This window comes from Osmia bicornis, chromosome 6, assembly GCF_907164935.1.
Source record: "Osmia bicornis bicornis chromosome 6, iOsmBic2.1, whole genome shotgun sequence".
Taxonomy (NCBI): Eukaryota; Metazoa; Arthropoda; class Insecta; order Hymenoptera; family Megachilidae; genus Osmia; species Osmia bicornis.
In genome coordinates, this window is record NC_060221.1 from 5,854,643 (window position 1) to 5,998,821 (window position 144,179).

The 144,179-nt window shown below is 39.5% G+C and overlaps 1 protein-coding gene and 2 long non-coding RNA genes across 3 annotated transcripts; 2 read left to right on the forward strand and 1 right to left on the reverse strand.

The window, feature by feature from the left end:
• Positions 1–10,392: 10,392 nt before the first annotated feature.
• Positions 10,393–14,800, forward strand: LOC114878523. Its single transcript, XR_003789760.2, has 3 exons — positions 10,393–10,864; positions 13,855–14,216; positions 14,607–14,800. It is a non-coding gene; the product is annotated as an uncharacterized LOC114878523 (long non-coding RNA).
• A 6,413-nt stretch (positions 14,801–21,213) lies between these two features.
• LOC123987866 lies at positions 21,214–52,536 on the reverse strand. The gene is made up of 3 exons (XR_006829507.1): positions 52,390–52,536; positions 22,064–22,219; positions 21,214–21,751 (listed from the first exon to the last, which is right to left on the reverse strand). It is a non-coding gene; the product is annotated as an uncharacterized LOC123987866 (long non-coding RNA).
• Positions 52,537–65,441: 12,905 nt separating this feature from the next.
• Positions 65,442–100,333, forward strand: LOC114878522 (B-cell lymphoma/leukemia 11A). Its single transcript, XM_029192435.2, has 3 exons — positions 65,442–67,005; positions 86,446–86,898; positions 97,569–100,333. The coding sequence occupies exons 1-3, from the start codon at positions 66,969–66,971 to the stop codon at positions 99,722–99,724; spliced, it is 2,646 nt and encodes an 881-aa protein (XP_029048268.1). The 5' UTR covers positions 65,442–66,968; the 3' UTR covers positions 99,725–100,333.
• The last annotated feature ends 43,846 nt before the right edge of the window (positions 100,334–144,179 follow it).

Below are 144,179 nucleotides of genomic sequence, written 5' to 3' on the forward strand. Positions count from 1 at the left end.
GTCAAATGAAATCAAGCTTATAAAATTGATGAAACATAGCAAATTACGAAAATGAAGTTGAAAAACATTCTTAAATACAACTTCGAAAAGCCAGCAATATTTAATTTATATCTAGTTAAACCATCATCCGTGAAGCATCAACCCTTAAACCTTCTTAGCATCAATTTTCCACGACTTTTCATTTTGCCAAGAGCGACATGCAAGAAAACGGAAATTACAAGCACGAAAATTACAAGCCATTAGAAAATAAGTCTTTCCATGGTAGTGGAAAATTCTCTTTCCGATAATAATAAAAAAATCTAACCTTAGATAAATTATTTTATTTAAATTAACAAAATTACAACTGAAAGGAACAATATTTAAATCGCATCCACTTTTCAAAAATCTCTTATCCCTCCTCCATCAACTATGTAACCTTATCACCAATTTTTCACGACTTTTCCTCTCGCCAGGGGCAAAATTCAAGAGAACGGAAACGACAAACACGACAACAGCATTAAAAATGAGAAATGTATTTGTTGTCGTTGAAATTGGGTCAGGTCTTACAACGGTTCGATCGTGGAATATTTACTGGAAACGGTTATACCTGCCGATTCTCCGCCTCTCTTAAATGTATTAGTCAAAACCGAACACCCGTCACAATGACGCTGATTAGTTTAATAATGGAACAGAATGGCCCCGGGGCTGGTGGCTGGGTGTTAGGTTTTTCTCGCGGGCACAATGCAGCTCGCGAAGTATACAAATAGAGAAAAAAGGGAAAAGAGAGTGACGAGAGAGGAAGGAAGGGGTGGTCGAACCTCGTGTCACCCCTTCGAAGGATATACCTTCTAGTTACCCCGACGAGAATATTCAAATCGTAACCCTTTGGTTCGATGAAAGGAGAACTTCTGCCGAACCCTTCGATCGGATTCAATGGGCATCGATATTCAAATTTATTTGACGTAGCTTCGCTCCTCTTCCCACCCCTTTTTTTTTTACTTCACATTCGCGCCCTCTCCACGACGAATAACCGTTGCAGTTATTGGGGTCGCCGGCTGAACCGGAGAAAAGAAAAAGAAAGGGAAAGAATTTGCATTCTTCTTTCTGTTTCTCTTTTTTCTTTTTTTATAGTCGCCGTTTCATCGCGAAACTGGAGCGGAAGCGAGGCTGACAGATGCACGGAAATCTTCGATCTGAATACTTCTTAGACCTTTGACAGTTTCTGCTCAAGATCCGTTCGGTTACATCCCTCTGTTTCTTAAGGAAAGATTCTGCGTCGGGAGAGGAGCGTTTTCATTTGGGGTGAGTGTTGGGATGATTTAACGTTTCGCTGTTCTGAAGGTATTTCAATGGGGAGGTGAATGAGGCTCTATGATGGCGAGGAATTGTGAAGGTATTCGTATGTTTGCGGTTCTTGAGAAATATTTTTGAAATGCGAGGGTGGTTTAATGGTATTCGTTTGTTTTCAAGATGGGTTATAAGGGTGATTTGACAAAATTGATGAAATTAGCTAAATATTTATAATGAAAAATTCTTGTATATAAAAATTTGAATTCAAATTCTACATTAAAAATATATACGCCACTAAAACAATGCTTACATGGTTTAAAAAATATAAATATTAGTCTTAAATATAATTAAAATATGTAGGAAATCTTTTTTTATATTGAAATGGATTTAATAATAGAAAAGTAATCAACCTAAGATGATTATTAATTTAATAGGAATCTGCAAGAGGCTTCATTTGAAACTTGCAATCTTGAATTTTAACCCCCATAATTCTCTCCTCAACAAAGATTAATTATCAAACTTCGCAAACATAATCGAGCAATCATTAAAACCTTCGTAATTCATTAACTAAATTCAAACAATTCAATCATCATCCCCAGCAACGACTTTTCTAATCACCCCAGCATCGATTTCATAAATTCAACAACTCATTCAACTCGCCCCCCATTGAACGAAAAACGTTCATCAGGATGGTAAAACATGACCCGGTAAATATTCCACTGAGCGTTGTAGTACCTGAGGGGTAACAAGTAGACGGCACCGCCGCGAAAGAAGAAGAAGAAGAAGCAGAGGCAGAAGCAATTGAGGGTTGAATCGCGAAGAAAACAAGGCCACAGGGAGGTAGAGGCGCGAACAGGAAGGAGAATAAGAAGAAAATAATGACTCTTACGAGTCTGGAGCGACGGTCGAGCGTCTGCTAGCGTCTGCGGGGGCGTCGCGGAGGAGGAACAGGGGGTTGGGCGGTTGAGGGGTGCAGTCGGCGTGTCTACGACCGTGACCCGGTTTTTTCCGAAGCAACAGGTCCCTTCTAATTAAGAACACTTAAGAAAACTTCCCTCTTAAAGCTGACGCCTCCTCCCTTCGTTCTCTCGACGCTCTCTCGCCTGATAACGCCATTATATTTTAATAAACCCACCAAAGACTGTCTCGCTTCCTCTCCTTCATTTATCCTCCCTCTTTCTCTCACCTTTCCTCCTTGTTCCACCGAAGAATCGCGGCTCGGATCAGAGGAAAATACTTTTCGCGCTGGCAACCGGCCCGGGAACGAGCTACCTCCCTCTTTCCGCTTCCTTTTGCCGTCTGGTCCCGCCAGAGAACCGCGGAAAAACCATTAGCGTGATTAGCTTCTGCTTGTTTCTTGAACTTTCACTTTATTCGCTTGCGGCGGGAAAAGAAGGAATATGCAGTTTCTTCCAGAAAGATTTCTATGGTTTTGAGAATATTATTTATATTTTTTATTTCTCATATTGTTTACAGAATAACAATATCTATTTAGATTATAGTTCAGTGTTTCTAAAACTATCCCTTGCTGCGCGAGCTGAAGGATTTCGATGCTTTGGTATTCCAGAACGGTGCCGATGATCTACGAGCGTCGGGGTAATCTCTCGATCTCCCCGTGGCCGAGGAGGAAGCACTTTACTCCGATTTCCGGCGAATTTTCGCGCGCCCTCTCGGTAGATCGACGATTCACCGTTCTAGACGCACCCTCTTCGCGTCACTCCGCTCGACTCGCCCCGAAAAGAAAATTATCGCTCGCGCGTGTTTACCCTTGGCATTGCTGCACCCTCGCGCGATGCACGCGCGTTTAACGTGCCAATAAATTCCGCGGTTTCGTCGCCTCTGTTTTCCAACGAACATTGGCTGGTTTTCGCAAAAAAAAAGGGGTTGAAAAGAAAGAGATGCGCGATGTGCACGCGCGTAACGCGAAGATAAGGAGCTGAACGGAGGGTTGAACCGAAGAGGACAGAGGTGGAGGAACAGTCTCGGGGGTGGAGGAAGAGGGTGGAAAGACAACGAGGGTGAGTACAGTCTGTCTCACAAAATATCTTCGTGGAAATTTATCTCCTGTGTACAATGTGGATATAAAACACTTATTAGGTTGGTGAAAAAATAATTAGATCAATCGAGATAACTCCCCTCGTATATTAGTATTATGAACCATGAAGTTTTCTATAAGCATAATTTATTTTAATTAATAACAGATGATTGTTAAAGCCATGGAGCTTTAAGGAATGCAGACACTTTGAAACCTCAATATTTATTGCTTGCAATATAAAAAAATAATTGACAAGAGTCCAGAAGTTTTTCTATAACTTACCCCTAAACTATAAAATCATTTATGTCTTAAAATACTTTAGAGTCCTAGAATTAACAAAGCTTTCCAAGACTTTTGCAACCATTGTCATTCCATTAAAATATTTACAGATTTGTAATAGAACCCTCCAAAATAAATTTTTCTTACAAATATTCTAGCAACCCTCCCAATTAAATTTTCTCAAAAACAAGGTAGACATAAAGAAATGTCATTCTATATATTTTCGATTTATTTCAGCACATAGAATCACCCCCTTCCCGGGTTGTACCATCAACATAGAGATACCCTGTATAGTGATTATCGCAATGTTCTTCAGTGTAGCGATCGCATTTCGTAAATATCACAAGTACACCCTTGTGAGACAGACTGTAAGAGTAGTATTGCCTGGTTGGCAGTCAGTGGCTGCTGGGTCTTGAAGTTAAAGAGCTTCGGGGGCATACGTGAGAGGGATGTAGAAAGAGCGCGATGGTGTGGGGTGCGCTGGGATGGGATGTAGAGGGATATAGGTAGGGTGGGTGGCGTTTCTGGCGGCCATTTTGAACGCATATATCGATTGTTTGGCGGCCGGGCTCCGCTCGGCCATTCGCAGGGGTGGCTCGTGTGTCACACGACCACCACCCTCCCTCTAGCCTGTCCCTGCTCTCCCGGCTGGGAAAATCCTTGCCGTTTTTCCGGGATGCGTGAGCCGTCATCTGGTCCCGCTCGTGGTACGAAACAATTCCCGTTTCCTGTACGTCGATAGTGTTTCGTTCCAGGGGGTCCATTCCACGCTGCGATGGAAATTCCTTGATGGACGGGGGTGGTTTCGTCTGATTGAACCGACTGGAGAAGGGTAAGAATGTGAGGGGATGTAACGGGCAGTAGTTGTATAGAGCTTATTTCTATCGTTTTGAGAAACTGTAGAAAACAAAATTGAGGGGTTGATAAGCAATTTTTTTATTTTAACATATTCTTAAGCCTTGCATGTTGAATGAAATAAAGTTTAGAAAATTTAATTTTCTTTTTATTTCTTGGGTCATTATTACTGATCTTCAAGAAATGTATAAATTTTTAAATATGATATTGTAATTAGATTTGGTATAGATGTAAAGAGAAATTAGTCAGTACCCAATAGACAATAAATTACCATATAAAGAAGTATCATAATACTTCTTCAATGAAAGATGTGAGTCATATCGATTATTTTAAATGTCACTACGTAATATTTTCTAAATAATCACCCCTAAATCCAGTTCCTATTAAAGCAAAACATTGAGTGTTAATAAAATCATAATTATCTTCGACAATGAAGCATCTCTTGTCACCTGACAGCACACTTATGCCACGCGCCAAAGTCATCGTGACGGAATCGCGTCCAGGAAGACACCTGACCCCAGGTCAGACGCTGTTCGCCCTCCATGGTCAGAATAGGAGGGTGGTTCCGCGCGTAAACTGCCCCTAAACCGGCTTAGAACCCGCCCCGACGAAACTGGCTGCTCCAATCGGCTTCCACTCTCTGCCATATGATCCGAGTACGAGCTAAACGCGCAGGTCCGGCACTCGACGAACTGGACATCAGGCTGACCTACCCCCTTTTCATCCCCTGTCCGCACGTGCTCTCGATAATTTCTTTGTCCTATTGGCCTGCGCCACTCTTTTTTTTCTTCAACGAACGTTTGCTACGGTTATTCGTGAAACGTTTTAGGGGTTGCTTTGCTACTTCACGGGCGATTGAATAAAATTCTAAACAGAATAAGTTATATGTTATGATCGGAAAAATTCAGACGATTGAAAACTGAATCAATCGAACGTTAGCTTTATAGATCGATGCTTGTTTTGTGTAAAATAAATTTAGTGAAAGATAGGGTGGTCTTAATTAAACTATCCCTATAAAATTTACGTTTATACATCAAATTAAAAATTAATAAAAATTTGTAATCCCTCATGTATAAATATATGTCCTCAATTCATTAACCATTAATATGCCAAGTAAATGCAATTGAACGGAAATCACATTCAGGGTAAACAACTTTCAATTGAATACAATTTATTTATCGTATCCGAAGCTAATTTGTTGTCCCGTTTTCAGGTGGAGGAGAAAGAGGAAATCGAGAATAATTGGAGGGTAAGCCAGTGAACGAACGATGCACCGTCTTAAAGGGGAAGTTTCGCGAAGGTAAAGTTCCTCGGCCAGCTTCTTCCTCGTCGTCTTCCTCTTTTTTTTTCTCTCTCGTCCTTTTCCAACGAGTTGGCGTCGCGCCAACTAGGTGAAAAGTGTGGAAAGTGAACTCGCGATTTACGACGGCACGCGAGAAAGAGAGAGGGCTTGAAAAAGGAGTGCAAAGAGCCCTGAGAAATAGAAGGGGGATGAGCGGAAGCGGCACGTAAGTAGGACGAGACGAAGGGGAAGACGAGGACGGTACGGGGTTGTTCGCTTCGAAATTTATTCAAATTAAGCGCCACCGGCCGAGAGTTTACGAACCGACGGAAAAATCGAAAGTGCCGGGATAATTGGCGACGGTGAAAGTCGACGACTTTGAAAACCGCCCCTATTTCACGTGGCGGAGTTCCGTTCGACGAGAGAACTTTCGCGCGGATCAACTTCCCCGTCCAAGTTTTCCCGTGGATTCTTATTTAAAGAAAACCAACCACTAGCCGGAGACGGTGAGCGATAAATTCACCACTGACGTTCGTTCCGCCCTTTTGCATCCCCAGATTTCGACTCCCTGTTTTCCACGTTTCCCGATAACCGCGGCTGGAACGGCCTTTTTTCTAGCTAGAGGAATCAGCCTGTGGAAGGCGGTGTGAAAGACATCTTTAAAATGGTAGACTGCAGTCAATTGACGGCAATATATGTTGTTCACTTTTTAAGTTTCAGGGTTGAACGTTTTGTTCTATGCGATGGGAAAGTAGATCTAACGGAGGATTATGGGAAACCCGGGTATCTGATATTCATTAAAGACTAGAGGAAATAGCAAGGTTCTATTAAACGATGGTAATTATCTACCGTTAATGAAGGCTGTTCTGCTCTTTGGATAGAAATATACTTAGAATCGATTCTGTGCTTCTGGGCATATTACGTGTTCTGTAAAAGGCCTTTGTTTTATTCTTCCTTAAACTGATTAAATAATTATGGATTTATAAAAAAATGAACTGCAAGACACATTATTTAGAAATTGTTTTATTTCAATAGTCATTAATTTACATTTATTCAATTTAATTATACAGATATTATGTGAGCTGTCTATGAATAATTCAAACAGTGGTTTTTCAAAATAAAATTATTTAGACTCTACAAAAGTTGATTACTTCACATTTGTAAGATTTTTATATTAACGATAACTGAAATAATTATTAATACAATTAACACAAACATCAACAGATTCTCGTTTTCATATTATCTACCATTCGTCCGGCTATCAATATATAGATATTTAAAAATTCTAGGAAGTAGCATTAATACCACCCTTATAAAGAAACAGCTCTGGATCTTAATAGTCGTATCATGTACGAGGCACGTTACAAATCCTTGCTTTGTGTCCTCAGACAAACCTATATATACATATATCTTTCACCAGTCAATGCATTCTCCACCCCCGTCGATCTGTTCCTCTTTTCCAACCCCCTCGATCGCGTCTTCGAGAATCCGTTCTCATAGCAAAGACTTCCTGCACCGCTTACGTGAATGTGTTACCTCTATACAGACAACTATACAAGGTGTTCATGCTGATATTATGTATGATTCTTCGATTATTTGCAAAAGTATAATAAAGACAATATTAGTAATTCAAGGTATTGTTTAAGATTTAGATTTTCAATTAAATGAATCTAATTTAAATCAATTATTCCATGGGTTTGAAAATGAGAATAATATTATATTTATTGAACTTAGTTCAGAATTGTGTACAATATAGTGAGAAATTAACCCCTCATTGATTTCATTCAACCCTTATTCGTGATGTTATCTGCAGTTCAAAAATAACAAATTTGGTTCATTGAATTTTTAATTTAGTTTTGATTATAATTTGCATAATCAAAAATAGTCAAATCCACAGTATGTATATTTTAACTTGCAGCAGTGAACACCTAATTCCAACTAATGCAACTGTTCAAGGCATCATAAAGCAAAGGGTTAAGAAACTCAAAATCACCTTTCAGATTTACTAGGAAATAATATTTCCAGGGTATTCATTAAGTGTCCATTTAGTACAGATATTTCTTCTCTTGCAAATGGCTAAAAAATCATACGTAGCATTAGCATGAACACCCTGTATACCTGTACGCATATGTACGTAGCCAGCGATATCCAGGGGCGTACATATGCGTACACCATGGGAAAATCGCGTTCGTGTGAGAGAAACCAGGCTGCGATCCTGTGTGTGTATATGTGCGCATATCCTGGAATACGAGAAGGTCTAATCCCCTTTTAGAGACTCGGCTCCATACCACGCATTGCGATATGCCTTTGACGGCCGCTCCTGCGACGCTATTGGCTCCGCGTAATCTCGTGTAAGTTGGGTTGCCTAGCCGCAGGAGGTTCGTGTCGAAGGCCCCTTCACACGTGTGCAAGCCCGGGACACGCACGCCCTATGTTTCTCCTTCGTCCTTCGCTTCACCCTTTCAATCGATCGATACAGCAGATTTCTGTCCTACGACGAAGCGCATGCCCTTCGCGTTGCTGAACACAAGCTTTCCATTTGTATCGTCAGAGCGCGCTCGTTTCTGTTTCTAGGGTGCTTTCGAGGTGGCTGTTTACACGGATGAACGGGGGGTTGCAGACTATATTGGGTTCGTTACGGCAGTGACTAGTAGTCATTGGTTACGGAGAACGGGATTCGTGGACAGTAATTGATCGTCGAAAAGAATTGAAGTTGTGGTAATTGGAGTTTGTGAATGATTCGATATAGACAATCTAATGATTTTAAACACTTTTCTTTTACTAATATCAGGATTTTGCAGATTGTAAGTAAAGGATTAAAGAAAACAGAAATTTGAGGAATTTTATGTTTGTTATGGATAATAACAAAGGTGATTAGGATTGTAAATAATGTCGAGTATTCTATATTATTTATTTGGCAAATTTTCAAATGATTTAAGGATAAAAATTCTTAGAGGTCATTAAAATTCTAAATGTTTTAAAAGTTTTGAAATAATACTGATTCTTGAAAATGAATAACATGTAACAGAATGCAAATTTTAGATATGAATTTAAATTATCCTATGTAGAACATAATGACGTTGGATATTACAGGAAAGTTATTCAGACATTATGGTAATTATAAGGTTGCTGCATACCAAATGGTTGTCTTTGAAACATAGGAAGTCTGACAAGATTTGATGACATAACAGTAATACAAAATAGCACTTCTGTCATATTAATTTGAAGTTTGGAACGTGTTGAAAATAACTATTTAAGTGTTTCATCAGTATTTTTAATAAACAATGATTTAATATAGGCAAACTGATAGTTCTTAAATAATTTTTTTGAAGGACATAATTACAATTGTGAATTGAATCGAATTGGTGAATCAAAGTGATGGCTCTAGTTGTCACAGGGAATTTTTGCAAAGTTGTCCCTTGCACCTATAGGTAGGCAATCAGGTATACATCCTTGCACCCCACTTACCCCAAAGAAGTCGGTATAACAGAAACCAAACACAGTGTTTAAAACCTAATTATTAAATAATTATGATATTTTATGAAATGAAATTGTTTAAAATTGAATTCGTAGTCCATATGATATCAAAGCACTCAAAATATCTTCGAAAATTACTTGGTTTTTAAATATGTATTCTCATAAGTAACATCAAACTTTCATTGTATGCATATAAAAGTGAAGCCTGTTATCTTGAATTGTTTCCACGTCATTTATTTCGCAGAGAAAACATTCACGTGGTCATCACAAGAACATTGCACAATTTAAAGAAAGTTATCTCAGAGGGGCTTGGACGATTAATGTCCCTCTTATCATTATATTAACATAAAGTCTGATGAAACCAGGTAGCAAATGAAATGAGTCACACTCAATTCGTTCAATTATCTTTTAAACGCCAGCGAACAGTAAATACTTGCTTTATAACGTATCAGGAAAGATTTAAAGTTTCAAATAAAACCAAGGGTTTGCATTGCGATATTTTATCAAGACCTTTCCCAATTTCAATCTTATTAATGGCTCTGTTTTATTGCTTTGTTCCTTCAAAATCACCACAAATTTATCATAAAAAAATTATCGCGAATATGGAAAGTGATGCTTGCTTTCTCTTTTAAATTATTATTCGTTAAAAGTAGAACATCCAATATTTGTATATTTTGTAATTCATTACCTTTAAAAAAATAACTTTTAAAAAAGAATTAGGAATATTATTGCATTTAGAATCATAGTTTAATACAAATTCAACCTATGAAATTATCAATTATCAATTAACTACAATTAACTAAGAATTAATCAAGTGCTTTGACATTAAAATTTTAAAAAATTAAATAAGTGGGGTTAATCACTTTGGCCTGTGAACTGTCCAATTAACCATGTTATTACAATTGCCTTTATAGCCAATTTCCAATACACCCCTCTTCTCACCCCTAAATTTCAATTATCCAGACAAACCCTCTTCCTGAAACCCAGATCTGACGGATTCAAGTCAGAAGGATCGGTTGCCAGGGCGAAAATCTCGAGTCATCCCGAAAAACGATGACCCAAAAGACACGTGCGTCTTGATTCGATGTCGTCGCCACGCCTGACGTCCTCGTCCCTCCGCCCCTGCCGCACGGGACCCGTTCGTTCTGTACACACGAAAAGTGCGCTCATGTTTTTTCTCGCCCGTCCAGTTTTATCGTAATTGCCAGCTTTACGTAAGGCTGTTTGTACATGTGTTATCATGAAATACGGTGCTGTTTGTACAATTGTTTGCTCCCTTCTCGCCGCGGCGACGCCACGTTTAGCGTGACCACGGACGAAAAAATTCCGGACGAAGGCCTTTCGGGCTGGAATTAATTTATCGCCCGCCAAACTCTCCCCGCGGCTCGACGATCCACGCTCTGACGTCCTTCCGCGACGTGATTCAAGTATTTTAACCGTGGTATTTGCGAAGTGGCAGCCCATCGCGTCGCAACCAGGTCCGATTCGCCAACAAAGCATCGAGATAAGAATCGGATCTTCCAGTTTGTCGTCGTAATCGTAAACGCTCGTTTGGCTGGCAATGCCGGCTCCTGAACGAGTTTTCGTTGAACTTTTCTGGAAGACAAAGAGGAAGAATTGGTTGGATAGTTGAGATGCCGATAATCGATGCTTGATAGGATTAATTGGTAAATGAGGAGGGTAATTATAGTGATTCCATGATGATCAACCCTTTAAATGCATAATATATTTATTTGGAATATGTGAATTTCCTTTGTTTTAAATAATACACATTTTTATTAGTCGCTAAGGACTGTAAAATTGAGTTAGAATTAGATGATCCAAAGCTGGGTTTGGTTTTTCCTTTTTATATTTTAAAATACATTGAAATGATTATTGATTAATAACTATTATTATTGATTATTATTGTTAACTATTATACAGTCTTCTCTATTTCTTAAATATCAGAATTCCCTGCTTTTCCTTTCACAATTTTCTTTCAGCCAAAAATACTTGAGAAAATGATGTACGTGTTGTCATGATACGATAATATATTATGACCATCAGCCCATACATTAATATTATACTTAAGGGATTTATAGCAGTAGATTTACCAAAACGTTAATAAAAGTAACAATATTTATCATTTCGAAGTAATTAGAAGTACTAAATCAGACTAGGAATAATTTACCATTAACTTGTAATTAAAGATTGTATAATTATGTTTTTTATATAATTTCTTCTAATTACTTCAAATCAATCTTCTCATTTTTATTAAAAGTCGTTAGAATTGGACAAAATATTTCATTCCAATCCTGATTTATTTCATTTACTAAATCTATAAACACGATACATATTTCACCATCAATTAATCCCATCATTTTTTGTAGTCCAACTTCTTCATCCTTTCAAAAATCTGGCAACCTCATTCTCTCGATACGACAAAAAGTTCACCAAACCAGATCGGTCTTGTAATCAGAGTGAATCATAAGTTCCTTTCATCGAACAGATCGATCGATCTACAAAGGATATTTTAATCAAACCGCGAATAAAAGACGCGGCACGAATAGTCTTTCTCCACCGACCAACGAGAAGAAGACGGCTAAAAATGAAAAGAAGATTCGAATAACGTGTTCTTGAACGAAGCTCTGCACCGTCTTTGTGTATAGGCTTGTTTTTCGCATTTACGGTAATGCGGCCAGTTACTCTTCGCCTCCCTCGGGGATCCATGTCCTAACGCGCGAGCGGGACAAAGAGTCCTACAGGATTATGTCACATGCTCTAGCACGCTGGCTTCGTTTTCGTGCTTCGACGAGGATCGTGAAAGATCGCAAATTGCTCGGACAATTTTCTATAGGGATCGATCTTCCGTTCGAAGGCGTACCTACGTTCTGGAGACGTCCGATGGGATTACGCGAAAGGACACGAGGTCCTTTGGCCCCTTTTATGCTAAGGGTGTCTCGGATCTTTGATTCGATTGAAGATTTCGGGTAAAACGAGCGTGTTCGTCGTCTTTACAGATGTTATTTTACGATAGTTTTTAGGTATGTACTTGAAAATGGGGAGGGGGTGGTTTGTTGATGGAAAACGTATTTTGAGTAGGGGTAATATTGGAAGAATAAGTTTCAAAGGAACAGTGTAAAATGTATAAAATGAAGATAATATGAATTATCTTACAGTGTACAAATATTACACCGTCTATTTTCTCTAATAAAACATTTCGTGTTTTGTCCTATCCCTCTATCTTCAAATTCTTTATCAATAATTAAATTATCAATAGAATTTCTATAAAGTACTAACATTTAACAAGTAAAAATAAATATACTCTCTGTTTATACATCAGTAACTTAACTGTTATCAACAACCTCTTAAAACAGAAGCCCCTCCATAAGACCATAAATTATATAAATTTCATTCCTAATTCTTAAATAATCATCAACAACCCCTTAAGAAATATGTCCCACCATAGGTATACTATAAATTCTATATATTTCATTTTTAATAAATCCTTCATACATCAATCACTCAACTATCACCAAGAACTACCCCTAAAAAAAACCGACACCGTAGATCCACGATCCAGCGTACAACAACGAGGCAAGGAAAAAATCAGGCACACAAAGGGATACATGTCCAGAGTCGATGCGTGGAAGAAGCGATAAGTGGAGGGCAAAAAGGTCGAGAGAAGAGCGTGAATCGAGGGCAAGAGTACGAAGCCGAGCAGGTCAGATGCATCTCCTTGCATGGACGCAGGTCCTTTCGAGCTTATTCGTCCAGGCCAAAAGAATGGACCCCCGAATCCTTTTGGTCGGTAAATTCGGGACAGGGCCAGCTGCAAAAACCAGCGTCCCCCCGTCGTGATCGTCGTACGTTCTTACCCTCAGGAAAGGAAGGATACCGTCGGGGTTGCTTCAACAGGGGGACAAAATCTTTTTTTATATCTTAGATCCTGGCCGATCAGTTTTTTTTTTTTTATACGAACCCTTTTTCCACCGTTCGCATCCGTGAAGGAGCGTTGGACCCTTTTTTCGCGCAACTGTCGCATTGCTTCTTTCTCTCCTTCTCTGTTTCTTTCTTCCTTCATCGTGGTCCATGTGAAAGGATCACCGTGGTCCTTGGGATGAGCTCTACACGACATACGCGTAAATTGCGATCCTTTTTTAAAGAAAACCGAATCTTCCTATCGAAGATCTTGATCGCGTTCGCGTTCTACTTTTCAGCTTTCATTTTTTATGGTTTCGGAAGGACCCATGATCTTTCCATGGAGTATTGACTGTTAAATTTTTCTTTCTTCATAGTATTCTTCTTCAAAAATTTTTGAAGGTATTTAGATGTTCTTGAAAATTATGTATAAAATAAATAATTGAGAGATTATTATTAACACTTATTTAATTATTGAAGCAATTTGTTTTTGATGTTGGTAATTAGAATCTCACATTATATTAATTTAAACAAATAAATCAATATTAGTTAAATTGCTGCTATCTACATTTTATTAAAAAATTTTCAAAATATTCAATACCATTTCATGTAATAATCTATTATTATATTTCGCCTTCATTTACCATTTTTTCATACTAATTCTAGTCCACTTAATTAAAATCTAAATCACCCCATATTTCTAAAGGAAACCCATGACGTTCCATCGTACGTGACCAATGTCCGTTTAAAATTCCAGGTGTCTCATGGTCGTCGAAAGCGAGGGAGAAACAGGTGTAGGCAGCCAGTGAAGTTAAGTTTCGTTGGGGTATCGTGACTACTGGTCAGTTTGTTCGATAGTTGGTACCAGCCAGCACGGATGGCCATATACCAGGTACGCCTTAGGGGCCTTGGTACCGAGCTGTACCAAGAGGGCCACCGGTCAATACCTTCAGACCTTCGAAGCACCGTGAAAAACGTAAGCAAAGTGCCAGCCGGCCTCGTCTTGGACGAACTCTAGCCTCGTGCATGGCACCGATCGTAGACTCGAAATCATGCGATCACGAATGACACTGGTGATTCGTTTGCTAGATAGGAAGATTAACAATTGCATCACTAGTGGTAATTATAAATAATTTTAAATTATATTTTTATTTTTCTTCAGAATGGTGATGATATTCCAAAATTTAGTTATTGTTAAAATATTATTTTAGAAATTTGAAGTTTTAGAACTTTAGAGCTATGAAATTTTAAAACTTCCTTTACTTAGAGAATTTGAAGACCTTTTGCTTCATAATAATTTCAAAATTAGGTTTTCATTCAGCTTTATAAAATGTATACTAAATTATGAATAAATAATATCAATGCCTCTATAAAATAGATAATATCTTCCACAAAACAATTTTCAAATCTAGAGTCATTATCACAAAATTTATTCATTATAAATAGAAATACCTACAATTTCGTGTATTTTATTTTCAACATTGCTTAAAAATATTTTCCTTTGTGCAGCTTGCAACTACAGCTTATTCTACAAATCATCAGATCAAAGGCTTCCACTCAAAGTATTCCACGAATATACAACTGGTTACATGCATACGTAAAACGTATAAAATTCACAGTTGCATCGGGCCACCCAATAACTTTACGTGCACACAATAACTACAAATGCAGAAGACTGGACTCGACACTTTAAAAGCAGCACAAGACTGAATAATTAATATTATAATTATTTGACAAACTTGTATTCACTTCATACACCTTGTTAAGTAAATCATTTTAAAAAAGCAACTGAGTAATTATTTAATTTATCCAATTTCATTTCTCTATATGTATACAACATTCAATAACTGTTTGATTTTTAATAAATTAAGAACATAATATCCATGAAAATCAATCTTAAATCAAAACACTGTAATTACTTCTCAACATCGGAAGTTCTTGCCCTACAACGAGGTGCGACCTCCACAGTCTTATAGCGACCCCCGAGGAGTGCGGATCAACCTATCAAACACACATGTATGTACTTCTAAGCTCATTTAATTGATCTCATTTATTTTTTCGCTTATTAAATAAGCTTATCAAGAAGGCATAAAATTTATGATTTAATCCCTCTTCTGATTTTCGGCCGACCACCCCTTTTAGTTATTATTTTATCCCACCTTATGGGTTAAAGCCCACACTTTTCAGTTATTAATTATTTTATCCTTCTTTATGGGCCAAACCCAGGCTTCCTAATTATTTATTATTTTATTTCTCTTTATGGGCCTTGTGGAGACCACCCTTCCCAATTATTTATTATCTTATTCCTCTTTATGGACCAAGGCCTCCCTTCGCAATTATTTATTTTTTTCATTCTTTTCATGGACTCGTTGGGACTTGATGTCCGCGTATCACTTATACCCTTGCATTCCTTACATCCCAGCATTTCTAATTTCCCTGCATTCCTTCTATCTCTGCACTCCTTATATCTCTGCATCCCTTACAGCCTGGCATCCTTTATATTCCTGCATCTCTAATATCTCTGCACTAATTATATCCTCGCACCCCTTACATCTCTGCATCAGTTACATCCCTGTAACTAGGTCCCTGCAACCCTTATAATAAATATATTATAAATATAATAATATATTATAAAAACTGGTTCGAGTAAAGGTAAGTAAAGGTAAGTAAAGGCAAAATTTATTCATCATTTAGTTCCTTTTTTTACCGCCAGAGGGCGCTGATTCGAGGTCGAAATTTTAGTTCACATTTTTGCCGCTAGAGGGCCAAAATTGCTACGTGATTTAGTTCCTTTTTCCAAAACCAGATGGCGCTGACTCAAGGTCGAAATTTTAGTTCACATTTTTGCCGCTAGAGGGCCAAAATTGCTACGTGATTTAGTACCTTTTTCCAAAACCAGATGGCGCTGACTCGAGGTCGAAATTTTAGTTCACATTTTTGCCGCTAGAGGGCCAAAATTGCTACGTGATTTAGTTCCTTTTTCCAAAACCAGATGGCGCTGACTCGAGGTCGAAATTTTAGTTCACATTTTTCCCGCTAGAGGGCCAAAATTGCTACGTGATTTAGTTCCTTTTTTCAAAACCAGATGGCGCTGACTCGAGGTCGAAATTTTAGTTCACATTTTTGCCGCTAGAGGGCCAAAATTTGTGCAAGCTTTAGTTCCTTTTTTCGTCACCAGAGGGCGCTAAATTTATTAGTACTTTAGTTCCTTTTTTCGCCACTAGGGGGCGCTGTTTCGACGTCACGTAAGGGATGCAAAGGATATAAAGAAAGCAGATATGTAAGGAAAGCAGGGATATAAGGGTTGCATAGATGTAAGGCATGTAGGAATATAAGGGATGCAGTGATGTAAAGAATGTTGGGATATAAGGGTTGCATAGATGTAAGGCATGCAGGAATATAAGGGATGCAGTGATGTAAGGAATGTTGGGATAAAAGGGTTGCATAGATGTAAGGCATGCAGGAATATAAGGGATGCAGTGATCTAAGGAATATTGTGATATAATGGTTGCATAGATGTAAGGCATGCAAGAATATAAGGGATGCAGTGATGTAAGGAATCTTGGGATGTAAATAATGCAGAGATGTACGGGGTGCAGAGATGTAAAGGAGTCAGAGATGTAAAGGATGCACACAGGTGTAATAAAATCAACACGTTCTTCCTCCTAATGAGTTTATTCAATAAGCTAAGAAGATCAATGCAGCAAATTAAATGAACGCAGAAAATAATATAAAGGTATATGTGTGTTTAGCAGGTAGATCTGCACCCCTCGGCGGTCGCTATAAGACTGATACTGTTTCACTTCGCTCTAGGTTGATAACGGTGCCGCAGCCAGTGACTTTTACTTGAATCAATGGCTGTAAATATTTTTTTTTTTTTTTTCTTTAACGTGGGGAAATCTTGCATAAGACCCCCCACCGTCCCCTGGGGGAGGGCAGCGGGGGAGTGTCAGATTCCTACTGACTAAAACCCCACGACGACCGACACTGGCGCTAAGAGAGGGCTCTGGGACCTTATGTATATTACTCCGGAGCCCTCCACGCCTGGCACATAGGTGCCCCTATCGGGGAGGCCCAAATTAAAGCCTCCCTCTGCTGCCTACCCTGTGGCCGGCACCGGGGGTCGCACCCGGTGCCGGCTTCTCCTCGGGCCACATGCAAAGGCGCCTGGAGCCTCCACTCCCGACGCCCCCGCGGGTTTTGGCGATGAAACTAGATCAACCTCCCCTTACTGCTCATCTTGTTGCTGTAACACGGCAAGGCTGAGTTCGAGACACTGATTGATAATGAGTATCTGCTACTACTATCAACGTGCGTTAGACTGTTGCAGTGCGAAGTGTTACACATTTTTATACTTAAGATAGAGCAGGTGGCATTCGTTCTCAAGGCACAAATTCAAAACCCCTTGAAAACGAAGGCATGTCTAGCCTTGTTGGATCTGTAATCACTGGTACGCGCACGTGCTTAGGTGGCTCGCACGCGAGTCCGATCGTCGATAATAAGCGAGTCTATCGTTCTCGAACGATAGAAAGCTGTATCGGCCCCCGTACGTGCACGTAAATACGCGCGTACGTAATCTTCGCCGTGCCGTTGCACGTAGGAACGATATTTATTGCCTATGAGCCTGGAAACAATTTATTATTCCCAGCTCGATGGTAATTAGCACCACGATCGAAGGGACCGTTCCAACAGTCACGTCGCGTCTGCCCACGATTTTATTTGGCACGCGTGTCGGGGTAGTTTTCAACGGGAAAGAAAAGAAAGTCGAGAGTACTTGGATGAGGAAACACGCCGTGACACGAATCGTGAAACTGTGATTTATGGTATCACGAACAGATGATGGACGCTTAATTGACGACTGGCGAAGGTTAATTACAAGTATTTCGGTCGGAAATAATTAGAATAATTGCTTATCGAGTGACGAGTTAGAGCGGTGAAAGATTCCTTTCCGCGGGATTGAAATGTTTGAGATGCTGATTAAATAACTTTGTTTTTAAAGATTTTTTAAACTACATTTTCATTTGTAAAATTTTTTTAAATAGTTTTGTTATTGATGTGTTAAAATGGAAACTGAATTGACGAAAAGTAAAGGAGGATTATTATGTTAATTAATATGTTAAAGTTATTAATAATGAAAAAAATATTGCACGTAAAACTTAAGTACATTAAAGAAATAAATAATTTACTGTTATGTATAACAAGAAAACTATATCATGTAAAATTAATATCATGTATTTATTTTCTTTAATAAATATTTTGAATGTTTTACGTTTGATTACTTTTCTTCCTTTAATCAGTACTCCTTTCGCTGTGAACAGAAGTTAATTATTTTCTTTTTACTTGCTCTTTACCGCAATTATTTTCCTCCCTTCCCGGTTATTCTACTCTCTTCACTCCTTTTATTCCCTATTTCCCTCTGATCGCAAATTAATTACCTTCTCTTTTTATTCCTTTTTCACTATAATCATCATTCTTATTTCTTCTTTTCAATTAGCTATTCCCTATTTCCGATGAATATATTTCTCATTCGATATATCGTATATACGATATGAAATTAATCATATTTCCCTGTTACGTTGCCTGCTCCTCTTATAGTCAATTAGTTAATTATTACTCCTTCCTCTCTTATGTTCTATAATCACATTACATCTCTTTCTCTTTGATCACATTATGTTAGAGCTCAATTTCTAAATACAAAATGCTACCAAAAATCGAGTCGTTAGTATCACTCCACCATTAAAATCATTTGCAACGATATCGAGTATAAGAAGAAGACAGTAACCGCAAGGAATACCGGATGGTGCAATTCATTGAAACGTATGAAGTACCTACATACAATAGGAAGAGTTTGAAGATTCGTTGGAAGGAAACAGAAGGTGGCGTGGGCGCGACAATTTCACCAAGAGTTAACGGTTCGACGTAACATCTCCTTCGTCGCTGGCTAGGATTTAGCACCGAGGATGTTGCTGTCTTTGTCACGCCTACCAACCACGCCAGATGAGTCAGAAACGAATGGGCGGCCGTATTCGTCTCGTCTTTTCTCGCGAGCAACGACCACGTCGGGGGTAAGCACTCGATAAGGATAGGGAAAGGGGAAAGAGACAGTCTTGAGGGATGTTAGGATTTTCCAGTCATGGAACGCGATCTTCTCTCCCTTTTGGTAACAAAAATAGTAACCGGGTAACGTGGTTTCGAGCACGAGCCATTCCAGCTGTGCATCGTAGATCGGCTAACTTTTTCCTCATCTTAACCAAAACTGGGAAGTCAACCCTAAAATGGGTTGAGCTTCTATATTTTCATCTTAGTGTTTTACTTTTTGTTAACCCTTGCATTGGAGAAGACTTGAATGCAAGAGACGAGGTGTAAATTACCGAACGAGTTGGTAAATAATAGAATAAATATTTATTACTGAGAGAAAAGTTAGGAGATGCTTTTAGAATATTATTAATTAATGTGTAATTAGTGAAATTGGTGGAACGTCTATGGGAGTGTATGACAGTGAAAGGGGTGAACATTGTAGTAAAAGATTATTAATTTGAATAGCGTTTATGTTAATTGCAAATTGATATTTGTTGAATGTTAATCAACAATCTTCTAAAAAAGAGAGTATAAGAATTACCAATTTTATAGCATACAAAAATCGTACAAATTTCTGAATAATTTCTCTTAAAATTGAAGTAGGTAACTCTTTGCTAAATCATTTATAATTAGTGATAATAAAAATGCAGATTTGCGTGCCGTTTCTCGCTTCCTTATTTTCTGAAGTACATCGAAGACCTGGATTTTTAACGCTACTTTCAGCTGATTATTCCATGCAACCTCACGAAAGGCAGATGTACAAACGCGAATATTTTGTGAGAAAATTACTGGTCTTTCACGACTTGAAAATGATGATCACATGTAGAACCGTTTCCTTGTAACCAAGAATATCATGATGTCGAAGCAAACCAATCACTTTTATTTTGTATGTAGCACAGTATTTGATTATGCTAATTAACTTCTGTTTTACGTTTCGAGGCCAAGGTGGCCCTAATCAGTCTTTAGGAATTATTATTTGAATAATTATTGCTTTTTGCCTTATGATAATTTGAAGAAATTACATTAGTCGTTCATTTAAAAGTTGAATTGAAAAAGGAATAAATATAAATATTTTAAAAGGCTTTAGATTCATTGAAGTTTATCATCTTGTTATTATTAATCAAATTTATAATTACTATGCAAAAATATAAATATACGTGGCTCATATAAACTCGATTTCAAACAAAAATTTGAAAGTCTAAACTATCAAACCTATTCGTCAAGGATACTCAAGAAATTCCGCAACTAAAAAAAGCACCCCTACTCGTGGGAATCCTGATCGCGAGTAGTTTTTTCAGTGTCGATTGAAAAATTCCCGAAAATCCGTAAATTTCGCCGGTCACGTTTTTTACGCGAGCCAGCTGAGAGGAAATCGTGAGAAATTCAGCTAGTTTTATTTCCACCCTTAACGAGGAAAGACGACGACGGAAGAGAAAAAAAAAACAACAAGCAACTAAACTCGAGGGTGAACAGCGCAAGTGAGACACAGGCGAAATCACGTTTGTTTCGTATTCATAAGCGATCGAAGGCGACTGGTATCGATCGATCGAACGACGACCATTGTGCACCAACCCCCTGACCACCCCTCCTCAATGGTGCATCTTCCAGTTACTTTGCCCCACGTGCACGCGTCATTTGAATACCGTAGCGCATCCCTGTCCCGTTTCTCCCCTATTATGTGTAAATTGTATTATTTTTACCCCAAATACATTTCGACCCTCGCGCGATGCCACGGCCTCCGGGGTCAACAGGTCAAATTGCACATGTCCACCAAAAGTCACCCCCGGCACGTTGTCGCTCGCGACACCCGACCTACCCTCTTCCCGGACAAAGTCACGTACATTCGCGCCTGGACCACCCTCGGCTCGAAAAGTGGCATCATTTTTGCGGAAAAAAATTATAAGAACTTTAATTCAATTTAATTCCATAACTATTACCAATAATCCTGGAGAAATGTAAATAATACTAATGAAAAGTAACGAAAAGAACAAAGAACCGCAGGGTACAGTTCGCGAATAAGGGAGAGGAAGTTTCGATACGCGATAAGACCACGGTGGTAAAAAGTTAACGAATCTTGCGTGAAGGGGTAGCTCACCCCTCTGCTCGTCGACGCATAATAATTTCTCGCGTGATTTTAAAACCGTAAATTTTTTACCTTTTTACCACCCTGCTTCCTTCGACCACTTTTTTGCGTATACGTTCGCGAGACGTTGTTTCTGCAACAACAAAAAACAATCGGGACACCGTGCTGTATCTCGATCGGTTATCATTTCACACCGATTATAACGAAGCGGTGGTCGAGGAAAAAACTGGAAACGGGAGAACAGTAGGAAGAGTGAAGGGTGAAAGATACAAGGGGGTAGTTGAGCAGAGTTGGATGAAAAAAATAATGCGGGCCATCGAGAAAAAAAAAAGCGTCCCGTTTGGGAACCCTCGAGACTGATCTTAAATAAGTATATAATAATGCTGGTCTGCTGGGGCGTTTTTAACCCCTTCCTCAGCTTTGCATTCCGTTTTTTTCTTCTCCCCGGTATTCGCTCTCGGAAAGATCGTACGGTTTTCTTTTTTTCCACCAGCTAACGGATAAAATCTAAATTAACTAAATTAAGGGCCCGACAGCTTCCACCTCGTTTTTGCGTACGATTTATACACAAGGCTTTTTTGCAATGAGAATCTCGTCGGAAGAGAAAAAAAAGATAGGAAAGACAGAAGAATAGTTGAAGGAACTAAGAAAAAATAAAAATAGAATAGAGGGAGAAATCGAGCAAGTGCTTCTGCACCCTTTTTCTAATCTTCTCTAAGGTTTTTCTGCCCTCGCAGCTTTCATGCTTTTCGACTCGTTGCGGAAGATCGTTGAAAGGTCGATTTACGGTTATAAAATTACTCACGTGAAATTCGACGCTCCGCGTTTACCTTGTAGATTTATACGCGCCCTTTTCCGAACGAGGATGAATGGAGGGAGGAGAGGTCTTGTGAAGAAATGTCGTTGAAACTACATCGAAGATCGTTTGGTCGTTGAAGATGCCTTCAAAATCCTTTTCTCTCTGAAACAAAAGAAAAATAAAATTAGTGTTGTCCTTTATTGTAACATAGCATACATACATTACTTAAGTTGAAATGCAATTGACTGAATTAATAATTTAATTTACGGTAGGAATTAGGAATTATTTTATTTACCTAATTAAAAATATTCCTATTAGGTACTTGAAATGATAAACAATAGAATAGGAATAAAATATTCACTGAAAATAATTAAAAACTACAGAGACTTAAATACCACCTCTACAGGAAACCTTAGAAATTTTTGTTTTCCCATAAAATGAAATAAAAAACAGTAACAAAAAATTGGACTGACCATCAACCCCTAAAAGTACCCTCATTAGTTCCTCAAAGATTCTGCACCATTTGCTATATTTTACTTATTCCTATATTTTTTCCTAGCCTAATCACAGGATATACAGTTTCGAGGATAAAAACAACCCTGATTTTGCCAATAGAATCGGGCGAGGGTGCAAATATCACATTGAATCGTGGTGACTTTTTCACGTGCCACGGTCACGTCTGTTTGGTCATTTTTCCGGGTAGCCCACCCTCTTTTTTGACCGTTTGACCATATGTGTGATTCCGGTCGTTCGATTGATTTCGCCCAATAAAAGACAGGGAATCCCTCATGAAAACGTGAACGGCCATGAATGAATGGTTGGCTCGTTTAGCTTAGTCAAATTACGAGGTGACAGTGGCAGCAGTGTTGTAATGATACGTTAAGCTCACCCTGCGGGGATGAAAGAACGGAAAATCTGCCAATCGATGGAGATTTTTCGTTATTTCTCTCGTTCATGAATATTGAGTTAGATATTTAACTGGCTTCTCAAATTATTATTAACAATATGAGTACTTATTGCACAGATCACTGAATTGGTCTTAAGGTATGAGAAAGGGTCCTACGAGATCAATAGTCGATCAATGAGCGTATTAGGGCAGGGTTGGTTTCGCGCGATTCAGCGAAAAAAATACATTTGTCAGAGGCCACGTTTCCAGTCGGTGGATCTCTATCTCAGCCGAGATTAATTACTCCGTCGGTCGCGGGGCGAATAATTAATTAACGTCGGGAATAATGAAATGGCTTGCCTTTGTTTTTCCGCTGACCCTGCGTCCGACGAGTAATCAGGGAATCGACTTTCGGTGACCCTCGACACTGACCGTCTAACATCTTCAGGATTGAGTTGATACTATCAAAGTATCGATATTTTTATTCATTATTTATATCGATACTTACCCCGTTCCAAAATATATTCTGCCCTGATGTTCTAAAAATCTAAGAAAAATGATATAATCATCAGGTAAGACCAATTAGCACGACAAAAGCACATAGGACATTTTAATTTTGTTTAAAAGGTAGAAAATATTTAATAATTCTAACTATAATATAAAAATATCTATAATTTGAAATATTGCAAAATATTTTGAAAAATGAGAGAAGTGGTAGATAGAACATTACAGAATTGATATAAAATTCAATTTTTAATATACTAAACATTTAATTATTTAATTAAATTTATGGTGCCCCTAACCAACGATCCCCATGGCATTGAAACTATTAATTAAGAAATACAGAAAAGTATTTAAAGAAACAGAAATATTAAATCCACTCTAAACAAAACACCCCCTCCCATAAACGAAAGAAAAAGACATCCACCTGTCATCAAAGTGCAACTTCGTTATCTTTTTTTTTCAAACAAAAATTCCTATTCTTTTTTCTTCTCACCAACGACATCACACGGCACGTTGGTTCCTTTGTCGCATTCGAACAGGCAAGGATTCATGCCGATGCTTTTTCAATTCAAAAAACGCTCCACCGTGAGACACCGAGGAGATGCACATCCTATCGACGTAGTTCGGTTACCAGTGTTGGCCGTTTTTTTTCTCATGGTGTTTGCAAAGGGTTACGTTACGGCCACGGGCTGCTGGGACAACGCGGAACCTATGCTAAACAGGGGTGCCGTTTGAGAAAAAAATATTAATAGCCATCCAGCCTCCGGCTGATTTTTTCCGCGTACCCGTCCGCACCCCTTAGCCCTTTTTCTACCCCTGTAACCGGCCCTTGTGCGGTAAGATATATCCGTGATAGCGAGCTGTTGGTTTCAACCCCCTTGGGCCAACCAACTTTTTCCTGCCCATACGTGGCCACCTTCTAAATGAACAGTCCTTCAACTTCGTTGTGTTTCGATGATGAGGATGTTTTCCCGTGGAATTTGAATACTTCAAAGAGGTAGAATGACACTGTAGAGGGGTCTGAGCCGCTTTATTGTATAGTTGTAGCAGAAATAGAGCATGGTAGTTAATTTAATCGATGTGAAAGTGGTGGTCATTAGAAAATATTTCCACTACATATTTTGCATGCCCTAAATAATAATTTCAAGATTTTCAATGCAGTTTATTTAAAATTATACAAACAAAAAAATAAGCAATATTTATCTAATTGCAATGAAATTTCGAGGAAGGGTTAAAATTCAGTTGTTTCAAATAAAATCAACCCTATTTTCCCATATTCTCCTGCAAATATTCCCATCATTTAAGTCACGATCGCCAAAACCGTATCGTCATTCCTTCCGCCCTTCCTGTTCACCAAACCTACCCCCATAGAGACGATTCTCGCTGCATCCGTTAATGGACTTCAAACGCGAGAACGTGCGACATAAGAGAGAGAGGGAGAGAAAAGAAGAAAGACAGATAATGGATCCTCCGATCATTGCGCAAGCTGCAAGATGACGTGCCCCCATATAGTCGGACAGGCCATATGTATTCGAGGGGGTGGACGAAGGTGGTAGGTGATATAATGGGAGTGCAGCAGTGGCGGCTTTCATTTCCACGCGCGTGAACCCTGAGCACAACAGAAACCCTTTCAAGCTTAGAGGATAGACGGACAGGCCGGACGACGCGTTACGTTGTCCAACACCCCCATGAAAATCCCCTGCAGGCAGCTCGACCCGGTTGTTGCTTGCGCAACAAAACAACAGCTGCGCTCCTCGGCAAAGGAAAAATCGTCAAAACAGCCACGTAACCCTTTCGCTGGACAGAGTGACATTTCTGGATTCTGATGATCGGAGGTCCTTCGACCGTGGAGGATTTTGCAAGGGGGATGAAACTTATGGTGTACGATCTTTGGGAGATTCGTATTCTGGTATAATACATTTTGGGGTTGAATAATTATTTCAACGATAGATTACTGGATATATTTTTTAATTTTGGTAAACTTATAATTGTGATCTATTCCTAATCTATTTCTAATCTAATGGTTTTATCTATAACATTCCTTTGAACATATGACCAGTTAAACACAACACTGCTTGGAATTTCAAGTGAATAATTAAGTATACAAAGATAGAGAGGATATAATTCTGACAAGTTCTCAGCAGAAATGATTAATTAAAATTAAACATTCATAAGAATCAAAAACGAAAAATTCTCCTGGTGAATTTAAGTGAAGCAACGAAGCATATACTACAAATACAGCACAATGTTACACAACGTATTTATAAGAAGAATGAAATTAAGGGAAATTGCATTTTAAAATTATAGATCATTCCAGTAATTTTGTTTCCATAAATCTAGTAAACCTATCATTTTCATAATAACAACCTGTCAATCTATGAAAATTCATATCTCACATTTCATAGAATGTTAAATATCCATTGAAATCAATTCGATGATAAAATCAACCCTGTATCGCCCTATGATCTGCATGAAATTTCGAACGAAATGCAGCGTTAATTCTCAAAATATCCTGAAAGATGATCCAAAGTGCGAGCAATTAAAGAGTCGTGTTCGAGTACGTGGCATCCCGGTGATCGAGGCGTTCATTAAGCGCGGCGTTAACGGCTCCGGCATGAGCGAGTAACTCGCACAGGCACATCCAGGGTCCACGTGCGAATATTTTCCTGCTCGCTCGTTCCCGCTCGCTCTTTCACCGTTTCCTTCGACCTCACCTCGGTGTCGTGGACTGCAACCCGGTGGACTTGCACGCCAGTTCCACGTTACACTCTTTCGTCTCGAGCTCGCGGCGCGTTAATTATGAGCGGCTTCCGGCGATCTAGATTTCATTCTTTCCTCCTTCTAGGCAGCAAGCGGGAAATGATAATAGGTACGTGACCCATGGTGGTCAGTTCACACGAGAAACGAGACTACTCTTCGGCTCTCTCTGTGTATCCCGGTGCACACGGCCTCTAAGTTGGAAAGCAAGAGGGGCCGAGGAGGGACAGACTCGCGTTATACGGCAGCTACGACGTCGGTGTCGGCGTACCGACTTCCACAATGCGCCTTGTACTCTCCCACACTCAAGGAGTCTCACGCCCTCACATCCTCCTGCCGCCTCTTGCTCGACGAACGCGAGGAGGACCCGAGAGGAGAGTTGCTCGTCCGCGGCCATTTCACCGGGCGACCTCTGCAAGCGCGAACGAACGACCGGGGACCACCGTGAAACCTTTCGCGATCGCCCGGCTCCGCTCGCTGCACGCCTCGTCGCCCCGATGCTTCCTGCGCCGCGAGCCGCGAATCGCTTACGAAAACACACCTCTTTCCATCCTTGTGTTCTTATTCTATTCATCTTTCGATGTTGAAATACTTTTCTTATGCTTTTCGTACGTATGACGTCGTAAGATGGCAAACTTCACGACCGGGTGACATCATAAGATGACACGTTGCAAGATCAATCGCCGCCGTTTTTGAATAATTTTATTTACCATCATTTTATACCATATCGCTTAGTTTTTTCCCTAATCATCAAGGCAATAGTCATTAACGACTCAAATTGCCTAATTAATAGAATAAATTATTTCATTTTAAAATGCTGAAGGAAATTTTTATGAATTCCACCTTATCAATATATGAATGAATTTTACAATCAAAATGTTAATAGAAGTATAATAATTTGTTAGACTTTTATAATAGGGTGTTCAGTTGGAATCAAAGCAAAATGGTACATTTTATCGTTACTTATGTGGTAAACAGAAAATTCTAATTTACCATGATTTCCTCCAGACTCGCCATCATTGCATTTTAATCCAACTTTTTAACGAAGCAGTCTCGATCGTCTGTTTCTGGGAACATCTCTGCTTCCATTGATTCAAAGAATACGTTCGTCGACGTTTGCCCCATTAAAATTCATACGCCTCAAGTAATTACATAATTACGTATCTTACGGTTACGTTATATTTCCTTCAGACATGTGAACCTTCGATGGTTAAAACAATCAGGAAAACCTATCCTATACTAACAATGTATATCCATCAAAATAACTGAAAATTATATTTTTTGTAAAATAATTTTGCAAATCTTCAATTTCCTTCATTTTAATTCAACTTCTAAGATCTTAACATTTTATATAAATAAAGAATTCTTTCTCAACCATTCAATCCCACCTTCAACGTTAAATGTTAATCTCATTGAAACCGCTTTAATTACCCGCTAATAAGCGTCATTAATGAGTTAACAACGAGGAGAACGTTCTTCGTGGCCCTGTTTACAACATTGACATTTTCCAACCGTCAGGTAAAAACGAAGCAAACATTCGTGGTTCATGAGTTATCCGATCACTGTATGTATTATATTATGAGCGAGAAAACAGCTGGGAAAGCTAACAGTTTCGAAAAGGCTGCGAGTGACCGGAACACGGTTCTCCTTGCCTTACGTACAGGTAGCAACAACGTGTGCTGCTTTAGCACGCCGCTTATCTCTCATCTCCGCTCGTTTCGTCTTCACCCACCACGTTGCTCTTCAACGTATATACACTCGGTTTCATTAATGTTAATAGTCGGCCCGCAATACCAGCCGTTTCAATGGCCCTCGTATCCGTTAGACATTTCTTGATTTCCCTAATAAAGGGACTCCGTGAAACTACTCGACAACTCGTATCCTTTTCTTTTTCTACTTACGAGGCTGACTCTATTAAGGCGCGAATGGTGCACACACGCGAGGCTGATTAGCGAAATGTGGTCGCACGCTGTTTCCTTCTGATTATTTCGACGAAATGTGGATCCTATTCGTGAGGTGATTCGTGTTTTTGAGTAACGAACGAGGAAAATTAATTTTATTTATCTAAGAAATAATTGAAACTTTGTTTCTAACACGTTAGATGCCATAACGATATAATCTTTACGATATAATCAGCAATTTTCTGATTCATCTAATTAGCAACACTTGTATTAACAGAAATAATGGAACATTGTGGAAATAATACATGGGATTTGTTACAAATTAAAATATTATTTAATGAGATTTTCAATCAGTTACTTAATTAATTATTAATTAAATATATTATCACTAAAATAATTTACTAAGGGCCATGATCTCCATGGGTAATTTTCCTATTACATAAAAGAAAATTTCCTCCATAATTAAGATATCCAATGTAAGTTTCAAACGTATGAAACTGATGATTAATTTACTTTGAAACTTTATTTATGCATACAAGATACTTAACTGTATTTACCCATAACAAAATAATAGGATTATTTTAAGGAACTTTTAGTATAGTCTCTTATTCAACATCTTTAGTATTTAAATAAATAACATGTTTCTAAAATTAATTAAAATTTATCAGTTTCAAGTATTGAATTAAATCATCCTCTTATGCTTAAACACAAAGAAGACAATTTTAAAGCCTCTAATTAAAATCAACAAATCACATTCTAAACTCCAAATGCAAAATGCAATTATTGCACTTCACATTACTTGCTTCTTAAGTTTTTTAAATTTACTAGTTAAATTTCTAATATAATAATATTTCAAATTTACAAAGAGTAATCAGTATCGTCAAACTCAAATTTTATTATCGATCAATAATCAATAACCATTGAAAAGTTCATTAATAATTCTCCACTTAATAAGATATTAAGGCCACCTAGAGAGCTGCTCATCGTAGTTCACAGCTCACAAAATCGTCAAGTTATTTCACTATACGCAACACCATGATTGCTAAACGCCACAAAGTTATCCTTTCCAACAAGAGAAGAAAAAAGATACAAGAAGGACGAGCATAAATTAACAGACCGATAGAGTCCGAGCGTTTGTTCGCAGCTTGGAAAGTGGCATTATTCCAGCATAACGAGCGCCTCGTCCCGTGGATACTTACAGTGTGATTACTTTATTAAGGGCATTCCTGACCCCGCGCCACGACCTATACGAATACACCTGAAAAATCTGACGCTAGCCTATACAGAGAAAGTTTCCGATGACTCTGTGAGAAACTGGCCCTGCCTGGTGAGCGCCTCCTCTAACGCCTGCCTCGTTACCGTAGCACGCAAAAACGTCTGTCGGCTAACTTGCTCATCGGCATTCATCCATTTACACTTCTGCAGATTGCTATTGATCTTTAATCGATCACATTCAATCAACCACTTACGGAATATACTGAACGTTTCATCTTGCAAGACTAAACGATCAGATCCTGAATCCTTATGCAAATACAAAGTGTCTTAAAATTATTTGTTATTGTAAACAATTTTTTCAAATAAAATTTACTTTGTTTCAATTGCACAGGACTTATCAATATTTTTAGCAACGCTGTCTTTCTTTCCTTTCTTTTTTTCTCCGTCTGTCGAAAAATGCGCGCGGATTCGCGTCAAACAGTTCGTCGTCGCGTGATAAGATAAAACCGTGACCCGGCTCCAAAGGAGGGAGGAATTAAAAAAAAAAAAAAAGAGAAGCAGGAAAAAGGTACGTTTTCGGGAATAAAGAACGGGAACGAGAGCTGGACGATGCGCGTGCTTCGTTTGAAGTTAATCACGACGTGGCATCAGTCTGCACTGGACAGCCCTCATGCGTCTCTCTCGCTCCTCTCCTATTGAAAAACCGTTTTATCTGATAGGATGCTTTGTTTTAAAGTGGACCCGTTCATTGTCGAAGCCTCCGCTTCGACGAACGGAGACACGTTTCCCTCCACCAATTTTTCTCTACTTGTTAGACGATTTTTAACAGTCCATCTGCTGACTCAACAACTGATGTATACTTTATAGGTACATTTTTTGTATAAATAAGTTGAAACATATTATGTAAAATTCATGCTGTTATTAATTTTATTATATTTATTTTACCTTTATATATTATATAAGAATTGTTTAACATTTTACCATAGAGATTTGTTATTTTTTAATATATTTTTCAAACAAATTAATTTATTACTTTAATAACAAGAAATTTGATGAACAATTTGTATCGTTAAAAGATATTACAATGACAAGATAAATATTAACTGAAGTTCAGTGAAACTCTTATAAACCACCGAAAAAATTCCTTCAACCCCTTCAGCCACAATATCCTTTTAACCCACTCACCATTCAGAACTCAACATCGTCCGAAGGAAAGCTTAAAGACCCGCTATAATTCAATTTCCATAACAGCCGTTTAAGAATCGAGCAAGCCGAGTGGCGACGAAGGAAATTCATAAAACTCAACCAGACGGTGAGTTACTCAGGGAAGCGCGGCGCGTCCTTAAGCCGACGTCCTTAGCGTCGATTATCCTTCGCGGGATCCCTCCCCACCCTTTTTCGTCCTTATTATTCCGCGGCTGATTCACCCCGTCGTGTCAGACTTTTTCTCTCTCTCTCTCTCTCTCTCTCTCTCTTCGGTTCTTCTTCTATGTACCTAACCGCCTATGTACACCACGGCCCCGACACGATATATTTCACGATCAACCACCTGTGGATGACTATGCTAATTACCGGCGTAACGTCCTCGTAATGGCGAGCAATCGCTAGGGGTGAGCGCAGAGGGCGACTATTATTTTTTAGCTTAAAGCAACTTCCGCTAATCTCGGACAACGAGCCAAGAAATTTCTTACCCTTAGGAGAATTTTGAAAAGGGTGAGGGTGAAATGGAAATTCTTTTTTTAAGAAAAGGGTTAACACGTTTGTTACGACGAATTTAGATTTTTAATTTGAAGATACAAATTTAAAGAATTACATTATTCAAAGCAATTCAATTTTACAGACTCCATTATTTAAAAAAAAATAGGAATACGAGACAAGGGAGAAACCTTCACATCGAAAGCAATTCGCCAAAAGAGAAGCTTTCGTCCCTCGTTGGTCGGACTAATTCCTCCGACACAGATAAACAGTAAAAGATAGAGAGAAAAAGAAAAGAAGAGGAGAAGCTCTTCTCTCGAGTAGCTAGCAAACGAAAACGCGGCTCTATCTTCCGCAGCACAGAGAGAAATCCTGGGTCGTGTGTATTCGTTACGAGATAATGCACGCAAATATCATAAAGATAAGCAACAGAGCGAACTATGAAGAAAGAAGAAGGAAGAATAAAGGAAGATCGAGGTCGAGAAGGTGTATCGAGGCAAGAAAAAGCGAAACACTGCATTTTTTACCAGTGTTCACAACTTTATCCCTCCCTTTTCTTTTTCTTTTTTCTACCTTCGTCCTTTTACATCCTAGTCGTCTTTCACCCTAGAATCCGTTAGGGCAGACGATTTTTTTCTCTTTTCACCCTCCGATGTACTCTTCGTCCAGGGTGAAGCTGAAAATCGTCGATCGAAACCAGAGTCGAATTCTCTCCTTCTCTCTCTTTGCTTGTTGATTTTCGATTGAAACCAGAGATCTACTCAAATATTAGGGCCGCGGAACAGTTAGGTTCATGGGAACTCGACGATTCGTCCGGTTTCGACTGATTTTTTTGCCGACCACTGGAGATCCATTTAGGGGGGTATCGATTAACGAACGGAAAATTGAACCAGCCTGCCGGAAATTCGTGTTACGTGATCGATTTATGGTAACGGGTTCTGTGTTAATTAGTTTTTCATCTTTGAGTGGTGCGTTGGAATCGATAAGGGATGATGGAAAAATTTTGCATCATTTTAGATGATTTTTTTAAATTTAGTATGATTTGGTTCTGGGAAATTTAACATTATCCAATGATAGAAAATAATTAAAGGTATTGTAGGTTCTAATATTTAAGTTTTCATTGGCTTTCTATGTTATTGATTAATTGAAAAAAAATTAAGTCAAAATGTTTGTCTTTTAAAGTGCTCCACCTTTACCTATAAACATTTTTCATATCACTAATATTTGTAATAATATTCAATTCTTACACTTGATATGCCTCACCCTGTACATAAATAAATAATTAAAAACCTAATCTTTTTTATATTTCAATTTTGTCAACCCAACTGGTACATATATGACCAGTGTATGAAGTCCTCCTCCATACCTTCTACTAACAATAAGAACTTCCTTTTTCCACCCCCAAAAGAGATCCATAAAAATAATCAGGAAGTCAGCGACAGCAGGATCTTACATATCTCTTTTCATCCCCCTGTTTCATCCCCAGAGCAAAACGCAAGACGTATCTGTTACCAAGCTGGACGTTCAGAAAATCGTTCCAGTTCACGCCGAGAGAAAATAATCCTCGCGATTGCACGCGCGATTTCCCTTCGTCCTTTCAATTTTCCTCTTCCTGTGTTGGGTGGTCTACACTTTTACGGGTCTAATCCCAAAAGGCATTATTCGTGCCACGACTGTCCTCGGGACTTAAGGCCCTCTTTGTCGCGAACAGTAAAAATCCACCCTCTTCTTACTGTGCCGTGGACCCGACACGGCGAGTCGCAGCTCGCGCGTGAGCAGGCACGTTACAGGCGTGAAACGATCCGTAATTTGTCATGGACAAGCCTCGTTCGGCCATCTCTCGTGACGTGTCCTCGGAATAAGGTCACAGACTCGACCTAGCACCGATGCCAGGATGTTGTTGCCTGCAATGAATGGACCGTTTTGTCCGGCCCGAAACCGCACGACCATCTTTTTGTTGGCCCGCGACGCTCATCCGGAAATCCTTTCACGTTTAATGGATCCGCTTTTGGCCACTCTTCGCGAGTACACGCTACGTAAATACACTTGCTTCGTGGATAATGGAATGCGAATTGTACCAGTTCGATTTATGTAATGAAACATTTTTATTTTTTACACTGTTTTTTGATATTAGTAGATTATGGTTATTTAGGGTTTCAACGTTGCATAAATTTCATTAAATGATATGGGGTGTTATTTTAAAAATATTTTATTAAGTCTATTATCCATCATTTCTAGAGGTGTAAGAGAAGCTGAAAATTTTGGGTATCCGATACTCGGATTAGGACAGAAATTATTTTCCAATTTTCACATATGTATACTTTTGAGAATCTGACTGGACCCGATGTGAGCCAAGCCGAACTGAACAATGCAGGCTCGATATTTTCGAGTTTTCGCACACCTCTAATTGCTTCGAATACCTAACACGTCTTAATTATCTTTGAGAGATATAAGATATTATGCACATTTTAAAACGGTGATCTAGAAAAATTTAAGTTCGAACGCATAAATATTTTAAATAGCCACAGATATAAATTTTGCAACTTGCTTTGATATTCAGTCCCATCTAAATTTGATCCGATTTTAAATCCACCATAAAATATTTGCAAGGTTTCTATTAGACTGCAGAAATCAAGAGAAAACGAGTTCATCTTATAAAAGCAAATTACTCGAGGCACACCAAACAGTCACGAGCAAACTAAGCCACGAGATTTCCGTACAAAGGTCTCGTGCATACATAAGAAGATGTCCGATGGTATCACAAAGAGAATTTCCTTCCTTGTCCCGATGCCGTCCGTCTTATCGTTGAGCAAACTTGAAAGTAAAAAAAAAAAAAGAAAGAACGAACGGATGAACGGACGTTGTGGAGATGAAATGCTGGCACTGTCCACTGTGCCCCACCTGTGCCCTTATCTGTACAAACAGCGCGTATCCCGTCGGTTCCAAAGAGGCACACGGGTCACTCGGGGCCTCCGCTTGTGTTTCCCTTCTTTTTTCCGGTTTCTGGTGTGACCGGCATACACACGAGAAATCAAACAGATACGAAAAACTGCTCGGTCCTTTTTACCACTTTCCTGGAAGCTAAAACTTGCCCCCGACCTCTGGTGTTATGCGATGAATTTCATTTAAGACGATCGGATAAGGAGATAAGTCGTTATGAATTGTTAAAAGAACGTTTGATGAGAGATATCGTAATTTAAATTTTTCTAATGTGAAAGACAGGAAAATTTATTATAAATCTATTTACAATACTAGAGGAGTTCGAGTACCCGAAAATATCAAGTCGGGTCGGCCCTAAAAATAAAAAGATATTCTCCAATCTATTTTTTGCTTTGGGGTGAAATTATTATCCCAACTTGTACTCAGAAGTCTCAATTAATAATGCTACTCAAATTTGTCACAATCATCGCAATTGTGATTCAACGTTATAAAGGGAAAAAGGATACTAAAGAGAAAAAAAAATATTCTCCAAGCTATTTGAACGACACTCGAGCGAGCGCCTATTTCATTACATTACCGTATCGCCGAGGGCAGAGGGGAAGAATCCCGGAGAAGAATCGGTACGTCTGCTCGCTACGATTCGCATTATAACGTTCGACAGGGTGTATCACGGGGATCGACTTATGGCTATCGATCTCCATTACGCGAACTGATTGGCTTCGAGTCGAGCTGCTTATTCGTCGTCGTACGTACACGTGCACACTGTTCCAGGAGACGGGTACATACGCGACAGGATTCGACGAGTACCCAGCCTCGGAAAAGTCCTTCTCCTTTTGCTCTATGATAACGTATTACGGCCCTCTCGATGTGCCCGGATCACAACGAGTATATACTTTATTATTCGCCAAAACCATCCTCCAAGAGCCACTGATACAGCAACGCGACGGTACCCGAAGAAATTTAATGGTCTCGTGATAACGAGCTACAGAAAGGATAATAAGATAAATGTCGAGAGAGTGAACGCAATGGGGACGGTAACAGGCCGGCTGAACAATGATTTCGTTTTTCTTTTTTTTTCTTTTGCCTGCAACTTGCTTTGCTATGAGGAAAACTTGCAAAAATAAACCTTGAAGAAAAAGGGGAGGTATCGAGGAGGGAGATATTCATTAATGATGGAATTGTAAGATATCTGTGTTAATGCTAGAATAACTACATTAAGATTCGTGGACTTCAGATCTTTTTAAAAATTATTAATTAAAAATGATTACAAGGGCTAATTTATAAAGGAAGGACTAATTTCAAAGTATTGGAAAAATAACTTCATTTGCAGATTTTATAATTGTAAAATTAACTGTATTTTGTTAATAAAAAAAGGATAAAAGATGAATTACAAAAGTATTATAAATCACATCCACCAAGAATATAGGTATCAATGAATATTAACAAATCTGAAATTTGCAAAATTTTATAAGAACGCGAAGAATTTGTTATAAATATGGGCTGAATAGAAACGTAAGGGTGGACAAGTTTCCTAGAATTCTGACCAAAAATCGCAACTTTTGCAAAGAAAGCTGACCGTGACGATGCGCCGGTATTCATCCTTTTACAGATAAGGAGACGATCATTTGTTATGTTCCAAGGCGAGGCCATTGTTTCGGTTAGCCGATCGATAGCTTTCTCACACCCTTGTACATTATTGTTTTCGTCAATCCCTCCCGTGTGAAAGAACGCCGCGACACATCTCGATTTCTCGAAGCGCGCAGATACAGCCCCTTTTCACGTAGCCGTGTCCCAAAACTGCTTATCTATCATGATACTAGAACGAAGTTCGAGGTGAACGACACTATGGTTAAGGAAGAAGAATGCCGTAAAAAGCGTTGCTTCGAGAAGTGGCTACGAAATCGAGGGATGGAGTATAGCTGACTACAATGAGTAAAAGAAATAAACTGGAAAGTTGAAGACTATATTGTTGCTTTTAAAGAAAACAAAGTAGATGTTGATATAAAGAGATTATATAAATTGGGGATCAAATTTCAGTTGAATTAAATAGATTTTAAGGGTGAGATTGATGGCTGATTCTGGTAAAATTGAGAAGGGTTGTAAGTAGAACCCAAAATTGAAAAGCTTTATTAGAAAATTCTTAAGTTTTCTAATAAAGAACAGTAAAATTTCTTGAAGAATTCTTTTTATATTTCGTATAGTTTCAGTTAGAATAAGAATTGAGCGATTTGAAAGTTCGAGTACCGTAGGAAAATTCGATTCACGCGATCTCGATCCCACGGAGCTGCTGGTGTTCATCGATTTCGCGTCGCCACGAATCGATTCTACGAACGTGTGCTAGCAGCCTTTAAGTGCAACTAGCTGATAACAGAGAGTTACAAACGAAGTACCTGCATACATCGATCTCGTAACTTGTTTCCCTGTATCGCGTCGTTGGTTACGTATACCGGATTCCTGGCTCAAAGCTTGTTTTCACTGATCTTTTTAAATAAACCTATCACGTGAGCTGCTATCGTATCTATTATAATAAATTTCAACTTCATTTCGGATTCTTCGAAGATTCTTCGGATCATTTCGATATAGGTTAACCCCTTTGATTTTACTTTTTGTATGTTTAATAGAAATTTTGTTACATATAAATCATTATAAATTCTAAAATATCATATTTACAATATGATATGAATTACATTTCTAAGCTATGGCACTCTTTGAAGAAATTTTAAATCTAACAGAAATTTAACAAAGTAGATACAGTAATTTTAATTTTAATGCACTCATTTAATTCTTATTAATGGATTTGATAATTTTTTTGCGTTTAAGTTTCTGATTTGGGTGTCTTGATTTATAGTAAAATAAAAAAATGTTCAGAAATCAACAAAAAGTGTTTAGATTAAAATCATTCAAGTGATATTACGAGTTATGTTCACATTTTCTCAATAAGGATAGATTTCGCGTGGTCAGTTCGTCCAACATCAGATTCTATCTGTAATTTATAGATATCTGCTCTCCACAAAGTATTGTTGGAGAGCCAGTTGCTCGCGATTCTAGGTAACGCGAAATCGTGGCTCGTTATCGAGCGTTGCGATCGCGATCGCTAGTTGGAAATCTTTAGGACCGAAAATTTCTTGCTCCAGATCATGGAGTCTAAGAGAGGATATACGCGAATCCTGGCCAGAAGAATGCACGACCTTTCTAATCGATGTAGGCAATCCGTCTTTTCTCCTTTCGTGTATGCCCACTATATCTTCTCTCCGCCTTTTTTTCTTTTCGGTTGCTTCTATCCGCTTCGCGGAGAGATCTACGGACTCTTCTCCGATTGGAATCTTGTAACACTATCGTTTCGCTGGTCGATTGTATTGCTCATAATCGAATGCTTTATTGCCGTGTCGAAATAGTACAAAATTTATTAAATTTTCCGTGAATGATAAAATAAAATCTATTGGTTCGTATCGCATCTTTAGATATTCTTAAATTAAATTATTAGTCCACGATCCTTGTTTGGTGATTTGGTATTTTTATATCAAAAATATTTTATAGGAATGAAAAATATAACATAAAAATAAAGAACAATATAACTGTAAAATATAACTAAAAAAGGTAAAGAAATTACGTATAACATAAAAAATAAAATATAACTTTTTGATATAATAAATATGTGTTAAATGAATTTTGTTATTTTATTAAATAAAATAAGCTATTAATATTTCCTAACAATATCAAAATAAATAAGAACATTAATTATGAACTTTCAGAGGGATGGAATTACTATTATTACCCAAGGGGGCCACCTCACAGTAGGTGGCTGGGTCAATCATGACCCACATCTAACGAAACCTGCACAACATCTGCATCGACTAAGACTAAGAACTCGCATTTCTAAATGAAAGACCTTCGTATACTCAAAAATGAAATTTATACCGTGTAAGTCATACATTGAATAAGTAAAGATCGAGCTGCGCCATCGTCTGGTTAAAAGGTTAGCCGTTCTTTCGTCTGATCCCAAAGATCCCACGGGAGCCAGGTATCGCTCGTCGATTTCGCGTCATCCGGAATCGATACCACGTCCTAGGGACACGTGGTAGGTGCATAGAACCGATAAGTCACGGCTAGAGCCAGGCCACGGGTGTACGAGCTGTACAAGTTGCTCTTCCACGTCGTCGCGGCAATGGAAGTCACCGGTAGAGCAACGAAGAAGCAAGCCAGCGTTAGACGTAGGAATACGTGTAGCAGCGGAACACCGGGTAACATAAGTGCCACGGAGGTGAAATAAAGAGAGAGAAAGAGAGAGTGGCCAAAGTTGCCTATGTATGTGTGATAGAAGATATCGCGCGCCGCGCCGGCCATATAGGCTAGAGAGGTATACATGGGAACTGATGCCGCGACGTTGGAAAAAAGTGCACGGAGAGGCCGAAAAAATGAATTCGTGCGCATCCCGTGCCCACACATCTAACTTTCACTTCGCTTAGGGATCGGGCAGCAGCCAGTCCGCGCCGCTTTGCTTCGCTCCGCCGTCGCAATTCCGCGAGATGTATGTCCGACGATGCCGAGCTGGCTGCGCCTGTTAGAGCACGCTCTAATGCCGTTTAACCTGTCTCTCTTTCAAAATTATTGATGATTTTTTGGGACCTTAGGTCTTTCGAACTTTGAACTAAGGCATCACTTTGGATCTCTTTTAATTTTTGAAGAATTTGATAAATTTTTTTTAAATTTAAGACTCTAATTTGGGTGCCTTTGATTTTGGAAAATCCGATGCTATCTATAACTTCTATCAATAGAATTTGATGATTATTTTGAAGTTGAAGGCTCTAGTTTTGGTATTTTTTTAAACGAGTCTCAAGTGGCTACCAAGGATCTCGCGTCTGGAGGAGGCCAAGCTAATCAGGCCGAGATAAAACCATAAAAATGGTCGCGATATCAACGACGATAAGAGGAAACGAGCGAATAACATTCGGCTGAGAATTTGCTACGAGTCGCATCCTTGAACGTGACGCAGAAATCAACAGCAACGCAGATCTATCGCGCATCCGTATCGCGATAACGATCTCGTTTCGGTAACGATCGAAACGGCAGAGGATACCGTGGCATCTCGATAGGCATCGGTCTCTCATATGTGAGAGCCACGGCGAATAGAAATCCTTTATAGCCAAGTGGAACAGAGCCCGGGACGATACGAAACGGTTCTTCCTTAACTTCGTTGCTAACACGGATACAATGCTTTTTGTGAAACAGATTGAAAATTATTACCATTACTCGATTTTTGAAAATGAGTAACATTGTATTATTGGAAATTTATTGGTATCACACGCATTTTGAATTGTTTAATTATGTCATAAATGAATTCTCATGTACAATCTTAATGAATTAATAATATCTTAGAGATTATTTAGCGAGAATGAAGCTTAAAATAAAATTATGATAAAAATTGAATTATTTTTAACATAATAATTGCATATGCTTAGCTTTATATTAAAAGAAAGGAAAATACAAAAGAACAATTAACTACCCTTTCATCTCCAAAGATGTCTAAAAAAGATAACCATCCATTTTCATGGAAAATGTAATTTCAAAAAAATGAGGAGCTAACATCAACATTTTTCTAAAAATATTTCAACAGGCAATTGCACGCGTTTTTGTCGAGTATCTGCCGTTGCTTAGCTTCTGACCAGTGGTTACAGAAGTCCCCCTTTTGTCGCCGAGGAAAAAAATCGGCAAAACCGCTAAGAGCGCAATCTGAATACCGCTTTGCCGCGTCACGATTCGGCTGAAGCCGTGGCCACACGATGCGACGAACTTTCCTATCTTCGCTACGTTCGACCCTCTTTGCTCGAGGCATCGGCCTCAGGTAACACGTACCCGGCAATTTTCATTAAACATTGTGATTTCGTGTAATGTGCTTTGACGATTTTTCCCGACGCCGCCGACGCCGCCGCCGTTTCGCTTCCTACTTCTATTATTCTGCCGGTTAAGAGTCCTGGCACGGCCGCGGGGATCCTCCTCTACTCGCTCGCCTCCGCGACGACGAATTCTCTTCCGCGCGACAATGCCGATTGCGAATTGCTCGCTCGATGCTCGACAAGTGTCCTTTCATTCCTCGCCGTTTATTTTACGGAATGTTTCATTTCAGTTTCTTTTTTGAGGGATGAAAGTGAATTTGTTGATTATTTTGGAAATAAATATGAAGAGGGTTGAAGGGTTAAGCCACCCCGAAAGCTTCAAAATATTATGTAATTTTGAGAAGATGCAAAAAACATTTTCGTAGGTATTTATAAAATAAAATTTTGTGTACAATTTCATAAAAAAAATAAGATTTTAAAAAATTTAAAAATATAGTATTTTTCCTAGAAATACTTCTATCTGTTCCAAATATAAATTATGAAAAAAAACCATCAAAATATAAAAATTCTCTAACCTCCCCTAACAGCCTGCATTTCTCAACAGCCATCGAAGCAGGTAGTTGAAGATGTCGAAGCGCGGAGGAAGTAAAAATGGTAAAAATCAATGTCTACCATCGCGACCGGCTAACAATAATTAATCCGATAAATTTCGCGTCGAGATAGGGTTGCCGCGGCGCGTATATAGGAAGGAGAACGAAATAGGAAGAAAAGGCGAGCGGTGCGGAGCGGAGTGGCGAAGGCGGAGAGTATGCAGATGAATAGCTCGCAGAAACCGTGAGACTGTACGGTTGCCCTATATATCGGGGAGCCACGGCGAACTCGAGCCTGCTGAACGTTCTGCTTCGCTCACGACTCTCTCGTGTGTTATGTCGCCCGTCTTTTAAAACTCGAACTCGGTCGGCCCGTACGACGTACGTCGCTAAAGAGGTAAAGAGCCACTAGCGGCTGCTGCTGTCGGGACTTCTGCATCACGTTGGAGGCGAGGAGGAAGGCTAGAAGAGAACGAGCTACGGAGAAACCAGCCAGAGGTAGAGGAATATCAATAGTTTCAATTGACAAAAATCATAAACCCGTCCCTTATTTCTTTTTTCAAAAATTTCCACTGCATTTCTACTTTTTGAGTTGGATGACTGTGGTTGAAAAATTAAATGAAATTAAAAATGTAGATGTTTTTCAACGTCGCGTAACTAGATACAAGCATTAAGAGCTCCGAGTCGTGTTCGATTGAATACAATCCATCCACTTCGAAAGAGGAACAACAAATGCAGCAAGGAAATCGTGTATCGCACAGAAGTCGCATTATTTTTCATCGTTCACACCTACCAGCAGCCGTGTTGAAACAAAAGGGGTTGTCAGTCAGTCATAACTCATTTTCGAAGACCGAACGCAGGCATTTCGGATCAGCTTCCACGAACGACCCACGCAGTTTCGATCGAAGAGGCGTTCGAAACTCGGCAAAGGGTTAAAGTGGCTGTGAACCAGGATCGTCGTCGTGCGAACGTGTTTTCACCTAGAAATATCCTCGCGCCACTTAAGCGGAGGGCGCAGAATATATACGTGCATGTCCTTTAAAACTAGAACTCGGCCGACCTATACGGTTGGTCGTTCTGGAGTCAAAGAGTCACCTAAGTAAGCTGGTCGGCTCCTCTAAGGAGGAGGATAAGAAGAGGACGGTGCCACGCGAGAAGACGAACGACCGTACCAGAAGAGGAGGAAGAGGAGAGAATCATTCGGTGCTGGTAGGAAATGTGAAGATCGTGTTATGTCGTAATGAGAATGTATGCTGATTCGAAAATGAGAATCGTTGATAATTGAATGAGAAAGGACAAGATAGAGAATGTAAATTGATTTATATTAAATTACCAATTGATAATTTTCCTATGTTTTGTTCTAAAATTGTTCGTTATTTGGTTTAGAAAAATGTGCGAGAACCCAAAAATATAAAAATAAAGAAATTTTTGGGTTCTTGTGCGGCTATATTTTCAATTATTGAAATATTCGAAAATTAAAATCCTAATGTTAATTACAGATACTTGATACGTAAGAAACACCCAAATTCTTCAAGTATTTAAATTAGGTATCCAAATAAAACAGTTCAGCACTTGAAAATTAAAATCCCAATTGCACCGCTGTTCGAGAACTAAAATGTCCGTAACAACCCTGGTAGAGAAGGTAACCGCGCGATAAGCGAGGCGAGTAAGTGGCCGAGGAAGGATCAGAAGGCAGATGCCGAAGAAGAAGAGGAGATGGAAGAGGCGAAGAAATGAACCGTGCCTAGCCGTACCGTGGCGTGCCGTGCCGGTTAACCGTACCGATGAACTTTCGGCTCCCGGCTCAACGGCGATGAGTAGTGACCGTCGTCCAGCTATCGCAGCCGTGTACGCGGTTGTGTACGTCGTACACGAATGCGAATCGTTGCACGGACGCGTCCGAGGAGTCAGCGGTACAGTCGTGCCGACCACCTACGACACAGGCTAAACCTTCACCGTAGGTGCATCGAGAGAGGTCGTGGCGAAGGTGGCCCAGCATCGAGGATCGTGCGAATGCGGCCTAAGAGGCCTGCGGAACGGTGAACAGATCAACTGAGAGGGGTAGGAGGGGGAATGACGGATGGAAAACGGGGGACCTTTTATAGACGTCGTTTGTAGGACTCGATATATCGGACGCGATTGCCGATCGATCCGATTCAACGTCGCTTTCGGAGGAAAGCCACGTTGCTTCGTTCGATTTCCATGCATTTTTTCAACACTTTCGGAGAGCTGAATCTACTTGGGAGGCGGGGATTGGCGTTAATCGATTAGCTGATGATGATAGACTAAGTGAGTTTGAAAGCACCTGGAAAGTAGCTCTGCTGGGAGGCTGATGGTGTTCCGATGATCTGGGCTATGGGAATGGTGCTCGATGATGATCTCGGGTCAGTAAATGCAAGAAAATTAAATTCTAATTACGGGTTTGATTAAATTTAATATAATCAAATTGAAGAAATACCGCGATGCGCTAATACCATTGCACAGGGAGTGTAAGACGCACCTGGTGCGTCGTGAAAATATATTCAGAAGGATGGTGGCAACAAATAGAAACATGTTTACTTTGACCAGTAGTATTCCTACGGGTGATGTCGTGAAAAAGGTGGCAAACAGAAGGGATCGTGAGCATCGAGAATCGCGTTTGGAAAAAGCGAATGCCGAGGGTTGGTTAACGTGGCCAATCGATCAGCATTGGTGGTTTTTGCGCTACCCATATGTCATAGTTGGCCTGGCCAGAAACATGCCGCGGCATAGAGAGGACAGCTTGGGCCGTGTCCATTCACGATATGTGGGTAGAAATTTGGATGGTTGGGCGACAATCGCTTCCATCTAGGTTTCGCAGCTTCCCAACCATCGTTCGCCCTCGTTTCGAATTCAAATCAGGAAGAAGCTGATGTTCCCTCTTCGAACCTATCGGCTTGGAACATTGACCGTAATTGAATCCGAAGGAAACCCCGTAATTATTCGATCTTTTGCCTCGAGCAAGAATTCCAGCGACGGTATGATATTTCATTTGGATCTTGACAAGAGTTTGATATCTTTGATAGAGGTTTACACTGTGAGCTTAGATCATAAATTAATTTTGCGACAGCTTGTACCAAGTTCGAGAGTCTTTCAAATTAATTTGTTAACTAAAGGATTTTTCTATAATTATGATGTTTATTAACAGCAATGGAATTGTTTAACTTGAATGATTCTTTGAAAAGTGTTCTGTGTAAATTAAATAATTAGCCAACTTGTTAATTAATGCATTCACTGCCACGATGGTACTGGACTTGTATAATGAAACAAATTCTAATTTTCTAATTTAAATTTTCAATGTATTTTGCATCATTACTGTAATAATAATATTTAAAATTCTCCAAAAATTCTCCCTTTCTGTGACACCCATCGATCAATCGATACCTACCAATTTTCGATAAGAAAACGAATAATGCCAGGTGTCGGGGATTATTAAGAAGCAACACTGTCATAAAAACTTTCTATTGGTACGCTATCCTGTACCAATCACAACATGAAGAAACCTCCAAAGTTAACCAAAGTCCATCCCCTCCCACCGTTTACATTCTCTATTATAATCCATAAACGAAGCCGCAGCGTCCTCGAAATCATTGTCCCAGCACGTAGATCGCAAAGACGTGAGATCATCGGCCGCGAAATAATCGAAGAGCTTCGCAATCTCGAATTCGACACCACGTGACGGGACAATGGCTAGAGAGAATGACGCGAGACAACGGGTGGAAAGCGGCAAGGTGGAGAAGGAGGAGGAGGAGGAGGAGGAAGAATGAAACGGCATAAGAATAACAGAGAAAGATGGTAACAATTCAAAGAGAAATAAGAGGAGGAGGAGCGAGGAGGAAGGAATACGTGGGTGCAGCGCACACGGCGCTCTGCTAGAAAGTGTCCCAGACCGAAAGGAAACGAGAGAGAAGAAAAAAAAAAAAAGGAGTCCGGGTCAGTTTGAATAATTTTGACCACACCTCTCGTCAAAGCAATACACGAGAGCGTATGAATACATACATTTAAATGTACCCCACAGCCCGGGGAAGTATTGTCCGATTTTTAAGCAACCTCCTTGACGACGAGAGCTGCGCCCTCGGTTGACCGATATTTTTCGTCTCATGGAACAACCACCTGACTATCGCTCTTTCTTTCCTTTTTCTTTTTCAACCCCTGAGAAACCTCGGGTTTTACCTGTTTCGTGAAAACAAATGCAAATTTATGCGACTCGACTAGAGGGATGGTACCAGCCCCTTCACGCCTCACGGGGGTGAACAGGAGGTTTTTTATTAAAGTGATGAACGTTCGGAAGAAACGTTCGCCAGGTGAAAATCTGTATTCGATGCTAACACCTGTTCTACTAAGGGTGCGAAGCGTTAACGAATGATGGAATTTTGTTCAGAGGGGTTGCTTGTAAGGGGGTGGTTGATCTCGTGGTGGATGTTAAGTAGGTGCTTATTTTATCGGCTGCTTGTTGTGGGGAGTGAAGACAATACGGTGATTTAAAGGGAAGGTGGAATTATCTTTTTCCTTTATTAGAATGAGGTAATTGAAGTACTTCATTCTCTCTTGGAATAATATGACTAATTTAGGAAGATAATCTTTCTTTCGCTAGGTTTCAATCATTATTTTAATCTTTCTCGTGATTTGTGATTATATTTGTATAAATATTAATGATTTTAACTATTTTAGATTAAATAATTAAATAAACTTAGAAATTCAAGAAAAATTGAAAAGAGGATAAACAAACTCCAAAACGCGTACCAAAATTTTTCTCTTTTTCTTTGTCAGACTGACGTGTCCAGAAGAAATCATCTACGATCCCAATAGAAGGACAAATTTTGATCTCTCCGTATGATTTTGGAAGAGATCAACGCCGCGGGATCTACCGTTAAGAGCAGGCTTAGCGTTCTGCCGCAATTTGAATATCAGAGCGTACAAAGCGAGAGGTTCGAAGAAGAAGGAAAGAGAGGCACGTTGTCGAGGGGGCACGCGGTGCCCCGCTGCACGTACATACACATACGTGTGTGTTCGTGAAGATCGATCGTGAAAGATCACCTCGTACGTTACCCGGAACGTAGCCTCTTCTCGCGGTTTCGTTTCGTGCCACGAACCAGAGTCCATGGTCCCAATGATATCTCGGCTCGCCATTAGAGAACGGTGACCGCGAATGGTCGCGTAATTTTCCACCGATTTCGATCGGGTTCGACAACACAAGACACGTAACACACGCTCGAGATCCAGGAAAGATCTCGATGCCTAACGCGCGACGATCACATGTTTCAGATTCGACGATTTTCTAACTGCGATAAAACTTGATGAACGAAACGAGCGAGAGCTTGTTTTTACCACCTTTTGCATTCCGATTGGTCGGTGCGAATCTGTGGCACGCGAAGATACCTCGAGTATGCGAGATCGTGATCGTTGTTGAGATGTGTTGCAATTAGATGGGGATCGAGATGGGGTGAATCAAAAAGGGAATATTTTTGATCGTTTACTTTAATAAGTAAAGTAAATTTTAATTCCCTATAAATTTATAGAAATTTATTTTTACTTATGATTTATGAAAGAGATCAAAATCTGTACTAATATAGTGGTTTTAAATGACACGTGGGTCACTGCTGGCCCTAGGCAGCATATTGAATTTTGAAATAAATATTGGTACAATTAAATAGGGGACAAGGTGGGATTGCCTCTAATAGAAATTATTATTGAAATAGATATAAAAATTCGTTGTAAAATCTTATCTTAATAGAAATAAATATTTGGATCATTTTTTATTTCACTGTGTAATAAGGTGCACTCGCAATCAAATCAGGCTTTCGCAGGAAAAATGGTGATGTTCTGGGTTCTCGCCCTTCCCCACAGGCATCCTTAGGGAAACTGACAATGTAGGGAAGGGGCCTCATATATATACATAACAGCCTAGTCCTATCACTGACATGTAAACGTTTACGCGGGAAAATTTGAATTGATATTTATTTATTATTCATATTATATATATACTAAATTTGATAATAATTAATATTAACAATTATGTTATTTTCTTCTTAAATTACTTTTAACATTAATGACGTCAAAATTAAGATTTTAAGAATTCCTGCTTCCTCTATATCGCCATTTTCCTTAGAGAAGCCTGATTTTATCGCATCAATCTTATAACGTGTCTTTAAATAAAAAAAAAAGTTTCAATAAATATTATGTAAAAAAGAAATATTAATTTATGTTGTACAAATAAATGTAGCGTATATATGTAATTACATCATTAGAATCATTCGGGTAATGATAACACATTTAATCCTTTCAAATTATGATATCGTATGCATGCTTGACATGTTATGCATTCGTTACTCATACCAAGTAAGTACATAGAAGATACAAACGTCAAGCTGTAGCGTAACAATAACATGTATGGATCTGAACAAGTTTCTTGCTGCAGTGTGCAATGGAATACAGTTGAAAGCTGATTATATCTTGATAAATTTCAATTCATGTAAAAGCAGATATCAAAACATAAATAAAATAATTATAATATTTTCATTAATATTATAAATTATAATTATTATATTTTTATTATGACTTTTTAAAAATAAATCTTTAAAATCTTTAAAATTAAAAACACGAAAAGGTACCTGATAATTACACCTACATGCTCCCATATGAAAACACGTAATCACAAATTCACCCTATTCCAAAATTCCCTATAATTAAACTCATCAACCAACGACGAACATAATCATACTATCAGCAAGATGATTCTCGTCTCCAATAATATAATATTTCACGTTCCAGCAGTTATTTCGAGTTTTACGATCTCTCCAGTCCCCGAAGACATTATCGGTGACATTTGTCCGCGCCGGACAAAACATGTTCCGGTCCGGTAGGATGACCCTAACGCCGCGCCTTTTGTCGAGCGAAAGGTACCCAGCCGACCCGGCGTGTCTTTGTCATTATATAACGCCATTGTGGCCACACTTGCCCGTCGTGGAAGTCGACTATGCCTTTGCATATTATTAAAATGACGATGATTGTCATTTTTCTCCCCTCGGCCCCTCCCTATACGTTCTCCTCCACCTCCTCCTCCACCATCGTCTCCTCTCGTATTCCGTCTCGCGTTCTTCAGGCTTGTCGTTCGGCCACCAACACGCGCCAGTCGAACGCTCGTCGACGAGCTTTTTCTCGTCGAAAAACAGAGAAAATTCCAGACAGAAAACGTACGCGTTCTAGAATTTCTCCCGTTTCACCCTTTTCTTTCTCTTCGACTACCTCTTATTTTCAATCGAACCCTACGTTTTCTCTTCGCTGTTACTCCTACGTCTTCCACGACTTCTTTTCCTCGCTTTTCACGCTAGTACCCTCGTCCTCGTCGCTCATCTTGCCTCGTACGATTGCACGCTAGCTGTCTCTCCTCTTCGCGGTTAAGACAATCGCCAATGGTAACGTCTTCCTACGTGAACGCTCGTGTACACGCGCCGATACGCGACGAGTACAAAGACGATAATCGTAACTTTCGACGCCGATGATGCTCGAAACGATCGAGGCTCGCGCTGCCACGAACCGACAGACACGCGAATCGTTCGCCATTCAGCCTGTTCCTAGAATGAATCGATGGATCGTGCTGGATTTGTGGATATGGCTCTCTTGATAGTCCGTTATTTCTTTTGATTTTTACGGGTATTTTCATTGGAACTAGATGATTTCGACACCTTGATGAAGATGATCTCCTTCAAATGCAATATGTAACAGTTTCTATAAACTATTTAATTTACAGATGCAGATATAAGAATTCGAATATTATGAAGTTTATGATCACCACATGGTTCACTTCAAACGGGACACCCTATGCCTAATAGAATAAAATACTGTGTAGCGATTAATTGTATCAAATTAATTTATTTTCAATTTAAAAGGAGGTATGCATCCAACGCTAGCTATTCTAATGTTAATCTGATTCATGGTCTATAACCAATCGAACGATCGATAAATATCGGTACCATGTCCCTATCATTTTCAACAAAAACTTCCAGGTATCTTGGAGCATCATCGATGCAAGAGAGGGGCCCGGTGACGCAATGTCACGATTCTTTCGGTCGTCCTCCGGCATTTTCTTCGGTAAATTCGATACACCTGTGTGCCAATTGTTTTGACATGTGTCCCCATTGTGACCGTGCCTCTTGAAGCCGCGGGACGCGAGACGAGACGAGGCGAGCGGACACGCGTTCCGGGGGACACATTCGGCCTCTCGTCTCGTAACGACATGCGGGTCGTACAGTCCGACATCGAACAAGAACAGGAAGAGAAAAAAGAGAAGAACAGAAACGATAGAATCGGCTATCGTGAAAAAGAGTACATATGAAGGGAGACTGTTCTGTTGATCCACAACAGAGGACGATTCAATTTTCTGATTAGCCACCGAGAAACGGCATTGGCGTAACCAGCATTTTTGTTCTAGATCCTCTATTTTCAACAAAAGCATCAACTGTTTGAAATTATTTTACTCTAACATAAATTCTATTCATAATTACACTAATGTGAGTGGGCATGACCTAATGAAACAGGTCATAATCTATAACCAAATTCATTTTAAGTATGCGATGGATTCGTCAATGAATAGAGGGAGAATATTTGAGCCAATAATTTTACTATTTTGCATAGGAAAAATATCAAAATCTGTGATAGAATCGTATTACTATACTCAAGGCCCTGCTCCTTGCAACATGTCCAAAAATCAAGGAAACCACTGCTGAAGTTCTCTACATTTTAATTATTAAATTATTCATAATTTCACTTAATGTGAATAGCTTTGAAATTTGTATAATATAAATATTACTTAGCAATGATTCCCACTGTATTCAATATATTAATTATTTCAATAATTTCTTATAAAATGGGTCATCCTGCATTTTAGGTTCGCTCAGACCTAGTTCGATTCTCTACCTAGTTACGCCAATGGATAACGGTGCGCCTTGTGGCTACCGAATTTACCTCGTCCACCTTGGTCAATCTAAAACGAGATAGAACCACGTTTTCTCCTTCCTTTTGTGTTCAATCCTTTTTATCTTCTTCGAGAAAGACCAACAGGATCGCGAGTGATGCACATGATTTTTTGGCCGCGCCTCCGACACAGGATGTAGCCACGACCGTGCGGAGAAAGTTATGGCTTTTCTATTGTTTCGCGTGGCTGCTACGACCTGCGGGATCGTCGTCGTTTTTGAATGGGTCATCGTGGCCACAGCCTCGCGTCTCACTCTTCGAGGTATTGTCGAAGAACATTAGGATCGAGTCTTTTGTTTATAACCATCTGCGATATCGTGGAGGTGTTTTTGGAAAATGTGTTATATGGAGGGTTTGTAACTCGAAAAATGATATAATTTAGAGGATAAAATGATGATTATTGTGGATTATGGAATAAGTAATTAGTTATGGCGTAAGATCATTAGTGGTGAGATGTGTGGATATGAATTGGAGCAAAATAGAGAGTGTTTGAATGTTTAGAGTAATTATTAGGATAAATAAGAAAATTTAAAGTGGATAATGTTTTTAAATAAGAGATTAAATCGTCTGGTATGCTAATCTATAGAAATTTTGTAAATTGAAAAAGGAGCAATTAAGAAACTGTAAATTATATTGATAATTACTAATCTGCTCTTAATCTCAGTTGCCAACTTAAAAGTTTAAGAAATTTTTGTATTAACCTAATGTTATAATAATAAACTAATAAAGTTTTGCAGCATTACAATCAATAGATCTTCTATCATAAATGTATTCCACAGCTTTAATAAAATTTTCCTAGGATTTCACATTCATCAATCTTTTAAATTCTTTCAAAATTTCTACAATTTTTATTTCTTTTTTGTTATATGAATACTAAAAATTTTTCAAAGTTTTATATAATTTTAATGTAACAGAACAGCATGTAATATTATTTAAGCGAAACAATTTGAATATACGTGTCCAATGTTCCCCTTTAATTAAACGATTAGGTTCAACACGATTGCTCGAGAGCCATTAAGTTGTTCACGGAGGTTCTAATCGACCTCTTCAGGTTGTTCCTCTATTTTTTTTTTGTTGCCCCGACTGTACAGGTGGTCAGTTGTACCGGAGTGGCCCGCATCGTGTAGGACAGGTGAGGGCCAATGAGATAAATTCGATCTGTCCCTCATGACCGTAGGGTACATTAAAATACGTAATTATGCAAATTTCTTAGCGAGTTCTACTGACAAGAGGAAGGTCGAGCATTATTGGGTCGTGTAGGCCGAATAAATTGTCGTGTTTCTTGGAAATAACTCGGTGATATAGATATCGGTTTACGGGAGATGCTAATTATGTTCTGATTCTATAGAGCAAGTAACTCTATTTGTCTATTTTAAACCTGAGGAAAATTTTTCTATTTCTTTTTCTATATTTATAATAAAAAACAGAGAGAAAATTTTTATGATTTCATTCATTTTAAAATAGCAAAGCTAGTGCAAACTTTTATAAATTAATTTCTAACAAATTCTATTCCTTTTTTATTGATAATAGAAAGCAAATAGTGAACTTTTCCAGTATTTATGCAGATTTGCATAAGTAAATATTTAGAGTTGGATCACATTCAATGTTTGATATTTAAATTATGAAAATATTTGATTGACAGAGGTTTATTAAATATTTAATGAATAGTGCACCATTTTGTAAAAGATATATGAAGAAAATAATTAAATAATTAAATCGACCAATGTAATATATAATTCACGTGCAATTCGTAATTCATTTAGTGGAAAAGCTACCTATCCATTTCACTGAATGTCACAGTCACTTGCTTGATTTATAATTTACTATTTCAATTTTTAATTTCAATTGTAACTGAAAAATTCCTACTAAATTATTATCTGAGAAACGTACATAAGTTAAACATTAAAAAATTAAATTTTTGACCCTATTTTCAAACCCAAGCCTGTTTGTAATAAATCTTAAATCTAGCCTACCACTCAATGTGTTTATAATTTCCAGTAGGTATACAAAAAATTATCCAAAACGAACCGCTTTCATCGCAAGTTCTCATTGGAGAGATGAAAATCAAGAGGCCAGCTAGAATAATACAGGAAGACGTAGACGGTCGAGATAAATGGGATAAGAGAGACAAGAAGCGGCCAGAAGGATGTTGAGGATCGACTAGAAAGGAGAGGAACGACGATCCTAATCTGCAGGGCCAAGGCCTCGGTCCGAAAATTCAATTAAACTTTTGATATACGGGCGAGAGGCCGCGGGCACGGCTGTGTAAACGAAAATTTCGCAAGGTTCACGTACTTTCCTTGCTTCGGCTACGGGCCCAAACACGCGCCGCAGACTTCCGATCGTTTGCTCTCGTAAAACGATTAAAGCCACCGCGACGCGGCTTCCCTACGCCCTTTATTATAGGAACACGCTGGCCGTCTATGCATCAGAACACAGAAAGCCTTGGGAAATTTATCCTAGACGATTTGTCCGGACGATCTTAGCTGTACCAGGATATCGACACCGTATACGAACTGCTTCTTCCTGTTCTTTCTCCCTGTTCCCTCGTTTTTTGAGACTTAAACGGACAAAGGCTAGCTAACGGTGATTTATATCAAACGATTGTGATTGTTGTATTTTTTCTCTTTGTAGTTGGAGCAAAGTTTGATATATTATGTTTTAATCATTTCAAGATTTGATTGAAAAGTATTCTGCGTTTGCAAATTTACACTTTGATGGCTTATTTTGTGCAATCACTATCGTTTTTTTTAAATAAAAGACCTTCTATTAACCTAAGCAAAATCTATATTAACCCTTTCAACCCTGATGGGGCACATTCGACCTAGTGAACGTTTCTGACCCTCTCTACCATCTTTAATTAGCAACTGTGATAATACATAGCATAGCAACAAGCAGAATAAAGAAAGAACAAGAAGAAGAACAAAGTCCAAATAGAAAAATGTTAGATCAAAAAGGTTACGAAAGCACTGAAAACCATTTACTTTTATTATTAACAAAAATAAATAATTAATCCTACCTTTAAACTCCACCCTTAGGCCTCAGGAAGGAAGGACAGTGTCCACCTTAAGCTCTCCGATGATACCCTCCACCATGGCACTCAAATTTGGCACTCATGCATGCATTTAATACATCCAGACGTCCGTTCATTAACGCGCTCCGTGAAGAACTGACGAATTCCTTCGATTATAACGTCGACGACCTCGCCACTGGAAACAAAATAAACAAACCTTAACGGACATTTAGAAGTTCTGTTATATCCGCTACAAATAGATTTGTGCAAAATATCGAATGGAAAGTCGGATTTTAAACCTCTGGCATGTGTGCATGTCGACATGGATAAGTTGCAGTTTCTATGGGTTAACCCTTTAACCCCGCAATGCACGCAACACCGAGAGAAACTCCGGCACGAGCAACACATCTGTTGCATGTGTAATTGTCGCTAGTTTCTTCGATAATGTGTACGTTTAGAGGATAACTAAATGAAATTAACGAAGCAGTAATTTATTACTCAAGCTTATCAAGGGTTAAGCTGATGGATTTATGCACTTTGTTTATAATTCCGGAAATTGATTTTCGAATCTTGTGAATTCGAAAGCTTCACTTACTAAAAGTAAGAGATTTTAGATTTCTTAATTCTGGAATAGGAAAACTATTTGAAAATTGTATTTTCAGGGTAGCAGATTTTATTTTAAATAATTATCAATAAAATATTGAAAGTTTGAATAAATCTTGAATGTACGAAACATCCCCTAACACACACCCCAGGGGTCCTCTTCGTCATATAACATTCATGAGAGTTTAAAATCCAAAACTCTGCAAAATCTTATGCAAAGAGCATAGAATATTACTTGTACATCATATACTCCATCCACAACGATGTCTCTAATTAAAGACTGGAACTTGATGTTCCAGATTCTCAAAATTAAATCAATTTATGAAGTCAAAAAATTTAACTATTCAAATTTTTTATCAGCTTGAAATTACTTGAGATTCCTGCATTATTAAACATTATTATTAAGTATCAAATATTTTAATAAAATTTAACATTTCTAATTGAATTTTTTCATATCAAATGTTTCGTTTAATAATTGTAATTAAATACTTTGGTATTGAATGATGATTGTAAAGTCACCCCTTTTTATGTTATTATTTTATTCTTATTTTTGGTACTATTTAATACTTCTCGTTGAGTAAGTATCTTGCTATCAAGTTTTTTAAGTATTAACAAAATATGTACCAATATTGCACCGATCACTACTTACAGATTCGCTTATTTTACCGTGAAATTCTGGTTCAAAGATAGAAATGTCCAGATGCTGGGCCATATTTTCGTGGAATGCTTCGAACGAGACGAGCGACACGATTTATTTTTCGACCTCGCAACGTTTGACTATCGTGAAGGGGCAGCAGGGGTGGTAGGGTCGGGCCTTTGCTCTTCCGCAACGAGCCGAAGAAACGAAAAGAGAGAGAAGAAGGGAAAAAAAGAAGTCCTATGGAAGATTGGACTCGCCGATTCGGACTTGGCGACCATAATCATTGGGATCGGTGTGGAATTGCCGAAATGTGGTGCGACCAAGCACTGAATGAGAAACTCGCTCGTCATCCCGGGAATCTGTTTGCCGTTTCGTGAAATCTTTTCTCTGATGAATCGTCCATCATAGGCAAATATGACAACCGGGCAGCGCCCCCTACAATGGGGATCGGCACCGTGAAAAATCTCACTGAACTGACGTTGCAGATTCGGACCTCGCAATTCGGGGCCCGTTGAGGCAACGAGAATCTAGGATCAATGGAAGATGCTGGTTTTTCGAAGTTAGAAAAACGACAGAGGTAGAGAAGAAATCGGTTTCCTGATGACTGGACCAGTATACGATGATGGAAATTTGCAACTATTACACTAATTCAAATTATTATGAAATATTACACGATGCTGAATTTATCAGATAAATAGTGATAATAAAAATTATCAAATATTAATGAAATTTGAAGAGAAATAGACTAAAATCTGTTTTGATGTCATTAAGATTTTGTTTGCTTCAAAATTTAATTTTGATTGATTTAATTAGCAGAGAGAAATAAATTTTCTTATATGTTAAAAGAAAATAATAATTACAATACCATATATTGGAGAGTTTCTAAATATTCTTCAGCAGTAAGTATTGTTTGTTTGAATTGTCTCTACCTGTTAAAAATATAGTACAATATTTATCTGGCTGACTAAACTGTCTACAATTTTCAACTTTCTCTGTACCTTGTTGAAAATGAAGTGCCTTTGTACGCTGGGAAATTTTGGAATTTTGTTTTCAATGAATCATCAGGAATCACCAACGTCGGGGACTCTAAAAATATCTGCATAGTCCTAAAACTTATGGCAACCATATCAAGTATTACACCAAGTAAATCGACTTTTAGCTAACTATATCATAGATCACTTTTTTTTAAACATACATATTTTTTATATATTATATTATTATTCAGATTGTATAACAGAGCTTGATTTTCATCTACTTCAAAATGTATAAAATAAGCAAAATTACAATCTTGTATGAAAAATCAGAACAACTTTAATAGCGAATATGATAATGTAATAATAATACAAAAATGAGAAAATAAAATTAATTTTTCACCAGCAATCTTTTGTAATTAAATAATTTGTTAATTCCAAATAACACAGAGTTCCCTTACTCAATGATGCATAGGGAAAAAGATAAGCAACAAAGGAATTCACCTTAAAGAAAACATACAACAGTGAATAAAGGGTTAAATTGAAGGAAATAATGAAATGAAGTCAGTAATGAAGTCCACTCGAAGTTAGGAGCGGAGTATTCGAGATTTCAGTCGGGGAGGAAATTATTTTTTCCGTTTTGCTGGCTATTTTTGCTGTGCTGTCTTGCGCCCAAGGAGTGACTGACCTCTGGCCAGTTCGCGGTGCGGCGATCACCTATTTTTAAGCGACCGAAAAATGCATAGCCTCCCTTTCGAAAGAAAGTCGACGAAACGGGGCGCCAGAAGACACTGAGGGAGGGGGTGAGGAGAGTCGAGAAAGATGGGACAGCCGAGTGAAAACAGGAGAGAGGAGACGATCCGTCGTCGTCGATGCTCGAGGAAAAATTTATTTCGAAACGGCCACATGTCACGCTCGAGAAAAGCGTCTCCTTTTCCCGAATTCTTCGACACTGCCCGTGATATCGTTTATTTATTCTACGGTTTAAAATACTCTTCGTTTGGAAGAGTCACTGAACGATTGAAGCGTTACGAAATTATAGATGACCAATTAATTCATTAGCAGATAAAAACGTTCGTGTTAAATTATTTTTATTGAGGAAAAGAAACTCTTTTAGCCTTTGTTAATTTTTATATCTATTTTACTCAACTCGTTTGACAATTCTTTCGAATTGTTAATTCATGTAAACTATTGTCTAACAATTCTAACAAACACTTAGCTATATTTAAAACTTCCATTTCTATTCTATTCAAAATTAGAAAATCCTTAGAAAAATATTATCCAAATATATTACCAAAAATGACATAAGTTCTAAATTTAATTATCCAATGGTTCTCATCCAGATTTCACAATAAGAATAGAGTACGAAACGACAGAACAACAAGGAAACAGAAAAATAGAAAATAATTAACAAAATTTAGTAAAGAATGACCATTCGTGGAAGTAGTTCGAGGGAGTAACATGGGCCAAAGAAGGTCGAAGTCATCGGTGACCGGTTCCTCTAAACAATTTCCGGAAACGTAGCCCACTAGGCTGACCGATCTACCTGTTCGAATGCATCTAGGTAGTTCGGTGGCTCGCCAATTTAAAAGTAATTTTCTCGAATCCCTTGAAAAAAAGGCAACGGGATCACCTCCTCTTCCCACGGTTGGTCAGCTGGCCTGCGTCCAGAAGCATTTCATCTCTCTTTATCATTTCTCTCCACCCTGTGCTGCACCCTTCGCGTCCTCTGCTTCTTTTTTTTACGAATTTCGATTTTTCTACCTGAGATCTATTCCCGGGTCATCCGAGACAGGGCCGCCACTTACGGCTCCTTTACAGTTACGCGAAAGAGATTCGTAGGAAGAGATAAAGAGGAGAAAGGTTTACTATTCCTTTCACGGGACACGTAAACATTAGCCCTGAATTTCGGCCGATCTAGTGGACAGTTATCGTTTTCGAAGGTACGTGGATGAAGAACAGTCTTCATTTTGAAGTAATTTCAGGGGAAAATGAATTGCAGCATTTGTGGTACTTAAAAATGATTTCATTCTTGTAAATATGTAGATACCAGTGTGGACAATGGGTGAAGAAGAATGCATCTATTTTGATGCACTTTTGATGAAAAATCAATACCTATTTTCCAAACATGGGAATTTGAATATTGGTTAATTGTGCAATCGATTGCTCTATTTTAAAACTACTAATAGTAAATTTTGATCAATTATAGGGCAATGATTTAGTAAAAAATGAATGAAATATTTATAAATACAGTCCTTGTAAAATCAAACACGTCTATTTTTCTTAAAATTGGTAAAATTGTCGTCAATGATTAAAATTATAACGGACGAATTTATGCAATTACGTGACTATTTCCAAGGAATTATTAGTACACTATCAACTTCGACTATTGATCGTAGGATAATAATAAACGGTAAGAAGGGAACTAGATACCAGGATATTCGTATTTGAATGTTTCCAGCTACTTTCCATAAGAATGACTAGTCAGTCAAATATGCTTATACAAGCATTTTCGTGAAATGTAGCTACACAATATATTCAGAGAGGCAATAAAATGATTCGTATAAATGTTTCTTTTACCCGACTCTTATTCAGAATTATAGCTATTTGTAGCTGACTTGAAACATTCAACGATATGTCAGAGATTGTCATATTAGCACATATGCTGTCAGTTTGAAATTTGTCTATCAAAGAACACTTTTTTAAAATGAAATAACATGAACTTTGAAAAATCATAGTTTTCAAACATATGTTAATTACAGTAGACGTTTGATAAGACTCTACTACACCAGTGAAAATTAAAGTACCCAATTAAAAATTAAGAATATAAAAGAAAAAAAGATTTGTAAGAAGAGAATAGGGTCGCAGCTGAAGGGAGTCAATTTTTCCATCATCGATACGCGAAATCTCGATCCGTTGAAGGATACAGGCCCAGAGAAGGAAGTAATCGAGAGAAGAGGGCCGATCGTAGAATCGATCGGATGAATGGCCGAAATTCGATCAAAGGACGAATCTGTTCAGTCCATGCCGACGGAGCGGTTCTCTCACGAGAAATTTTCAAGAACACACGTGGTCCATCGCCCCCGGCCATCCCTCCCCTCTCCCTCTCTCTCTCTTCTGTCTATTTTTTTCCAGATCGCTTTTTATAAACCTCCCTTCCTCCCTTCGTCTCCACGGTTTCTTTTTTTTTTTATGCCTCTCTTCTTCTCTCACTCTCGCAGGGGCCCTAGGATTTTTTTCTTACCCCTTGGCTGGCCATCTGCCGCTACGGAAGGGGCGGCCAAGATGCAGGATCCGCAAGAGGGGTTAACTGGAGGGGTGAGAAGGAAGAAGGATGCGCGTTAGGATAGCCAGGAAAAGGAGCGACGCAGACGGAAATACGATAGAAAGGAGGAGATGAGTCCGAGAGGAGCTTTATCGGCCTGGGGTAACGGCTTAAGTCCCAGTTTTGGCTCACAGTCTAGGTTCTATCCTGTTGCGCCAGCTTCCACTCTCTGGAATTGAAAGATGTCATGGGATGCAACAGGAAAGAACGTAATACACGGTGAGACGATAATCGAGGTATAATTGAATGGGAGAGGATTCTTCCTGATGGAAAACCTCGAAACTCTGGACATGAGTTTGGGGTTTTATGTTAAATATATTCATCACAATAGTACTTATGTAATTTTATTAATACTGCCTGTAATTAATTTTCTTAAAATAATAAAGTGCGGCTGGCTTTCTTTTAAAATTTTGCAAATAGTACATTTTTTTTAACAATAATATTGTAATGATATTGCAAAACAAACGGTGGGTGTTATTTCGAAGACCTGCTAAGAGTAATTAATAGCAATTTGCATAATCAATAAAATAAATTTCTTTTTGTAGTTAAAGAAGGTAATTAAAACAATTTAAAATATAATTTTATTTTTATATAGAAAACTATTTTGGCAATTTGCAACCCTCAAATTACATATAAACTTCCTGCGATAGAAAATCCCCCAAAATTTCAAACCTAACAGTCAAAAGAATAGAAAAGGAAAAAACTTTTCCATATTCTTCTCTCGAGATGGTTTATAATACAACTGTTACACCGTGCGATTCCTAAAAAATGTATTTTTTAAACGAACGGTACCCAAGAGTCCGTTCTCACGGAGTCGCGAGCAGTGGTTTTCCCAAAAAGCTGAGGGAAATTTTTCATCCGGCCTCTCGTCCTGCACACTACTATTTTAATTTTTTTCTCATTCCTCCCTCCTCCCTGTTTCGTGTTTTTTTTTCACCTCTAGCTCGCGTTCGCATGTTCCGTTGTCGGAGAATCTGTGCCACTCGGGGTACCGTAAACCCCTCCCCGTTTTTCACCCTCGAAACCTGCCCCTCTCGCTGCGTTTTTTTACCATCGCACAAGGTGTTTCCGTCCTTGCAGCCAAGTTCCGTTTCCTCTCCCTACTTCTCGCTCTAGCTCTTCCCAACCCCACGAGAAAAAAAACAAATAGAAAAAACAGACATGGGTGACCCTCTACCCCCCTCCTATCACGGAAGTCGCACGTTCATATTCGTCTCCCGAACACGATCATCGAAGGAATCCACCTAGCGAATCGGTGGCTGCACTACCCCCAAGAGTCACAGGACGCACTTTCTTTTTTTTTACTTTTACCACGCTCCTTACCCCCCGATCGTACCCTCTCTGCCGACCGACAGGGTGAGAACTTTTTTATGCAAAACTGGACATGGGAAAAAATGCCGAGCTATGGATCGTGAAGAGAATTTTTTGGGATATTAGGAAAATTGGACCTGCACCTTTGAATATTTATTTTAGAGTCAGTTGGTTTATTTAAAAATCAATGTAATAGGTGATAGGTGGACTATGAATAAGTTTTTAATATTAAGACTGAGGGTGATGCTTCCTCTTCCTATATTGCCATTTTCTACAATATTTAAAAATAAAAATTGATAATTCTCAGAATTTCAATTCTGAAGATATTAATATTGAAATTATCATATAATTTCAAATTACCCTACCTCGCTATTTTCCCTAGGAAAATCCAAATCTATCGTCCGCAAAGGTTTAAGAGTATCTATGAATCATCAACAGAGCATGGCCAACAATAATTCGCGGGCATCCGGAAGCTCGCTGATATTGATCATCCGAATCGAAAAGAGAATTCATAAGGAAGAAGAATTTTCCTCGATACAAACCGTGCCAAAGAAAACATGGAAAACTGTCCCTGCCTTTTCTTGTTTCTCTTGCTAAGTCTGTGACGGTTCAATGACCCCCGAAAAGACAGCGAGCAGCGGTGTCACCCACCGATCGAGCAGCTGCAACTTTCTGCTGTAAATTAGTGATCGGTCGTGCTGCAAATTTTAAGGAAGCCAACCTTTAAATAGTCGGGTTACGAAAATCTGGCTGAGAATATCTTCGACAGTGACGAGGGGAGAGCAGGCAACGATTTTCCTTCCGTTACGTGTCGAAACGTTTGTCGCTTTTCCTGGACGCAGGACCAGGGTTAACCCTTGCGAGGAGGATGGTCCAAACACCCTTGGCAAGGGGTCTGTCTCTCTGGTTATATTTGGTGACTGACTCTCCTCTTGGGCACACACATGCCTCATTGGCGTAGCCAGCTAAGGTCAATGCTGCCTGCTTTTTTTTCCTTCCTCTATACAGTTGATTCTTAGTAGAATTTCATGAGTATCATAAGTGAAGAGTTAAGAGGAATCTGGCTTTTTAGAGAGAGTACTTCAGTTTTGGTCATTTTAAATAAACATGGACTGTGTGTGTCAATTCTGGTTTTAGTCAGAAAATTGTTAAGTGATTTCATTTTGTGACACGAAGACTTTGGATACTTTTTTATATTTAAAAAAATACGAAATTATGAGCCATTGATTACACAAAACATCTGACTGTCGAAGTGTTAAGAATTGCCACACAGCTTCTAATCATACAGAACCATATGAAAATCAAGCTACCTAAATTTCATTAATTATTTACATACTTAATACAAAACCTAGCAATAATAAATCACTACTATTTAGCCATCAATTCCTATTTAACCTTCTAAACACTCCTCCATATTCCAACTACAGAAACACCTATTCCCTAACCACCGTATCGCACCGTTTCAAGAAACCCTTATCAGCGAGGGTATTACCGTTGACAATACGACCAGTGTGGAGAAAAATGTTGTGCAAACTGAGCGGAGCTGAACGTTATCAAAGACCTGACCGGAACCCCTTTCCGCGCAGGGACGAGGGGGATACCTTCGCACCTGCGAGAGATTACTACGTCGAGCACCATCTTTTTTTCCGTTGGCTCTCGTATCTGTTCGCGTAGAAGCAGAGAGGAAGGCTGCAGTGCGGTTTTCAAGCGACCTCTTGACCATCTCTGGTCACCGATATACCAACGCGACGCGCGCAGCCGCTTTGGGTACGCGTTCGCTTTTATCTTCGTCCCTTTGGTTTATGACACGGCCGAGGGAGGGACAGGGTGAACTGACGAGGAGAAGAGGAAAGAGAGAAAACGATAAACTCCCACGAAGAGCTGGACGTGGCCAACGAAAAGCGCACCGAAACCATTCGTCCTCCTCGTCGTCGTCTTGGTCTTGGTCTTGGTCGTCGTCGTCGTTGGTGCGAGGCACATGTGCGCGAGTCGCCGAGTCGCCAGACAGATCTTTTTTGTCCCGAAGTAAAAATAATCTTTAAAACCCCGAACAGGATGCGTTGTTAGGGATCGAGGAAGAAAGAGAGAGAGAGAAAGAGAGGAGGGAGACGGTGCGGGCATCGTCACCAAGATGGTCCACGCACGGTTTTTTCACCCTTTGGACGTTCGTCTCCCTGTAACGGGTGTCCGAAATTAACGTGGTTAGACAAAACAGGACCCTATCCAACATCGGATAGATCCTCCTTTCCGGAGCTTCGGCCGCATCTGTCGGAAGTGAAGATTCCGAGGGGGTCCTCCTGTCCCCTCTGATTTCTTCATTCTAGATAGCTGTTCCAGGTGGAGGAGAATTACCATTACTTTATTTACAGTGTCAATTCTTGTAGACAAAAAGTATTATTCAATTTGCCATGTGTAAAAATGCTTCGTTTACGAAGAATTAATGTTGCAGGAAGAAATAATTATCATTGAAAATTATAAACCGTAGGGTTGAGGAAGAATTGAAATACTTGGTCTTGGTTGAATTACCATGGACGGTAAGTTGCGCTTGTTCGAGGGCCACGTTCTTGATTCTAACGTTATCGCGGCCTGCTGTTTGACTTAACTAGGCGGTCGTGCTGCTAAATGGCACACGTGTCCACACATGGCGCAAGCGACAACGCCATCGTAACGCACGAAATAAAGAAATCGACCGAGCAGCCTCTTACACGACTGTCCGGAATTTTATGCATCGTTGGAATTGTTGCGTTGGGAGTAATTCAAAGAAGATAATTTCAGCGGTTTGAAAAGACTGCGTGATATCCGTTGGGCTGCTAAGAAAGTTCCAATTCCTCCTCATATTTTTAAATTAATAATTCCTATTTATTATAAAATTGCACCAAATACAAAATCTACTATTTATTTATTTACAGGATAAAACTAGCATCCTATTAGTAGGCTATACTGAAAATATTAACAATTTTTTTTATTATTAAGAACCTCTGCCTTATTTTGAAGAGATGCACAAATTTAAGCCTTGAAATTAAATTAAAATATGGGCTCTCTCTATGGTCCGCCGCCCAAAAGAAATAAAAAGTATTCCAACAATAAGTAATATTTATATTAATTATCCAAGGTACCAAGTAGAAAATAAATAACTTGAATAATTTCAATTATAGCACGGCACACACACGTCTATTGCTACTTTGGAATTTAACGTTTTAATCTCGAGGAGAATTGGAAAAATGAATATTTACAAAATTGAACAAACCGAAGAATGTTGCTGGAACTTAAGCAAGAGGTAGATTCTGTGCGTTGCAAGTCGGGACGTTTAAAAATATTGTAAAGCCTTGGAAAGGAGGCTCTAGAAGCGTCGTAGTCTCGCACCGGAGGAGTGACCGTATAAGACCTCTTCCTGTTGCCGTGGAATCGTAGAAACCCACGGGTTAAGACGCGAGGAAAAATCGTCTGAACTTGCGGACGTTCGTTTGAAACACAGTGCCCCCCACGGTAATGAATGTGGGAGTTTCACACGGGTCAACGGATCGCTGCGTTTTCTAGGGATACACACGAGAGATGCACGCGGAATTTCTCCTGGCACAGGCCAGCCCCGCACTTGTATAGCGTGCACGTCCGTAATAAACAGGCTTGATAACTTATGCATTCCGAATACAACCGATACGATCTATCTGGCACGGCGATAAATACAAAAGCGCGACGGATTCCGCGCTTTGAAATTCGCCAACGTTTTCGCGTCTCCATTATCCTGGCCAATCAAGCGATGGTAACAGGCGACTTCGGGTCATCTACCATACGTCTTTGAAGTATTCTTTAAATTAAAAATAGTAAAGAAATTTATAAAATTTTTAAGTCTATTTTCGATGTTGAATTGAATTGAGTAAAAATGAATTTTGTAATGATATTATTCAATAAAAAAATTACAAAAAGACTGATTACCTTGTAAAATCATTACACCTGACTCTTTCATATTTCACACTCACCCCCTTTCTCAAATATCCCCCAATACCTCAATATCAATTAAAATTTCATTCAAGCAATTCAAAGAAAGAAAGAAAAAGGACTCAACGTCCTTCATTCACAAAATTAAGAGGAAAATCCGGACGGAAACGTAGTTCACAGTCGACGCACGACGTCGCGGCGCGCCTAAACCACAGATTGCCCGAGATATGGTCGACAGGTCCGCGTCCTGGAACACTGTCCAGGACCCCTGAGCCTCTGTTACAGGACCAGCAACAGATAATTTCTCGGGTTAGTTAAAAGTCACTTCAGATCCTCCCTAGGGCATCCAGTCAGTGCAGGAGCCTGGGAAACATTTTCGACACTCTTTCTAAACCAAAAGAATTCATGGGATCAAATTAAAGGCCGCTGTCCTTAAATTAGGAGGTCATCAGTGACCTCTACCGCAAATCAGATAATAATTAAATTTAAAAAGATAGAAAAATATTTTAAATAAGGTGGTAAATAGAAAGTTAAATTATTTTGAATAAAATAATAAATGGAAAGCATGTAAATAAAAATTGGAAATTTGAAAATTAATTAGAATTGTCTGAGGGCAGAGACAACCGTAATCAAGAGGGTTATCAGAAAGGGTACACAAACAAATTACTTGCCCTTATATTCAATCGATGCAAATTAGGCTTTAACCCCCAATATTAAACGATGTGATTTGAGAACTGTGTTCTTTCGCGGGTATCAGACTTGGTTGAAGGAAAATTGAAATTCAGGATAATATCCGACTGGATTGGGCTCCTATTGGCTGTCTTTCCAAGGATCTCGATCCTTGGACGAGTAATCCTGTGGAAAGATCCGCGTCGAGGCTATCGATCCCACCACGGATGAAGGGTTTAGTCACGGAATAATTAATGTGAGAGAGCAGGTACCTCCTTGCGTACACTCGTCTACTCCACTTTCTCTGCGACTACACGCTGTACGTGTTTACGGGTGGTTTACGGGAGGTGATCGAGGATCCATGGTGTCGGGAATGACGAACGAATCGACGTGATCATTGTTCGTGGCGATCATCCAAATAGCCTCGATTCGATTTCGTTTTGTAAAGTCAAATTAGAGGAGGTGGAGGAAGAGGAGGAGGATCGTCAACTTTCTCGTGTCATCTTGAGGTTCTCTCAATTATAGGTCCTTAGATGATGATTCTGATTTTTTGTGAAATAGATAAATAAAGAATTCGCGAATACAAGTGACAAGATGAAACAAAATGTTCCAATTTGCAAAATAAAATAATGATTTGAAGTGGTTTCCTTAAATATTTTAATATGGTAAATTATTATTATGTGAAGCATGATCAACACTATTCTTAAATCTGAGTAAAAATTGATTAAAAGAATTAGTAATTAGCGATGGTCTGCATCGGTATGCAATTAAAATAAAGAAATCATCCGTAAAATTTTTACTGTCACAGAAAGGCGAAGATCTCCTGCACGAAACACAGCATGCCATTATCCGCCCACAAACGCCAGAAGATCCCGAAAAAGGAAAGAATCCTAATGACCGTCCCATAGAAAAGGATCCTGCAAGACGCAGGGTGAAAATTAAGCGCGGACCACGGTAACGCGAGCATAACAAATGTGACACCGATCGTCAACAAAAGGCTGGCGCCGCTCCAAAGCGGCTTTAACACGCGTAGAAATTACCCCGGTAATTTAAACGCCTGGCCAGTCAGCCCGGCGTTAATCGCATCGTCACCCCGAAACCGAACGTCCAGCCAAGTCATTTCCGAAAAACCATCCACAAAACAGTTCCCTTTCGCTTTAAGTCCTCGGCTCGACCAATCGGATCGAAGCATCGTGAATCGAAAGAGCTCGCGATAGCCAGCAGACAGCAACGGAGACAGACGAATAAAGAAAGAAAGAATGAAATAAAAAAAGAGCGTACGAGGGGTGGTTTAGAGGTTTCGAAAAAAAAGCGCGGCTACCCTGGGTGCCAGATACCCGCGAGAGGATCGCGTCTCCGGCGAAAACTGTTCCCCCGACCGCGCGATACTCGGGACGAGACCCTGGCCCAGACAGAGAGGCACGATCAAGGCGGACACAGGGGAAACCGAAGCGAGAGAAGGAAGGATCGAGGAGGGATAGAGAGACGGCTACGTACGCGCACGTACACTCGTAACCGCGCGTGTAACTGCACGCCGGGAGAGAAGGGAGACCGAGAGAGGCAACACACAGATGCTCACCGGTCGAACAGAGAGAGGCAGCCAGCCAACGAGCGACAAAGTTCCCTGTCACGGTACACTCGGGCACGACGGAGAAGGGTATACCTGGTTACCCCCACTACCGGGGGTGAAAACTACCCCGAGAGCGCGTGGGGTGTCCGGCCTCGGCGCCGAGGCGAACCGAGCGCGTCCGAAGTGAGCGCAGTGCCCGACACACCAGGTCCCGCACGGCACGACTAGGCGCACCGTCCGGCACAGTCCACTCAGAGATACGACCCATGCTGGACCATCGTCGCTCTGGTCCACGCCGGCAGCAGGCATCCAGCATCCGCGCGTCAGGCGACACGAGACAGGAGGTCGTCGAACAGGACGACCGGGACACGGTTTCTCGTGGTCCTGGGAGCAACCAGTCGTTCGCGGCGGCAAGAACTAGGGACCAACGTCGTCATCGTCGTCGTGGTCGGTGTACAGTGTACACAATTGGCCGAGCGGAGATGCGTGACGGACGAGGATAGTTCGGTAGCTAAGTGTGGCGCGCGCTTTCGATTCGTCCGCGAACAGAGAGACCGATCGGAGAGGACGGTGTTGTGTTGTATGTGTGTGTGTATGTGTTACCACGGCAGCGTGTTACGACAGAGTCACAGTCGGAGTTCCAACAGCGGACAGTCGGCCGTGTCGACGACAGGACATAGTTTGTTTGCCTTATTCGCAAGAGGGGAAGATCCGTGAAACGATCGACGCGCGACGGCCACCGAGTGATCGAACGAAAGGGAAATATCGTTGCAAAGTGATGAGGGAAAAACTCTGATAGATATCGTCGTTGGTGCTAACTGGTTGGAATCTGGTTGCGATCGTAGGCCGGCGGCCGGCGAAAGAGGAACACAGGCTGTCGCACCTGTGCGCGCGGACCGCCTCGGTCATTTTTCCCTCTGCCCTCGTGCCGATCGCGTACACCTCTTCGTCCGGTGTCGTGTCGTCGTATGTGCGCCGCGACGTCGAGTGCCGTCTCGTCTGGCTGTCGCGAACGCGCCGACCAGTACGCCAGCCGAGGAACATGAGGACGAACATTAGTTGACGAAGACGCGCGTGTCCGGCCGATTATCAGTTTCGCGGTGTCAGTCTCGGCCAGGTGCCGATCGAGGAACGAATGATACCGGTGTTAACCAAAGGGGGTTGAGTTTTATCCGTGAAACGAGAAACGAGTAAGCCGAAAGGCAGTGAAAACAGTTGTTCGAGGTGGAAACAGGTGAAACGTCGGATGGACTCGTTTGAGAGCAACAACAGCGAGGGGCGGAAGTGAGGGGGAGGAGGGCAGAAGCGTGACGATCGTCTACCGAGCTTTCCCGGCCGAAGGAACTGTTTTCCTTCCAACGTGGTCGTCGCCTCCCCCTTTTCTTCTCGCCTCCCCTGCAAAAGAAAAAAAGAAACAAAAAGTTCGCGCGAAAACTCGTCAGGAAGAGGAAAATCATTCGACAACCGCTCGCTTCCGTCCTGGACGACGTTCGAGGGAAAGATCGCGTACGTCGAGCATAGATCGTGCGACGAAACACGAGGAAGATCGAGAACGTCACCATGAGGATCAAAATGCCCGCGGTCAGGATCGCGCAAGGTGAGTGAAAATCAGCGATAAATTGGGTTCATTGTTTATCGCGAATCTTACCCGTCGCTCGACCGGATCGCGGCTCGTTCCTTTACCCGTGCGTGTCATTATTTTTGGATTTTGCGCCGGGTTCGCGAACGACGCGACCTCGACTCTCGTCGAAAACTTCTCAAGGTAGAATGAAACTTCTCTTATCGGCGAAATTCATGAAAATCGACGCATTTCCGGGGTACATTGCGATTGGTTAAAAACACTTTCCAATCGACGACAGAGTATCTTTCGTTCGATTCTTTGTAGTCGAAATTCGAGAAGACCCTCTTTGCTCAATTTCATCTGCAAAGAAATACGCTCTGTGTCTCTCTCTATATTGTAAATAGAATAAAAACTAGCCCAAAGTATTCACTATTTGGTGAAAAAGAGTGTTGGGAAGTGTACAAAGGTATAGTCCCTTTGATCGTCTGTTTCACGTTCCCTAAATTCTTCAAGTTTTTCTTCAAAATGTATACAGATATTTGAAAAGTTCGAGGAATCGCTCGGTCGCGACGAAAGGTCATTGAGAATTCAAAAGCCGGCACGGATATACGATCGTCGACGAATCTGTTCGATTTCTATGTACACAAATCAACAAGACGAAAATTCAGGTTGTCGATCGGATAGCCGTAAATCGAGTCACGCGATCCCGCGCGCTTTCGATTCGAATCGCGGTTTCACCTTCGCCCCGATTGGCGAGGATCGTGCGAGACCACCCTTAACCGAGGCCCAAAATAGGACACCCTTGAAAGCTCCTCTCGACGCGATCAATCAATTCCGATCGATCCGCGAGATCGTCCTCGTTCTCTAATTCGTTCGACCTTCTTCTCGCATCCTTAACTCGCAATCTGTTGAAAGCGAGGGTGGCAAAAAGTGGCGTGGTAAAAGAGGAAAAAGAGAAAAAAAAAAATGAAAAAGAAGAATCACGGTGGCGGTCGCGTGGCGCGTAAGAATAAAAGAGACCGGGTCCGCGTGGACGTCTGGAGAAGACGCGAAAGAGCTTGGAAGAAGAAGAAGAAGAGGAAGAAGGGAGCGAACGAAAGAGAAAGGCAAGGATAGAAATGAATGAATGAATGAAAAGTTTGGAGGGCGGCGGGAAATGCGGGGTAGCAGGCCAACGTCTTCGAAGAACTCGTCGCCGGCTGAATTTTTAATTAGTCCCCGACACCGCCACCCCAACAGCGTCAGGGTTGGCAGAAAGGAGTCGGCCAAGGCGAAGGTGGAGAAAGAAGAGATCGAGGGGGTGGGGTGGACAAGGAGGGGCGGCATTGTCATGCGCGCGTTTTTCACAGACTTTTCCACCCCCGTCTGCCAGTGAGCACCCCCCTGTCGCTGTGCACCCTACCCCCGCGCGCCTCCGGCCACCGACACCCCCTCGCTACGACGGAAGGCAGCAGCAGCGACGGCGGCGGCGGCTCCGTTTTCTTAATTACAACTGCGATATTCTTTAGTTCGCGCGATGACGCCGCCGCGAAAAGATACCGGAATATTTCTGCACAACGAATTAACCCCGCGCGACCATCGAATCGACGGTTTTCTTTTAAGAATTTTCCGATCGATGGAGATCGATGGAGATCGTCGAGACGCACCCCTCCTGCCCCGTTCTGGACAGATGTCTTTCGTGTACTTCCTTTGGCTCGTGTGGTATCGGATAAACGGAGCCAAGAATTTTTATAGTTTCGAGATGAGATGAGATTGGTCTTTGGGGTGATTTTGGTGTCTTGCAATGGTGATCGGGGAGCAATGTCAGTGTCGATGAGAGTGGTGTACGATGAGGCGAGGAGAGGAGGCTCGCGAGCTACGTACGCATGTCTGGTATGGAATTGTGAAATCACTGGACGAACGGATACGCCTCGAAAGCGACGTTTTTCAACAGACCTTGTCTCTGAACTAGATGCGTGTGATCTGGTAATGAGGAGGTGAGTCGGACGGTTAGGATTCAGCTCCACTTTTTGACAATTTCAGTAAATTCAAATAAAGTGTACAAAAGAATCAATTTTACAAAATTTAAAGACTAGATAAGATACTGGAAGATTATATGAATTTTCAAATAGATAATTACATCGACATAGATTAACCCTTGAGTGGCGAAGCCTGGGTCAGTCGTGATCCAAACTTACAATGAAAATAATATGAAATACAAAATTGAACTGAAATTGTGGTTCTCTCCATGGTCCGCCACCGGAGGGTTAATGCATTCTTACAATTATTTTTAATATTTGAGGGTACACTGCGGTCTCCACAATCCAAAGAACAATTAAAGGTGGCCCAAGCAATACTTAATGTATCAATTAATTAAAACTTGAAAATTAATTAAGAATGTCTCAAATTGTAACTGTATGTGTCTATCAAGTGTCGTGTAACATTTGATCCAAAAATTGATTTTTTGGTGTGTGCCACATCTTTCTGTTTCAAATTTTCAAAAGATAATAATAATATAATTTCATAATTATTTAATCACTATTCATTAATTAGATATTAAAATTAAAATTGTAAAATCTTTAAATAAATTTGATTCCAAATAATCAACTTGTAACCTGACATTTATCCACTCGTATTTTCCTATAATTTCAAAGTGTACATTTTTTTTTTTTCTATATAGTTGAACATAATTCGTTTGTCTAACGGTCAGGTTTAAGGTCGACGAGGCATGGTCCGATTCCAGGAGAAGCTTCGAAATTTCTGTTTGCAAATGCGGATTATCCTGTTCCTTGGAAACGGACGCACGACTCCTGTTTACATCGCGATCATCCGCCTTCTCGCTCGTTCTACACACGGTTTAATGAAGTAAATAGATGGATACGATCACCTGACCCGTCGAACGGCAAATACGATCGCTTTTCGATTTAAAAGCCGCGATTTCGATATAGAATCATGTCTTCGTGAATTTCAGCGTTTCGATCATCGAAACGTTGAAGGAACTTGAGTTGCTCTCGTTTTTGACGGTGACACGTAGAATTCGCTTTCGGTTTTCGTTCCGCCTCGAGAATTGCGTTTATCTTAACGCGACGTACAGAAAAATCTTTATCCGCGAACAATTCTTCCTATCCTCTTTAAGGATGTTTATTTTGTCCTGTAGATTTGTATCGATTAACTTCTTCTTTAAGAAATTTGAATAAATTTGAGAATCATTCTGAATATCAAATTTTGGCAATTTTTGTTAATTTCAGGATTCATTTTCTTATTAGAAAAATTTAATTCAATGATTCATCGTTGAATTTATAAATTCTTCTATGAATCATTGCTTTTACTTATTTTTGCTAGATCTATTACTTCCATAATTTTATTGTCAATATTAATTAGAATTTTGAAGATAAAGTTCCATAATTATCGACAATAATCGAATCAAAAGAATTTCGGTCTCTTTGATATTCAGAGAAGTTTGGGAATTTCTTCCTTTAGAATCATCGTCAGGTTCGTCCCTAAATTAATTTTCTTCACGCGTCGACGATCAACGATCAAACCTAATGTGCACGATGTAACGATCTGTTATCTGAACAAGCAAATTTCCAATTAAGATACGAATCGTGTATCGAGTGTATACTACTCGAAGATGACGCTTCTGTCTACGGAACGGCAAAGCAGCTGCTGTTTGAACGGGAAACGACATTGAATCGTGTGAAACGTTAACGACAAAAGGAGAAAATAGTTTAACGAACAATTTTCTATTTAATTATTCAGTCTAGAACATAGCGAATTCAAAAAGAGAAATCATTTCATTATTTTACATTACATTGGAAGAAAGCTACTAATGGTAATGATGTATATTTTAATTAAATAAATTTTGTTTCTTCGGAAGAGCAATGTTTTCATTTTAGCTTAGAAAAACACCAATTTTAAAGTAATAATTTCAGATTCTAAAATTCACATTTTCAATCACAATTACTTAACTGAAATTACTAAAATTACTTTTAATTACTAAAATGATTAAAGTTATTAACCCTTGAAAATAGAGACTCTCTCCATGGTCCGCGGTCCGATTATAAATTCAAATTAAAAAAATTAATAATATAAGCAATAATCCTTTAATTAATTTGCAAACTCTCTATCTAAAACAGTAAACTTTGCTCCTAAAAATAAAAAATGAGAGACGAACCATTAATTGCATCTCCCAAGCAACGTGAAAGCACCTCAAAGACCTAGTACGCACCAAAATGAATCTCAAGCTCTATACGGTATTATTATCAGGAACACGAAGCATCAGAGGGCGAGAAAAAATGTTATCACAGCACTCGCGGCGTTTTCGCTTCGGGAAAGTAATTTTATCAGCGGTTCGAAAGCGTGACTGGTTAATTGACGCAATTACGCCCGCATAGGCAGGACACCTCGCGTCGCGTCGGGTCCTGCAAAGCTTCGGCCGCGCGAGCTTCGATATCGAGCCGAGGTACTTTCGAGGATGTTATTTAGCAAACAAAGTGAGTTTTACGCGCCCCTGTCGGCACGTGCACGGCATATGCGCGTTAAATATTGTCTTTGATGCGGCCCGACGGAAGCCCTTCTTCTCTTTCCTCTTCCAACATCGAGGAACACCTCCCGTTCGTTCCGACGACGTCATCTAGGGAACCCTGCCTTGGGTCCAGGCAAAAAACTACTTTGATTTGATTTCTTAGATTAACCTTTTGGCGCGTGGCGAAACCCTTCTTCTCCCTCTCATTGTACTCTTCACGGCTCTTCTGGCTCCCGGTTGTCCTGGTTGCGCGACCGCTATCTACTACGGAGGAGCGAGCACGTGGCCAGGTAAAGAGAAGCGTTGCGATCGTGCACCGAGGGGATCGACTTTTGATCCCAGAAGCACGCGAGCCACGCAAAAACTCTTGGTAACACGAGTCTCGCTAATGGCGATATCTTTTACGGGCCAACAGGACAAGTCTCGACCGCCATCGCGGGAATGGAGAGGTTCTTTGCCTCCCGGAAGATCTGCCACTTGAATTATTAGGTTTATGTAATAGAAATAACAGTTTTCTTGCCGGAAGCCGGTGGTATCGGTTCGGAAGAATTGACAAGCTAGTATTTAGAAAATGTTCAGTCAGATATCAGAGGTCAATTGGAAAATCGTTATAGATCACTTCAAGATCTATTAAGTATTCACTTTCGCTCAGGTACTTGGAACACTTCATTTCTACGACAGATCAATTGTATTTTAAAAATATTTGTTTCAAATATTTCACTTAAAAGTATTGGACAAAATAATGAAAACGTTTGCTTTGTTAATTTTGTGAAGGAATATTGTTTTATTACGAATTAATTTGTCAATTTTTTAATGTTTGAGAAAAAATCGATGAGAATACAGGCAGGACAGATGGCGTCACTCGTCCATTGTCCCCTGTTGCATTCACGTTACAAGTTAACAAAAATATTTCTCGTTAACGCGTTGAATTATTTAAAGACTTTACTGAACGTAAATCCTAACGAAGCTGTCTAGAGTTAATGAATCATTTATTTGTTTTCAAGATGCAATTACGACCACGGGGCGAGATGATTCGCTATTCGTTGCGAAACGGAAAACATTGGAAATGCCAGGAGAAAGTTGCGGTATCTGAAAAGTACGCGCCATTGTTGCTGAATGACCAGCATTTTAAACAGTCCAACTGATAACTTCTGTCTCTACCTGTTGTTTCCCAACCGTGTTAATCACCGTGTACACTTTCTATTTTCATTTCTTTCTTCCTTGTTTAGTAACCCACAATTGGGTTCATCTTTTTCTCGCGAAATACTTCAATAATCACGGTTCACCTCGAACCTCTTCAAGTTTCCCCTTGGAATTCAATTTTTAACTCTTGCTTCAGTATCGGTCTTGTTATTTGTCTTTTGCAACTTTAATCTACCTTGTAAATTTGTCAAACCAAGGCTGAGCCTTAGGCCGATGGTCAACAAAGTCAGGCCTCCTCTTCTTGAAAGAACACGAATGTATCAGAACTCCACTCAAATATTCCATTACAAATTTCTTAATCAAAGTTTAATACTTTAATAATTATTTAATAATAATCATAATTTCTACAATTTTATGATTATGTTTAGGTATATTTAACCGTATATTATTAACGAATTATGTTGGAATTTACGTCGATAAAATTACTAATTCTCAGATTTTAATCTAATTAGTATCTGATAAAACAGATAAAATTAGGATAAAGAATAACAGTATAAAAATTTAAGCTTGGAAATCACAAATGGGTGAGAGATTCGATGTTATGATATAATTGAAAAAAAAAAAATTTAACCAAAAATAAAATGATTGCATCCTAAATTATGGCGTCACTCTACACACAATCTTTTTCACTGTCGTTGTTTCGGAATAATTGTCTGATAAGATAAGAAACTTGGTACGCGTTTCACAGTGCTCCGCTATTTCTGAACCGAAGACTTAATCACACGGCGATCGCGTAATTCTTCGATCGAAATACGCGGGTCGAAGGCAATTAAATCTATTACCAGGAGGAAACGTCGACGACGAGGAGTAGAAATTAATTAGCCATCGAGACGTGGCTCTTCTTAAATCCTTGTCCCCAGAACGGACCGATGTCGATATCGCTTCACTATCTTTCTCGGCTGTATATCGTCCGTCCAATCTGCTGTTCGGCAATTTCAGCTGAAATACGATGTCATCGGGTTCGTTTCGCGAACATCGAAGAGTTGCTTTATTGGTCTGCTTACTGGGTCCATGAAAACGGAGCTAAAACCGCGAAAACGTGTGTTGGGGATTGTAGCAACCCGTTGGATCATTGCATAATTATCTCAGTTAGGTGATTTAGATAGTTTGTGGATAGATTTGAAGTATTTTTGGGGAATATTTCTAATTTATTATAAGGTTTCGAGATTACGGCAGAAGATATAATTGGAAAATTCTCTAATATTTTCTAATGCTGTCTAATGTTTTTCTAATATTTTTTAAATGCTTTTATAATATTTTCTAATACTTTAATTTGAATCACCTAAATTTTGTTTAAAATATAAAATGTGCTTATACGAAATATAAATTCCTCAATTTCAAAAATATTTAGAGAGTTAAATTACTATTCCTCTTTGTTTTATAATCGAAACTCAAAGCCATCGATTAGTCTGTAATGAAATTTAACTTATTTCAAAATTACTATCGCAACGTAAGGAACCATTTACATCTCTTTGTAATTGCAGTCTAATAAATCAAATATCCGTAAACAAAATGTTGTTCCAAAGCGTCAACCAGCATGCAAAAGAACTTGAAATTCCCAAAGAAGAAGGGTGTAGACATCATTGGTATCACAACAGTAGAAATAGAGGGTACGAACAAGGGTGGTATAAACGCGCCTCGACTTTCAGCCAATAATGGACTTACAAGCACTCCGGAATAGGCTTTTTCAAAACCAGCCGGTTCCTGAAGAAAGCGTCAAACGCGACGTTATTTGTCCCCTTAGTACACTTCAGTAAAAAAAAAAGGGAAGAAAGAAAGAAGGAAAGAGAGCGTCTAGCCTGTAAACGGAGAATGTCCGAGGCACGGTATAATGCTAGGTGCCGTAGGAAAATTTATGTTGTTTGCAGTGTCGGTTTCCAACTCCATTGTCCACTATTGTCCGAGTCCCACCTTCCAAGGTGCGAACACCCTTCGGACCGATAATCTGCTCGCATTATTATACGCTTTGTCGGTCGGTTCACTTGTCAGAGGGGGGATTCCACGACTCCTCTTTGCTACCTGACCAAGGGTCACTTCGAAGCGCCTTCATCCACTTGTCAAGGTACGTACTACCCCTCCGTGGTCCATCCTAGATGGTGTCTTCTTGTTTGGCAGGGTGCAACGAGGGTCAATCTGACCGTGTCTCTTTACGATTGAGATGAGTCCTTTTGTGATCGTTTAAGGGTCACTGTGTTTTTTTTTACTAGTTTTGAAGTAAGAGAGTGTTTATGGTGCTTTCAAGGGATAATTAACCCTTTTATTGATATTGATGCCTTTTGGGGTTCCATTGAAGATTGTCTGCATTTTGGGGTGGTTTTGGGCTACCGGCAGTCATTTGAAGATGATTTTGGCTACTTGTGTTAAAATTGCTAGATGATGACTTAATTAATGGCTTGCATATCTACGTACTCGTCCTGATCACCCGTTATAAGCTGTTGTTCGAGGAGAGCGCGTGCGTGTAAACCACGTGGCGCTATACACGCGGACCTAGACCCTTCTATAAATACGGTTTTCTGGAGACCAAGTTCAGGGGAACTGTGAAGAAAGTGTTTTTAGATTTTCCACTCGAATCTGAGGTTAAGATGCCGTGAATAGGTTACGTGCGCTCGTTTTATGCTAATCGAACACTATGTTGCTTGGACGACACTTTAAGTGTATCGTGTAATTAACGCATTAATTTCTACGAGAATCATTAATCACCATCAGCAATGATACATATAATATTAATTTCTATTCTTTGCAAATTGATAGAATACAAATTTCATTTTTTTAAATCTTTAAAATAATTTATCAAATTAAAATAAAGAAATAATCAAAACCATTTCCCATAAAAATGTTTCAACAGTCACCGTTTGATTTCTTACTAGAAACCTCTTTCCATGTGACGATTTGCCGTGCCGGAAAAGGAAGCTGCGATTCGAAACGCAATTTTTGACCAGCTAGCAGGATATCTGCTCGAACGCGACGACCATCGAGTCGAGCGTGTAAAAAGTAACGGCCGAGAGGAAGCGTACAATGAGATAAGGTGAGAAAACGAGGGACCGTTCGGAGTCATGTCCGGCCATTGCTTTCGCGGCCTGATCCGGAAGTCAAATAAGAAGAAGAAAAACCGGCTGGGGGGGCCAGTCATCGGCTTCGACCAGTGACGTCCCTCGTTTTCGCGTGCCGTCTTTCTATTGGCCGGTCACGACAAAATCGCGCAGCGGGATAGCTTTTTTTTTCGCGAAAAAATCAAGCCCGTGCTTCGAACCGGAGTGGGATTGTCCGAGATAATTCATTGTGCAGGGCTGGACCAATTGCCGTGGTCGATCCGCGGGGGGCCACGCGACCGGCTTTAAGAGCGTTGACTTGAAAAAAAAAAAGAAATCAGGGGTCAGGTTTTTTATACGAATCACGTCAAGGTGGGCTACGGAGCCCGTTGTCGTAATATGTAAATGGTCCTTTATGAAGGAGGATAATTTGAATTGCCTAGAAATTCATTTGCATTGAGTCTTTATGAATTGATGCATTAAGATCCGTGAAAGGTGGATGAACAAATAAGTTAATTTCTTCTATTAATTAAATTTCATTACAAATGAATAGAAATAGTATTATGCAAAAATAGGATATTCGCAAATTAATTCGGTGCCTACAGTATTACTTTTTTAATTACTATTTTAAATTTGTATATTTTCCCGCGCTTTTTTGAAAAATGGCGCGAGAATATGACAATAACGATTACTTCAATGGAAAAAAAAGGAAAATTTTCTTTTCTTATTTATAATTTAAAATAAGAAATTTGAAATCTATCATTTAGATCTCTTTGGAAATTCTAATATTAACATTCAAATTTTTATTTCAAAGAAGAATAATTAAATTTAGAAAGCTTTTTATTTTATTTCAAACACGATTCCATCCATCAATAACGGAATGTTCGTCGCGGTTGGTACCCTTTCAAAGATGTCATTCACAAACAATTCTGTTTACACAGACGGAGGATCGTTTGGTTGAACAGCAGGAACCGTCGCGTCGTCGCGGAGTTCTCGTAACGTTTTCGGTAACTCGAGTTCTCGCTACGGATTCGGGAACAACGAGCTGAACGAAAACGAAGCCCGCGGTGGCCGGGCGTTAATTCTCTGGTCCGCGAAAATTCGTACGATCGTTAATTATTTCGCGTGACACGCTTCGGCACTTGGCGTGTTCGCGCGTTGTCAAAAGTTTACATTCGGATGTTTTGCGGCGAGCAAGCAGCGAGTTTCGCGGGGAGGACGCTCTGAATAATGTAACAACGAAACTGCCGACCCCTCTCCACTTTCCTCTCTTTACCACGAAACTTTCTAATTAACCAACGCTGTCCATGCCTGCGCCAGAGGAATGGAGACAGGGAAGGAGAACGGTCCTGGGTACCGGACAATACAAAGACTCTTCTGCCATTGTACGCGAAGCTCGATTAAATATAAACGAGAATTTTTGGATAATCATTAAATGTACACAGTATGATGTTTCTTTAAATATTACAAATTATAATCTATACCTTGGTATTTATGAAAAAAATTACTTATTGAAAGTCTTGGTACACCTCGTAAGAAGGCCATTTTGATTAACCCTCGGAAAATGGAAAATTTGCCCTTAACTTTGTCGTCATTTTACGTGGGTTTGAATGCAATAAAAATGCGATAAAAATATTCGCATTTTAAGTGAAAAGAAAAACAGCTGACGTTTGCGTGAAATTTTCCAACTGCACCCTTCGACTCATTACCCGAACAACTTTCTGGTGGAAACTCGATTTGATGTTGAAAATGCAACACAAAGAGAACTGCAACGTTATTTTGTGCAAAGATTGCAAAAATACAAATATTCCAAGAGTTATCGTCGCCTTTACAGTATTTCATTCCCTTTTCTTGTGAATAATCATGCAAGCACAGCACTGCCTCTGCTGAACTCATTTAAAAATTGCAAATTCACATTTTTATACCTAATATACTCCAATTAATAGAAAGTTGAAAAAAGTCTATTGAAATTTGAAAGAAAATGCTAATGTAATGACTTATAAAAATCCAAAGAAGTAGTAATTTATTTATAAAAATTTCTCAATTTTCAATAAATAATAATATTAGATAACCGAACGATATCGAAAGATATTAGTAATACTATTAATAATACTGAAAGCTTAAATATGAAAATTAATTATCACCTCCCCCAAATACCCAGAATTTCAATATCTACGTTTTACAATATATATCCACTTCCACTATAACAATAATCATATTAAATAACATAGACAATATATATTTTTGAAATATCTAAAAATATTCATTTTAAGTCTAACGCTAGGGGTGTCCCCGTACCCCACTTATGAAACAGCCATGTGGAAATCTAAACGTCGTGGATTCTCGGAAAGTTGAAAACTCGCTGGAAAAGGGCAGGACCGTGACAGGATGTCAGGATGAATTTGGAATCCGCGATCACCGGAATATACTCATCGATGCGGACATCATATGTATAGTTGGGCTGTGTGTGTGTGTGTACTTAAGAGCCAGCTGGATCGCGGCAGCTAACTGTACCCACATGATTTATTTTGATTGAAAAAATCAGGAAAGGGGTTTTCCTTGAAAGAAGCAGCCCGATTGAAAAGGGGACGGTACAGGTCAGCTCTCTAGGACCTGTTTGGCCGTGCTCAATGGACAATGTCCTGCTGCCGGTACACAAAGGACCCCCGGGACTAGAGATCCTCCCACGATACGCATGTGGAGCGACGATACAGAGAAGGATCTAACCCGGTGAGTGGGAAACCGGCGGGAAAGAGAAAGACGAAGGAACGTGTACCCATTCACGGCCCGTGAGAACCAGATTTCATATTTCTCATAACCGCCTGGCCGACCGCGGAACGGATGGAACGCACTTTTCTAGACAAGAAAACAGCCAGCACAGCGGTCTGGCCAAAGTGTCTGACCGAGTCAAAGATTTTCGAAATGGTTCGTTCAGAATTTTCTCTTTCGTTGTGGTCACTACGATCGGGACCTTGTTGATCCCGCGATCCATTCTTAACCATGGGAACCCTTCTTTTTTCGCGCCTATCTGATCGCGCCTCGAAGAGGTCGCGGGAGGAAAAGTGGTTCCGTGACACGTGAGAAAACGACAAGTTTCCGGATGTGCTTTCGAGGTTTTCGGTCGAGATACTTCCAGATTACGAAGGACAATGAAACTGTTGGCGATTAGGCTGACTATGGTACCCTCGTACGTGGACCCAGATTCAATTAAAGGTTTAGACTCTACCTGCGGTTTGAAAGTGTGATTGTTCTTGAATGAACGCCAAGTGTACCTTTTCCCTATTGTTAAGGACGATTATGGTCGTATTTTGAAAATTCGAAGTATCAAAGGAACAATTTTGTGATAGGGGTGTTCAAGATTTATTAGATGATACGTTCTATTCTTGAAGACCAAAACTATTTCTAATTATGTTCCAAAGTTGCTGAAGGAAAAAATACTATTTTTTTATTATTAGCAATAAAGGTAATTGATATTTGAGAATTTAAAAAATTAGAATTGCTTCAAGTTTAATAAATGTTTCAGATTTCTTCTAAATAAAATTCTATCTTTTTTATTTTGCTGAAATATGATTCTTTATTAAAATATGAAATGGTTTCATCCCTTAAATCTTAAAAATTTCAATAAATATAAAACCTCTTCAGAATTATTACAAATCGAGCACGACCACTCGACATACTGTTAAAACATTCTTCACCCTCCCAAACTTGTGCATCTCAAATTGCTCAGAGAACCATTTCTATTCCTTCGATTTCCTTTTCCCGACATTTAGCCTGCGCCACACAGCAATGACCTCGATTCCATTCGAAAACAAGTACCCGTTAGGTCTGCTCCCGTTCCCGACGCTTCGGAGGACCCCGAACACCGCGTCCTTCAAAAGAAAAAAGCGATCAAAGATAGGAAAAGGTGAAAAGCTTTCATGAAACAGGAGGTCCTTACAACGACCGAGATCCTTGCACAACGATCCACGGAACAGGCCCAATTTTTTCTCGATCCGAAGCGTTTTTTCCATGCACGAAAGGGTCCTGACCAAAAAAAAAATCAGGGAGAGAGAAAGAAACGAAGCGCCATTTTGGCTTCTTTGTAGGCCAAATTCGTGCTGGCGAGGCGAACTAGTTTGGGGGTTAAAAACTGCTCACCCCGGTGGAGGAAAGTCGAAGGGACGAAGGGGTTTCCGGGGTCCGAGCAGAGAAAGCCGAGAGAAAGAGGAAGGATAAAAAAAAAGTGGGGGTTTCGTATAAAAATTGCCCCCACCATTCGAAGGACGCGCCGGTAGGTCCTTTCTATTCCTTTGATATATCCTGTCGGGGCCCTTGGCCGGCCCTATACGGGACCCCATGCTCCAGTCAGCATCCGAGCATGGTAGAAACCAGATCTCCGCCCTGCTGATCGAGATTTACCCGTCGTTTCCTCGGGCAATAATTAACGAAAATCGAACGATGCGATCGTCGATCTTCGATCGTGTTGTTCGCGTGTCATGTACGCGTTTGAAATTACGATGGTGACTAAGGACACGGTGCACCATGGAAACTGTCGGTTCACGGGCACGCGTAATGGCGCACAAAGGTAAACAACGGTCGCGAGGGAAACGAAACGTGATGATTCATTTTTGAGAATTTTTCATTTCTGGTGGACGTTGGATGTTGGACAGTGTATGTTCGTTTGCAAGATTATTTACTGTCGTGGTGTGAAACGTTTAAGAAGCGAAGAAAATTCTTGGGTGATTCTGGAAGATATATCAAGACCGAATAATGTGTATCCATGGTAATGTTTTTAATGACTTCAGATGTGAAAGGAACAAAAGAACGTTGATGAATGCATGTTTGGAAATTAATCATTAGAAATTTAAATCTAATTGTAAGTTGGTAGTAATTTTCGCATAAAAAATGCAAAAAAAAGTGCTGATCAATTGGATGATAAAAGTTTATAATTATAAAATATTATCGCACAATTTGTGTTGATGAAGATAGAAATAATATTTATGTAATTGGAATGCAGAATATTATCATTAACCTTGTTTCAGTCTTTTACTTCTCGACTATTGAAGTATAAGAAAATTCATTCAACTATAATTAAAGAAGTATTATATGTATATGGAATACATTTATGCTCAATTTTAAATTAACTTACTATCTAAATATGAATCTTAAAATTAATCATAATAATAATTCAAGTCTTTCAAATCTTCCTACAATGTCAATTAACCCTTTGCTTTATCAACAAAAATGATCATGACCTAGAAACCAAGTATTTCTCAAAATTTCACTGTTTTTATAAAGCAGTAATAATAGGAATAATATTATTATTCCTATATACAGAACCCGTTCATATATTAAAAATTGTACACCTAACTTTAATCATACACTGTTGTATCAGGTCACAATTGATCCACGCTGCTCTATTTGATGTTCAATGGAAGAAAGCCTAGGTGTGATACACATTTTACGTCTCAACGTCACACAACGCGAAATACTGTTAGATTCGTCAATGATTTTTTGAACGAGCCCGCAGAAACCGTCTACCATTTCCAAATCAAGATGCTTTTCACTTTTTGCGGACGTCGCGTCGCGTCGGTTCGACGTCGACATCATCGACGGCACTCTATTATCGGCAATATCGCGGATCCTTGCATCCCGGTGCGGTTCGATATTCCCGCGACGTGTGCCAGGAATCTATCCGTTTCTTGATCCGTCTCTCCTATATATTTCGAGCACCACGTACGCAGCCTCGGTCGTCGAAGGAAATTGCTGCGACCCAATACTAATGGATAATGGAATTATTGGTTACGGTCGGAACTCGCCCTGGGGATGATCGTAATTCAATTGCTTCGATGTGTCCTCTGGACGTTTTGACAGGACGGATGTCCTAACAAGGAAACCGCCTCGGGATATCTTCGCGTTTATCTGTGTTCGTACGCGTTTGTATCGCATCACAGTTTCTACGTGTTACCGAGAAAAATGTACCGCCTCGTGTTCCGCAATTGTACCAGGATGCTGAGAAACAATTTCTCAGGAGTAGAATATGGAACCGAAGACAATTAAATTTCACGCTTGTATTCGAATTCGGTAGAATTGACGTTCGTTTTTAGTTCCTTGGAAACGGATTTTTTATTTTTCGTATTTATGTATAATGTAATGTCGAAATTGGTATAGAAAAATTAATTTATTTGAGCAGATTAAATATATATCAATCTGATTAGAGACCCTTGTAATATTCTATTTATTAAAATTCAACTCTCAAATGGCGGACCATGGAGAGAGCCCCAATTTTAATTTAATTTTGTATTTCGTATTATTCTCATTTTCTAAATAGAATTATTAGGAATTTAATTAAGAATAGGAGATTATATTATTAATATATCATACTTATGCCCTAAACCTTGCAGTAATTATTTCAATACACTTTCAGCCTTATTACCCCATAACAAAGAAAAATGATAGGTAGTGATTTCTTAATCTACAGGCATTTCCACGAAGAAAGGTCCTTAATTTCCGTGTTTTCGATTTGATCCTTCGGCCACTTACCCAACCTGAACACAGAGAAAGCGAGAAAGTGGCCACAAGTGGGAGTATCAAGTATATAGAGAGGAGTATAGCCGAGAAAAGATAACATAAAAATACAATATTGCCCCGCGAATGTAAGTTGGATTGCTTACAAATTGGCCCATACATCTGTAATGCCTCGATCACCGTACCGCGTGGCTCCCTTATTGCGAGAGACTTGGTAATTTCCATCTACGAGTGGAAGGGCAGATACGCGTATGGGAATCACTGCAGGAAACGTCCTGAGCTTATTAGTCCTTCACATTAATTTCCTTTCGTCTACTCTTCAAGAAAGATGAAACGTCCAAGACAGAGAATCGCGACGATTACTCATGAACAGAGCCGATATTAAATTCTCGATCATTTCTTTTCTTGATATCTTGAATTTTTCAGTCTCCGAATTTCAATAAAATTTCTTTTTCAAATGTAGAGTAATATCTGTATCTAATTTAATAAATTAATCTGGGGGTACTAAATCTAAAATAATTAAAAAATAGATTAATGGAAAATAAGAAAATGCGCCAAGAAAAATACAAATAGAACTTCGTTCTAATACAGTAGATGCTTTATCGAACGCTTACTGTACCGTTCCTGGCGCAATATTGTAACAAACTAAAACGGAACGTGCCAGGATGGAGGTAAATGAATAAATAGTCGACGACACTCGGTCAGGATCTCCTTTCGACCGGTTTGCGGACAGGTTACAAGAGCAGTTCCCTCGATAGACACACACGTGTATATATAGGTGTGCTTACGTAGCAAGGGAGATACACGAAGTGACGAAGAGACACGTGTCAGTCGGTCCTCCTTCGCTCACCTTCAGCACGGGTCTACCTAGGCCGCCACGCCGTAGGGGTAGTTTGTACCCGTCGCAGCTCCCGAGTTTCGGTCCAACATCTGCCCCCGAAAAAACAAAAGCCCATTGTCGTTAACGACCGGTCGCGCGTCTCTTGTTTCTAAGCGACCGCTTTTCAATCGTAGGCGAATATAACGGACCCGAGAGGTCCATTCAGGCCCGGCTCTGTCTCGTTCTTTATCCGTCCACGCTTGATCCTCGTTCTCTTCCCTTCTCGTTTCTTTCGAACTTCGTCTCGCTGAGCTTGCGACCATCCTCAGCTCCTAACTGTATTATTATACTGTTTTTATTTACAACCTCTATTCTTTTTTTCTTATTCTGATGCATATACCGAGGTCCAAACGTTGTTTTTGTCGTTCTAGCTTGATTTATTAGAGAAATTTTTATTTTATTACTCTTTACCCTTCGCTCTAAATTCGAAATTCAAATATTCTGAACTCTAAATTCTCAAAACTCAAATACTCTAAGCTCTGAATAAATTAATAATTTAAAATTCATCATTTCCAAGAGCTTGGTCATTCTAGTATTAAAGAGCACCTTTCAAATACAATTACTATGAACCTCTGAAGATTCATCAATGGACCCATTCGTTCTGACGTGATTTTTTATGGCTGATGTCGATCTGTCAGGGTAGATTAAAATCTGGCAAATTTTCCGTTTCCTGTTCACCTCAGATAGTGCTCCTTCCGGTGACAGGGAAACTTGAATCGTGAAAAAGTTTTGTTCGAAGGATGGCGACAATGTTGTATGGTACTTCTAGGAGGATGCTTATCTTGGCGCAAAGAAATAAAATAGTTTCTGAATGGAAACTACTTGAAACTCTTTTTCTGTTACAATAATTGACGATACAAAAGAATTTACGGACGGGCTTTGAAGGATTGATTTATTTTTTATTCTGAATTCAAATTTGCAATTTATGAACAAGTAATTTTCTACCCTTTTAACGTTACTTTTTTCTAATACAAATCATTTAGTATTAAGAAAAGGCTGTTTTATGTTATTTACAAAAATTCTTCCTTTTTTTGTAAATGTAATAAGGAATGAATAGAGACGAATCAGGTGATATTCTAATAACGACCACAATACACCATGGTACACACGGTCATCAGAATTGGAGCTTGCGCGCTGGCCAGTGGTCAACCAGAGCTCCGCCCCGAAAGAATCGAACGGTGTCCGCGCATCTATGAAAACATGGAAAAAGAAGAACAAGAACAGCCACAGGCTGAGACCGCTACCTCTAACAAAGTTAGGAAACAAAATAGTCGAGGAAAAAGGAAAAGAAAATGATAGACTTCGCAAAGTTACTTCCATTAGACAAATGGAACAAAATGGCAATGATTTAAAGGGTTCCTTTATAATACTATGATTTACGATTATCACTTCTATTATTGCTGTTTTTGTTATCAGAAGGAATAATTATCTCCAATAATTAAAAAAAGGGAAAAGGACATTTTAAATAACATTATGCAAAATAATTATTAATAATTCAATCTGAATCATTGATAATCCAAGTGAAATTAGCTTTTATCTAAATTTTTGTAAATATTCTGGAATTTTATTAGATTTTACTAAAGGCTGAAACATAAATAAATAGTCTTGGACATAAACGATCCAGCCTCCCTATGGTGTGTAATAATATTATAATATAGAAAATAACTGAAGATCTTCCAGAAGCTATATTTTCACATACATTTTTCTACTAAATAAAGCACAACCTACGGAGGGAAGAAACATCGAAAACAATAGGCGAAAGGATATCCAGACGATTTTCTCGTTTTTACGCTTCACCATCCCCATGTATATGGCTACTCGACTCTTCAAGGGAGGATAGATCGATGTATGAAACTTCTGCCAATCTCTATGTTAATGGAGAGGATAAGCAGAGGGCAAGAGGAGAAGGCGAGGAATTCTGTCAGCAGGTCTGCTAGAGGACACTTAAAAGTGAATTGTTACGTCTGCGGCTGACCCCGGGACCTTAGACCCTCGAACGACGGTGAATTATAAGAGTCGAGTAGAAGGAAATTAGATCTCTATATCAGACGTACGTTTTCCTCGGGCTAACCAAATTTCCACCCCTCCTACTCAGCCTCTGTCCCATCCCTTCGGCAAAAGCGAACCACTGAGAGCTTAGAATTCACGATGGCCAACGACGTATTTGCGTGAACGCGATTTAATTATGAAACGCGATTAGCATCGTGCTAGGAGGTAATTGCGATTGGAATTATGTTGGATACATCGCGTTTGCGGAAACGTTTAAGACGCCTTTGAATTATTGGTGCTCCTTTTGGGAGAAAGAAATTTATTATGATAATATTGGACGGATTTGAGTTAATTTGATATTGCTGTTTATTTATAAAGCGATTAGTTTGACATTCTAAGGAAATTCTAATCGTTAGTTTGAAATTTAAACTTCAATTCGTGTAATAGTAATGTTATTCGATAAATTTTTATACCAAAACTACAAACAAAAAATTAGAAGTGATAAACCGACAAGAATTTGATTATTAAAATTCTAATTGAAGATTATTTTGAGTATCCTGGCTATAAGTTTTCTTTTTAAAATGAGAATGTCTTTATTGAGGCTAAAATGCGAAAGCACTTTAAAAGCAGTTTTCATGTACAAAAAGGAAAGCTGAGAAGATCCAAGTGGTGACGATAAAATGTGGTAGTATAGTGAAATTTTTTGGGTGGGCTAACAAGACCCAGGTTTGAAAGAACTTGAAGTGTCATTTAGCCTGGAGTATCCACTGCTTTGGAATATTCTTAAGGGGTCTGTTTAGTCTCATAGGAACACGTGGGTGGCAAAATGCTAAAACTGGCCATTTAATGAATTACACAACAAAAGAAAAACTTCTTATAAGGCAGATATATTAAATATGTTATTTCTTTTATAAAGCAGAATGTAAGGAAACGTTTTATGTACCTCTTACTATATTTAAGTGAAATGTGCGAACGTTATTATTTTTTGTTTTTTAATAAAACATGCAATTTATTAAAAATTTGAAATATCCAAGAAATTGTAAATTTTCTTAATATTGTACAGCAACAACTTTTACACTGAATGTCCCAAATAGCAATCTATTCCATTTAAATTCCATTTAAAAAAGAATTCTATCTTCTTTATAAAAGAAATATTAAAATTGTAGCGGAATTGGAACCACCCTATACCACTTAAGATGTAACCCCATCTAGTTGCATGGTTTACCTTAAACATATTTTATAATAATATTTCAAATCGCAAATATAATTATCATAATGTAATTAGGTGTTTCAATATTATTTTCCCCGCCATATTTCCAAAGTGAAATATATAATTTATCGAAAAATGAACTTTCTGGTTGCAGCGGAAACCTCGCAAGGCACCACATCACCAGACACCGTCCAATGCGGGGGTTGCAGGGTGTCCTACCCCCTTGGCGAGATCGTACGGTTCATCGAGCATAAGGTCAACCACTGTCGAAGTACTCTTCAGGGTTGCCACAGTCCACCGGCAACAGCGGCACCGGAAGATTCTGACCCAGAAGACGCGCTCGCTTTGAAGACCGTCGATCAGGACTCGAAGCTGAACTCGGTGCCCAGCATCTCGGCGCCCATCAACAAGAGGGGCGGGGGCAGGTTAGAAAGCCCTCCGACGCCTCAGGGATCGGGACCGGATACCGGAAGCCCGATCGAGCTAAAGGCTAGCGCTAGCTCGACACCCAAACGACGAACCGAACCTTCCGACGAGGATAAAGAAGATCTTCCGAAGAAGCCGAAGACCGAGTCTGTCGATGCTGACACGAATACTGTCAATTCTGGTGAGTCGATTTTTTATGATTTATTGGTTCAGGTGTCCATCTCTTGTCGCGAATTGAATTTAAATGATAATTATAGAATGGAAAAGGTTTTAAATGAATATTGTGATTATTTTATAATTAAATTGAATAATTAGGGATAATTGATATTGGTAATATTTTACAGCTAAATTGGAAAATTAGATAATATTTCATAAATTAATTGAAGTTATTAATATTTGATACTCAAATTAAAAATATTTAATCATAGCTAATACTAATTAATATAATTTACTCCTCTTTCATTGAATTGAGAAATGATCTCATTAAAATTTGAATGTTTCAATGCACCCAAAAAAATATTCATATCTAAAATTAATTTCACGTGATCAAAATTTTGTTACGATTTTCATTTTCTTCCTTTGAGTATCGTACAATGGAAAATTGTTTGTCGCGAAGTGGCTTAGATTATTTCAAGCTGATACGAAAATCGAGCTGACATTGGTTGGTAATATTGAACGAACGAAAAGCCGATGCACGTGTTACCAAAGAGGCCTCGCGATGTTTTGACATATTCAGCTATGAGTTCTACGATGGGTCTTCCGAGTCAAGGTAATCTCTATAAATAAAGCACATGTGTGTTCCGGCAACAAATGCTCACCGCAACTTTCCCGTTCTCTATGGGTTTCTAATCACTATCTTCGAACTTTAAGAAACCATGAAATCCTCTAATTTTATTTATATTTAATTTTACGAAAAAAAAAATAAACCAAAGAAGGAATCTTCATTTATTTATCAAAAATATTTTTAATTGTAATCGATGGGCCTAATTAACACCCTGCAAATTAGATCTAAATGTTCAAATAATTTTAAAAAATATTTTTAACATCATTATTGTAAAATAGAAATGTTGATATTTGAAAATTAATCATCTTTGCTCTCAATAATTAAATTTAAGTACCAAATAATAATTTCAAGATTTTTAAAGCAAAATTATACGAAAATTCATTTCCAAACGTTGAGTGAAAATTTGGCCTCAACCGTCGAACATCATCTGCGTTGAAAATTCGGGTTTCGGATTCGAGGGGGTGAGGAAAAAAGAAAGAAAGAAATAGAAAAAAGGGAGTTTTAAAATACAGTTACAGGCTGCCATGTGATGTCGATCGTGGTTCAACGAGCACGAACAATACCGCGGTAGATTCGATTTTTGAATTTAAAGAGCCTGCTCGGGGATTGGGGTGAACCTGCCCCCATAGCTCCCACCCCACGCGACCCCCTTATTTTGATCGTAGGCCACATTGTCGCATGTCGAACGGCCTAACGTGCGAGTGTCCTCGTTGCTTCGTTCTGGTGAACAATAAAACATCCATTAATTTTATTTTTATACATTTCTCTTATAATTTATCATTTCTCAGGGGAGAAATTTTGTTTAAAAATTCTTTTTTATTTCGCTTGGAATATTTAAGTAATTTTACACTCACTTGGTCGACGAATCGGCACCAGAATTGTGGTTTGTTCCGATTAACGTCAAAGAAACGGCGACGGCCTCAAACGAAATTCATGCGGCTCGACACCCCTGATGAATTGAAAGCACAGCCTTTGAGATTCTTAACTCAGTGCTTACCTGCGACCGCCTACTTTGCATCGCAGAGAAAAAGAGACAGAGGTGGAGGAGGTGTAACTAAGAAATCATATTCAATGAGAATCACTGGACACTCCTCTGTTTTCTTTCTTACAATCAGCATTGTTCTAACTTTTGTAAATGTTATCCTTGCTAAGACTATACGTTGTTACTTAACACTTCGCATACTGAAAGCCTATTAATACAATCTCTTATTGACTGAAGAGCAATTAATTTAAGCAATAAAAATTTGTTGTACCTACTATAATATAAAAAAAAGTTATTCTTTCTAATTCTTATTTATTTCCAAGTTGTTAGAAAGGAATAAAATAGTTTAATAATCATTTAGATCATCTTGATTCACGATGGAAAAATAAAAGATTTTAATCACAGGCCTAATTAGCCCCCACTAACACTAAAGGGAAATTGTTATTTAACAAATTTTACAGCATCATTCACACATAATGCAAGGTTGGTAGGAAACGTGTTAACATCCCATTTCGAGGTCGCGTTTAGAGACTTTCCATCAGCGAAGGGTTGGTCCGCGTCGAAACCGCATTTCACAGAAACTGGTGATTAATGCAAACGATCATAATTATGTAACAGCTTGTTGATGCCGACGTACCGGTGTCTCTTTAAAATTTCATCACGGTCCGTGAAACTCGTGGCGGCCCCCCTTTCTGGTGGCTGTATCGCGAGAGTTAACCCCATCCGGGACAGAAGCCCGTTTCTCTTGCTCATCCCCCGAACTCGTTCGCGTCAGGCTCGTTCTACGGATAAGCCCCTTTCGTCGCCGTTTTTGTCCTGCTTTTTTGTCATCGACCGGCCACGTCCAAAAGCCCAATTAGAATCGTCCTATTGTCTGGCCACGTGGTACGCACGAGCCTCTCTGCCTACGGACACGCACACGCAGGCACGCGTGAATTCGTTCACCGGTCTGTACACGACACGGTGTATCTGCTCTGATTTCGTCGCGTGTGTCCAGGTAAGGATCGGAGACGATCGACACGCATCGTGTAGCAGAGCAGCCCTCGTGGCGATCTTTATCCGCCTTTTTAGTGGCTTTCCTGTCTGGTCGCGATTTAAATTGCCGTAAGCGTATCTTAGGGAGGAACGTTTAAGTGGACCAAATAGGGTCCATTTGAAATTGGGCATGGACAATACTTCGTTATCGAAAATATTTTAATTTTATTCCCTTTTCTTTTTTCATTTCATTTTTTGGCATAGAAGTAATTTTTTACGGATTTATTATCAAATATATTTAAATTTCATTTTTAGATCTAGAAATGATTTTTTATTGACACCCTTAACAATGGCAATAATATGGAATTCACGAATTTTGTAAGTTTTCTAATTTAATCAAAAATAGAAATAATTCTTTACTAGCAAGGATGAGATAAAAATATCCCTCGTGAAACTGACGTCACCATGCACGTCAAAAGAGAAGGGGGTCGAAGAAAAGGAAGCGGAGACAAGAAGCGATAATCCGTCGAAATTGACACCGGTGTTCCCGGTGGGATGCAGATTTGATCTATCTGTCACGTTTGTCTGGAATATTAATTCTCGTTCGTGGCCGAGCTTTTTCCTCGCCTTTTCTCTATGCTTCCACCGCGACCCTTCCGAACGTTTCTTCTCTCTTTCTTTCTTTATCTTGCACCCTCGACCGGTCTCGTCCTACTGGACCGCCCGAGGCGCAGCGAGAATTGCTTGCGAATTGGTTGTATCTCAGGGTTTCGAGGTCCTGCAGCCCTTCCGTTCTCTTCTTCCCTGTTTCCTTTCCCTCTTCTTGGTCCGCGGAAGGAAGTCAACGAGCACCACATAAAAGTGATACACTGGAGAGACAGACGGTGCCAATACAGGAAGAAGAGTTGGAAGGATTTTCACCAACGCCATCGCGTTGTTTCCCTTTGACATTTTTCACGAATTTATCGTTCCATGCGATGAGTTTGTTTTTTTATTTCTATGCGTAACTATTTGTTGCTATTTATTCTTTTTAATGTTAGGATGTTTATTCAATCATAATTTTCTTTGAAATTAGAGAAATTTTATCCTTGTGTTTTTATTCAAAGTATCTAAGTAATCTGAAATTTCTTATTAAATTTTTGTAAGGGAATAATAATTTTGTAAAGAAACTTTCTAACTTTTTCTATAGTTTGAAATTAAAGTATCATTATTTAAAGCTGAAGTGGAATTATTTTTTAATAAATATCTTCATTCTCTTTGAAAACAATTGTTGAAAATTAATGTTTTATAAAATTTAAAGTGACACAGCTGATGGCCACTATGTGGCAAAGTAGAAGTCCATTTTTCACCGTTTACACACTCCTTTAGTTTCTCATTTTCCTTTTCTTTTTTCATCTCTGCAAGCCAAATATTTTCAAAACTTCCTCTTTCCTCTTCATTTGTCTTCTTCTTTGTTCAAGAAGTTCGAAGAAAAGACAATTAAAGTGTCACTCACAAAGGCTAGAAGTAAACGACGTTTCAATATACCAATACGAGAAACATTTGCAAACTGCCAAGATAAACGTGCTTCTTCTTTGTTATCTGGTTCTGAACGAAGCTGGTTCATGAACCGAACTGTTCAAGTCGAGCAAGCAATGTGTAATGACACACGAAACAGATTAGCGCTAAATTAGCAATATTTTTATCGCGTGCAACGCTTCGCTGCTACAAAGAAAAGAACATTGCGAATATCTGCAGTTTCCTTTTCTTCGTTTATTCGAGAGACCAGAATTAATGGACAGCGGGGTCCATCCTTGACGTTTGCGGTTGGACCAAGGAACAGGAGACATAAAAATTCTTAAAGGATGCTCTGACCAATCGTACTGCAATTTTGTAGTGACCACAAAGCAGTTAAATATACATTAATTCTTTAAAATACGATAGAATTTTTGCAAATATTATAGTAAATTTAACTCCTGCTTTTTATTGAGTGGTTTGTTGTCAAATCTAATCAAAAGTTCTATTATATTTTATAAAACAGAAAATAATTCAAGAAAATTGAAGTCATGATACTTTCAACCCTTCGTGAGTAATGGGTCGTTTATGCCCGAGGCAAATTTCAACTTTTTCGAATATTTATTTTTCTAGTAAAAGTATAAGAAGGGATAACTATGGAAATGTAAAACATAATTCATACACGTTTCGCCTTCCTCCATGAATCTACTATAATCTAATCTAAGCTAATCCATTTTTCTAATTTTAAGCTCCAAATTACAATAAAGAAGTGGGAAATAATGAATAAAAATGAGATTATTGTCCGAATTCTGGTATAATAATTCCAAATCGGCGTTTCTTTCGTATAGTGTATAATCTGGCCGACGATCCTGATTAAAATCGCCCACAATCTATCTACCTGGGTAGGATCCCGTGCACGTTGCCCCTTTTAAGTGCAACCCTTGTACGTAGGACAAAGTGCATACGCCGCATACGTTGGCTAATCGATATTTTAATATTGTCACACGCCATTCTGGATTAAAGGCCTTTGTGTGTGTCGTGACGTCACGGATGGCAGATGTGCTCTGCAGTTTGAAAAGCTGAAAGATTTCCTCCACGAAACACTATACACGTGTTTTAATAAACTTTCATTTGCCTTCAGCAAAAACATGACGTGTTCATTGATCACTCTGGTCAGCCATTCTCTTTTCATAATTAACAAACAATAGAAATCGGTATAATTGGGTAGTGGAGGGATGCTGGTTGTTATTGATAAGGGGTTGAAGTAAAAAATTTGAGGAATATTTTTTAATATTCTCTATTTATGATTTTATCTAGTTTAGAAGTTTTAAATATTCAAATTTCTGTATTTAGATCATGTTTGTAGCGATTTTAGCGTATTTTCTTTGAAAAATAGTTCTTAATTCTGGTCCATCGTTCTAACTTGTAGTCATGGCAGTTTTAATTATTAATTATATTATTTTTTAATTAGTATTCTTAAAAATGGAACTAAGTTTATAAATTTCTTGTTACCAATTTTCTATATTTGGTTAGTGGTTAGTTATCTTCTGACAAATTTTAACCCTTTTAATTATTTCTACCAAAACGTGATTATGTTCCAGAGAATTTATCCTTTTTATTTTTCAAAGTTTCACAAAGTATCTGCATAATGCGTACTAGGGAGACTAGATTCGTAAAATTATTTTGCGGAAACTATCCCCGCCTTCTTGGACGAGGGGTAGCTAAGTTTCGTGTGAAATCTTCCGTGAAAGGGTTGAAAGGAAGTATTCGTAGGATGACCAGGGCTTGTCTCGTCGTTAAACAATGGCATTCCGAACGATTTGCCCGTAAACGTCGCGTGGGCCAATTTGTCGAGCAATTTCTGAGGAAAATCGTTCGGTCACTATCGCGAACGAACGACCAAGATTTCGTGCACGACCATATTGTTCGTTTGATCCCATGATACCTACAGAATGTAACTTTTCGCCATGGAAAAAGTAAAATTTATCTCCTGACATGTAAGATACATTTATCTATAATTTAAAATAAATTGTTTCTCAAATTATTAGAGTAATTACAATTTAATTGAGTAAACATTAATTTGATTACAGAGAGTACGGAAGTTTAATGATATGAAATATTTTAGTGAAATTTTCTGACATGTTTTGCTGTTGGTTAATTTGTATAAAATATAACACAGGACAAGAAAGGCGCATTGACGGAAGCACAGTTTTAGCTCGTATGTAAATGGAAATCGATAATGATTTTCTGATTGATTTAATAAATACGATTATTATTTGACAATTCTTCGATGACTTTAATCGTTTGAGGATTTAGGACATTAAATTTCAGCCTGCCTTGGTTTTATCCAATTCCAAAGTTAAAAATCTGCTATCATCTTCCTCTGCAATTATTCTTCTTATCAAGTCAATTTTTTCTTTCTCCACGTAATAGTAGCTTTGATTCTTTAAATCATGATCGATGGGATTGTATCGGGGGTATCTCCCGAAGGACACTAACCATCTCTTCCATATAGAGGATCGTGAAAATCTAAAGAAATAATCCTAACGGATGGCCAACCGCGAGGTTTGCATATGAAAGACGTTCGACTGTGAATCGATACACCTTTATTATGCCGGGGCACTTGCTTATCTCTCGGTCCCCTTCTTCTATAAACTTCAGGGAACTCGGCAATATTTTCGACTTCCGGGCATAAAGGAAAGGAAAACGAGGCGCGAAACAATATGCCGAATTTTCACGGTTTGCCAGACGATGGCCCCTCGTTTTCGGCGTGACTCGTCCCTTTTTCTTCGTTTTCGAATTTCCTTCGTCGAATCGATGACACGCTGAAAATTACGTTTCCTTTGTTTCTGCTCGCAGAATACTTTTTCTACAGTTCCTTTGTTTCAGCTATTTTCCTTCTTTCTTCTTTTTTCTTTCTTTCTGTATTAATTTTGAGGGGAATTAATGAAGATACGAAGATCTGAGGGTAATAGTCCTCTTAATGTTCAGGATATTGTTCTTTTGTTATTTATTTCTTTATAAAAGTTACGATCTGAATAATTAAATTATTTATTAAAAATAATTATAAGTAGATTTTTGTACTTTAGATACTCTCTGCATAGTGTAAATATATATTTCAAGTCTCCTTAAAATATGAAGCAGAGAATTGATGACATCATATAATTAAGCATTAGAAAGAATTGCATGCAGTACAATCCTCACAGATGAATAAACGATCCTAAACAATGGCACCATGTTCCACATAATCTACAATGAACAACTTTTCCCATAATATACACTTGTCAGCTCACAATTTCCGTGTCTCATACGTCAAAACAGAAATACGACTCAGAACACATCACAACACTATCATTTCACACTACCTTTACCCACCAAAGCTATCTTTTCTACCAGTCTATCATTCAATTAATTACTGAATAATTTTTTAATTCTTGGATAATGTTGTAACTGGGTAGGAACCATTAGAAATTATTAGAATAATTAAACTAACATTCTTCAGCTAACAAATAAATATTTCAAATGCGATATAATATGCAATGTAAAATATGAACCTTTTTTGATGAAATTGTAAATAAAAAATTATGTTAGAATTTAAACAGTAGTATGAATTGACGCTTTTGGTATAAATGAGAGGTCTGACCAACCTTAGATAAAAATTCTAGTTATGCTAATGTTTCCTGGAAGAAGTCGATCAACGATCATTTGATTTAAAAGAATCGATATAGTCGAAGTGAACGAGGTTATCCGCGAGGGATCACGGTATTTCCCTCTTTCATTCCGCGAGCGTTTCTTAGCATAAACGCAAGCGTAATCGTGGTGAAAGGTCAGCGAGGCGGAGAAGAAAAATCCGTCGCCCACCGGCAGCCTCGTTATTCTACTTAGCACCTTGTTACACACGGCGATATGTGTTCCATTGTGTTATTGTCGCGTGGTATCCTATCGCTTATGAGCTTGACGTACCTCCACTTGGTTTCTAATTTAATTTAGGATTCATTGTTTACGTGTCCTATTGTCGCTGGCATCCGCGGGAACGTGATTCGTTTATTGGACATCGCTGATATTCATGTACCACGCGAGTTGCACGTCTGTCTTTGCTTTTGGTAAATTGTTGGAACGGAGTAATGAAATAACTTCTTAAAAAATGTCAATAAATCAATACCAGATCACAGAAATTAATGTAGTACTGCAATTTGTAAATGAAAAATAAAAACTCAAAGATTTCCTTCGTATTTCTTAAGTTTCTCTTGTTTCAATTACTCCGATTCCAAGAAAACCGAAAGAAAAAGTGATCAATCGATAGAAACATTCCGTTTGTTGACGCTAGAGGGGTGCGTTTAAGAAACTTTAGTAAAATGTGAAGTCTTATTTAGCGGAGGTTCAGCTTTAAAACTCTCTCCCAGACTTTCTTCGTGACAAAGATCTCCCCTTATCTCGAACAGCCGTTTAATTAGGACCGCTTTATTTTTCCGTGGCCTTTTGTCTCCGTTTGACTTTTCTTCTCGTTGCTAAATCATTCTGAAACGGCATAATATGGGAGACGATCTCGAAGCCTTTTAATCTCTTACCCCGCCACCTGATGCTCGATTCTGACTGAAAAGTTTTTCGTTTCAACAATACTTCGAGTTTCTTCCTTCAATCGTAGAATGTTTTTCGATTTAGAAGTGAGAAATCTTTGAATTTCTATTACTTTCATTCATAACTTTTAGAAAAGCTGATGAATCTTTTGTTATTTTTTGGATAATAATAAATCCAAAGTTTCAATAAATTATTCTGTGATACTTAATTCATGTTAACAGAAGAAAATAGATAAATCTATTGATTCTTCAGGTTCTTTGCTATTTTCTAGAGAATGAGATTAGCTGTGGATATGCAACTTATATGAGAGGAAAAATTAGAGTTAAATTTTAATTAGATTTTGAATCATTTAAAACCTTTGAGTTTTTAAGAAATCATGAAACTTTGATCTAATACGAAATGCACAGAATACCTAATTTTGATTCTCTCACCAAAATTCTATTACAATATGCTTGTCCCCTAATATAAATTTTACAGATCTAGATTATTATAGTTTTGTTTCTAATTTTTTAAACCCAAAGCTATGAAGAGCGCGCGAAAAATCTATCTGTTCCAAAAAAAGTTAACAACTCAATAATATTGACACTGCTGAACAGCTAAATAATAAATCGCCCACGATCAAAGCATCCCTCAAATAGACCACACACACACACGTATGTTCTATTCTAATCTGAAACGTGCACAGTTGCTTCTGACTGCAGCTATAAATGACACGACACCTAAAAACAAAGATCCTTCTGAATCAGAATCAGATATTATTAACAAATAATCATTTTTATATCATACAAATATATTCCCTATATTGTTCGAATAGAAGACTGTTGCTTATTCTTGAATAACGTCCCATTCTTATTAATTTTGAATTAATTAACCTAAGTATCATCCCTTATTCTAAACCACCCACTTAAGACTTTTCAGTATTCTTCTTTTCATTTCCTTGAAGACGTAAATTTAAGTCACGATCGTCCCTAACCTCCGGAATGACAGGATCCGCGAATACGTTTCTCAAAGTTAGGCTTCACGACGTTTTCAAGCCGCGAAGTAAGGGTGGTTCGCCGAAAGCACATGCTGAGACTATTCGAACGTCTGTTCCCGCGTCCGCCACGGGAGGGTGGTCTCGAATTAATAAAAAAAAAAGTCCCACGGACACCCCAACGTCGCTTATAGCAGCGTCTCTGGTACGCGGAGCGTGAAAAATGGCCGAAAATCTGATATTCCGGATTAAAAACATTGAAATTCAAAACCCGTCCCTCTCGCGGCCGTCACCCCTCGCGGCAACGCAACAATCCAGAGGGTCGAGAAGTCGTTAAGGGTCAGTTTCTGTGGCGGCAAACGATCCCCATCGCCTCCACCTTTTCAACCCCCGTATTTCGTCGCTCGCCGAGCATCGTTCACGGGGATATTATTTTTAAGCCCCCGCAATTTGACACAGCCGCGCCGTTTGAATTCCGAATTCAATCGACGCAGCCGATTTCTATCCCGATTCCGCGAAATTAAGGCAGCCATCGAAAATTGATGACAGGCCGGCACACGGATACGTGCCCCGTGCAAGATCGTCCCTCGAGCTTTGACGAGAAACCTTTTTATTGCATCGCCATATATCATTGGGGCAAGATCATCTGGAGCGTCCAGGCTGTGGCAACTTATCGGCCGCGTAATCGTTTAGAACAGTGTTTTTTCCAGGGGGAAGTGTCTTGTGCGGATTCAACCCCTATGTACGGGGTTATAAACACGGGCGAACGAGTAATTGTCGAAGGAAGTAATTCTATACATTAACACTATGTTTTTCAATCGATGTTGCACGAGGGTAAATCAGGTGTTACAAAAATTTAAGTTGGTGTTTGCTAAATATATGCTTTTCGATATTGTAAGAAAATATATCCGAATATTTTCTTCCAAACCTTGAGACAACAATTTATATATACATCCCCTACCTTCAAAAAAAGAAATTTAAAAAGTTCCCCTAAAGATATAAGTTCAAACTGTATCAAACCTTAACAAACATTTAACCACAGCCGTATACGTTCATCTGTTTCAGAACCAAGATGGCTGCAGTGTTCGCAATGTTCCAGAAGGTTATCCTCCGCCTGGGAGCTGCTGCAGCACGTGCAGAGCATCCACGGCGCCAGGCTATACACCTCCCCATCGTCACTGACGAACTCTTCGTCAAACACACCAGCACCGAGTCCACCAACGCCTACCCCAACCCATACTCATCACCTAAGTCCGCCGAATCACTTGAATCTCAGCAGTAAATCTACCGGGAGTTCATCGGCGGCCAACTCGTCCGGTGGTACCAACTCGAGTGGCAGCAGCGGTGGACGACAACAGCTTCAATCGTCCGCCTCGCTGGTCGGTGATCCGCTTCACAGTTTTCTAAGGCTACCTCAACACCTGGAACGAAGTTTCCCGCCGATGTTCAGGCCGGACTTCCTAGCCCTGAATCCGCTGGCCGGGTACAGAGGCCTTCAGGAGCTGCAGACCGCGACCAGGAACATCCAGAACCTGGGCGATCCTCTTCGAGGCATGGACGGTCTGAATCTCGGGGATCCTTTGGTGCGTAGCTCTTTGGACTCCCTGAACAACGCCCGTAACCTGGCAAACCTGGCCGAACTGTCGCACGGCCGTGCCCTTGCCAGTCAGGCGCATCCTCCACCACTCGAGGCCAACCTGGATTTTTACTCGGCGCGCCTAAGGAGCCTCGCTAATCCGTCCTTAGGCGCGGCTCCTCCAAGTAGCGGGAATACCACGACGAATTCGAATCCCCCTGCCCCGGTACCGCCTGTACCAGTGCCAAGTACCGTCCAGCAGCAACAGCAATCGCAACAGCAGCAACCGCCAGTCCAGAACCACGTTCAACCAGTACAACCACCCAGCCCAGCCGCGAACAATCCGACGATTCTAACGCACAACAATCATCAGAAAGAGAATTCGCCGCCCTGCTACAGTCAGAGCCCGGTCGGTCATCACAACAACAACAACTCGACCGACAGCGAAAAGACTAGTCCACCGGTGGCGTCGACGCCCATCATAGCCGACTCCGCGTCGGAGACCATCTACTCGTGCGAGGTGTGCGACAAGAAGTTTCGCTTCCAGTCGAACCTGATCGTACACCGGAGAAGCCATCGGGAGAAGGAAAGGCAGTACCAACAGGAGAACACGCAGGACGGTCAGACGACCCTGACCAGGTGCGAGGTGTGCGAAATGGAGGTGACTAATTTCGCGGAGTTGAGGAAACACATGAGGAAGGAACACCAGGAGAATCTGAACGCGGCTGCCAGTCCACAGGGCAGCGTCGAAACCGTCCCGGATGACGGTTCCAGCTGCGACGAAAACATGGACCTCGACGAGGCGGATGAGAACGAGCAGAAGGCCGAACGAGAGGACACCGAAGAGAATACTCCGGAAGATCTAAGTACAACTCAAGGTCAAAGCGGAGAGGAGAGTAGCGGTCGAGTGGAACAGAAGCCGGCCAGTCTGGTCGGTGACCTGATGGAAAAATTTGGATTGAGCAACATAGCTCAGTACTCGGAGGCTTACAGGCAGGCTCTGCAAGAGAACCATCGAGGCGGTTTCATCAAGACCGAACCACCGTCCAACTTAACCAACTCTCTGAACAACAACAAAGAGAAGGACAGCGCTCTGTCGCCCACCAACTTCAATTCCTCGACCACCCCCAACATATTCTCCGGTCAGGGTTTTCCCAGGTCCACGGGGCCAGACTTCGGTGGTCTGTGGCTACCAAATCCTCATTACCTAGAGAACAACGAATTCCGCAAAGCATCGAAGGCCACCACCTCCAGTCTGGCTCTACAAGGCCTGCCCAGTCCTCTACTGAAGAAGGAACGAAGCGGTAGGAACGACACGTGCGAATATTGTGGCAAAGTGTTCAAGAACTGTTCCAACCTGACGGTGCACAGGCGGTCGCACACCGGTGAGAAGCCGTACAAGTGCGAGTTGTGTTCTTACGCGTGTGCGCAGAGTTCGAAGCTGACGAGGCACATGAAGACTCACGGTCGACACGGCAAGGACACTTACAAGTGTCGTTTCTGCGAGATGCCGTTCTCGGTGCCCAGCACGCTGGAGAAGCACATGAGGAAGTGCGTGGTGGTGGTGCAGCAGGGTCCCAAGTTAGGCATGCCGTATCCTGGTAGCCAGGACGAGGACTCTTCGTTGAGTACCAAGGATACTTGATCTTGGAACGGAAGCCTACCGCCGATCCCGCCACTGTGGCCGCACAGGCCACCCTACCCGGTCTACTGAAGAGGGGATCTTCTTCGGGAGAGAAGCAGAGGCAGAGTTAAGCGAAAGGCGAATCCTAATCTAACTGGAGTCCAAGATCGGATCGATCTTAACCGTGCGACGCGTCGTCGCCCAATGGCGATCTACTCTGGAGGATCTCCCTAAATCGTCCAAGGTCGCCATCTCAGGATTAGGAGAGAGGTGGTAGGTCGGTGAAAGAATCGCTAACCGATCGAAAGACCTGGAAACGGTCCTAACAAGAGTATAAACACGAACAACGATGAAATGGACCTCGCAGTGAATGCTGGATGAAAGCAACGAGGGTCCTGTCGATAAGGAAGAGCGAACCGAAGGAGGAGGGTTCGATGAAGATGAAGATGAAGAGGAAACGAGCAGTCACGAAGGGCTGCTGCTCAGTTTTAATTCAACTAGAGAAACGAACGAATGGTTACCACTTTGCGAGTCTCAGCACAGTTATTTAAACTATAATCCTTATAAATAGTTATAAATAAAGACGCTATAAATACTGAATATACATATATGTATACAAGATAAAGAATATAAATATATATATATAAATATGAATATAAATATAAATATAAAATACAGATGAGAATTATACAGAATATAAATATTATATATATATATATATATAGGATAATGAACATAGTGACTTTATTATCGCATCTGAAGATTATTTATTTAATAACTATAGATGTATTATACATACTGTATAACGTAATATATGTATATATGTGTATGTATGAAACGTGTGTGCGTGAATATATATATGTACATTACGTTATATGATATGAAACACCTGCAACCACTCTGTACGTAATTTAATAACGAAAACAGGAAACGAAGGCGAAATCCTTTTTGTACGTTATCCCGAGATGCCGCACTGCGACGATCGATGAAGATGTCTTTTTTTTTTGTATTTAAAAAACGAAGAAGGATGAAAAACAAAAACAGATTTTTCTTTCACGATGGAAAAGAATAACAGCGGCTTCGACATCCTGTGTGTACATATGCGAATATCGATACTCGAAATCACCCCGAACCCCGTCGTTATCGATAATAGTACTCGATGTACTTTGATGTGTACAGCGAACGGCCAAAAAAATGGCCCTGCGTCTTTAGAATAAGCTCTAGCTCGATCCTATATAAAAGAAAAGAATGTATAATAGTACATTTATTATTCTCTTTATTACCTATTATCTATTACCATTTCTATTATTGCTTATTATTATTATTATTGTCATTATTATTGACTTTATTATTATTACTATTATTATTATTCATTGTCATTATTATCAGCGCGATTGCAGCGACTGCAACCGCCGTCTTCATTATTTTATCCCACTATTATTAAATTATTAATCGAGATGTTTTAAACGGTTAAGAAGATGCCAAAGTTGTTTAGGTTTATCGGTGGACGCGGAATCGTGGCGCGTTCGCGCGACTTTCGAGTGTTCCTCCGGTTCTTCGAAGCTTTTGAACCCGTTTTTCTAATGGCGTGGTTTTCAACGAAACTCGACCATGGAAACGGTGTCAAAAGCGAATTTCGAGAAGCTAAAAATCTCTAAGTTTGATTCGAGCTCGCGTAATGTTGACGATCACCGGGACGCGCGAGCGGGCACGATGGCGCCCCGACGCTATTAACATAGCGAGTTTGTTCGTTGATTATATGTATTTATTGTCTTTGCTGCCGAGCGGATCGCGAGCGGATTTTCGCAGGATCGAGACGCATGGATCCGTTGATGCTGCGAAAATCGTCGCGTCTACCAACGAGGCGCATGGTTGATCAATTATTATTATTTTCTTTCTTTCCATTCTAGAAAGCCGAAGAGACTGAGGTATAATTTGTATTCGCGAGCGATATTCCCTTATTTTTATTTTGAGTTCCATTAAAGAAGAAAAAAATTTCTGTTTTCTATTTCTCTATAATTATTTTTCGTTTCCTTTTGCTTTATTTTCCTAAACGCCTCGTTGTAAACGTTTTCGAAGGGGACTGTTCCTAAACAAAAAAAAAAAAAAAACTTTTGATGATCTAGGCAATAAGATTTAAGGAGTAATTCGAGCGATGTGTGTCTGTGTTCCTCGACATTTTTTCGTTAAAGCCGTGTGTGTGTGTGTGCGTGTGTGTGTGAGACGAATAAACGAGAGTTTAATGATTTTTCCCGGTGCGATGGAAGGATGTGTCTGTGAGAGAGAAGAGAAATGAAAAACTCATATCAAGATAGTTGTCTCGGTGTTAGACGTGTACGGCTCTAGATAAAGGAAAAAAAAAATTAACACTGAAATCTCGTTATCTAGTTAATGAAAAAAAAAAAAAAAGTTTGTTAGATTGATTCTGAAATACGTACATGGCCAAGCTCCGTTTATACGATATTATTGTAAATAATGGCACTGCCCGTAGCAAAAGGTGAAAAGAAGAACGGAGATGAATTACAGGGAGGTGGAGGACCGGGCGGAGAATAAGGCAGACGAATGTCGTCACCATTCGAACGAGAAATAAAAAATAAATCATACTACAAATCGTATCCGATCATTTTTCATGCGTACGTCGTTTTATCGTGATCAAGTAAATTTCTCCATTTTGCCGGAAGTGTACACGGCAGGATGGATCCTTCATTCTTCCGGTTCAGTCCATGGATAATTATAATAAAAATAAAACACTGAGGGAAAGAGAGCTACGAAACGCACGCTTTGGTTCCAAAAAGTATCTCTCGTCTTTCTTATTCGAACTCATCCCACACACAGTGCCGGATTAAGGGAAGGTTTAACGGGGGCTATAGCCCAGGGCCCCGCTCTACAAGGGCCTTGTCGTAAGCCTTCCATTTAATGTACCAAAAGAATGTTGAATGAAATTTTGTTTACTATTGCTCTTTTTCTTTACCATTAAATGTTATTTAATTTTATTTAGAATAAATTTCAATTTTCGAACAAAGGAAGGTCCTCGAAGGTTTGATAGCCCCGGACCCCAGGAATCTTAATCCGGACCTGCCCACACAGGACCAAGTTCCCTGCCTCACGAATAAAATATTTAAAAAGAACAAAAAAATAGAAAACACTCGATCACACACGCAAATCGCGACGGGCGATCGAGCCGAAAAGACACGAGGGAAATCTATTTGGCAAATTCAAAAAGAAAATGGAAATGATAAAATAAATATCTGGCTCGATTCGTTTCGTGTCTTTTCGGCCGATTTCTAACGTTTCTTACACAGGGTAAACCGCGTTAAATGGTAAAAGATAATCCCAGAGAAAAAAAAAAAACTAAAAAAATGAGAGACAAGTGTGTCGGAAGTATAGCGAATTGAAGTAATCTAGACAGTTAAATAAATAAAGAAGAAGAATTAATACGAAGTATTTCCTATAATATATAGTAAGCGACAGGGAGTGAGAACCACGCAAGATGAGAGAGAAAGTGAGGGCCGAACGAAAGGTGTCGGTAGCAGGTAAAATTGGATTTTTAGCGAAACAAAATCTTCTGATCCAGGGTAAAATAAATCCGAAGCTCGGTTTCTAGAGACGGTATCTCTTGCTGGGTTTCGATCTAGCTCCTGGTTTGGAGCAATTTTAAGAAAGAAAAAAAAAAACGCAAACCGAAGATCGACATTAAGGCAATACGAAAAATAAAAAATCAAGGCATCCCCGGGCAAAGTCTGAACAAAACTGGCGACATAGTGTTTGACCAGCTTTACCACGGGCATGTCCGTAATTATTAAACATAGCAGATACGGTGTATGTCTTGTGCGATTCAAATAAACCACATTGTTTTTAAATAATTCAGATTCTTTTTGAAGATTCCCTTCATCATCCCAATTCGACCTCTAAGGATTTCATTTTGAAATAAATTAATAATTTATGATTAATTTAATTAAATACAATCAAGATGTATGCAAAGAAAAATAAATTGAAAAGATATTACAAATTTACAATGACTGATAGTTATAAAGTGTTAAATGACACATTAATTTTTACAAATAATCGCTTTTTGTTATTAAAGAGAAGAAATTCATAGGGAAATAATTAATTTTTAGCATTAATTGACCATTTGTTAGAATAAACGACAGAGATTTTTGTTTCTTGTTAGATCCCGACCCACCTCTGTAGGCTATAGAAAGCTCGTTATATAAATTGTTTAACTCGTTCCGAGGCATTGCTATTGGACGCTTATTACGTTTATTGCATAATGTCTTTCGCAACGCATCTCGCGTGTGCGAAGCCCGGCAACCATCGTTCACCTTTTCTCCGTTTGGATAATCCAGCTATTATTCTGGTTCTATTCTTTTTCCGGATTCCCTTGGATGTTCGTTAAATTTAATAGAAGATACGGAACCCCTTATTGGAAATACACCACGCCATCTTACGTTACGAAATGGCACCTCCAGCTGCAGTTCAGGTAAAAATGGTCAAGTTTGTATTTCAGGTGAAATGCTTTAATGTACATCCGGTTGCATTCACTAGGGGACAGTTCTGTATATTATAAAATTGTATTAAAATTTTTAAACTACAGTAATTTGAAATATTGCTATTCAACTTCTGAATGATCAAAAAATTGATTAATTTTTATAAATTGGTACAATTCTTACAAGGTATACAAAATATTCCTGAAAATATATTTTGCATTATGTTTTAAATTTCTTAGTGGAATAATTAAGTAAAAATATGAAACAATAAAAAACAAAAATTTTACTCAAGTGTTTTAAATATTCCAAACTAATTGTGAACTTAATTATTTTTGCTATATAATAGTTTTGCTATTAATATCTCGTACTTTATAAAAAGAAACTTAATTTTCCAAAACTTATGAAAATTACGAAATCAAAAATTTTATGAAAGATGTGACCATCAATTAAGAAACAGGTCAATTAAAATCCAAAGCCAAACTGACCTACAACAAAATTCCCGCTACTTTTACTTAATTGGAAGAAAGATGGCCATAAACGCGGGCTCGTGCATCCCCATCCGAACACGTCAAAGCGAAAATTACACGTCATAAAGTTCGAAATCCGGCAGTAACGTGGAGGACAATCCATCGTGCTCGGTCGTGTAATCGAAAGCCCGGAAAGCTCTCTTCTGAATGCACGCCTCCCTGTTTCGTGGTAATCGACTCGACGCGAGCAAACACCAGCCGCCATGCGAATTCGAAGTTAAGACAATGCCGTTAATTTTTGGCCGACCCCATTGTTCTCGCGGCACATTCATCTGTCAACTGGTACCGACTTCTGCCACCTTCCGGCAGACTCGACTCCCCCCAAATACCATTCAACCGCCATAGATAGATGATCCTCTTGATTTCCGGTTATCCGAAAAGCATCATCCATTCGTTTCTCTCGTTCTAATCAACCGATCGGATATTTCGATTCGTTTGACGAGGGATCGAAAGAAAATCGCGAAGCAGTGAGAACTGGCGGAATTCGCGGGTCAATAGTTTCACCAGCGGTTGGTTTGAATGCGTGTTAACTATGGTGACGTCACCACAATGGCGGACACTAATCTCCACGTCAGAAGCAGAGGTGCCCTGTACTCGGTCTCCCAACCCTACCACCCTTCCTCGTGTGCCGCTTTCGTCCCTGATCTGTCGGTTTTCCGGACAAAATATGTCAAACGCTACCCCTACCATCGTTTCCGGCGTCGTTTCGTCCGCATCCGTCGTCGCGGTTGTAGAAAACAGCACGAGGCTACCGGTAGTCGCGATAAAAGAAGGGAGAAAAGCTCTGCCTACGATACATCCTCCTCATTCTTTTTATTATAGCGAGTCGCTAACTATTCGGTGGGAAATCGTGGTAGTAGAAATTTTACGAGTTTTTGGAATTTAACGCGTGCATCTATTTTTGTAGAGTGTTTCTTTTGGGTTACTTTGATCTACGTTTGAATACATGCTGCTCCGTTTAAGTCGTTTCTTTGGTTTGCAGAAGCTTTTCTCGTAGGATCGTGACACATTTTTGGGGGTTGATGCTGTTTTTTCTTTAATTATATGTTGAGTATATGTTGGTAATAAGAAATTTTTTGCTTATGATTTTGAATGTTTGATAAGAAAAGAAAATGTAATGAAAATATATTGAAAAGTAACAGTAGTTATTGCAAGGAAAAAAGAAAGTTTAACATATTTTATACACACATTTTCTAAATTAAAAATAAATAAATAAAGGGTAAATCATAAAATAATTTATACAAATATTTTTCATCTCAACAAAAGTCAATACATATTTCAACAGAAAACCTTAATGAATTTTGTAATTTCAAATAAAGAACCTAAAACCCCTCATCTTATTGCTCTCATAATTCTTCTATTAAAAATAATTTCTAATGAAACATGATAAAATATTTACACGATTAAATAAAAAAGAAAAAAGAAATTCTGTAATGAACATAATTGTTAATAAATTATACATCATGCATTTTGAATTTAATCCAAATAAATTCATGTTCAAATTAAACTATTGATTTTCTCCTTGAAATAATGTTGTATATTCCATCTGAATTGCGATTGTATTGCTGACTCGATAGTACATATATTGGTACTGTTAAAAATAACTTCGAAATTGTAAAATAGATTTCTACTTTAATCTTCGCACCTGAGCTACCTGAACTCAGAAGGCAACGATGTAACACACGGTTGCCTACTAATAGGTGGTACACTTCCGTACAAAATTTCCTCCCCTAGGATCCGGTTCAGGGGTAACCTAGAGCCCCTGCATCGAAAGAGACCCTATACCTTGAGAACGAAAAGCTGCTCCAATGAATTCTTAAAATTTTGTAATGTTATTTTGAGAACAATCAATCAATAGTCAATAACTTTAAATAATTGTGTAATTTAAAAAATTTTATTATAGTAATAGGTATAATTAAAAATTTTATTTCTATAAAGTGTTAAGATTTTCATTTTTTATTATTTCTTTAAATATTTTTCTCATAAACAGCCGACTATCTAAGTCTAAAATTACATATACATTTATTTCACATGTAGAACTATCATCACAGTAAATTTCATTGAAATCTGTGAAGACCAAGCCTGAAGCATCCCCTGTAAGACCATCAAAGATTTACCTTGGAACATTACTCACAACTACTAGGTAGCACGATTATTTCCCTTTAAACAGCCACCGTTTCTCTATCTAATGGAGACACGTATGATCTCAGGAGCGTGAAGCGATTAGCGTTGTTCCCGGTGTATCTAAATGTCCGGTGTTCATTTCCCGGGCCCCTAGCGGGCTGAAAAACTGTGCAACCAGAGGGGGTTAACTACCGTGGAGGAGTCACGAAACTCCAAGTTCGTTAGATCGTGGAATTAGTCGGCTGTTAAGCCAGATAAGCAGTCAACATGGACGAAAACAATTGCGCTGGATTAGTTCGGCTGCGTTCACGAGGCTGTCTCGTTTCGCTCGGTGTAAAAGATTAAACGATGTTCATTCGTCTCGACGACGAAACCTCCTGTACTATCCTCCGTTTCAGATTCATCGCGATCAAGCGTTAAACATCTTCATCGAAAGAGAAAAAAGAGAAGTTTAAGAGGGTAATATTTCATCGAACGATAATAGGAACACCGGAACGAAACGAAAATCCCGAGGCTTAGTTGGGCAAATTTGTTGAATTATCTTATCGTCGAATATCTCGTCGACCAGCAGCCACGACGTCGAATTAATTTCAATCTCATTATTGCCGATACTCCGTCGTTCTCGCGGCTCCCTCCTTCTCGTTTTCCCGATAAAGAAACCCCGGGAAAGTATTGTCGAACGTAGCTGTTGATCTCTTCTCTCCTTCTTCCGCAACGCTCCACTAATTAAATGGATATTCTTAAATCAATTACACGAACGTCTCTTTGCGCGAACAAGCCACGCGATACTTTACTTTTAATCTTTCAATTTGCGGTTGAAAGGGCCATCTTCTTTTTATAGTATACGAACCAGTGAGAAACTATCAACAATGTATTTGGGTCATTTGGGACATTTGTATGATTCTGCAGGAGTTACTGATAACTGGTATGGCAAATTTAATATCATCGAATAATTGGAAAAAATAATTAAAAAAGATTCTAAGTAGCATTAAACCTCAGGCGACGGACCACAGAGAGAGCCCCAATTTTTTCATTTCCTACATTTTGCACTGTTCCTTTAATTACTATCATATTATTTAGTATAATAATAACCAAAGAGTAGAATAAAAAAATAGTAAAAATTAGTATAATAATAGCATAATTATTAATAATGGTCACACATGTATATAAATATTTTAAAAACACAAATATTTTTTAGAAGACATCTCTAGGTGTTGTATATTTTATTTTTTCAACATATTGTCAAATAAGCAATGCAAAGAGGAACAGAAGGGGACGGAAAAGAAAATATGGAAGGCGAAACGAATCAGTTTTGAACAGCTAAAGTATCCGCATACGTTTTACGGACTTAGCCGAGCGTTTACTTTCCGCTCGTTTACCAGGGGTGCAAAAGATTGCCGATATTTTTCAAGGGAGAGAAATCCACCCCCGAAGGGTCAGTATTCGCCTGTTAGAAGGGTGGCTTTGACCAATAGCACGCGTGGGCTTGCCACCCCTTTCTGCTGACCAATCGAGGACCGCTTCGACATGCTTGGTCGACTGGTCTATGTAGGGACAAGTCGAGCCTTAACGAGCTTCGGTATGCCTAACTTGTATGTTCGTTAAAAAATTTCTTTCCTTGCGGATTCGGTGCAATTTACCAGGAATAGGTGTAATTTGCTCATGTTATAGGGTGTAGTGTGTAGCCTTTAACGAGGATGAATTTTGCAAGTAAATATTTGCAACTGAAGGATGGAGGAGATGAATTTTTAGCCTTGTTAATCACTATTTCAAATTTTTATATTTTCCCGCGCTTTTGTGGACTTGAAAAGTGACGCGAGTATATGGTAGTGATAATGATTACTTTAATAATTGGATTTACTGAAAAAAAAGAAACGTACCAAATTAATTTGTACATCTAATGCATCACCCCTATTTCAATATCCATAACTTTACAATGATATAAAATATCATTTTAGTTATGGAATTAGATGTTTCACATACCTACAATGGTTCTGAGGAACTGAGTTAAAAAAATTAATTCAGTATATTTTCAAATATCAAACATCTCAACATAATTTCAGCACTATAAATTGAGGTAATTACATCACACCCTATGAATACCATTAGGATCCAGAGTAGAATAAGACCCTATTTCTGAACGATGACCGGTCAGAATTTCACAATTTCAATATGATCACACCTTAATCCCAGAAATTTGTTTCCACCCTTAATTTTCCATTCTTGACTAGGGGTTTCATCCTAGTCCCCTATTTTTGTAAAACTCATCCCAAAAAAGCTTACTTATCATTATACCTAATTTACATAGGTGTATCTACAAATTCCAAATACCTTAAAAACCTCATACCTAACGAAACAAAAACTAAATTTTTCTAGAATTAAAATAAGAAAACCCTTATTTCGGCACGTTAAACCGGCTCGATTTCACGGATGACCCAATCGATCCGATAATCTTCGATGCCCGACCTCCAGGTGTTTCGCGATCGACGTCGTCATCAACGGGTACTCGGTTGCTTTTGCAAAATTCACGTAGCCCGGTAAAGCTTAGATAGCAAGCAGCAGGCCAGCGAGATAATAATGATGAAGTTCGGTGTCCGTGTAGCCCGAGTGGATGGCGAGACCGGGAGGGTTGTAGCTGGCGGAAGGAGAAAGGCAACCTCCGTCCGGAGGGGGTGGGTTATACATTTGAGTACATAAATGTATGTAACTTTGAGTTTGTGTTGGAGTGGGCGTCGGCCATCTTGTCCGGTGGGTATTGACCGAGGCGACCGCCAGGCGAGAGACATGCCATGGCGGGCAAACCACCTCTAGTTACTACCCTCGGCGCTAATTGCTCTTATTAGTTAAATCCGTGCGGTATCGTCGCTGACTCGTGACGACGGGACACGGAAAAAAAAAAGAAAATGAATCTTTCGCTACCTTCTTGTCGGTATATCCGGTCTACGATTGCGTGCTTAGCTTGCTCTCTCGTTTGGAGAAACGACACCCCGACTGAAATGAGGAGATTGTTTTCCCATTTTCAGTTTCAACGAAGAGATTTGAGTTATTGAGAATTGTTGAATCTTTGTTGGATCGTTTTCGAGAAAATTTTCTTTTCTAATGTTTTGTAACTAATAAAAGAACATAAATTACCTCATTAACCACTAATAAATTAAAGGTATTTTAGGAAATTGGAGCAATTTATGCTCTTTTTGAATTTAAGCTTTTTAACCAACTATAGACAATGCCAAATAAAACGGGATGAAATTAGCGGCTGAAATAAAGCATTGGTTTAATCGAGATCCATAGCTTCAACAAGTAATTATTCCTAACTTTTTCTTCGAGCTTTGCTCCTTGAAGAACATTTGCATTTGTCTCGAAAGTTTCAGTACTTTTCGCTTCCAAACAGTTGCACAGAGATATTGTAAACGCGATTAATATCACGATAGAAATCTTTGTAATTGAATGAAAAGGAAATTGTGAGAAATTTAGTTTGCTTAAAATCTTGATATCGGCATTGATTCTTTTCTATGGAACGCTTTAAAATTCAAAGTGTGCTTTTGATACCTGACAGAACCTATTTGTCTTCGCGACCCACGTGCTTCTTCGATCGAAGAATTTTTAGCTTTATACAAAATGAAGAAACATCAGAAATACTTTCAAGTAATTTCTTTTCTTAGAAGAACATTGTTTTCTAATAAAATCAAGAATAAATTACGAAAATAGTTTGAAATTTTTTTTGGAAAATTTATATTCTGACTTGCGTATTTTATGCAAATTCTTTCTCGGTTAAATCCACAATAGCTTGTTTTGAATCTTACTCAAACTCACCTCTCAAATTCCTCGCGGTGAATTTAATGGACCTTTCACTGGAAGTTTAAAATCAGCTTCCTTGAACTTTCTCAAGCAAAGCTGACATTTTCTGATGTTTAACGCGTTGCCGTAAATTGCGTTTATTCCTTTAATAGCCTTTGTGATTTTCATATCCTTATAAAATGTCTAATAAAAGTATTTTAACAACAACAGTATTCTATCATCATTCAGGCAAATTGCACTAAATGTCTAATACAATTTATTCTAATAATGAATTTAAAACAGCAAGATACTTATTTAATTATATAATATTTAAAAATCATTAGACAGGTATTCTATTTTTCATCAAAATTTCTAAAACCTAAGTCACAGCAAAAATGGAAGAAAAAATTATCCAAGGTAAAAATTGAAAATAGCATTTCTAACTATCAAAGTTTTAGATTTGAAAATAGAACAGCGAATATCTAACCCTTTGTCTAATATGAAGAGAATTGAAATCTTATTTAGGTACAAGTACTATACATTTAACAATTAATTCTTGGCCGTGTAAATTCTAATTAAAAACTGAGCTCCAAATACGCTTCAGATTTATCACAATTGCACTATAAATACAATGCTTCGAAAATAAGACAAAGGATTAATTGAAAACGAAAGATCACCTGTTACGAGACTCTACAAAAACAACGAACGCAATGATGGCTCCATAACAATCCCGCTCTGATGATCGTCTCACAGCAACGAATCGTGGAATGTCTGACAATCAACGAACCCGTGTCGTAGTCGGGTTGGAATTCAGCTGGTCGCGATACAAGGTCCGTCCGAGCTGAGAGGAAACAGTTCTCGGCAGCTCGGTTTGCGGCTTGCGAAAATTCCGAAGGTTCGTCCGTTCGTTCGCCGCAGCGGCGTGTATACGCGCGGACTCTAATTCACGCCCGGTATTTCGCACGGCGTGTATTTTAAGGCTAGCCCCGGCTCTAAAATTCCACCCTTGCCGTGTGCGCCCACCCTCTCCATCTCCTTTCTCTTCTCAACCCTCGTTGACCCTCTTTCTCGCTCTTCCACCTCTCCCATTCGCATCTTTCTGTCTCCATCTCCCTTCGATACCGCACCCTTTTGCGACCGCCTCTCTTCATCGAGCACACGAGTAACCAAGGTAGGTACTGTAAGGTAGATTGTAGGTGTTCGTACTGGTGGTGGTTGCGATGGTGGTGGGTATAGTGGCTGTAGATATGATGGTTGTTCAAGGGGCAAGGGAGGATACGAAGGAGGTATGAAAGAGAACGAGACGAATAGAGGGCAAGAGAGGGACGAAGGGACCGACATGACAGAGAGGCATTAGCGAACAGAGGAAAACGGAAAGAGAGAAGGACGCGGATGTGGAGAAAGCCGAAAGAGACAGAGAAAGGCAAAGTGTAACTGGGAGAGAGAAGCATACAGGGTGTCCCATGTGACTGGAACGATTTGTGTCTTTTAAATAGAAGTGAAGAAAGGAACATCTAAAAAGTGCAATTGCAGCCCTCCCTCCTTTTAAAATTTTTCATTTCATTTCCTTTTCATTTTTCAATTTAAACTTTTCACTTGCAACCTTGCGATATTAAGAAGATGTTAATGCTACTTAGGATTTTATTGAACTTTTTCTTTCAATTGTTTAATTATCAAAACTTATGATTGAATTAAAGAGTGAGGAATTGCATCGATTTAATAAAAAGGAAAGTGCAATTGCACTTTCAGATGCACCGATACCCAAAAATGCATAAACTTAATTCTAGAATATGTTTCATTTTATAATTGCGATTCATAATTAGACTGTACTAATTTAGTATTAATAAAAATATTATCAACAAATACATTCTATCGTTAAAAATACTAGTGACTTTTATCATGGATATCCCTCCAAACAAGTACAGAAATATTGCAACAGTATAGACATCATTATCTATCAGAAACACAAAAAGCATATCTGCTTCTATTGTAAGTCTAATGATTTGATCAACCCCTATAATTCTCATAATACTCTTAATTAGTCATTCCATTTACTCTTAATTACTGATGCCATTTTTTCCTATCTCTAACCATTTGAAAGACACATCATATTCCATTTGCGCGGAACACCCTGTACAGCGAGAGAGAGTTGTTGGACTCCGTGTGGTAGTGCAAGGGTTCGTTCGACCCTTAAGGGGTTGTGGCTAGCATCAGCCTCCCCCCCTTTACCTCGCCAGTGCTCAGCCACCGCTATCCCCTTTACCGACCTCCAGCTTCTCTTCCTACTCCTTCCAGTCCTTGTCGACCACCCAGTTAGCCACCCTCGTAGCCACCCCACGACCGGCAAAACTACCCTACCGCCGGCGGCCATTTTACTCTCCCTTCGCCCTGGACTCGCCAAATTGTAATCCGAGGCCCTGGAATTCCGGGCAGAGCAACCGTGGTCCGGCCTCAAAGGAGGCTTCTCCTTCGCCTCTCGACTTACCCTTGGATAATGATTAACGGAGTGCTCCTCTTTCTCGCCCTCTCGCGCCCTTTCGCAAGACAAACAAAGAGCCGCCACGGATCACGAACAACTCGCACCCCTTGCCCGTAACAACGCGAAAGATCGCGGGAATTTTATTCCGTCGGTCGTCCAGTTGTTTGATGTCGCCCAGACACGTGTTTCGCCGAATGAAACCAGCCGCCTTTGAGATTTTTCCTTTTTCCATCTTTTTTTTTTTAAATACCACCGTCTAGTCTCGCGTCGAAACAAACCGTCCAGACGCTTGTTTCGACGGACAAAAAGGAATTATTCATCGATTTTTAACTATGGTGATTTTTTTCTTTGTCTTTCCAGTTTCTGTATACTGATCCTTCGCTTTATATGGGGTTGTTTTAAGGGGCCAAAGGTGAGCTTGAGACTTCCATGACTAGATTCGTCGTACTTAACCTTTTAGTTGGGGATGACGAGTTAACTCGTCGTTGGAAAATGTTACTACGCGCCTAAGAAGAGTTGACTCGTCATGGATTTTTGAAGACGACCCACTTGAATTTCGACTCGATACAATTTTAACCTTTTAATTGGACATGACGAGTTAACTCGTCATAACACATTTGACAGAAGCTTTTGGTAAGTTAGCTCCCTAGTTAAGAAGTTAATTTGAGACTTTCGGATATAAATTATATCTGATATAAAAATATTCCCAATATTTGCCACTATTGCCACTATTACCACTTCATAAGGGGTTGAAGCATGCATTGATACCAAGATATCCTATTAATAGAAGGTTGCAAATATTTTCTTAGACAAAATTTATCGTACTCTACAAAAATTTTCTAAAATGCTATTATGTTTTTTCCCCCCATCCTAGTGTGTATATTGTAATTCTGATTCAAGAAGAAAATGAAATCTGTAGCCATGTTTCCATGCGAACGAGCCGAGAAACGCGTAGACAATAATTCCATATCTCGGCTGCTTCGGGTTTATCTGATTGGGCGAAACGGTATCGCCCGGGAAATTCGCGATTATCTGTTTATGGCGCGGTTAATGGAGGTCGTGCCTAGCCGGAACGGCTCGAAACCTCGTGTCTGGCCGATATTGGCTAATAATGTAGCACTTACTTACCGTGCCCCGTCTGGCCGTTGAATAAAATTAATACTGGATCGTGCAGGAGGAAGGTCGAGCGACGGGAATGCAGGACAGGAACGTGATGAATCCTTGGGACAGGAACTTTCCCTGTTGCATTTATTTCGTAGACTTTTCGATCGTTCTCTTGCACTCGTTCAAACTTTCTTCGGTGATGAAACGCGTTGACTGTCGTTAAGGACCATCGGTAAAACAAATTTACATTTTTTAGAAAAACAGAACCAGGATTGTTGACAAAATTGTTTTGTATTCTTTTTTTAATGGAGGAAAAATGGAATTTGTCATGTAGGAAAGATTAACCTGTACTAATTATCATTTTCACCTTTTAATAATATGCTTTTTGTATTAATAATTAGTGAGATTTTAACTGTGATTAGTACCAATGGTCCTCACTAATGATACTATCAATTTTAAATATAAAATTTATAATAGAAAATTAATTTCAACTTTACTTTGATGTAAATATACGAGAATGGAATAACAGTCAACGCGTTAAAAATCATTCACTCTCCACAATGTTCATTCAATGAATTGGAACACACACGGCATAATAGTTTATTTTAATAAATCCAAGTGGTCAAATAGCTCTTTGAAAGTCACTCTTGGTCTGGCATCTGTAACAAATAATAAAAAACGAAATTAATTATATTTTAGTCATTAAAAAGTCATAAAAGTCATTAAAAATATTTTAGTCATCTTCATTTTCATCCAAATTCTGGAAGATTCCCTTAAACAAACAATCGAAGGGGTGAACGAAGAAAGAGAATTCAATCTGGTAATCATCGAACCCTTAAGCAGTCTGTTGTCTTCAAGTACTATTTATCTAACTCGCAGATAGATTTTATCACCTCGAATATAATTTGTTGTACAGCAACATTAGCGGTCGCCACAACATTTGTCATTCTATGCGCGCGCCTCTGTGTTGACAGGGCTAGCCCCGTTTTAAGGGCGAAGTTCAACGTGGAAACCGGACCAGGAACAGGATTAACGAGTAGCTGTGCCTTGTCATTCCTGCATTGACTGACCACAATCGCCCGTGTAGACAAATTCGCGTCAGTGGTGATCAACCATTTCCTTACATCATAGTTCAATACCATTGGTAGTAAAATATTTAACAATGAATTTTCATTCTATACTACAATATTTTATTCACTTTTTCTCAAAAATTGAAAAATTATCAAAAGATATAAAATATTGTTTAGAGGAAGAAATTCTGTCCACAATTCTACTGAATTTTTCTAAAACATGAAGAAATCCTAAAATATTTTCTATTGTAAGTTATGTAGTAATTAAGCCTTAAACTTAATAATATACATATTTGGAATATCCATATGAATTTGTAAAGAAAATTTGATATTGTTTAATTATTTATAGCACTTTTATGGAAATGTATAAAATATGTGCTAAAAAATGCAAACTAAACTAACTAATATTTGAATAAATAGCAGTCTACTTATGAAATATTGATTGATCGTTCATTTGAAAGATGTCCTGCATGCTAGTCGAAGCGATCGCTTTGTCCAATTTTCTGGATTTCTCGTGCACGAACTTCAACGGATCTGGAAACGAATGTGATACGAAGTCCTCGAAGAAGAAGAAGAAAGAGATAGGATGGGAAAGGGAGCAAAGAGGACTTTTGCAACGATGGTTTGCTCCTTGTACATCCTCGTATACACACATATCGACATCGGTCATGCATGACAAGACGCCTGACTGGCCACGCCAGTAAAAACGAGGAAAACGCGGAGAATACAAACTCGCCTCGTTCCTTTCGCGCCATTTCAAGACTCTTCTCTCTGTCTGCTCGCTTTCTGTTTCCGCTTTTTCGCGACAGACAGTGTTCGACGTCGAACAATCCGCGTCGATCGCCGCTACGAAAAAAAGTACATACAGTCTGAAGGAGAAGGTACTCGTTAAAGAGAAAAGAAGAAGAAAGGGTGCTTTGTGTCGCATCCGAGTATATAATGTAACATTTTTATGTATTTATTCACGATTTTATTAATACCACTAAATACCGTGCTGAACATCACAATTCTTATCCACAACCTGTATCCCACCGATTGAACAGTCGGTTGAACGCTTAAAGCGTCTGTAAGTAGGAAAAACGAGCCATCTCTGTAATACATGGTTCTCTTAAAAGAAGGGTAATAATCGAAGCGCAGAGAGGGATGCAAAAGCCGCGACGTTGGATTCGCGGGCATTACGAGGGCTAGCAATCTCTTGGCGCAGTTTTTCAGAGAGGAAAAGCGTCGCGTGCCGGTCGCTGATAAGGCCGCGTTTATCAAAAAATACCCCTCGCGTTCCCAAGGTAGCCAACAAACAGAGCGTGGGTGGAATTTTCGGCCCTCTTCCCTCGGGGCGTCGTGATTCTCGAATTTATAGCCCGGTCGGTCGGGTTATTAGGAAAATTCCAGCCGCCCGTCGAGGCGTCAAGACGCGTCGCGACGCCGTCAGCCGGCCAGCCGTCTCTGCCGCACGCGATCCAGCGATCGTCGACGATCGTCGCGGCGGTCGAAATTCAAAAACGAGCTGGAAAATCCGTGCGGCGAATTTCCAGAACAGTGCGTCGTATCGATTCGAGTTTCCGTGGGCGTTGCTATGAGATGGACCCTTGTACAGCAGCGAGAAGCGAACGAGCAAGACGGACGAGGAATGAGCGTACGGGGAAGAGAGAGGAGCAGACACAGAGAGAGGTCTTGAGCGTCGCCAAGCCACCCTCCACCTCTTTTACCTCCTCGCGACAAACCCACCTCTTCGTGTGCTCACACAGCCACCGTGTCTCCTCCTCCTCCTCCCCCATTTCTCCACCTCTTGGTTCCCTTCTGTAGCCGTTATTACTTCTGCAAATATTACAAGCTATCGCGTACCGTGATCGAACTCTTGAGACCCAGGCCTCACGGTAAATTCGATGGAATCAGCCGGCTAATGCCGCTTCAAAGAAGCGCGCCCTGCCGACTTTCACCTTTCACTGTCGCGCCCGTCTTCTTCTACTTCGGCTGCGTTACACGATCCTCTCACCCTACATCACGTTTCTCTTTGTTCGATCTACGTGTCTCGAGTAGGAAATAATGTGAAAAATCGCGCGAACGACGATGTTACTCCTTATTGTCCCTGTATCGGGGAATCTGCGAATTTCTGCCGCGAGGACCTTCCAAGGTGACACGTAGGAAGTAGCAATGGGTGTTTGATACCCTCATTCGAAGATTTTCAAGCATTTCATTTTTATGGAATTTTGAAGTTCCTTGGTTAATAAATTTTTGTTCAGAATTCTAAGATGTTTTGTTTGAATACTTATATGTAATAATTTGATGGTTTTGGAAGTTTTTAAATATTATTTATAAAATATGTAAAATGTTGGAATTGAGATGGTAAAGTTAATGAATTAATTATGAATCAAAATAACCCAAGTACATTATATCCATCTTCCAAAGATTAACAATTTTTGTACTTCATTTTTCAAGTAACGCACTCCTACATTTTTGATTTAAATAAAAGATCACGAAACCTATAAAATATATCCTATTTTTAGCTACCAAAAATATCCTAAATTAAAAATAAGCATCGAAGGAGACTGAATGGCTATTAAATAAAGATGCACTATGCATCTATAATAAATGTCCAAGCACTTGTTCAATGGAACAGGTTAAAGATAGGTCCATTATCTGGTCAAGCAAGATCAGAGATCAGAGATCACGAATTAATCTTTCTCTAGCTTGTCCATCCAGTTCTGGACCACGAGGATCCTGTTTAGAGGGATGCTCCCTTTAGCTATTCCCGTCGACATCCTAAACGAGATTGTAATTGAAATCATAATTCATTCTTGGCTGAAACCCTACGGCATGCCTCGCAGATTTCGCTCGCAAACATCTTCGTTGTTCGACAAAATGTACCAAGGATGGTCAACGCTTTTCTTCGTTGTTTCGAAGTAAAATCGAGTCTGCAACTTTGCCTGGAAAGTTCTCCGATCATGGTAATCCGAGTTTTCAATAATCTTTCTTAACTTTCTTAGTTGAACGAAAATTACTTTTGGTTTACCTTTGAGATACTTTATTGCTGATTTAGCCGTGCAGGTAATTATTTATGATTTTTAACCACTGGTTGAATTTGGAGAATTTCTTTCACTGAAGGGTAGTTAAATTTTGTCACCAATAGTTTCTCTACAATTTTTAAAACAAAATCGCACGATCAAGTATTTAAGATAGTCAGACAATGTCTGCTCAGTCATAAAAGGAATTACTACACATATTTAAACCCCATCTCCACAAATCACATTTCAATAAAATCCTTCTTTTGTAAAACGAAACGGTTAACTAGATACTCAGGAGGGCAAGAATTATGCACTATCGTGTAGGCATCCTTGGCGTGGCAGTTTGAAAAAGGTCAACAAGACGTAAATCCGAGGGTTCGTATCAACAGAGAGGAGGCAAGGGTGGATGAAGAGGAAGGAAACGCACGCGTCCTTTCCGGAGGATTTCTTTCTTCCTCTTCTCTTCTGGTTTCCATGACGCGTGTACGTCGCGAAATAACGGCCAGCCTAGACTCACTTAATTGGGTCCGCCATTTTCGGTGGCGCGACCCCTCGAAAATCCTCATCGTTTCCTAACTCACCCCCCCTGCGCGAAAGGACTTTAGAAGGGTTGCCCACCGACACCACCCGCCCCCGACCCTTCAACCCCTTTCTGCTCGACCCGAGTGGCTTTTGTTTTCGTCCCCAAAGGGTCCGCCATTTTGAATTTATGATACCCCGCCACTCGGCCCTTCGGACACCGAAAAACTTCGGTCGTTAGTGGAAGTTAAAAGCCCGACCCTCTCCGTCGTCCGCGCCAGACCGTGCGAAGTCATTTTCTGTAATAGAAGATGGATACGCTGATGGACGCTCGCTTAATGACTCGCGCTTCGTTGACACATACAGAGAGCCTTTGAAAAATTCTGCAGGATGTCGTTATTTAACCTTTGTAACTCTTCTAATGCCTGGGTTCTTTGGGGATGTTGAAAAATCATTAAGCATGAATTCATGTGGGGATGATTTGGGATGATTTAGGGAAGCAGAAATATTTGTTTAACCTTTATCCAAAAAACACAGCTTCTATTAAGGACCTCGATCTTTAATTACAATTTGAACTTTTGCAAATGGAACGGAAATTTACGTAAATTTCAGCTATTTGAATCTAACACGGAAGTAGATATCGAAATACCTGCTTTATTATAAATGATTGCCTAATTTACCCCTCGGATGGCGGACCATGGAGAGTGCCTCAATTCTAATTTAATTTTCTATTTCAGTGTCTCTCATTTTCCAGAACATAATTACAAATTCTCCTCAGGAAATTCCAAAATATGCAAAGAGAATCATTTCTTCTCAAATTCCTACTTTTAATCCTGAGATCAAGAAGCAATAAAAGTAAACTGATTCAATTTTCAGGAGCCAATTCTCGCAAAAGCCTCAAATGTTTCTCCTTTAATAAACCGTGATTTGGTAACGAGAATTCAGAAGACATCCTGATCAGAGAGACGCGTCGTACGAAGAACATTCGTTCCCGATGAATCCGATTTCCGGTGACGATCGAGAGGCGGAGCGGATGAGCGAGTTTCGGGCGTTCCAAGCTTTTTCCTGGCGGTCGCGATAATCCGATATTCCCGGCTGCTAGATAGTTTAGTTCAAATTCGATGTCCGGGAACAGCGGTAAGGAAGCAGTTCGGCGGAGATGTTAACTTAAAACAATTGCGGGGCCGAGCTACATAGCGACACGCAATATCCTGACTCCTCTAATTCGATTAGGGAACTAGCTACGTTAGCAGACCAGGAACCTGGAATTCCCTTCGAGCAGACTACAGGTACGAGGAACCCCCCTTTTATCACGTGGAATGAAGATGACAAACATGGATGCACTATGGTTCAGACCGAATTAGGTAGTCTTCCATGGGTAGACATCGAATTATCGGACTCGACGGAAGAATTACCGATTTAATTTGACAAAATCGATGAAGTTTTTCATGCAAAAGGGCTATCGAATCGTGAGTTCCATCCCATGGATGCTTTCTCATCTCATTGGCTATGGGTTCGTCAGGGTTTTAGAATTTGGTTTGCTGAACAATGTAGAAGACATTCTATATTTGCAAGTAATTTGATGTTAGGTTCATTACAATATTTTATATCTTTTCTTTTCATTGATCTTGATGGATATTTCAACTTTGCACAATTCTTAAACTGATTATTAATTAAAAATTAAGAGCAATATTTACAATTTTTAAAACAAGAAATCCACTAAAATTTATATAATTTATTTACTTTGCACTTCATTGAAATCATATTTTTATACTCTCTCTATTTCTAAATGTGTTTGTAAGTTCATACTTGAAGAATATAAAATACTGTAAAATTTTATAAACATAATAAGAGGGTTGATTTTCAATAGTTACACTATTAAAATAAAAAAATCCACTTGTTTCAAATCCTTGATCTAAAAATGATAAGAATAATTTGTTCTAAAATCGACCAATCCTAAGTCCTCCGAACGAAAGAATTAGCTAGGACCTCCTTCGTACGAATTTCATTTAAAACTTTCGTCGTACCTCTGTACCCTGTCAATGGTGTTCCCGTGCCATTACTACCCTCCCCCAATCAAGTCAGTGCAGTCCCCCAGCGTTCCTTTCGCACCCCTAAACAGGAACATCCCTTCGAACGAGGAAGGGGGAACCGTGTGTTGGACAACCCTGTTAGACACAAACAGGATCTAGAAACTAGAACTAGAAACTAGACACGTCTGCATTACCGACTACCTAAACCCCGGAGTATCATCCCGGTCCGATGAATTTGACTGTTAACCATCCATAGATGTCGTTACCAACATTTTACCGACCCCTGTAACACTGTTTCCCCGCCAGCAGGCCACTTGACGCTCGATAATTTGATGAACGTAGCAAGAAAACGAGCGATTCGAGTGTCACCGACGTATATATACGTCGCTGAACTTTTTTACCCCTTCAATGTGACCGTACGTTTCGCGAACGTCGGAACGGAAACACTTATCGAAGCCGGAGAGAAGTAGGAGCCACTCTAATTACGCGACAACCTGGGCACATAATTAGTGACCTGTGCGAGGTAATTCAGAAACGCTCCCTTATTGACCCAATTACAATTTGCCCGGAAATATCGTCAACGACCGTCTTCTATATGTAAATAGACGCGAGTTCAATGTTATCCTTGCTTTTTCCAAGAAATCTTATCCGACCACTCTATTCGAACAGGATACGCGGCTTAAATAGATGTTTTCCGATTTGATTGAGTCAAAGTCGATTGTTAAATAGCGTTTATATTAGGGATTGACTGAGGCGAGTTGTTCAACTAAAAGGTTTACATACACTGTTCGGGTACCCGTAATTTTGGGACCCGAACCTCATTCGAGACCTAAAACTACACGATAACGTATCAAAATATTACCGAACTTAGAAATTTAAGTTTTTGACTCCTGAATTGAGTTTCAGATCTCGAGTCCAGTTCGAGTTATAAAATTACGAGTACCCGAATAAAATGCGTTGGGCAAACTTTCGAGTTTGCCCGACCTAACTCGACCTCGGAAGATCTAATTAATAAAATACTACTAATAATAGTATGATGATTTGAATCAAGGTCCCTGAAGTCCTGTCGGTCATCAAAGAATTAATTGTAATTTTGTTGCCTAATGTAAATGCATATTTATGAACAGATGAAAATTCTAAGAAAGCGAAGAAAGTTGACATCACGAGCCTTTGTTCCGGCCGTAGACGAATGTTACTTCTACGAATGTGTACTCTCCGAAACCCTTTTCTCTTTCCCTGTTCCTCCGTCGACAGAACGGGAGACGGTTCCAGCCGTGAATGGTCTGACGTATCGTCGGCGTGTCTGTGCCTGACACCTCGGATTTTTCCATTAAATTTTCTCGACGCGAAAATCTATCACCGGTTGCAGTCCCGGAAAAACCTGCTTCGACTCTGTAAAGCGATTCCCATTACGATTCCCGTACCGCGGGATCCTGTAAAACGTATCGAGCGCTCTATTGAGGGTTGCCCACCTCCTCTTAGAAAAGCCTTCTCTCGCGTATCTTGCTTCGCTGGATTAATCAAATTTGTTGAACTGACCTGGGATCAAGATACCGAGAATAACAATAATATTTACAACAATTTTTCATTTTTCTAATAAGAACTCGAAGAGGGCCTTGAAAGAAAGTTTAAACCTTCCAAAATTAAAAAGAAGGATAATTTATTATTATCAATAAACATATGAAAAATTTCAAATATTTTGCTCCTTATTATTTGATAAAATTATTTACCAACTGTTTCGACATCTAAAAGTCGAAGAAAATATAAATAGACTGAAGCAGAAGAAGGAAGCAGATCGGCCGGTGTATCCAAGTTCTTAGTCCTTTGCAGAATATCTCGTATATAAGTCGTGGACCAATAGGGTGGCGTCGGCTTTGCGTAAATACGGATTTCCCGCGCCTCGTTCAAACAACGCCCGTTCAAATACAGATGGAGTCCACGAGTGTTTGCTCCGATAATAAGATCGACTAATTTATCAATAACCGTACCACGAAATCCCTCGTTATATCCTTTTCTCTTATCCCTCGAATTACTCAATTTCACACCAATCGTATGTCTCTCGAAACGTATCTAAATAGACCGGCGAACAGGTTCCGTTCCAAAGGTGTTTCGTTCCATGACGAAAAAACGGCATAACTCAATATTGATCAAGAAATTGAGACACACGGAGAGGCGAATAGAAGTAGGGTGGCTAAAAAGGAGAAAAGTAATGCCGACACGGGGTCGTACGGGGGTGAATGTTGCAGGAGCTTGTGCTAATACCGGCGACCAGCGACGGAAGGGACGGCAGCTTCATTTTTCAAGGAATCTGCGGGAAAATGCAAATGCGCGGGGCATCTGGCAACAATGGCCGTGGTCTGTGGCCCCTATTTTAAGGGTTGGTTTTTTGGTCGACGCTGTAGGAGGGTGGAGAGAACGAGGGGGGGAGTTGAGGTCGCAGGGGAGGGTCGAGCAGGGAGCTTTGCCGGCCATGCAAAGCAGAAGCACAGAGTAACAGCAGCCAGCAGCAACCCCCCGACGACCGACCTCGGCTATATACTGGCTCTCCCAACCCCCTGATAAGGGTGGACAGCCACGATCGATTAGAGGACTACCCACCCACCTACCTACCCATCCATCCCACTTCGCTTACTCCTCGCCGCGTCCTCCACGATGCTTCTGCCCATATTCTGATTCGCAACACCGCTGCCTAACGATCCTCGCTTTAAAAATACTCGCTCCTACCCGCCTCGCGTTATTCTACTTTTACTTTTCCCAATGTGCGCGAACACTTTCCCTTTCTACCATCTTTCCACCGATCTGGACTTTTCTTGCTGAGACTTATAAAAATTTATTAGCAGAATTCAGGTGTCTTGATATTTGTTTACATTTGGTGGTTTTTGATGGACAAGATGTGACAGATTTTGAACTTGCACAATTATGAAAATTTTTGACCGCGTAATCATTTTTTGAAAGAATTAATTCCAACATTGAATAAAAAGTGAACCGAACATAGTATATATGTATAAAATTATTCATAAACTTATGAAGTTTGATTAGTCTAATTGTTTTCATAGTTAGGATTTAAGAAATGGAATAAGTGTCGAAGATCAATGGTCGAGTACCACCGGATACGAAATATCTCCGAGTTAACTGGTTTACTGTTGCGCCAGTCGTTGTCCAACGAAAGGTCTAACAATAAGGAACGATCTCCAACTACTTAGGTTAAGTTCCAGCGTCCTCGGTGTCGGAAACTTCGTCAGGATCGTCGTTGTACTTCCGTGGGTAAGTCACACTCGCGCGTATCGCGGCGGCGAGTTCTAAAGTTTCCTAACTGCTAACACCCTGTTTTCCGGCGTACAACACACCGGCAACCCGTTTTTCATTCAACTTTCCCACTTGTAACCAGCGATACATTTTTAATCGTATATAGAGCACCCTACTTGGCTACTCATTATATTTCAGAAGAGAAATAATAGCTTTGACTGTCATAGTTTAAAAAAGGAATGCATAATTTATGCAAATAAATATTAATTTTTATTATTGCTCGAGGGTGGATTCCTTGATGGAATTAATTTTAATTTAATTTTGTATTTCATATTGCTCTCATTTTCTAAATTTGACAAGGATTAACATAGAAGAATAATTATAGTGCAGAAAGATCACTTCCGCCCTTTAAACCCGAATTCGCAGCAAAAATCAGTATCGATTAACCCTCAGTTAAAGGCCGTTTAAAAATATCGCAAGGTCAACGTCGACAAAACTTATCCATCTGCTCGAAACTCCAGGAAAACTTCGAGAAAACCTTATTCCATTCAATTATCCATCAGATAACTGGAAATGTTTACTGCTTGCACTCAAACAAAGTAAGCAGCAATCCCTTCGAGAATCGACGCACGTTGTACGATAAATCTTTGGGAGGCTTTTTAAAAAAATTGCCAATAAATCCACGCGTTAGTACGGTCCAGCGGACACTGGTCCCCTCTGGACTTTAAAATTCCTTAATTCGCTGGAAAAAAAAAGGGTGACTCGGTGGCTGCCCTTTCGCGTGTCACACGGCCTGACTGTCGACCTCTTTACCCTGACAGATCAATATGAAACGTAATCGTACGTTTGCAACAGGAGGTGGTGTAAAACCGTGGTGCACTTGCTTATTGAATTTCACGCGGGGAAATTCAGTTTCCGGTAAGTTGCAGCCGAGTAATGGCCTCATCGATTAGCGGCTGATGGCCCGTAGTTACACGCTACACCCTATTCCATGGAAATTATAAATTTTCGTCGTCGGAAAACAGCCATCGTTCCGATAAAGTTTCGCGAGAGTGGTTAAAGGGGTTGCTAAACAATCGGGACACCCAATAGAGAAGTGGCTGCGGGTAAGAAGATACAAGGAGGAAAAAGGAGGATCCGCGATATAAGGACGGCAACGATGGGGGTGAAGGAAACAGACGTCAGGAGATAGCTGATATCCTTGGAATTTTCATATCGACACAGAATGACAGTTTTTTAATATTAAATTCTTTCCGACCTTTTGACTTCTTTCTCGGCCCGACGTTGAGGGCGACGTCGAACTTCCTCGCCGAGGAAACGCGGATAAGGGAGGAAAGGGAGTAGCGAGACAGAGGGTGACTCGAATGGATGCTAATTTTCATTTCACGTTCAAGCGTCCAGACCACCAATGGAAATACGTTAAAAATGCTATACACCTGTTCGCTGAATTAATGGACAGGGGGTGGTTTTGAGAGAAATTGCATAGGGACAATAGCGAATGTATGTATAGGTATTCTGTGGTGAAATTTATGTAGAATTTTTTATGTATTATTTTATATTAACGTAAATCTATAGTTACAATGACTTATTTTAATAAAAATTATTAACCCTTTCGGTGTATGCACGCCTCTATGACGTGTAAATAATATCTATAGAATCAGATCTTGTTTGATTAAAAATGAGGGTACCCTGGAGTACACTATCGAAGGGTGATTCTATACAAAACCAAAAGGGTTTTCCACGTAAAGTTTGTTTGCACTTCAGCTTAACCATCCCCGATACGAAAACGTTCACTTTCTTATACATCCCCTATCACAACGTCACACCTAAAACCATCTTTATTTTATCTTCAACAAAAGAGCCTATTTAATATTTTATTTTATGAAGAAAAAAGGATGTAAGACAAATTACATTTAAATGTATAATTTTGAAATGAAAGGGATTCATATATCGGAAGAATTATTTTTAAAAGAATTAAAATCAAAACTGGGGTTCTCTCTATGATTAGCTATCCAAGGGTTAAAAGTTAATGGAATTTAAAAAAAAGCTAATATTAAATCTGAAACATTAAAAAACTATTATTATTTTGATCTAAAAAATAAAATTTGTGGTCTTCTTTTACAAAATTAGTATTTCATAATTGTTTTAATTTATTTGAAAAGACCACTCCATTTCCTAGTCCACGAAAAAAGGCAGATTCTCAAGGAAACTCATCAGCAACTCAGAACGGAGCAACAGCCATCAGAATTACAAACTTCAGAGCGATATGATCTTTCTATTCCGCTACAAAACCGAGGCGCAATAAATATCTAATAAATTTCTAGCCGGGTGGTCGCGGGGATCACATTTTCACCGGAAGAAGGTTCTCGCCCTGACAATGGAGCAGAGGAGAGAGAAAAAAAAGGATGCCCCGGCTGGTTGCATGAAAGCACGGTCACGTTACAAAACCCAAAACAGTTTCCAGAACGACTGTCATTTATTTTGTTATTTATTTTCGGTGTCGCTAGAGGAAAATAACGCGAGAGAAAGTGAGACGACGCTAGAATACTGACGTTTCTGGGGATCGACGTTACCCTTCTCTATCGTTCCTTTTTTTCTTTTTACCAGTAATATATCGTCGAGTCGAGTGCAAGTTTTTAACCCTTAAAATTTCGTGCAAGGGTACACGAAGCTTTTGCACACAGACGGGGTACGGAAGTCGACGAAGGGTTCGACGATGCACAAGAAGGAGACAGACGGCGGAGAGAGAAAGAGATGGATGAAGAGGGGTTGCAAAGTGCGGGACGAGCGAACAAGAGAGTAAAAAAAAAAAATCGCAGGCTGAAAGGAAGGATTACATCGGGGATTTTGGTTTTCGCGTTTCATCTGGACCAAAGCCGATTTCCCGATTTTCCGTCTTTCCGTCAGCACCGAGAGCCGCCACTCGAATTAGATGTCCATTGTATGAACCGAGAGACCAGACTCTCTATCTATGCCTCCCTCCCCCTCCTCCCGTTGCCGCAGACTTCGTGACGTCGCATATTAAGTCGCGTTCGACCCTTTAATGGAGTCTCTTCCGAACCCCCAAGTACGAAAGACTCTCCTCCTAATACGACCGATAATATCTGCGCTGCTGATATTTTGGAATTTCATAAAAATTCGGCAACTTGGAGGAACGCAATTTTAAATTTATTTCGTTTTTTTATATATATGGGAACTTGGAAAATTAATTTTAAACCGCTGGGAAATAAGGGTAGCACTTAGGGAATGACAAAATCATTTTTAAATTAAAATTACTTTGAATAGTTGATATATTAAAATGCGAAATTTCCCATAATTAATTCTTAGGCAAATTTAAATCATTAGCAATAAAACTATTAATTAGAAGGATTTTCTGCATCTTCAGCGTAACACTGAAAAAGAAAATTATTTCTGAATTCATTGCTCTCTAATGAACACTTCTGTCAAAACGCGACGAAAGTTCAAAAACATGTTGCAAAACATTTCATCCCTCAGTTCATCGAATTCTAACCAATTCTCATGATGATTGCACAAAATTCGAACGCTCGATCCGTAAGTCACGTAACCATGGGTGTGTTTGTTTGGACAATTCCTGTTCTATGCAGCATCACCTTTCGTCTCCGCCTCGTGGGAAACGGGGTCCTCTTGAATCACGGTATCGATCAAAAATATATTAGTCCCCGATATGACAGTGCGGAGTGTTTTCTTTTCGGGGACGCATGAGAGGGTCGCGATGGGCCAGCGCGGGGTGGAAACGTCGAAGAGAGAGACAGTTTTTTTTTCTCTCGTAACTTGGTAAAGAAGAGGTACAAAAGGGTCCGGGCATACCTGCGCGAACGAAAGGGGTTTCCACTACCTGCGGAAAAAAAAGGCGACCTACCAAATTAATGATTTAGTGTCAGTTGCGATATTTGGGGTGACGGTTCTCTCTTCTACCCCTTCAACCCCCTATCGTTTCGATCGACCTCTTCTCGGTCCGTTTCGCGAAACAGGGGATCGTATGGTCGGCGTTACACTTTTTTTTCGCAGAGAAAAGGGGACCGTTTCTTGGGAAACCCTTCCGGTGGATTCCGTTGGAAGAGAAAAAAGGAAGCCGGTACCAGAGGAAGAATTACTGGCAGTCATCGAGATTTACGAGGTATCCTACTCGAAGCCGGAGAAAATGAAGAGACGCGATCCACTTCGTTTCAGAGGGGAGGCGTCTAATGTCGACGAAGATTTGTTAAACGAGGAGAAAAACGATACCGACCCGTGAGAATCTTATCTTCTCCGCGTCTGTCCCGAAAAGCAAATCGATGGAATTCGTTGAAAACGAGCTAAGGTTGATTTATGTTGAAGCGATTGGGCAATATTTTTTACTGCGTTACCAATATAATATTATTTTTATATCAAATTCGAGACATCGATCACTGACGATTGCTATGACAATTAACATTGGTGTGCGAAAACCAAATCGAATGGAAATTGTTCGTAATTGCAATTTTCGAGTATCGGGTACCCGAAATTTTTTTATCATCTCGTACTTCTAGAAACTAACGTATTAACTTTAACGCTACCATTAAATTTCTCTATAAATATTTCCGACAACTCAATATATAAATTCATAGCGCCGACAACTCCCATGGCTACCTTTTTACCATCTCTAATTCCAGATGCGTTTCACAGTTTACTGAATACATACATTCACGGTTATTTCACGGGAATCGTCGTCGATATCGAGGGACACGCGGTATCCTCCTCGTAAATAACTCGAAAATGGCGACTACGCGATGTATCTTTACGGGGTTATTTGGAATTTACAGCGAGGGTGGAGCCAGCGTTTCCCGGATATGTATACACATCGGGGAAAGGTCTTTCCGTTGCCGTCTCGTGGGACACCTTCGGCCGATCCTGCTCAAAAATTGAAGGACGTCGAGACCGAAAACTGCATCCGATGGCTGACCAGGGGACTCCGATGGTTGCGTCCCCAGGGACCATATGCCAACTTCGAATTCCGAATTTAAATTCAGATATACATGGGACGCTACTCTTTTTTTTCTCTCTCTCTCTTCTTTCTATTTTACTTTTTTTGATCTCAGCGTAACCGTACCCCGGGAAATTGGTACATCGTTTTGATCTACGACGAGGTTGGCGCGTGGGACAGACGTTCACACAGGGACGGACACAAACGTATATATATGGACGTGTATATATGTACATACTCGTGTCGAGGGACGAGTTATGTATCCTACTCGGTCCTCTCGTGGAATGACATGAAACTCCCGTAGCTCTCCGCCTCCTTCCACCTTTCACTACTCCTTCCACCCCCATACACGCGATCCTGTATCTCTCTCTAACCCTTTCTTCCATTCGTGCTATTTTTTTTTTACAGGACCAATATTTCGACGATACCTTTTTTGGACATTCCCTCTCATGAAGCTTTGATATCACGAATTTTTGCTTGCGTTTGTACCTCGAATTTATATTTTCATTGCTTGACGTCGAAAGGTGGTTCTGATATATTAGGGGCTGAGGATTACCTAATATTCTTTTGTGATAAATATTCCAAAATAAACTGATTATATTAGACTGATAACTATATTTACAACCCCCACATATTTTCTGCAAAATTATTTTTAATGAAAATAAATACTGTGTAAATTAGTAATAATTCTGAGGTAAAGCTTGGGTGCTTTTAAGGTAAAATACTTTGGACTTTAACCTTTTGCACCCTAGGATCACCAACTGGTACAAACTACTTCTAAAATTGAAATTCTCGAATTCTATAATATTTGCAATAGTTTAAATTATTCTGAAAATAATGACGTATCTGTCAATCGAAAAATTTATTTATAACCTAATATTAAATTCCAGCTATTATAAATGATCGTCCGACATTTCTGCAAACGTTTCAACGGGTTCTCGATATTATTCTTCACCGGAAGCGAGGTGTCCTCGGCAGAAACGCGTCCCGTCAAAACATCATGGTCCAAGTATATATTTTGAAAAACGCTCTCCTCGTAGTTATTCGCCGGGAAAAGGAGGAAGAACGTTCGTATCGATGTAGCCGCGCGTGGGTGGTCGGATAGGTGCGAAAGGAAGGTTCGTCTGTATGTATGGGAGGCTCCATTAGCGTGTTTGCGCAACGAGAACCGGGCTTCTCTAAGTGATGTTTTGTGCCGCACTATTCGAATCGTCCTTTATGCAACGAGAAGCGCCCTTCGAGGCGGGGGAAAGCAAACGAAAATTTTCAGAAAGATACGCGGCGAGGTGTTCGAATCGTTCTGTCTGTCTGTTCTTCGAGGCAGGGCTTGTTACGCGTTCTCGTGGCAAACTTGTTATTCGTGGCTGGAAAACACGAGTTGTTTCGCAAACGACACCGCCCGGTAATGAGAGCGAACGGTGTTACACCGAGAAACTGGGAAAATAAGGTCCCTTTGATACAACAGACACGCGTGTGTCGATTTGATAGCAAACGAAATTTTCTAAACTTTCAATGCAATTTTCTGGCTATTTACTTTTCTGTGATACAATTTATTTGTAGAGGAAATTAGATGACTGAAGAATAGCAGAAATTTCATAAAAATAAAATTGGAGAATATATTAAAAATTTTTTAATTATATTTTTTGCCATTTATCAATGAATTTATTATTAAAGTATTAATCTATTCTTTATTTAGTATGTTGAATATTTAATCTTTTAACTGAAGAGCTAACTTACCAAAAGCGCATTCTACCAAACGTTATAGGACGAGTTAACTCGTCATGTCCAATTAAAAGGTTAAAAATGATACTTATTTTTGGGACACCGGGTATAATTTCGACGCACTTTTGGGCAAGGATAAGACATCGTATCGGAAGAGGGTGTTGGCACGTGGTCAAGAGATGTCAAAACTCGCTTTCTTGCCGCTTTCAAAGCACGTCTAAGGGGTTTTTCAGGGGTCCACCGAGGTCAGTTCTAGTCTACGTGGACTATTTCCGGGTCAAAAACCGGCCGGCACACGCCAACCCCTTTAAGAAAGTGGTCGTAACTAAATAAAAGTATACACAACGAGTTTTCAAGTGACGATTAAACGAGGTGCTTTCTATCGTAAAATAACTAACCGATTCTACCTAATTCTAGAAGCTACTTGTTTGATGTAGAACAACGATCGTGTGCGCGACTTGAGTGCGAAAATATTTGTTTTACCTCTTGGTCTGTTTCTTCGAATAATAATGGTTACAATATTCATAGAAGTTCCCGTGTATTTTGTAGAAGAAGAAGAATAATACACCTTTATTAACCATTCAATCTCAAATAGTATTTGAACATTATTTATAAATTAATACAAAATTTAGTGTATTCTTCTATGAAAACTTCACAAAAATAATGGTTCAGAAAATACCATTCTTCACAAAATGATAAAAATCTGTCAATTAATTTCATCCTCCATTATTTTCAATTTTTCATACCTATTATCATCCCCACACGTAAACTATTAATGCCCAAATGATATTGCCGACTAACTGAAAATTTCTCTAAAATTTTATGATTTGAATATTTTCCCTGGTCAAAGGGAAAGGATTAAAATATTCTGCGACCACGTTTGATAAATGTCACCTAGTTTCTCTTAATTTCACGTGGAGGAACAAAGATCGATTGGAGAGTAGAAGAGCCACGGAACTCGTGGAAACCGATAATCCGTATTCAACGTTCGCGGCACTCAGGGGTTACTTTTGTTGTAGGACCCTCATTTCGCGAGAAGGCCGGGCGTGAATCGAAGACTCGGCTCGGAAATAACGATGCCAGATAATGTGGAACACCTCGCTATCTGCGGAATCAAATCACCTTAAGGTTACTCCGACACCGGAACCTCTTAGCCTAACAATTTCTATCTTTTTTCCATCTTGCTCTAGTTCCGGTAGCACAGGGAAACCTGATCATCGTGTACGAAGGCCGATCGCGAAGAGGTCAATCGACCAATTTTATTACCTTCCTTTAAATAATATTTCATTCTGCTTCTTGGGTAATTTTTAAAAGAAGTGTTTAATTTCTTTTTTATTCGTCTATTATAGACATCAGGAAAAAGAAATATTTGAAATGTTCAGTTCTTCATTTTAATAAAAACTCAGCATTTCAGTTCTTGACAAGGGTTGAAAAATAAAAATTAATGAGATGTGCTAATTTTTAATTTGATTAGTATCCTAACAATTTCTTTGTTGTTAATAAATTTAAGTAATATTTGATTAAAATATTTAAAAAATTTATTATTCCGATATTTAAAAATATCAGATCATTTAGCAAAATATTTCTTTAATCATCTATATTGTTATTCTTATTTTCCCATTTCCCATTTTAGTAAAATTGAGTACTTTTAGAGGAAATACAATTCAGAAAACCAGTTAGCTTATACAAAACTTCATAAAAGATGTCTTACAAGACATCTTAAACACCATGCTACGATATCTGATACTAACTTGTAAAAAAAATCACCCCCAAACGAAAAGTGTCTGAAGTGTTAGAATTCAAGCAACCCTCCTCCAGTTATCAATAATTCTTCCACTATATTTTTACATGGAATAAAAATTGTAGCCATGCAATTTCGACACATAACATATATGGTTCTGGTGTACCAAGTACAAGGGGGGTAGAGAACCGCCATTTTATTCCAATCCCGTGGTACCAACCTCCCCCGGGTACGTGGTATTGATAAAAAAAAATACGCTCGCCCCATTGGCCGGCTGGACCATAGGGTGACCTCACCCCTTGAATGCTGACCAAGCACGAGCACCCACTAGAATTCTCGTTCACTCACACATGGGCATCGGTGCACCCTCGCGCCTACACGCAACCCGAGTGCACCCTCGACATTTCAGCCTCCTCTCTGTTCCACCCTTGGTCCTATCCCTGCGGATCTCTCTTTTTCTCGTCGATTTCTTTCCATCCTCGTCGGACAACTCTCTTACGCCACTCGGTGAATATTGATTAGTAAGGACGTCGCGTTGCAACGGAGACGAACGGTCAATTAGTCGTAGCAAGCACGACGCCAAGAACCGCGACCGTTAATTAGACACTCGTCATTGATCCGTCACTCGAATCGGTTCGACCCCCGAGCGGAATTGTACACGCGTCGCGTCGATTTCGAACGATGATAAAGAAAAAGAGAAGCCGACTTTGTCGATGTCCATGGCAGGAGAAACAGCCGGCTTAATTAGAGCGGGCAAATCGCGTCGACTAAACTGATTATGTTCACGACCATAAATTATCGCGCCGTTTATCTCGCCTAGCCTTTCCATCGCGGTTAGCGTACTCCGTGTCAATTGTCCCGTCAAAATACGTCTTTATCCAGATACCAATTAGGGGTGATAATTATTCAAGGGGAAGCAACAGAATCTGTATAACACTTACCGGGTATGCTAAGGTTGTATGAATTTTTATGGATATCTTCTTCGAGGTGATTCCTACTGCTGCAGAAACGAACAACTTGCTGCAAGTATTCAGTAAGTTTACCTCTTTGATGAAGAGCCGACCTTGTCGTCCTCGAAATAGAAATTATTTCCTCGAGTAACTCTCGCCTTCGAGGGAAACTTTTAAATCGAATGATAGAGCTTTTCTCCTCTCTTTTTTGTTCTAAGATTTTTCGTTTAAGCGATGGTTACTGAGGATCGTTTATGATGTGAAAGTGTTTTGTATAAAATATACAGGGTGGAGGGTCGTTCGTGACGAAAGAATGTTCCTCATGAATGAAAATGTTATTTAAAAAGAAAAAATTGAAGCAAATAAAAAGAATATTAACACCTTTCACAAAGATACCCAATCACACCACCCGCATAATTTTTATGCACCTCACAAAAGGGTTAAGAAACAAACTCGAGTACCACGAACTGACTTCCATCTTGCACATCTTCTACAAATAACTTTCCATTAAAATCTTATGGATAAATCAGGCAAAATTGTTTCTATTTCGAGGACAAGAATGAATCTTGATGCAATTACACACGATCGTTTCTAGCATGGGCTCGAAACGTAACTGAGCTCTGCGAGAAGATTTCGCTTCTCATAAGAGGTGTGATAGGACCCCGAAAATCTTACCTGAGGCGACCTTTGCGACGTAGAGGGGAATCAGGTAGAAAAAGGGTTTCGTCCCAGGACCCCCTATTATGCAATACGATTTTTTCTTTTTTCATTTGCGTCTGATTCATTCAGCGGAATTCACCGCGTCTGCTAGAACCCGGCTACCTGGGATGCAAATGCCAGTTAACTGGCTACGTGGGCTAGGGTTACCTAACTACCTGAGATGCAAATACGCGAAAAATTTCTAAGCTACCGGGTTGATTGTGTTACTAGGGAATGGGGAGGGTAAAAAAGGACACGTGTGCATGTAAATTTTCTATCGAAACAGTTTCCATGTGTGTATTGCTCTAAATCTACAGGAAATGCATTTCCGAATAATGCAACAGGATAAAACTTATAATAAAGAAAGGTCAAGAAAATTTGAAATATAATAAAATATAAATCATTCGGTAATAAAATGTAATTTGGAATTATTAAATTATTTAATTTTCAGAAATGATGATTAGAAATAATAGAAAGTATATAAATTTGAAAAATAGAATCTAATAATTTATAATAATAAACAGAGAAAAATCATCAGTCCTGAATATTTTTTATAAGAAAGATGCACTATCGTAGTGTGTTGCAGGAAGAAAATTAATTCAATTTATTTCTACCCTGCTGTGAGGGTTTACGGCGATGGTCCGTCGTGGTAAAGGGTTGCTGTTCAGAACGCACCAGATGACGTTTTCCAATTTCCTGAATGAAAAGCGAAACCGATTCACATTTTCGTCACCTGGCGCCTTTTTTCTCATCGCTCGTTGATAAGTAGTTGAGAAAAAACGCAACCCCTTCGCTGCTGTAATTTTTAATTTCCTCTTCCAATTTTAATCTCCTATACTTTGATGTTTAATTTTTTACTGCTACTTTTATCTACGTTATCAGACACTAATTACAATTCAAAAATTAATAATTTTGCAGTAATGTAAACTAAAAATCTTAACTACATAAGAAGAATCTTGGTCAATATGAAAAGGAATTTAGAATTAAAAATTAAGGAAATTTAGATATGAGTCTCTAATTTCAGAGTGATATTGTAAAATTATTATTTTTGGAGTTACGTTAGGTAAAGTTACAGCCTCGGGCCTCATTTTGCAGGAAAACCCCTTATAAGACTTTCATTTAGTATATTAAAAAATATGGAATGAAACTTTTTTATACTGTTGCCCTTTTTCTTTATGATTAAATGTTATTTTATTTTATTTAAAATAGATTTCAATTTCAAGAAGTTCCTCGAAGGCCTGCTAGCCTCTGACTCTAGAAATCTTTCAATTAATCCAAATTAATTAATATTGTAAGCTATACTTCCGTTGTAAACATAATTTCTCGTAACGAAAGGATTGCAAAAAACCTAAATATAAAAAACAACAATTTTTGAAATGAAAAGATAGAAAATTCATAGGATAGAAATTCGAGAGGACAACTTTTGGGATACACCACCTGCTGGGAAAAGAATTTCCCTCGAAATGGCGTTAAATTCGGCTTGAAGTGGCATTAAATCAGGTTTGTTATTGACGAGTGTACCTGCACTGGCCAACCTGCTTCGACAACAACGATAAAAGTAGAAGTGCTTGAATTCACCCCTCGTACCGGATTACGCGCTTTTCAAAAAAAAAGTGTCGAGCACACAATGGGCCAAGGGTGGTTTTGGGTGAAAAAACGTGAAAACCGACACCCAAAACAGGGCGGGGAGCGAGAAATTGTCGACAAAGAAGGCAAATAATACCGCTAAAGCAGCGATATCCGAATCGTGATCGACCCCAAGCGAACTACGTACACTTTTTTTTTCTTTTTTCTCTCTAACGTCAGGTTAAATTCGATTTTAATCGACCAACCATCGCAGGTTGTTTTCGCGACTAAACACATAATTTCACGTGAAATATTAAAGAAACTGGTTGCCAAAATGTACCGTTTCCATCTCGATACAACTCTCAAATTAATATTTTGTATAGAAGGTAACAGAAAAGGTATCCGGAATTTATAAATTAAACATAAAGAAAGCTGATTACAGAATAGAAAATTCGTACAACAGTCACTAATATGACAAGTGAAAGGATTTATATTTTAAAGAATCCGGTGGTAAGGAAAATACGGTTGTACAAAGTTGAACATCTTTTGATTCAATAATAAATACTTGCTAGAAGTAACTTTTCTTATTCGATTAAATTTGTGTTAAAATTTATTGTTTTGAAAAATTAATCACAATGGTAAACTGGTAATTCAATTTTAATAATAAAGCTTATGTTACTTCTGCCGTTTTTATTTCTTTATTAAATTTAACAAACATTGCTTTTATTGCACGTTCAATTAGGCAAATTTATATTAAAAATTATACAGCAAATTATTTAAACTACACATCATATTTTCACGCCACCATTCAAAAAAGCTATTAAGAATATTGAAATGTGAAATAGTAATTAAGAAGACGTAATACTAAGGCTGCAAATTAATTTATACGCCTAATAATTCAATTTCTTGTTGTTGGATAACTTTAGCCCCCCTGCTGACCATAGAAATGGCCGGCAAGATATCCACGCAACCCCATGCGCCATGTTTCACACTCTCTCCATCATAGCGATCATACGGACAGAATATTTGCGTAGAGGCGGGGTAGAATAACACGCGAACTCACCCTTAAATACTCGAAACGCTTTGAATGCCTTATCTCGGGCATCTCTAGAACCCTCGAGTTCGGTCGGACGCTTCTCAGAATTATCCGAAATCTCTGACAAGCTAGACGCTAGCGACTTTCAACAAGGAAATCCTTGTAACCGATCGAGATCTTCATTGTCGAACCGAACGGTAACGAGTTCCTTTCTTTCTCATTTCATTTTTTTTTTTTTTGCTTTTGCCTGACACGTTCAACGAGAGGGATGGTTGGTTCCGAATTACTTCGAGTGGATTCACTCCGGCTAATCTATATCAGGGACACTCGTACCGCTCTCGAAAAAAGGGTGACACTCGACTTTTGCTGTCCGATTGCATCGAGACATCAAAATACAAACCTACACCTGTTAGTAGCATCTAATTAAGTATTTCATCCCTCTGGAAACATAGAAACATCTTCATGTTCGACTTAAATTTATGTTATTCCTCACTGTTATATAATTTATTAAAATAGTAGGACAGTTTTGAGTACATCTACAATTAAGCTAATAATTTGAAACAGTAAGGAATGAATTGTATTAAAAAATTAATTTCTAATAGCTTTAATAATGCATGTAGTTAATTTTTTTTCAGTTATTCACTTATATCCAATTGTAAAATGATAATATAATAAAATATAAATAACTTTCTATTTACGACAAGATCGATTGATCCTTTATCAGAGAACAGAAACCTCCCTTAAGAAGTCCCGTTCATTGCCTGAAGTTGCGGTTTCCCTGAAAGCGTACCAGAGAAAGCCTCAGGAAAAAAAAGGAGAGAAGAAGGGTTCTCAGGATTAACCGAAATGAAAATGCAGAGAACCTAACGGCGCTGTTGCCGCCGCGTATTTGGGGTGAAATCGATAATGCAAGTTCGGCGCATCCCTAATCCTCTTCACCGATTTTTTAACCCCATCTGTCGTTCTTCTGCCGGTGCGTATTCGACCTACTTCCGCGAGCGGAAAGGGAAAAAAAGAGAAGAAAGGAAGAGTTCTACGGTAAAGGGGTGAAGGGTGTCCCAGTGTCGTTCCTTCGGACTACCTGGAAATATCGCGCTAACCTCCTCCCAGGATAATCCATTAACATAATTTTACATGGATAGAAGAGGGTTGCGCGTCATGGGGAAACATTATATCGACGGATATGCCAGATGCAAAAGAGAAAGAGAAAGTAAAATAATAGGTGAGCCAGGTATACGCGGGACCCACGACACCGCCAGAAGGGGGGTTTAATTCAAATATTTAAAATTTCTCCTGCGTACCGATTTCTCGCGTAACGGCAAAAGCCTGAACCTAGGGGTAGGATCAAAAATATACGTACACCAAGTAGCATTGATGCCATATGAAAGATGTTCGAACCCTTATACTTATCAGTATCTATATAATTTAGACATGAGGATCTCTTTTAGATTTTTTAAAAATCGAAAGCAATTGAGGGATGAGTTCTCCCTCTACCCTTAACCAGAAGTTGCCTAAATTAACCAATCCATAGAAAATAAAATCAAATAATTCTTCGACTAATTGTCCTTCGACCAATACCTATTTCAACCCTTAACTAGTTAGACACACTTGGGTCATACCCCAATTATTCTAAGAAATAAATAACTTTATAAGTTAAAGGAATAAAAAAGAAAATTGAAAAGATATTTTATTTTCCCTACCCCTCGCTATATCAACACATCTGAAATACTGCATAAAATAATAAAAATTTTTATAAATACCATTAGAAACTTTCAAGTTGAGCCTTGGGCTTTGCAATTGACTTAGATTTGCGAGTACATATTGAACTTGAGCCTACCCCTTCCCAACCCCATCATCGTCATCTAACCCTTTTCTGTCTTTTCTTTCTCGTCTGTCGCGGCTGGGTATACCTGGGACTAGTAACTCTAGCCTTCCGGATGAAATAGTCGTATAACCCGACGACCCTGCTCCGTAGGCGCGCCGTGTCGGCGTGTCCGCGTGCTGCTGCACTCGACGATCCTCAAAGGGTTCCATTATCGTTACGGAACGAGCTCGAACCACTCGTTGGCTCGCAGCCTCGGCTAACGAGGGTGCTGACAGCGAGTTCTGCGCACTCTGCCCTGTGATTCCCGCAGTGTACATACCAGTTTCCAAGCGGCTCCCTCGCCACCCCCTTGGCCCATCGGTAACTAGAAAACGCGAAAGTCTCGCGTACGCGCCCGCGTTTCGTCGCGCACTACTGCGGCTCGTTTCAGACGCGACGATAAACTGTCGCCAGGTTAATGGGCTATGGTGACTTCCATTTTTTTTTCTTTTCTCTTTTAAAGTGTAATTCAATTTCTTTAAAGATTTACTGTAAGTTGTATTTGAGACCTTGATTCTCACAGGGAAAATTGAGATTTGTCGTAAGATATATAGTAATACAAGTTATTAAGAATATAGGTACTTAATTTTTTATTTCATTGTTTAATTTATTATTAAGTATGAAAAATATTTAATTTAATTTCAATTGTAATATTGGCAATCAACATATTAAAATGTTATTATGAATACTATTTTTTTAATATTTTTGGTTTTTGTACATACACGATACAAGAGATTAAACGTATTAGCTAGCAACCGAATAAATAAATAAATAAATATTGCAACAAAGAAGAGGTATGTTATTTACTCGTTGAAGGAAGAACTATTAATCCGCCGCGTAATTAACAGAATTATATCGATGCTTGCTCGTTAAGGATCACAAGGTAGACGCGCTAATTTTACAGGGAAACTTTCGCCGGAAGGGGTGCGTCCGTTAAGCGGATTATTCCTTCTACGAAGTGACAGCAAACGAGAAAGATAGAGCGAGAAAGAGAGAACGACGAAACAAGGACTTAGAGAATCCAGCCACGAGGACCCTGGTCTTTCTGAGCCTTGATTTACGAGAATCGTGACGGGCCATTTGTCGAGGGAGTCCTTCGGACAGCGCGAGAAGCGTTCTTCCTCTTATCAGTCCGCGGCAGCGGCCATTTTCAAAACCGTGTCCTTTTCCAAACCGCACTCGTCATTTTTCCCCGGCGAACCTCTCAACGAAAAGATCAGGAAATAAAATGAAAAGGTACACGTTTACTTGGCAGTTTAATTCTCGGTCTGTGTCGCGAGAGAGCAACGTGGTTCCCTCTTCTTATTTTCCATGCCTCGTTCAATCGTTGAATTACCGTCATGGTCGGAACAGTTTATCGAGCGTCCACGAAATTACCCAAAATCTCCGCGTATCTTTGCCCGAACGCAACGGCGACGATGAAAATTTAATTACCTCAACTTTTCCTCGCCACTCGACGATCATCTCGAGCGGACAAAAGTAATACACGTATACCCAGTCGACACGGAAAAAGCAGCCGAAAAATCCTTTGACAGGGTACTTGAAGATTTTTCGTCGAGCAGATATCAGGGGTAAAACGATGCCGCGAAAAGGGACCGACGGTTCAAAAGACGTTGCTTCTCGACGAACAGATGAATTCGACTATGCGCCCGAAATTAAGCCGACCCTGTTACTCTTACCGTTCTATGCGACTCAAAATCAAAGCAAGGAAAACAGAAAAGAGAAACAAAAAAACGGGGGGAGGAGTGGAAAGACAGGGAAGGAGGATGATAGCAATGGGATGAGGAAGGAGAGGTAAGGATCGATATCAGCACGGCTAGGCTACATTTTTCAGAACATTGGGTACCTCCGTGGTAAGCCGGTCGTATGTATTCTTATGGACCACCCTGTTTATGGCGCGCAATTTATTTCGAAATCGAAGGTAATGGCCGCCGGTTTACGCCCGCTATTCCGCCCCAAACCCTGCGCCCACACCCTTCGCGGTCCCCTCTCCCGAGGCACGGCTCGACCGTCCCGGCGGAGGGCACATTAAAATTTCAAACAAATACAAAAATGGCTGGAATCAACCGGAATATGTATTGCCCTATTTCCACGGCTTTTCCGGCCAACAAAAGAGATCCTAGCGGTAAAACGGGAACGGCGTACGCGAAAAATATGTATTCATTGTTCCGGGAGGCAATATTTTCCGACGGTGTAAATATTTCGAATAAAGAGGATGATTCGAGCGTTATTTCCGCTCGCGACCCGTTAACGAACTCCGATCGAAGAATCGTGATCACCCTTTGCAAATCGTTTCGACGTGAAAAAATATCGACAAAACTTTCGCCGTGTCGCGGATTTTCCGCGTTGCCTTTGCCAGGAAATATTTTTCGTTATGTAGAGCGAAAGGAAATTTCCGCGACGACGTAAGTTCCTTCGGGAAAAGAAAGGATGCCACGAATTTTTGTCTGCGTTCAGAGCGCACCGGCTTCAGGCTCGCTCGGTTAAAACGCGCGGACATATTCGTCCGAGATGAATCATAATGCCTGAACACCGTTGAAAATGGATTCCGCTGATATTAAATTCCCCCATTCTGGTGCACGATCGATTACACAGTGAAATCACTCGTTTTTTTCATTTTTTATTTGACGAGATCGAACAAGTGCTTGGTACTTGTGGAAAATGGTAAGAATTAGGAAATTGTATGTTAGAATAATTCAAAAATATTGACTTAGAAATGAAATTTTTGATTTTATTATTAATTTTAGATATTGAATTTGTTTATTTAATTTTGGAGATTTGTAATTCATTGTATTTTGAGTTAACTCTTGAATAACTTAATAATATCTGCTTTAATTTTGATATAAAAAATAGGAAAGATTGAAATACTATTAATAAATAAAATTCTAATTATTTCATAAGACTAATTATGAATCCTATATTTCATGAGACTAAAATTTCCTTCGTATTTCTCACAAGATTTCATGCACTTGATACCATAAAATTCATAAAAATCCTAACAATAAGTACATCTACCTCAGAACTGCATAATCCATCCCCAAAATGTTCCATAAAATCATCGAGGTGTTGATCAATCGCCAAACGCGAACATCTAATCTCGCCAGTAGAATAAATCCCCGGGCTTACAATCTCCGCAATCTAAAGGCAATAGAAAGCGAGGCGAGCACTGTTCACCCAACATCGGGATCGAATAAACGATCCTCCAATTTCCTCTTCCATTAAACCGGGGCCTTCCTCCCACGTCAGACCACGATGAGATATCACCTCGGACGAAACAACGATCGTAGCCGAGCCGCGAGGACGAGCCACCCTCCTTTTTCTCTCTCGCGCGTTTCTCAGATGGATCATTTTTTGATCGTACACCGATGACTCGGCACTCCCTTTCTCTCTTCCATCGAAGAGCCGAAGGCTCGTCGCCGCGTTATCGTCGAAGGGAATGGACGAGGGGCTTCCACGAACCGCGTTATCCCAGGGATTTAAAGGGACCAACGAAAATTCGGCCTTCTCCAACGAAAAACGACAGGGACGCCTCCAGTCAATTTTTATCATATATCTGAGAGTTTCGTCGGATTGGCTTCTGCCTGACCTATGCCCAATGGACCGCGCGAATTCGCGCGCTATCGCGCATGGCTATCGTTTACGTCCCGAATTTTTCCTTCGAATCCGGGATTTCTCCGTCGGAAATCTCCCCCGATGGCAAAAACTAGCGATCCTTCGATGCAGGGAATATTTGAGTAAATCGTTTCATATGCTGGAAGGAAACTTAACCCGTTTGAATGAAATGCAATATGGCATTGTTGATTATTTCAATTTGTTACAAATTAAATTTTCTGATTGTGAGGAGTAAGAAGGATGTAAGAAGTTTAAATTAATAATAGAATTTTAATAACTTAGTTTTTATCAAAGACTGTACCAAAACTGAGTCTAGTATAATTTTGAATTTTTTTTTTGAAATGGTAAAATCGATGAGTATCAGTTATTCCTGAATTTTTTAACCAAAATATGGAGCAAAATTTCCCGTATAGCTGATGGACGAATAGGAAAACACGTTGCACATGCATACGCGGAGTAACAGCATAAGCATCAGGAAGGAAGGAAGGAAGGAAGGAAGGAAGGAAGGGGATGAGCCAGTTGCGTGTACCTGAACGCATCCATGCACTCACACATAGGACGATCAACGTGGAAAAAAGCTTACCCCTTTTTCCACGCCACGAAAGGGGTGCCAGTTTTGGGCCAGACTTCGCACGCAGCGCATCAGGTAAGAGCCCTTTGTGTAATCTGATTTCGTTGCCCTCCCGCCACTTCATCGGGATCGATACAGAGATTCGGTAGCACTCTCGATCGTTAACCTATTTTCTACACTTACAAGCACGTAATTCGTGTTTCTTTTCATCGAGTATTATTGACAACTTATAGTGCGGTGTTCTGATAATTTTAATTAATTTAATTTAAAAAAAGAAAAAGTTGTCTAAGTTGATATTTTCTAGTCTTAGGGATCTAAATTGTACTTGAAATTTAAATTAAGTGTAGTGTTTATTAAGCAAAGTATTAAAAAAGAAAATGTGATTTTTGGTAAATTTCTTTTGTGTTGTTCAAAGTAGCTAAATAGTTGTTGAAGAGAAGGTAAGTTAATGTACTTTTTTGCAAATAAGTTTATCTTCTTTTTTGGAAAATGAGTTAAAGAAACAGGACTAAATTGTACACCTAATATTAACACAAGACAAGATATTCTTCATAATTACAATTATAATATTCTAATCAATTCTAATTGTAAAATTTACCAAAACTGATGGAATAGTTTCCTTCGAATATTTAAACAATCTTGAAAAGCAGATCCTCAATAGCAACAAACGAGAGGAGCCAGGGCAGAAATAATAAGGTAAAAGTCCTATCGAGGGACTGCTCGAATTTTCCACGTTATATCTACGTGTGGCTTATCCTCGTCTTCCCGGTGCTCGAACTTGGAGATATTTGAGAGAGTGGTCGTCGTAGAGAACAGGAGGAAGAAGGAGGAAGGGCGCTCCGGATGGTTTCCGAACAACCGAAGTCTGCGGAATAGTATCGATCTGGCTTGATATATTAGAAGCAAGGTCCACCCTGCCGCAGCCCTGGCAGGACCTCGAAATATGTTTTTTATGTGCGCCATCCTGCGGTAGATGTACCCGTGTCCCAACAAGTATCCACCCCCCCCCCACCCCTTTCAAAGTCAATGCTGAATTTCTTGACTTCAAGATGACTGCGGATCTCAATTCTAAAAGTTTCTTACAAGAATACCATTTTTCTTCTTCTTCAATTATTTAATATTTCTTTTAATATTTAATATTAATTTAAATTGCAAATAAATTGATTATCAAATAAAATTCTTTTTTTTAATTACACAGGAACATTGAAATGTTAATGATTAATTTAACTATTTATATTTGTATATAAATTAGAGAACACGAGAGACCTCGTAGCTGATTGCATAATTTAAGAGTTCATTAACTCCAAATACCCGCGTCCAAATTGTTTGCCATCGCTCAAAAAAGCAGAACTGAAAGTAGAGAGGACAGTACGCTTGTAACTTTTCG

Coding starts and splice junctions, on each gene's coding strand:
- LOC114878522 (XM_029192435.2), top strand. CDS start 66,969: ATGAGGATCAAAATGCCCGCGGTCAGGATCGCGCAAG. Junction 67,006..86,445: donor CGCGGTCAGGATCGCGCAAG/GTGAGTGAAAAT, acceptor TTCTGGTTGCAG/CGGAAACCTCGCAAGGCACC. Junction 86,899..97,568: donor CACGAATACTGTCAATTCTG/GTGAGTCGATTT, acceptor CATCTGTTTCAG/AACCAAGATGGCTGCAGTGT.